This window comes from Tachyglossus aculeatus, chromosome 18, assembly GCF_015852505.1.
Source record: "Tachyglossus aculeatus isolate mTacAcu1 chromosome 18, mTacAcu1.pri, whole genome shotgun sequence".
NCBI lineage: Eukaryota > Metazoa > Chordata > Mammalia > Monotremata > Tachyglossidae > Tachyglossus > Tachyglossus aculeatus.
The window spans coordinates 28,289,613-28,433,149 of NC_052083.1; the positions used below are offsets into that span (position 1 = coordinate 28,289,613).

Here is a 143,537-nt window from a genome sequence, read left to right on the forward strand (position 1 = left end):
GGGAAGGAGGTAAGATGGGGGGGATGGAGAGGGGGACGAGGGGGAGAGGAGGGAAGGGGGGAAGGGGCTCATCATTATTATTATTAAGAGTCCCGGGGATGCCCCGGGGGTCGGTGCCCCGTGGGCGGGCCTGGGCCTGCTGGGCAGCCTAGTCAACGGGAGCAGATGGCAGAGGCGGTGAGCGCGGCTGCCGGGGCCCCCAGAAGGCCTGAGCCCCCAACTCACACCCCAGGCGGGGGCGGGGCGCAGTCCAGCCCAGTCCAGCCCAGCCCAGCCCAGCCCACAGGCACAGCTGGGAAAACCCTCCGGGCAGGGCCGGACCCGGACAGCAGCTCTCTCCTCCTCCGCCGCCAGGACCGGCTACTTCCCTCCGGGGGCTTCGTGCAGGCCCGGGCGGCAGAGTCCATGTCACCGGCCGCCGGAGCAAAGCCAGGGGAAGCATCCCCCCAGCCCAGCCCCCTTTCCCCTCCCGCGCCAGAGGAGGGGGCCTCGCTCGGCAAAGGAACGTCCGACTAAAACCAATCCCCTGCCTTTCTCCCCCGACCCCCGAGGGGGACCGAGGGGACGCGGGCAAGATGACCCTGAAAGATGCAAAACCCCCCTAATCCCCTCGCTTTGGCCCAAACCGAAGAAAGGACTTATTTAATAATTATAATGATGGTCTTTGTTAAGCGCTTACCGTGTGCCAAGCACTGTTCTAAGCGCTGACTTTTTTCGACTCGAAGGGGGGTTTCCTGGGGTCATTCATTCACTCATTCAGTGGTATTTATTGAGCGCTTACTGTGTGCAGAGCACTGTACTAAGCGCTTGGGAAGTATAAGTTGGCAACATATAGAGACGGTCCCTACCCAACAGCGGGCTCACAGTCTAGAAGGGGGAGATAGACAACAAAACAAAACATATTAACAAGATAAAATAAATAGAATAAATATGTACAAATAAAATAGAGTAATAAATACGTGCAAACATATATACGTATATACAGGTGCTATGGGGAGGGGAAGGAGGTAAGGCGGGGGAGGGGAAGGAGGTAAGGCGGGGGAGAGAAAGGAGGGGGCTCAGTCTGGGAAGGCCTCCTGGAGGAGGTGAGCTCTCAGTAGGGCTTTGAAGGGAGGGAGAGCTAGCTTGGCGGATGTGCGGAGGGAGGGCATTCCGGGCCAGGGGGATGACGTGGACCTGGGGTCGACAGCGGGACAGGCGAGAACGAAGCACAGTGAGGAGATTAGCGGCAGAGGAGCGGAGGGTGCGGGCCAGGCTGTAGAAGGGTCACACCCTTGCATCTGAGTTAAAATTTCTAAATCGATTCTTACGCATTTATATTAATGGGCCAGTCCTCTTAAATTATTGCCAACTTTGCTAATGGCTTATTATTTAAATGATTCGATTTTTTTTTCCTTTAAATTGCGTGTTGCTTTATAGATGCGTATTTACTTAAAGAAATCAACTGCATCTATTAACATATTAAAGAGAGAATAAAGCATCGAGGCTAGTGTAATGTACTGTGTAGCGTTACTTTGGGTGCTTCCGAAGATAGGAAAATCTTATTTGTTTAATAATAAGTTACTCATGAATATGCAAATAGGCATCAGTGCAGTACCTCACTTCTGTCACTATTAATGAGTTGCAAATTAATGTGACAACAAAAGGAAAATCTATTTAGTGGTGAAATTCTAGTCCATACCTGGGTAGAAGGATCTTTCAGAAACTTAGGACCCAAGGAGTGAAGGAAGAAGCAAAGGAGGGAGGGAGAGAGGGACAAAAACAGAAAAAAACTACTACTCCACCAAAGCCTCCAGTGATGCCCGTCCATCTTGGGAACAAACCGAAACTCTTCACCAGAGGCCCAAAAGTATCCAAGTTCAGCTCTCTCCCTCCTACCCATCGTCGCTTCTCTCCCACTACAAGCCAGCCCGCACACTTGGCTCCTCTAATGCCAGCCCACTCACTGTGTCTCCGTCTCAGCTCTCAATCAATCACATTTATTGAGTGCTTATTCTGTGCAGAGCATTTTGTCAAGCGCTTGGGAGAGTCACAAAATAAGAGTTGGTAGACACATTCCCCGTCCACAGTGAGTTTACAATCTTAGAGCGGGAGACAGACGTGGATATAAATAAATATATCGTGGATATGTACATAAGTGCCCTGGACTCTCTTGCTGTCAGATCGTTCTTCACGTCCTCCTTCCTACCTGGGATTCTCTCCCCTTCCCATCTGATGGTTCCATCTTCCCCATCTTCAAACTAAAACCACATCTCCTCCTGGAAGCCTTCCCTTGTCAACCTTTCATCTCCCCAACCTATCTTCCTTCCCTTCTGCATCATATGTGCACCCACTAAGGAGACTTCACCCACTAAGCGCTTGCCCATTCAAGCCAGCCCCCAAACATAGCGTAGTGGCTAGAGCACGGGCCTGGGAGTCATAAGGTCATGGGTTCTAAATCCGGCTCTGCCACTTGTCTGCTGTGTGACCTTGGGCAAATCACTTCACTTCTCTGTGCCTCAGTTTCATCAACTGTAAAATGAGGATTGAGACTGTGAGCCTTTGTGGGACACGGACTGTGTTCAACCCCGTGCTTAGCACATAGTAGGCGCTTAACAAATATCACAATTATTATTATTATTGTTACCACATTCTTAGTTGCCTCCCCTCCCCATAATTTACTTGTTAAGGCCCTTGAGGGCAGGGATCCTGTCTACTTTATTGTATTCCTCCCAAGGACTTAGTACAGTGCTCTCTGTACACAGTAAGTCCTCAAAATGCCTTTGATTGATTGATTTAGCACTACCTGCCTTCTTTTTAGAGGGGCATTTTTATGTCAGGTACTGTTGGGTTTGAGGTCTGGGGCAATTATTGGGAGATTGCAGCAAGAAAAAACTGAGGTCCTTTCAGGCCAGGTATGGAAAAACAGCTTCTGTGCGGAAGCTTGAAACTGAATTGCTTAAGTTGTCTTGTTTTTTTGACTAATCAATCAGTCAGTGGTGTTCATTGAGCACTTACTGTGTGCAGAGCACTATACTAAGCGCTTGGGAGAGTACAGCAGAGTTGGTAGACACAATCCTTGCTCACAAGGCGCTTAAAGACCAGCCTTCACCGCATGGAGCCAGTCACTGAAGGCCTGTATCTTCCTTAGGCAAGAAGTATTTGGGGACTGATTTCCCAGAGTGGAATGGTAAAGGTGGCCATTTGCCTGTTGGGTAGCAGACAGTCCGATTTTCATCTGGTCCACCCCCTGCCTAGTATTGCTAAAACACCGGACCCCTTTATGTCCTGAGGTTTTATTTTAGGACTTCCAGCTAACCTCCACCTCGAATCCTCTTGCCAGGTTTCGCTTCTTAGAATAATAATAATAATGGTATTTGTTAAGTGCTTACTGTGTGCCAGGCACTGTACTAAGCGCTGGGGAGGAGAAAAGCAAATTGGGTTGAACACCATCCCTGCCCCACGTGGGACTCACTGTCTCGCTCTTCATTTTACAGATGTGGTCACGGAGGCACGGAGATGTGAAATGAGTTGCCTAAAGTGTCACAACAGATAAGTGCTGGAAGTGGGATTATTCATTCATTTATTCAGTATTATTCATTCATTTATTCAATCATATTTATTGAGCACTTATTGTGTGCAGAGCACTGTACTAAGCATTGGAAAGTACAATTCAGCATCAAAGATTAGAACCCAGGTCCTTCTTGCAGAGCACTCTACTACATAGTCAGCCTGCTTAGTGACATCATCACAAGGCTCGGTGCAGGGTTCGGTAATGAAATCATCAAACCAGGGGAGAGCAAGCCTGGGAGTTGAGTCCTGTGCTCTAGACTCGACTCTGCCACTTGCCTGCTGGATGACTTAACATCGCTGAGCCTCGGTTTCCTCATCTGCAAAATAAGGGTAAAATGTTTTTTTCTTCCTCCCTCTTACTAATAGAAATAATCGTGGTACTTATTAAGCACTTACTATATATGAAACTGTGAACCCCCTGTAGGACAGGGACTGTGCCTAATCTGGTTATCTTTTATCTACCCAAGCATTTAGCACAGTGCTTGGCACAGAGTAAGCATTTGGTTGTCATCGTTATTATTAACTGAGCCTTTGGAATGTGTTTTGTTTGATCTTTCTGCCCCCTGTCACCTACCCCTACTCTAGGTTCCGCAGGTTTCAGTAAAATGTTTTAGATGGCGTCGTTATGTTGCAAACCAGATGTAGAACACGTAAACCTGCACGAGACTTCCGGTTGTGAAAAGGGTCGCCCGGTTTTCCTGATTGCCTCCAGCAGCCACACCTGCAGAAGAGGGCCGGGGCGATGGGGGTGGGGGTGGGGGGGGGGCGGGGAAGGGATGAAGTGGGGGTCACTGCATCGGAGACCTGCCTACTGTAGTCACTTCTGTAAGGACACTCGCTCCTCAAATCTGACAGACAATGGCTCTCCCCCAGGATCGCCCTTCAAAGCCTTATTGAAGGCACATCTCCTCCAAGAGGCCTTCCCTGACTAAGCCCTCCTTTCCTCTTTTCTCATTCCCTTCCACGTCACCCTAACTTACTCCCTTGCATCATGGCATAGTGGATAGAGCACAGGACTGGGAGTCAGAAGGTCATAGATTCTCATCCTGACTCCGCCTCGTGTCTGCTCTGTGACCCTGGTCAAGTCACTTCACTTCTCTGTGCCTCTGTGACCTCATCTGTAAAGTGGGGATTGAGACTGTGAGCCCCATACGGGACAGGGATGGTGTCCAACCCGATTTGCTTTTCTCCTCCCCAGCGCTTAGTACAGTGTCTGGCACATAGTAAACGCTTAAAAGAATACCGTTACTATTATTATTATCATCCCCCACCACCAGCCCTACAGCACGTAAGAACATATGTGTAATTTATGTCTCCCCCTCTGGACTTGTGAACTCCTTGAGGGTAGGGAATGTGTCTGTTTATTCGTGTATTGTACTCTTTAAGAGCTTACTGTAGTGCTCTGCACACAGTAAGAGCTCAATAAATAAGACTGAATGAATTCATTTCCCAGAGCTCCAACCCTCACCTGAATCAGGGAACTTTTCCCTGCCAGTTCCATGGAGTCTGAACGGGTACTGTAATGTGGCACTCTTTGATTTTTGCCCCCCAATTCCTAGACTCATCAAAATGACAATTTATTTCGAACCAGGGAAAATTGAGTTTGGGCAAGGATTGTAGAAATGTGTTCTAAAGAATAATTGTGGTATACTTACTGTGTGCCAAGCACTGTGTTAAGCTCCAGGCTAATCAGGTTGGCTACAGTCCCTGTCCCACATGGGGCTTGCAGTCTAAGAGGGAGGGAGAACGGGGCTTGAATCCCCATTTTGCAGATGAAGAAACTGAGGGGCAGAGAAGATGTGACTTGCCTAAGGTCACACAGCAGACAAGTGGCAGAGCCAGGATTAGAACTCAGGTTCTCTGACTCTCAGACCCATGTTCTTTCCGCTAGGCCACACTGCTTCCTAAAGCTTGGACAGATACCCCAAGGGAGCCTCAGAGGTGGCAAAGCCACCTCAAACCTGGCAGGGCAGTGAGCTGGGTGTTCTAACCCTCAAGTCAGTTTAATAAAGAGAAGCAGCATGACCTAGTGGATAGAACACGGGCCTGGGAGTCAGAGGGACCTGGGTTCTCATCCCAGCTCTGCCATTTATCTGCTGTGTGTCCTTGGACAAGTCACTTCTCTGGGCCTTAGTTTCCTCATCTGTAAAATGGGGGTAAAGACTGTGAGCCCCATGTGGGACAGAGACTGTGTCCAACCCGATTACCTTGGGTCTACCCCAGAGCTTAGCATGTTGCTTGACACATAGAAAGCACTTAACAACTCCATCATCATCAGTGAAGTCCCTCTCATTAATGAACTGGACAGGTGCCCGGGGGGTTTTCTAAAAAGCAACACTGTGAATGCCCTGTAAAGCAGGGACTGTCCAATCTACTTACCTTTTGTCTACCCCACTTCATCCCTGAGAGACCCCTTTCTTTGGGGTTGGAACTGCTAAAAGTCCATGGGACTTGTTTATTTTCCACTAGGGTAAATAAATGGTGCCACCTAGGCATAATCCAGGATCCTTACCAGCTATCCTGAATCCCGGAAAACAATCAGCAGACAGAATCATGGTGCCAGGAAGGGGAAAGGGAGAGAGGCGGGCAGGGCCTAGGGAGAAGAGGTAACTTCTAAAATAAGATCAAGTTTTGAACCAATAATTGCAGCTGTAAACTAGCACCAGTAGTAAAACGGTTTTAAATCGTTCTTTTGATCACTATGAAGTGGAAAACCAGCGCTTTGTAAAAATCCATCACTGTTTTAGTTTAGAGAAGGACGTTCTTAGTGCTTGAGTCAAAATGAAACAAAACACACATTCATACCCTAAAAGACAACCAGAAGTGTGAAATGCAAACTGAGTATGATTAATTTGTTTTTTATGAGTTCGTTTCCTATAGATGCCCCCCCAAAGTGCTATTTAAAGATGAAATCAGCTTCCTCTCTTTCTCTGCAATTGTATTTTTCACTTACTGAAGAAAAAACCGAAAATTTCTGGATTATAATCTCTGTGACTCAGGCTACTTTCTCTACCAAGAATTTGGGTTCCAAAATGTAGAAATCCACTTTCCATTGGGGGTGAGGAGACTATAGATTGATCTTGGCTTATCCAACCTCTTTTCTGTGAGAAAGGAGAGAAAGCGTTCATATTTTCAACTGATCTGACAATATTCTTAAAGCTATTCTGTAGCAGGCTAGTAAGAAATAATAATCTGTTCGGTTTTCTTTTAGAAAAGAAGATAAGCCAGCTCAGTGGAAAGACAGCTTCACAAAGCTCTTATAACGCACTGGGGAGGAAGATTCCCCCTTCTAGTTTTTTCCGTAGTCCCTGACACTTTGCACTACGTTTTTATGGCGTTGAGACCAGGCAGCAAAATTATCCAGACCTAAGAGTTACAGTATGTTTTGAGCTTTCAAGGACTTTTTTTTTTTTTTTACTTCCCCCCCTGCAAGAGAACTAGAGCTGTTCCATTAGCTAATTTTGTTCTACCGGAGGAAGGTACTGTGGGTCTCAGGAAAACGGTAGGAAAAAAACCCAGGGAAAAGTATTTGCCCACACATCAGCCCTCTTTCAGTTTCTTCCATTCAACTGATTTCATTTTGTCAAAGGTATGACAGCAGGAGAGGCAAAATATCAGCGTGCTAAGCAGAACCGGGAATGGGGGTTGGGGGTGGGGGGAACGAATAAAGGGACCCAGTGGGAGGTCAGCCTGAGGGTGGAAGGAAAAAAATGCAGCTGCAGAGAAGTAAAGAAACATTCACAGCTGTTGACAAGCAAAAACACATTGGATGGGGAAGGTTAAGGTCCCAGAGAGGCACTGTTGAGTTGGGTGCAGAGCTGTTTGGAGGAGAGGGTGAATTGGCAGACTCCAAGGTCTGATGATGGGTAACGGAAGGAGCTGAAAATCCTCCATCTTCTGGGATAAGAAGTGTGTTATTTGCTAACAAATTCCATAAAAAAATTACTAGTAGTAGTAATAGTCTCCCCCTTTAGACTGTAAGCTTGCTGAGGGCAGGAAATATGTCTACTTATTGTTATATTGTACTCTCCTAAGCTCTACAGTGCTCTGCACACAGTAAGTGCTCAATAAATACGACTGACTGACTAGTAATAGAAGCACTATTACTAGTAATAGTAGTAATAGCAGCACTAGTAGCAGTTGTAGTAATAGCAGTACTAGTGACAGCAGTAGTAATAGTATCGCTGCTACTCGTAATAGTAGTGATAATAATGGTGTTTGTTATGCACTTACTATGTGTCAAGCACTGTTATAAGCTCCGGGGTAGATCCAAGGTAATTGGATTGGACATGGTCCCTGTCCCACATGGGGCTCACAATCTTAATCCCCAATTTACAGATGAGGAACTGAGGCACAGAGAAGTAAAGTGACTTGCTCGAGGTCACCCAGCAGACAAGTGGCAGAGCCGGGATTGGAACTCAGGTCCTTCTGACTCCCAGGCTGGTGCTCTACCCACTAGGCCATGCTGCCAGTAGCCATAGTAGTATTAGTAATACTAGTAGCAGTAGGGTAATGAGTATACTAATAACAGTAATAGCAGTAGTAGCTGTACTAGTAATAGTAGTAGCATGAATTGAGTGCACCGTACAGGGCACTAAGGGAGTACAAAATAGCAAAGTGGCATGTTCCCTTCTCACAAAGAGCTGGCACAATGATGGATGAGACAAACAGAACATATTTACAACACTGTCAAAACAAATAAATTGAGCAGACATGAGTACTGGGGGCTGGGGGGGTAAATATTCATTCATTCAATCAAGTTTATTGAGCGCTTACTGTGTGCAGAGCACTGTACTAAGTGCTTGGAAAATACAATTCAGCAATAGAGACAATCCCTGCCCAAAACGGGTTTACAGTCTTGACGGGAGGAGACAGTCATCAAAGATGTGCATTTAGCTTTAACTCTATTTGTTCTGACGACTTGACACCTGTCCACATGCTTTGTTTTGTTATCTGTCTCCCCCTTCTAGGCTGTGAGCCCGTTGTTGGGTAGGGACCGGCTCTATGTGTTGCTGACTTCCCCAGCACTTAGTACAATGCTCTGCACACAGTAAGCGCTCAATAAATACTATTGAATGAAGGAAAGTAAACAGGCATCAATATAAATAGAATTATATATACATATCAAAACAAGACATTAAATATAAATAGAATTATAGATATGTACATACATAAAGTACTGTGGGGCAGTGGGGTAGAGCAAAGGGAGCTAGTCGGGGCTAACCGGCAGGGAGGTGGAACTGAATAAAAGAGGGACTTAGTCCCGGAGGTAACAAGTACTCCTCTTCCACTCCATCCTGGTTGGTAAGTTTCATTCCTCTCAGTAACCTACTCACTGAGCCTCATTCTTGTCTCTCCCTGCCCACAAGGAGCTTAGACTGTAACAGGAGGCAAACAGAGTGCTATTTAGGACTAGAGAGCTCCCAATAAATAAACCAAGGAGACTGCAGCAGTAGCATATCCAATAACAGAACCCAAATTCCTGTCTTACACTCCTGCAGTGTTTTCCCAAAGCTCAGTCCCAAGCCGGGGAGAAGGGTGTCCTGTGTTCACCTCAAGAAAACTCCGGCCTCTTTAATGAAAAGGGGAATTCCGATCAACTGACCAAGATCCGTCTGGGTGCCTGCAGGTATTTGATGTAACCACTCAAGTTGAAATTTATTAAATTAATTAGCCATGTCAGCAGTCATTATATTCACCCCGAGGGGGGGAGTAGTTATTGAAGGAGAAAACTGAAAAACCCAAACCCTGACTGTTAGGCGAGTGGCAATTTTGGGGCGTTTCAGGGACTTCCGCTTGCTGTTTCCGCTGGGATTTCCAATCCTGTTTCCAGGAAGGGAGCTGGGAGAGTAGAGAGGAGCCCCAGGTTAACAGATGTTTTAACCCTTTCTGAGCATTGGCCAGTTGCCATAAGATTTAGTGGTTAGAGGAAAGATGATCTTGGAATAGAGAGAGTCTATTAAATGCTTCCTTTTTTTTCCCTTTAAGGTGTTTGTTAACCACTTACTATGTGCCAGGCACTGTCCTAAGCACTGAGGTAGATACAAACTAATCAGATTGGACATGGACCAAGTTCCACATGGAGCTCACTGTCTCAGTCCCCATTTTACAGATGAGAGAACTGAGGCACTGAGAAGAGATGTAACTTACCTGAGGTCACACAGCATACAAGTGGCAGAGCTGGAATTACAACCCAGGTCCTTCTGACTCCCAGGCCCGGGATCTATCCACTAGGCCATGCTGCTTCTTTAGTAGTTCCCCTGGGCAGGTTATTTTCAGGTGCAGCATGGAGATTTGGAAGCCTGTTGATTTTGCAGGCCCTCAGTGTATATGGGATTTCATTTCAGAACCATGCATCTTGCCAGTGTCTTCAGGTACTTACAACTGACACCAAAAACGATCTGGCTGTAAAAGAAAATTATTTAAGAGTTCCCTTAGCATGAGAAACGTAGCTTTATATTTGCAGGGGGAAATAAAAAAAATAATAATAATGGTATTTACTGAGTGCTTACTATGTGCAGAGCACTGTACTAAGCGTTTGGGAGAGTACAATAGAATTAGCAGAAATGTTCCCTGCCTGTAACGAGCTTACAGTCTAGAGGAGGAGACAGACAATATGAATAAATAAGTAGTTTATAATAAATAATTTCCCCTTTCGGGGTCGCACCTGGAGAGTTTCCAGTACTCTACCAGTCTCAACTATGGGAGGGAGAGTCAAGCAGAGGCAGATCCATCCCATCCGTGGCTTGTGCAGTGGCTAGCAAGTGGAAGGCAATCCGCTACAAGTCAAAACTCAAGTCAGCTGGGCAGCAGCGGCACGGGAGAGATTCAAGGGCAGAGTCTCAAATTTTCTGCAAGGAAGAGGACAATGGTAAACCACTTCCGTATTTTTACCAAGAAAACTCTCTGGATCCACTCCCAGAATGATTGCAAATGGAGGTGGGGCGTTCTGGGAGAGATGTGTCCATGGCGTCACTATGGGTCAGAGACGACTCGACAACATAAGACAGGACAATATGTAATTTAAAGATATGTACATAAGTGCAGTGGGGTTGGGGCAAACATTCATTGTCCAAAGGTCACAGATCCAAGTGCACTGATGACGCAGAAGGGAGGAGTCAGGGAAAAGAGGGCTTAATCGGAGGCCTCTTGGAAAAGATGTGACCTTAATAATGCTGTGAAGGTGGATTAATAATTGTTAAGCACCTCCTCAGCACCTCTGAAGATAAGCACTGGGGTAGAAGCAAAATAATCAGGTTGGAAAAAATCCCTGTAGGAGGGAGAACAGACAATAAATCTCCATTTTACAGATGAGGGAACTGAAGCTCAGAGAAGTGAAGTGAGTTTGCCTAAAGGTCTCACAAAGCAGACAAGTCGTGGAACTGGGATTTGAACCCAGGTTTTCTGACGCCCGGGCTCTTTCCATTAGGACATTTTGCTCTAGGTTCTGGCTTTGAAAAACATCATCCATCTCTTCATCAATACAGTGTTTTAAGCAAGAAAAAAAAATTTTCACTGCTCAGCAGTAAGTAGAACAATTCTTAGAATAAATAGAATGGATTTGTTCTGTTCCTTTAGCTTCTTTTAAATACGTGTTGGATATGCAATTGAGGTAAATGGAAGTGAAAATGGTATGAAGGTAAAATGTAAAATATAAGTCCATTGGAGGTTGCATGGATAAATGTATTCCACAATTATTCCAAAATCTTCATTCTCACAGGCAGAAACTTCAACCTCTTCTATCAAATCTTGAACCAGAGCTGCTAATAAGAGGTAAAGTCAACAAATGTGCTTTTTTTTCCCCCCTGTGCTCTACCCACTAAATGGATCTAGCCTGGAAGCTCACTGTGGCCAAGGAATGTGGCCACTACCTCTGTTGTCCTATAGTCTCCCATGTGCTTAGTACAGTGCTCTGCTCATGGTAAGCTCTCAATAAATATGATCAGTGGAGAAGTCCAAAAGTGATCATCGGCGCTGAGAGGCACACATTAAGCTTTAACATTGACAGAATTTCATTGACAGAATTTCACTAGTAGTAATGGTGTTCACTGAGCACTTAGTCTGTGCCAAGCACATCAGTAGTAGTAGTAGAAGTAGCATTTATTGAGTGCCCACTTGGTGCAGTGCACTGCATTAGGTGCTTAGGAAGTATGGAGTGAGCAGCCATCTGTATATGAGTGCTAAGGAGGAGCAGCATGGCTCAGTGAAAACAGCACGGGCTTTGGAGTCAGTGGTCATGGGTTCAAATCCTCGCTCCGCCAATTGTCAGCTGTGCGACTTTGGGCAAGTCACTTAACTTCTCTGTGCCTCAGTTACCTCATCTGTAAAACGGGGATTAAGACTGTGAGCCCCCTGTGGGACAACCTGATCACCTTGTAACCTCCCCAGTGCTTAGAACAGTGCTTTGCACATAGTAAGCGCTTAATAAATGCCATCATCATTATTATTATTATCATTATTATTATTATTATGTAAGAAAGTGCCTAAGTGCTAAACTCTGGGGTAATTACAAGGAAATTGGAGAAGCAGCATGGCCTAGTGAAAAGAGCATGGGCCTGGGAGTCAGACCACCTGGGTTTTAATCTTGACACTGACAACTGCTTGCTGGATGATCTTGGGCAAGTCACTTAACTTCTCTGTGGCTCAGTTCTCCTGTTTTCCCTCCTCAGACCGTGATCCCCATGCAGGATAAGGATTGTGTCCAACCTAATTAACTACTCCAGCACTCAGAACAATGTTGGACACTAGTAAGCGCTTTACAAATACCATTAAAAAAAAAAACAGTTTATGACTGGTCCCTGTCCCATCCCTGCCCCGCCCACACAGTCAGTCAATCGTATCTATTTCGCGCTTACTGTACCAAGTGCTTGGGAGAGCGCTTTACAACAGATTTCCCTGCCCACCTGGAGATTACGGTCTAGAGGACACACTCCAACTGGGAGTAAACAGACCTGCAGAACTCTCACAGGACAAGAATAAATAACAAAAATCAACAATCTTCACTAATAAACAGATGCCACCATAAATGGGACATGTGCCACCAGTAATCATTGCTGCCTTCTGAGCATACAGAAGTCAGGATCTGACAAAAACCTCTTTTTCCCTACTAGCCCTCTCCCTTCTGTGTCCCCGGAGTATTGGGATCATCCCCTGTAAGCACTTCGATAGTCCACCCCGCCCTCATCTTCCCAGTACTTATGAACATATCCTTATGTCCTACCATTTCCCCTCTCTGTAATTTATTTTAAGGTACGTGTTCCACTCTAGATGGCAAGTTCCTTGTGGGCAGGGATTGGGTCTTACCAACTCTATTTTATTGTACTCTCTCAAGTGCTTAGTAGTAGTCTGCACTTAAAAGTGCCCAAGGACAAGAACAGCATGGCCTAGTGGATAGAGCACGGGCTTGGGAGTCAGAAGGACCTGGGTTTTGATCCTGGCTCCCTCACTTGTCTGCTCCGTGGCCTGGGCAAGTCACTTCAATTCTGGGCCTCAGTTACCTCATTGGTGAAATGGGGTTTAAGACTGTGAATCCCATATGGGAGGTGGACTTTGGCAACCTGATTAGCTTGTATCTACCCCAGCACTTAGTACAGTGCCTGGCAAATAGTAAGTGCTTAACAAATACCATAAAAAAAATCCCAAAACATTAATTTATTTCCCTTGCCAGTTTCCCCAGTTACAGTTCTGAGTATCCATATTCAGTTTTTGGTATACCCCTCCTATCTAGACTGTAAGCTCATTGTGGGCAGGAAACTTATCTACCAACTCTGTTGTACCGTATTCTCCCAAGCACTTAGTACAGTGCTCTACACACATTAAGTGCTCAGTAAATACCACTGGATGACTGATTGACTGGAATAGATTTCCTTCTCTCCTCTCATTGTCTAAGGAAGTTCCAGGTTTTGAAAGATCCTACTACAATCAAGTGTCTGAACTTGAAACATCTAACTCTTCCTTACTCCCATTAGAAAGGTTATTCTTAGTAGCCAAAGACCCTCATGGAGTCATCATGAGCCCTTATGATCTTCCCTAGACATTGCTAGTTCCTCCCCAAAACTCTCATCCCCTAATTGCAGCTTATACTTCCAGGTGGTGTTGGCTCCCATATTATTATTATTATTTTTAATGGTAGTTGTTAAATGCTTACTATGCGCCAGGTACCGTACTAAATGCTGGGATAGATACAAAATAGGTTAGACACAGTCCCTGGATGGGATCTCAAGGCCCTGAAGTTTTCACCCATCATTCTCGATGGGAGATTCCAGACTGAAATTTCTTCCCACCACCTTTAGCCTTCCCCAGTTAATTTCCAAGACCCCGAACGATAGCAACCCACGAGCCACTGCAAGACCTTAGAATAAATTTATTTACACCAACCTCAAGACTAATTCTGCTGCCACTGTTGGTGGATATTTTCATTGGCCTTCCCCGCTGGATGAAACTGTGAAGACAGACAAGGAATGGGCCTTGTTATTCAATCAACCAATGGTTTTTATTGAGCGCTTACTGTGTACAGAACACAGTCCTAAGCACTACAGTACAGCTGGTAGATGCAATCAACACCCACGAGCTTATAGCTGACCTTCCTGAGGGCTTAGTATACAGAGTACTACCCTCAGTGGGCATTCAATAAATACCATCACTAAAAAAACTGAAGAAAACTAAAGAAATTCAGTTGGCTTTAGGAACACGTCAGACACAAGTTCTTCAATGTTCTTGTTTTCTCAACAGTTTTATTGCCTTTTAAGAAAATTTTTGTAAAATATAAATACAAAGGCAGAAGAATTTACTTACAAAGTTAAAACACAGATTTCAAACATAAACACACAATTCAGAAAATTTTAGTTTATGTACATTTTCAAGCAACCTCGACATATTATGTTAGTTCTTCAATATTTTACAAGGTACAGAAAAAATAGTTCAAAGTCTTCTTTAAATAAGAGCATAAAATGTTTAAACATATATAAACAATCCGGTCTGATGTGTGAAAACTAATTTCACAGCTTTTAAATTAGGATATAAAAGTTCATACAATTAGTTGCTGTGTATGGATATGGTTTTAATTTATTTTACAAACTATTGGATCATATCCAATAACATTTACCTGGCCAAAGCAGGTAATTCTGTAAACAAAACATAAAAATAATATCATGAAGTGCCTTACCAAATTCAGTCTCCCAAACAAGTCACATGACTTTGATCACATCGCCTATAAAAAATTATGTTCTGTGTCATCAGTGCTTTGTATGAAACAAAGTCAATGTGTGGGTTCTTTAAAAAACAAAAACAAAACTCACACACACACATACACACACACACACACACAAACAAAAAACAAGTGTTCCAAGTAAAAACAAACTTATTCCAAAGCGAGTGTGCATTTTAAAAGTAAAGAAACATTATATAACAATTTCTCATAAAAACCGATTAAAGTTTTCTTTTAAAAATTCTTCCAGAGTCCTTCCGACTGGAATTCGGTTCTCTTATATAAACGAAAGCTATTTTCATATTTTAATAGTGTCCTTTCTTTACAGAAACAAATCGAAATATAACACATATACATCAAGTAAAAGATGAACATCACGCTGAGCTGTACATTAAGTAACGGGACGGTTTCACCAGTGGATTTCGGAGAGAAGGTCTTCGGCGGGATGCCACCATTCTATCGAAGACCCCAGCAGAGCCTGGAGCTCACCCGTGAATTCCACCAAGTCCAACAGTTCTTTACTTTCCGGGTTAAAGACTTCGAGATCCTTAGGGCAAGAGAACAACTGACTCAAGGAGGTCTGCTTGTAAAACTCCGCCATCGCAATGGTGACGACTTCCACGTTGGGGAAGTTGCAGCGGAATATCCGGGGCGACGTTTTCAGTCTCTTCACCACATCTGACAGGAGGAGCCAGTTTCGGGGTCTGTGGGAGAGGACGGGACCAAACGGTCATTCAGGGAGGGGGTTGGCTGAGAAATGCGTGTCTGACGCTGTCATAGCGTACTCTCCCAACTGCTTAGCACAGCGCTCTGCACGCCGGTAGCACTCACTCTATACCACTGCTGAAACCAGGAGATGGTTTGCGATGGCCAAGTCACTTGTCTGTGGCTGATCCCCACCTCGGTGCTTATCTTAGAGTGGCTGCTGGCCAGTTTTCAAACCCTCACCCCGCACCGAGTGACTTGTCCTCCTTTACGGATGAAATAAGGTCGGGGGCTGGATCTTCTTCCCACCAATTGATCAACCCATCGATATTATTTACTGAACGTTTGCTGTGGGCAGACCACTGAACTAAGAGCTTGGGAGAGTACACTACGACAGCATGAGCCAGGATAACTGGGGTGAGCTGGGGTGAGCTGAGGGAGCTAGAATAGCTGGAGTGAGCCAGGGTGAGGCACGCCAAGAGCTCAGGGAACTGGGGTAAACTGGGGTGAGCGGAGCTGAAAAGGTTGGCAGTTAATCTACAGAAGGATAATCCATGGGCAGATAACCAAACTGTCACCATAACAACTGTGCTCCAAGACCACAAACACTCTCCAATACCACAAATACCACAGCCATCCAGGATTCACACGGAGGAAACAAGAAATTCTTTAAACCTGCCTGACACCTCCCTCCCCAGGGTCATAAACCACTCTTCAAAATACCATATCCTGAAGTCTCACAACTGTTAAGGAAATGGGGAGTAACAGGAAGAAGAAATATGGGCCAGGGACTGTATCCAACCTGATTAACGTGTACCTACCCTAGCGCTTAGCAAACGCTCAACAAACACCCCAATTACTATTGTCATTACTAGTGGCATTATTCCACCAGGAATAGCAGAACTTACCCCTGAGAAAGAGACACTTGGATATTATAACATGGCAAAAGAGGTCCATCTGAAAATTCAAACTCGAACACATCGCTTAAGCCGTCTTCGTCGTCGTCATCGACGTCGGCTTCGTCGCCATCGTCATCGTCGCCTGGGCCGGGGGGGTTGGCCAACACGTCGAATCCAGATTCATCTTTCGGATCTTGGGAAGAGTAGAGAAACAACTTCAATCAGCTGGATGGGGCCAAGCCAAATTTCTACCGAATGGTCGAAGGAGCAGGGCGGCTTAAAACGAAACCTTTTTCCTTCCCAAAGCCACTCTGCCAAAACATAAAAGCGCATCTGAGCGAGCCACTTCCCAAGCTCTGTTGGCAAGGCGCTGAAACGAAAGGTTCCCATCTACTCTCTAAACCGTAGCTCCCCATGGGTGGGGACCGTGCCTTCCGACCCTGCTTGTATGCTCCCAAGCGCTTAATATGGTGGTCTGCACGCAGTAAGTGCTCAATAAACGCCACTGATTGATGGACTGATTTACTCACCGCACACAGAGCTGCCGTAAAAGTCCCAGTGGACGCCAGGGTCATCCCCACTTCGACCCTGCAGGTCAGTTAAATATTCTGGAGAAGACAGGAAAAAGACAACGAAAAATGGATGAGAACAAAATGGCTGGCTGGTTTAGAAGGGCACCTGCCACACAGAATCATAACCAGCTCTCTCGTCACTTCCTGCTTCAGCCGCGTGCCTTGTTATAGGCTGATCAACACAGGATTCTTCTTCCCTGCTCCCCCTTGGACACATATCCTTTCCTTTTTATCTTCATCTCACCATAAAAACCTGACACCCCACCCACCGACCCACGGCACCCTATGGACGACCAGATTAACAGAATTTGAAAGCCTCAGTTTTTGATCTTGGACCTGCAAAAATAAATCATGATTTCTTGGAAAAATCTTGACCTGCCTTCTCTTCCAAGCCCAAAGAAAATTTTCAGGCAAGCTGAAAAAGGCTCTGGTTCAAAAGCAAGCTTCTGGGGGAGTAACTTAACTTCTCTGTGCCTTAATTTCCTCCCTTGTAAAATGGGAATTAAATACACGTTCACCTTCTCCCTTGGACTCAGGATGGGCCAGGGACTGTGTCCAACTTTATCATGTATCTACCCTGGCACTCAGTTCAGTGCTTGGCACAGAGCAGGTGTTTAACAAATACCATTACCATCATCATCACCGCCTCAACACAATGAAAACGTTTCAAATTGTTATCAGGAGTCAGTGTTCAACTGCCACATTGTCCCACGTGAGGTAAACGGAAAAGGATTTCAGTGTGTGTTTCACTACACCTGAGACCTCCTTTCGTAAATTGCTCCTATTCCTATTTATTGGCCCAAAAGCCTTTAGGAACCAAACCAGCAACGACCCGATTCTGCTTTTTCCCCGCGGAAACGCTGACACTCTCTACTGCTGATCATGCCTCAGCAGACCCAAGGGATAAAGGTGACCAGACCCGTCAGGAAATACAACAAACCATTATGTGAAAATCTGAGACACCAGCTGCGGTATTTTCGACAAAAAGCGACAGCTTGAAGGTAAAATTTTGCATGTGCTAAAACTGCATCATCCAGAGGGGAGCAGATTGGACCATGGCCTCTCTTTCTATGCCAAGGAGCTTGGACCTTGGTGTTCTGGTGGATCTCTGATTCCTTTGCTTACCAGGTAGACTGAATTCATAAAGAAAGTGATGTCAGGACCCAGGGCCGAGTCCTTAACATGGGCCTCCTGACTGACCAAAGATTCCTCCCAAGGATCCCTGCTCTCTCACACCCACTCCCTCCCCTCCAGCCAACAGCTAGACACACTATTGTGGATTCCTGGACTTTGATGAAAGAACCACCATAAACGTCTGTTGTATCCCTGCCTTCCTATACCACAGAACACTTTTCAACCTTAAAAAACTCACTCCCGTCTCCCGCCCGACACACGAACATCACGTAATCGTAGTCTATCATTTTGGATTGGGATCTTGCAGTTACAGTCACCCACCTGTTAGGAATATTTCCATGAGTTCGCTGTGTGTCATTTTCACGATGGTTCTTCCTGAGTATGTAGCAAGTGTTGGATCAGCACCATAAGAGAGAAGTAAGCGGACAATTTCCAGATGATCGTTTTCTACGGCATCATGGACAGGCCTGAGAAAGAGAAGTTAACGGCATTCAACTCAAGGACACAATGCATACTCATCAAGCTTCCCAACTGCTGCTGCCATTTTGCTCCCCCCTTGGGACTTGCAGAGTAAAACACACACACACCCACACACACCACCACCACCCCCATCCCCCAGAAAAAGGGACTCACAACTGGAATTGATAATGGGCAATTCTGTCCTTATTTTTTTTTTATGGTATTTGTTAAGCACTTACTACATTCCAGGCACTCCTCTAAGCACTAGAGTAGATATAGGTAATCAGGTTGGAAACGGTCCGTGTCCCACATGGGGCTCACAGTATCAGTACCCATGTCCCAGAAGAGGTAACAGAGGCACAGAGAAGTGACTTGCCCAAGGTCACAAAGCAGACAAGTAGCAGAACTGGGATTAGAACCCAGGTCCTTCTGACTCCCAGGCCTGTGGTCTATCCACTAGGCCACACTGCTTCTCAAAAATTATTATTGTCCTTGAAAAATAACTAAGGGCTCAGCATCCATTTCATTGATAACTTCAAAAATGGAAGTTTATCTAAAAAATCAATCTCTTCCCCCAAAAAATGTATTCACGCTAGGGTTAAGAATTGAGGACAAGGGTTAGGAATGGGCTTTGATAATTAGCTGGATCAACATTTGGCATGTTGATGATGTAACACTTGATGACTGAATATGTTGACGCTGAAACTATTGGTTTCCTGGCAGTCAATAATTTGTTACACATGTGAACGAATGGAAAAAGAACCACCACCTAAATGCAGTAGCAGTGAGAACCTCATTTTCACGAGCGGAAACAAAGGCACAATTGCCATACTTGGATGTGAGAAACATATCTGACTGACTCAAGCACCCCTTATAACCTTAATTTGGGGGGAGGGGGAGGGGGTCACCCAAACTCTTTATCATTTCAAGGTTTCCCCTGGAGCGGCCAATTTTACAGACTTAGGAGGCATCTACTTAACAGGACGACAGACCGGTCCAGACACTGCTTGGTCCGGACACGTAACCCTTTTTCCAAAAGAGACAAGTGGCGTTTTCAAAGAGGTTGTGGAAATCCTCTAGGCGCCAATCATGGCAAATCTCTCCTGGGAGCCCTCCCTGAGGCGGGCCCCGAGCCTGAGGGCATGAGTCGGGGGATACAGCACCAGCCCAGTGAACACCCAGATCATAATTAATTCTAAGACGCCAAAAGGGCCTGGAGGAAGGAGCAAGATGGTCACCAAACCCTTAGGCCTCCAACCTAATGAACCACAAAGATGAAATCAGGTCTGGGTGTCATGTCCACCTGGTTCTCTTGGGAAATGTCACCTTCCTCAAGACCCAAAGGTAAAAAAATGAATGGACAGGAAAGAGAAACAGACTAAGCATTCCCCCGGAGTACTCAGTGCCTCAGTGCGTAGTGCAGTGCCTGGCATATAGTAAGCACTTAACAAATACCATTGTTGCTACTCGGGAGGGAAGATTTGAGAATCCACGGAAGGTGAGTAGAAGCTTGTCTCTAGACTCTAAACTCTGTTGTGGACGGGGAATGTGTCTGTTATAATGTACTCTCCCAAGTGCATAGTACAGTGCTTTGCACACAGTACGCACTCAATAAATTTGATTGAATGAATCGAATGGGGGAACCCAAGAAATGGTGTGTTGTATGCCTGGAGTCTCCAAAATTATTTCTCTGGCTCCATTTTTTAAGAACAGAATGGCTCGTCTCATGAAGCTTACTGCCAGTGTAGCCCCATTAGTAATAATTCAGGCATTCAATCGTATTTATTGAGTGCTTACCTTGTGCAGAGCACTGAAATCACAATCATCCAAAAAATAACATCATCAGCCCCCCCAATCAGTAGTATTTATTGAGTGCAGAGTACTACACTAAGCTCTTGGAAAGCAGGGTGGCCTGTTGGCTAGAGACAGGCCTGGGAGTCAGAAGGACCTGAGTTCCAATCCCAGCTCTACCACTTGTCTGCTGGGTGACCTTGGGCAAGTCACTTCACTTCTCTGGGCCTGAGTTCCCTCATCTGTCAAATGAGGATTAAGTCTGTGAGCCCCGTGTGGGACGGGGACTGTATCCACCCCAATTATCTTGTGTCTACCCCAGTGCTTAGTACAGTGCCTGACACATAGTAAGCACTTAACAAATACGATTAATTGTTATTATTATCAAGAAATACAATTTGAAAAAAAAAATGCCTGTGACAGTGAGTGTGTGTGTGCATCCTCCTTACTGAAAGATAAAAGCCATTTCAAACCATCAGACTTCTTTAAGCATAGCCTGTACTATTATTTATAGGGGGTTCTGTGGAAGAATTGATTTTTACGACTCTTAGCTGCTCTATGTTCTACCTCCTAGAAGCTAATGCTGTTCTGACCCCTTTCCAAACAATTTCTGATTAGCCAGTAATTCAGGAAAGGGGTTTTACATTTACTCCCAGTTGGAATATGTTCCAACAATGGCCTTGTAGTTCGGAGGACCCTCTTGGCAAACAGGAGTGTCATGTTTCTTCACATCCAGAAACGTATTTATCTCACGGGACGGTTAACTTTTTGTGTTTTTTAATTTATGCTCCCAACATTTTGGTTTTATTTGATGGTTTGGGGTGTGAATTAGAATCTTTTAAAGCCGATTTCTACCTTCAATGATAGGACAGGTTTCCAACGAAAACATTTGCAGGAAAAAAGCTTTCCCCCCTCCTTCCCTCCCTCTTCCTTCCTCTCTTCCCTTCCTTGGCTCAAGGAACGGGCACCTATAAGAAGCAGCGTGGCCTAATGGAAAGAGCGTAGTCCTGGTTTCTAATCCCAGCTCCCACCACTTTCCTGCCAGGTGACTTCGAGAAGGTTATCTAGCACCTCTGAGGTTCGGTTTCCTCTTCTGTAAAATGGGAGTTCAGTGCCTGTTCTCCCTCCCTCTTAGACTGTGAACCCCAAGCAGGACACTTGTCTGACCTGAATCTCTTGTATTGACCCCAGCGCTTAGTACAGTGCCTGCGTAACACTAAACCAATACCACAATTACTATTAGACAAAGGAACATCGCTGAGCAGTGTGAGAGACCGAACAACAAACTACAGGACATGCTTTCTGTGTGACATTATAAAGGGATTAAGGTAACTTTCCCATTGGATATCTAGCCACAGGGCACCAAACCTCGCAGCTCCTAGGCACCATGAAAAATCTGCTACTTGAGCATCAGACGGTACAAAAAGGGAAAAAAAACTTCCTCCTCAGCCATAAAACTCTGCACAGTGTGACACTTTAACCTCTGGAAAACCGCATGGTTCCCTGGGGCTAAAAGCCCCCAGACGGTGTGTGTGACTAGGCCATTTCTGAAGGTCCAGCCCTCTGGCCTCAGCTGGCTACCTCCTCAGCCAGCCCCTGAACTGGCAGGCAGGGGTGGGAAATAAGTCAAGCTGTCTCCGCATCGGGTCTGTTTACTACTTCTGAACAGCTTTCTTTTCGGACGTGAGAGTGCATGAGAAAAACCAAGCTCCGGGAAGATGGCCATGTTTTCGTACCCAAATGCCGGAAGGAGAATGGAGTGAGCAGTGAGGTGATCTGTGCTATGGCCTCGTTTGCTTGAAATCTCAGAACGCACAGTTCAGAGTCCGGCAACCAATTTGCCCCTCTGGGCTGGCTTTTTCTCCAGCTGGAGCAGAGGGAAAATGGTCAGAGGCAAAAAGTTCCCATCTGGAAGCTAATTCGATAAATGAGGATGAAAAGGTGAGTCCCCCCTCCGGCACTTTGGGACATACCACGGCCTGGTGGTCAGAGGAGCAGGGTTCTAATCCCGGCTCTGAAACTGGTCTGCTGTGTGACCATGAGCAAGTCATTCAACTTCTCTGTGACTCAATTACCTCATCTGTAAAATGGGGATTAAGACTGTGAGCCCTATGTGAGACAGGATTATCATGTATCTATCCCAATGCTTAGCACAGTACCGGGCACATAGTTTGTGCTTAAAAAATACCATTTAAAAAAAAGGGAAAGACCAACCCCCCGCCCCAGTAGATACCAGTCACATAATCCTTTGCAACATGGCTTTGGTGGCCAGTGACCCCTCAGATTCACCTGAAGACCAAACCCACAGGCAGAATGGAAGCCATCACCCTGTGTGCTGTTGATACCTAGAATCACCCCCTCCCCGAAAGTGTGGTCATCAGGAAGCCCATATAGCAACATACCCTGACCCACATACATCAGATCTCTGGACATTTGCAAATTTAAAATTTTGATCAGCCTGTCGGTCATTCTTTTTTCTCTCCTCTACTCCTTTCCACCGGTCCTTCTCAGAGACCCAGATCCCCGACTCCAGCATTGAGGCGGAACTGAGAAGAGGCATGGCCTAATGCCAAGAGCATGGGGCTGGGAGTCAGAGGATGTGGATTCTAATACTGGCTCCAGCACTTATCTGCTGTGTGACCTTGGGCAAGTCACTTCACTTCTCTATGCCTCAGTTACCTCATCTGGAAAATGGGGATTAAGACTAAGCCCCACTTGGGTCAGGGACTGTGTCCAACCTGGTCACCTTGTATCTTTCCCAGTGCTTAGAACAGTGCTTGGCACATAGTGAGCACTTAACAAATACCAAAATTATTATTATATCATCATCTAAGGGAAATGGAAAGAACCACCGTAAATGTTTAGCTGGGATATAGTTGGGAGTCCCCCGATCCAGGAAAAGCAATAAAAATAGCCGCCAGTTAAGGCCCATATATTGTTTAGCGTCTGATAAGTGCTCTAAAGGCAGGAGAACGGAAGCAAGGAATTGAAGATCTCGGAGGAAGGGTGCAGTACACAATCCCTTTCCCTGACCCCTTTTCTTCCACGGGGCCGGAGGAGCCAACCAGATAACAAAAAAGATTCCTGGGTAGTGATGGTATTTGTTGAGCACTTAGTATGTGTCATGCACTGTTCTAAGTGCTGAGGTAGGTACAAGCTACTCAAATTGGACACCGTCCCGGTCCTACTTGGGGCTCACAGTCTTAATCCCCATTTTACAGATGAGGGAACTGAGACCCAGAGAAGTAATGTGACTTGTTCAAGGTTGCACAGCACTGGTGAAGTTGGGTTTAGAACCCAGGTCCTTCTGACCAGACAGAGGCATTTCCTTGTACGGTTTTGACTTGGATTTGAACTCTGGGGGCAAGACCAGCTCAGACCCCTACGGTCTCCGCTTCCAGCTAGTCAAACCGCAGCACCTGCCTTTGCCCAAGAGAGAGTCGAAGGAGTGGCCCGTCTGTATCTTCCCCAGCTGAAACTGGCCAGCATCATTCACAGTGAGGCTCAATCGCTCCTGAAAAAGTTGTACGACTGCCCAGGCCTCCCTTTCCCGGCTCTGTCACTTGTCTGCTGTGTGGCCTTGGGCAAATCATTTCACTTCTCTGTGCCTCAGTTATCTCATTTGTAAAATGGGGATTAAGACTGTGAGCCCTATGCGGGGCAGGGACTGTGTCCAACCCAATTTGCTTGTCTCCATCCCAGCACTAAGTACACTGCTTGGCCCCTAGTAAATACTTAACAAATGCCGTGATTATTGCTTCCCTGGAAATTTCCAGCTCCTGATTGGTGGGTCTCTGAGGTCCCTCAGCAACTACACACACTGCCATGCACACGTGATGCGTTTGTTTTTTTTAATGGTATTAAGTGCTTACTATCTGCCAGGCACTGTGCTAATCACTGGGGTAGAGATAAGCTCATCTGGTTGAACACAGTCCGTGCCCCACATGGGGCTATCAGTCTTCATCAATATTTGACAGATGAGGGAACTGAGGCACAGAAGTGAAGTGACTCACAGAAGGTCACGCAACAGACAAGTGGTGGAGCCAGGATTAGGACACAGGTCCTTTTGACTCCTAGGCCCACAGCTAGGCCACACGGCTTCTCATTGCTTTGCATTGTATACGTATGAATGTCTGTGCAAAACCCACAGGTGCTAAAAAAATAACCAACCCAAAACCTCAGTATCCCACCAGGACAATGTATCACATCATGCCGTGCCCAGGCAACTCTCCCACCCGGTCAGATGTGGTTGGGTATCCCTGTCTGAGGGCTGGCTGAGTCCAACCTTCCACTAAAGCTTTTAGAAATCGTGCCCCAGGGCAGAGGGAGTCAGGAGACAGGTCTCATTTGAGTGAAAAAAAAAAAACTAACTTTACTCCGACGAACCCGAGGCGTTAAAATGAGAGAGCAGCAGAAGCGAAACAGCTCTGAACCAGGAGGAACATGCTCCCATGACCTTCGACTGGCAATTCCAAAGGAACCCTTCAAAACAATGAAACTAAAATGGGGTGGGATCAGACCGCACGCTTGGAAGGCCTGTGAAAGCAGCAGGGAGTAGCCAAAAGATCTATGTGCTTCAGGAAATAAAATTCTGTAGAGAACTACATAGAAACTATTAAACTTTACAAGAGTTTTCAAAAAGGAAGACAAAGTCGGCTATCAAGCACAGTGCATTTCTCTCGGGAAGGGGAGTTGGGATGAAGATGTCCTAAATTCAGAAACCGAGCCCACTCCTTCAAGGATCCTGACTGAGTCCACCCCTAGCTCTGCCAAGTGCTCTTCGAGAGACAAACTGAGACCACAACTGGAAAGAAACTTTCCAGAAGCCCTTGACGCTTGTGTGGGATTAAAGAAAGAGGCCTCTGTGGACAAAGGCTAGCATGTTGCTCATTCTAACATTGTAAGATGAAGCAAAATGACCAGTTCAACTCGATTTGACCCAATAGACGAAGAATCCACCCAAACTGGGCTGGTTTACGGTTTTAATAAATCCCTAAATACGTTGCACATTGTTCACTCCCTTCCTGTGAAGAAACATACTTAGGAAACCTCTGAGGACTTCTTAAGTTTCCTACGCCAACCCACAAGCAAAGCGTTCGAACTTTCAGAGCCAAAGGGCAGGAGACCCAAGTAGGACCCCGACTTTTGGATAAACAAACTCCCTGTCACCACTCTCAATCCAGCACTGGTGTCCAGGTTTCAAATTCCACAGCCCAGTGGAGAGAGTGTGGGGTCCGGGAGTCAGCAGACTCGAGTTCTAATCCAGTCTCCACTGCTGGCCGGCAGTGTGACCTTGAGCAAGTCACTTAAGCCTCGGGGCTCAAATGTAAAATGAGGACAAAATGCCCATCCTCCCCTTCCCTCTGTGAGGCCGTGTGGGACAGGAGCTGTATCCAACCTGATGATCTTGTATCTACTCCAATACAGTCAATCATACTTATTGAGCATTTACTGTGTGCAGAGCACTGTACTAAGCTCTTGGGAGAGTACAATATAAAATAATAATAACAACAACGGTATTTGTTAAGCGCTTACTATGTGCCAAGCACTTTTCTAAGCATTGAGGTAGATTTAAGCTACTCAGGTTGGACATAATCCCTGACCCACATATGGCTCACATTCTTAATCCCCATTCTCCAGATGAGGTAAGTGATGCCCAGAGAAGTGAAGTGACCTTGGGTAAGTCACCCAGAAGACAAGTGGAGACCCTGGGATTAGAACCCAGGTCCTCCTCAGTCTCAGGCCTGGGCTCCATCCACTAAGCCATGCTGCTTTGCAAAAGCTCACAGGGCTTGGCACACAGTTAAGTGCTTAACCCACACCACCATGGTCCCATGGCTCTGGCGGGCCTCACCTGGTTCCGTCCTGTGCGCTACAGTTGACGTCGGCTCCGTATTCAAGGAGATGGCGCACGATGTTCAGCCAGCCTCTAGCACAGGCCTCGTGCAGGGCACAATAGCCGGCATTGTCACGGTGATTTACATCACAGACCTTGTTTTCCAAACAATACAAGACCACTTCCTGGAAAGAGAAGGGGGAAAAAAGAAAAGATCTTTACTCTTTTGTAAAAGCATGTAAAACTGGGATGGTTCCATGACAAACGTGGACCAACCGTTTGTCTTGGGAAGAACCATTGCTTATGGGATGGAGGGGTGGGGCTGCATTCAGCACATCCTCATTATTAAGTGGTAATAATAATAGTTATGGAATTCGCTAAGCACTTACTAGAGCTTACTCTGTGCCAAGCACTGTCTTAAGCATTGCGGTAGCTACCAGATAGTCAAGCCAGATATAGTTCCTGTCCCTCCTCCATTATCTATTCTCCACACCGGCTCATGTCATTCTTGCCCCTGAAAACCCTCCCTACTCTGCGTTACCAAACTATAACCCAAACTCTTCAGGATACTGAACATCTCTGTACCTTAGTTTCCTCATCTGTAAAATGTGCATGCAATACCTGTTCTCCCCCACCTTACTTAGATGCGGGACAAGACCGTGCCAGACCCGATTCTCTTGCACCTATCCCAGCGCTTGGCACATACTAAGTGCTTAACTAATAATTACTATAAGACCAGTTTTCCCTACTGTCCCACAGCCCCAAGGCTTCTTAAATGCTAACTGACTTATATAGCATTCATTTAGCTCTTGGGTTTATCATTTCTAACTGCTCTCTACCTTTGAACTACAGCATATGAGATTTGGGTATGCATGGCTTCTCCCATTACAAGCCACTGGGGTAACAGTGTGGCCTGCTGGTTAAAGCCTGGGCCTGGGCATCAGAAGGACCTGGGTTCTAATCCCAGCTCTGCCATTTGTCTGCTGTGGGACCATGGGCAAATAACTTCACTTTTCTGTGCCTCAGTTACCTCATCTGTCAAACGGGGAGTAAGACTGGGAACCTTATGTCAAACAGGGAGTAAGACTGGGAACCTTATGTGGGACATGGATCGGATCCAGCCTGATTCGCTTGTATCTTCTCTAGCGCTTAGAATAGTGCCCGGCACATAGTGAGTGCTTAACAAATACCATTTAAAAAAAAAAAAAGAAAACCAAAAACCCACAGGCTCATCGGGTTGGGCGGGGGGGGGAGTGTGCGTGCACGTGCGTCTTCTTTTCTACGTCAGCTTGTCTCCCAAGTGCCTGGTACATTGCTCTGCACACAGCAAGAGTTCTAGAAGCTCTTGAGCCCCTCCTTCCCCATGCTGAAGCAATGGAATCTTTCCTATTTACTCAGCCCCATCAAGAGACACATATATAGCAATGCAACGTACACATTTCTGGAACTAAATAAAACTATGTTTTTTTTAACCCCCCTTTTCGGATTTGCTCTGGGTAAATAGTTTGCATTGGCATCACTGTTATTAATCTTACTTCCTTGGAGTGTTAAAATATTAATATGAACCGTTCCCTGGAAGCGGAGCAGTAATTTATTCCATGTTTTATTGCCTTGATTAAGAAAGTTTTCAAACACATAGAACAATGTTTGCTGTCAGGAAACCCATTACGGTATTTTCCAACAAGTAACGCCCAGTGGAGAGCTGTCAGGTTTCTAGAACTCAGTAGGGAAGGTGTAGTGTGGACGCAGCAGTGCAACTCAGTTTACCGTCAAACCCCATGGCCACGAAGGATTGACTTACGCTCCTCGGTCCACCCCCCGTCCACCCTTGATGGTCCAGCCTCTAAGTGGACGGGCCGGATTGGAAACACTTTTTTTTTCTTTTAACGGCATTTGCTAAGTGCTTCCTATGTGCCAGGCACTGAACAAAGCCCTGGGGTAGATCCAAGCTAATCAGGTTGTCCCACAAAGGGATCACACTCTTAATCCCCATTTTGCAGTTGAGAGAACTGAGGCCCAAAGAAGTGAAATGATTTGCCCAAGGTCACACAGCCAGCAAATGGTGAAGCCAGAATTAGAACCCAGGTCCTTCTGGCTCCCAGGCCTGGGCTCTTTCCATGCTGCTTCCTGCTTGAATACACAGGTGGCCCATTCTCAGATCTGGGATCGCGTCTACCTCCTCTGTTGTCTTATCCTCTCCCAGACACTTAATCCGGTGCTCTGCTTGAGGTAAGCACTCAGTAAATACCACTGATTGAGTGACTGATCTGAGGTGGATGAAAAAATCTCTGCGGATGTTGGGACGGACCCAAAGAAGGTGGATGGGGCTGGGGGGCCGGGGGCAGGCGTGCTAACAGGGAACAGCTACTCTGTTCTGAAAGGCAAAATCGAGGAATTTCCTCTGGCCTACCCGTGAGAGGCTCTTTGACGGCTCATTCGAGCAGCCGTTCCGGAGCTAGGGAGGAAGCATAAACGCGCCGGGCGAGAAGGCGTTTATTCACTCGGTTTCCAACCTACCGGATGATCTGCAATAATCTGGGCTCTTAATAAACCCGACCTGAGAATTGGTATCTAGGATACAGCATGGAAGCTGTTCCTTTAACGGGTTCTTGCTCACCCGACAACAGTGGAAAGTGGAAAGCAGCGAGCTGATGTTTAGCCTGTGTGTTAGGGCAAGAACCCGGTCACGTGACCCTGAAATCAAGTGCTCGCTCCAACCATTTACCTCTGCTGCACAGATCAATTTACCCAGTTCCCCGTAGCCTGATGTCTTTCCAACCAAGAGCTTAATTGTTCATATTAATAATTCCGGAGGGCCAAAATTAGTTGTGAGACTACTGCCTTTGCCCGAAATTCCTAGGCCCACCCAGAGTGGTTAGCTATACTTAGCAGGTGACGGCAGATTTGAGAGTTTCTTCATATTCACCATCCCCTAACCAGAAAGTTCTGCCGAATGAGACATTTCGATTCCTCTGTTTCTTAAAGGTTGAGTTAAGGGAAATGCTGGAAGGTCTTCTGTGTTGCTCTCTTAAATGGAACGAAGGTGGGGAGTTTGCTACGCTCACAGTTCATAATCAATGCAATTTGGTACTATCGTGTTACGAATAAGGAGCGAAAATGTTAACCCAAGTGGTAATGGGGTAATAGTACTTATTGAGTCCTCTGAATTAATAATGGTCTGAGAAGAATAAATTATAACAGGTAGGGTTAAAAAATGTGTATTCTGGGGCTATTTTTTATTCGTTTTCCAAAAACGAACAAAGACAGAGCACCCGCTCATGAGTTAAAAAAAATCTATTTTTTTTTTTTTGTTGGATGCTTCCAATGCCAAGAGGCTGGAAGCAAGAATGCCATTAGCCACAAAACGTAACCATAAAGACCATAAAACCCGACATTGTTAATTAATTAAATGCCTCATTAACTTTTTCTGAAACTTGATTTATTTAATTCGTAGAAAATTTCGCCCTCACCACTAAGTGCCCAAGCATGTGGTGGCACCCGCTCTATTCAGATTCCTGAGTTCCAAACCCTCGCCACTGAAGGGAGAGGGAGGAGGGGTGAGGCACAGAGGCTATAACTCTTCCTCACTGGGACTGTTTCTGTTGCTCCTATTTGCGGGAATCTAGATGAAACAGTATCTGAACAGAGGGGGTGTGTTCGGGTTAATCTTGAGATCCAGTTATAATAATAATGTCATTTATTAAATACTTACTATATGCCAGGTGCTGTACTAAGCGCTGTATTCAGATACAAGCAAATCGGGTTGGACACAATTCCTGTCCCACATGGGGCTCAGTCTTACTCCCCATTCTATAGATGAGGCAACTGAGGCACAGAGAAGTGAAGTGATTTGCCCAAGGCCACACAACAGACATATGGCAGAGCCGGGATTTGTTACCTATTGCCTCCCTAGTTTCTTCTGCTGAACAGTAAATACTGTCAAATCAATCATATTTACTGAGCTCTTACTGTATGCAGAGCACTATACTAAGCGGAGGGAAGAGTACAGTAGAACAGTGTTGCTAGACACGTTCCCTTACCCACGATACGCTTATAGTCTAGAGGGCAGAAACTGATTAGCTGTACTGGGCTCCACTCAAACTATCACACCCCCTTATTCACTGGGTAAACCAATTGCCCTTTGATTGTAGACCTCTAGACTGTGAGCCCGCTGTTGGGTAGGGACTGTCTCTATGTGTTGCCAACTCGTACTTCCCAAGCGCTTAGTACAGTGCTCTGCACACAGTAAGTGCTCAATAAATACGATTGATTGATTGTACTCTAGATAGCCCCCATAACCTCAATCCCTACGGAGCTTCCCAAGCTCCCAACATAAATGACGCTTCAAATCAAGCCACAAAAGACCCATCGGAAAGTCGTCTTCAAACACGGAAACCCATTTTAAGGCATCCAACCAGTTCTGCTTTAAAAAACTACCTGAACCATTTTGTCGCTATACTATTACAAGCTCATTTGCATATAATGTATTTATTCTTTGTTTACTGCCAAAATGAAAATAACGTCAGGAATTAAATTCCAACTGCACAGGAAATGGGAATGTAGCAGTAAATTTAATGGCATATAAAAAAAAAATCACATCTTAAAGACATGGCCAAATAATTGAAGATCCCTCGTACGTCAGGCTCTGAACACTGTCACCTCCTGATTTCTCCTTTCTCTACTCAAACCTCCAGCCACAAACATAATGTGGAAGGGAATAGTGGGAGGTTTTTTTTGGGGGGGTGGGGATGCTGAGGAAGAGGGGGAGGGGAAAGAAGACAGAGAGAACAGAAGGACTTGGGTTCTAATTCCAGGTCCACCACTTGTCTGCGTGACCTTGGGCAAGTCAGTTCTCTGTGCCACAGTTACCTCACTGTAAAATAGGGATTAAGACTGAGAGCCCCATGAGGGGCAGGGAATGGGTCCAACCTGACAATCCTGGATCTACCCCAGTGCTTATTACAGTGCCTGGCACATAGCACGCACTTAACAAATACCACAAAAAAATAAAAATGGCATAAAAAGTCAGGTCAGGTGGCCCTATGCAGAGACAGGCCTGGACCCTTTCCTTTCCCGGGGAAGGGGGATGGAAAAGAACCCTGCCACTCGAAACAGGGCAGCAATTTTTGTTGTTGTTGTTGTTATTTGTTAAGCACTTTGTGTCAGGCATTGTACTAAGCATTGGGATAGATGAGACCATTGGGTCGGAAACAGCCCCTGTCCCATAGGGTTCACAGTCTTAATCCCCATTTTACAATTAAGGGAACTGAACCCCGGAGATGTGAAGTGACTTGCCCATGGCCACATGGCAGACCAGTGGTGGAGCCGGGATTAGATCCCAGGTCCTCTGCTTCCCAGGCTATTCTCTTGCCACACCTAGCCAAGCCAAACAGCTCCTCAAGGCAATGGAGCAGGGAAGAAAAAACCCACTCAGGGCAAACAGCCCGAGGCAGGAGAAGCATAAATCACCAAATCTGATCAGAGATTGCTCAATTTGTACAGGATCTTCATCAAATCCTTTCATCCAGTTTCCTAATTATTGAAAAGATGCACCGCTTCACCATCTAGATTCCCTTTAACTTGCACAAAAATCGTTCGAGCTAACTTTTCTGCTATCACCATATTTAATTTATCTTAGCTCAAAAAGTACTAAATTTATGTTCCTGCAAGAAAATCCCGCTTCTGGTTCCAAAGAGCCTACAGGTTTGTTTGACACACCCCTCTGACCTCCCCTTCCCCCGCAACCTACAGCCAACACTGTTTGGGAGGGAGAGGAGGCAAGGGTCCAGAGGGAGGACAGGCTGGGGGAGAGTTTTGAAAAGAAGAGAATCCCCCAAATCTAATTAATGGATTTCCTGTTCCCCAGGCCAAAATTTAGGTTTGAGGGTGGCTGTCCTCAAAGTTAACTCAGTTTCAACTTTCTACACTTACTCCACAAACTCAGAGTCCTCAAACATAAATTCTAGGCAAGGCAAACATCCGAGGGACACCCAGATCCTTACTAGGAGATTCGACGCTTTGGTTATGTTAGACAAAAATCGAGGAAAATAAAGTCATAGTTGAACAAAGGGTGAACTTCTTAAAACCCAATTTAAAAAGAGGGAGTTAGGCTTACATAGATGACAGCATGATCCTTGTACTCTCCCAAGTGCTCTGCACACACAGTAACCACAACAACGGTGGTATTTGTTAAGCGCTTACCATATGCCAAGGTGTGTGTCCTTGGGCAAGTCACTTAACTGTGCCTCGTCTGTAAAATGGATATTACGACTGTTAGCCCCAAGTGGGACAGGGACTCTGTCCAACCTAATTAACTTGGATCTACTACCAGAGGGTAGTAGTGTCCGGCACAGAATAAGCGCTTAACAAATACCATTAAAATAGTGCTGTACTAACCGCTGGGTTAGATACAAAATAGGCACCACATGGGACTCAGAGTCTAAGGAGGAGGGAGACCAGGTATTGGGGACATTTTGCAGATGAGGGAACTGTGAAGTTAAGTGACTTGGTCAAGGTCACACAAGTGGAGGCTCCGGGAGCCCTCTGCCTCCAGGGCCTGTGTTCTTTCCATGAGCCCACCCTGCTCCTCAAATGCTACTGACAATGATGGTAAGATAATGAAGATGTTCTGCTTTGAATGCAAGACAATTCAAGAGCTCAAGTAAGGCGCTTTGCTGATTTCATTTTCACCACCCAACTTCAAGGGAAGACTCGTTTAAAATTCCCTTGGGGGGGAATTGCATTGCCATTCAGATCACGGTGGGGAGGGGAGAGGTGAGGGAAAAAGGAGAAAAGAATGCCAGGCCCTCAGAAAAGTGCTTAGCACTCAGTAGGCGCTCAATAAATACAGTGATCGGCACCATTGTTTAACACAGAGCCTCAGAGCCCAAGGGCTTCAGGGTGGAGGACAGAGTGGGCTTCTTCAACACTCCCCCTTCTCACTCCTCCTGTTTTCATGTAAATGATGCAGGAAGCTGGGGAACAGGCAGGGTGGGGGGTTTGGGCAAAGGAGGAGGAGGTGGGGCGGGGAGATCCATTCCAGCTACACAGTGCTGGAGGAACACGGTGGCTGGGTCCTCAGTGTGAGTAATGACAGTTGTGGTATTCGTTAAGCCCCCCCACCCCGTCCCCCGTCCCCCTCTCCATCACCCCCCCACCCCGTCTTACCTCCTTCCCTTCCTCACAGCATCTGTATATATGTATATATGTTTGTACATATTTACTACTCTATTTATTTATTTATTTTACTTGTACATATATATTCTATTTATTTTATTAATATGTTTGGTTTTGTTCTCTGTCTCCCCCTTCTAGACTGTGAGCCCACTGTTGGGTAGGGACTGTCTCTATATGTTGCCAACTTGTACTTCCCAAGCGCTTAGTACAGTGCTCTGCACACAGTAAGCGCTCAATAAATATGATTGATTGATTGATTGATTGATTAAGCCCTCACTATGTGCCAGGCACTGAATTAAGCGCCAGAGTGGATAAAATATTAATAATAAAAAACGATGATACTTGTTAGGTGCTTACTGTGTGCCAGGCACTAAGCACTGGAGTGGATATAATAACAGTAATAATAAGTGATGGTATTTGTTAAGCGTTTACGTGTCAAGCACTTCTAAGTGCTGGGGTACATACAAGCTAATCAGGTTGTCCCATGTGGGGCTCACAGTCTTAATCCCCATTTTACAGATGAAGTAACTGAGGCCCAGACGTTAAGTGACTTGCCCAAGGTCACAAAGCAGACAAGTGGCGGAGCAAATAGGGTTGGGCAGTGAAGAGCCTGTGTCTTGCCACTCATCCCCTATACTCAGCACCTGTATATATGTATATATGGTTGTACATATTTATTACTCTATTTATTTATTTATTTATTTATTTTACTTGTACATTTCTATCCTATTTATTTTATTTTGTTGGTATGTTTGGTTCTGTTCTCTGTCTCCCCCTTTTAGACTGTGAGCCCACTGTTGGGTAGGGACTGTCTCTATGTGTTGCCAATTTGTACTTCCCAAGCGCTTAGTACAGTGCTCTGCACATAGTAAGCGCTCAATAAATACGATTGATTGATTGATTGATCCCCTACAGTGCAGAAAAGCGCCAGTGATAGCAGCAGGAACAGGGGGTCTGCTGGGTAGAGACAAGTAGTGGTGTGTGCTGAGCATCTGCTGCGTGCAATGCTAAGTGCTTGAAGACAGATTATTTCCCCAGCTCCTCAACAATCCCTGCCTGGGTGTGTACAAGGCTCCTCACTGTGGATACCAGGTCCAATCAATCAATCAATCAATCGTATTTATTGAGCGCTTACTGTGTGCAGAGCACTGTACTAAGTGCTTGGGAAGTACAAGTTGGTAACATATAGAGACAGTCCCTACCCAATAGTGGGCTCACAGTCTAGAAGGGGGAGACAGAGAACAAAACCAAACATATTAACAAAATAAAATAAATAGAATAGATGTGTACAAGTCAAATAAATAAATAGAGTAATAAATATGTACAAACATATATACATATATACAGGTGCTGTGGGGAAGGGAAGGAGGTAAGACGGGGGGACGGAGGGGAGGGCGAGGAGGAGAGGAAGGAGGGGGCTCAGTCTGGGAAGGCCTCCTGGAGGAGGTGAGCTCTCAGTAGGGCCTTGAAGGGAGGAAGAGAGCTAGCTTGGCGGATTGGCAGAGGGAGGGCATTCCAGGCCCGGGGGATGACATGGGCCGGGGGTCGACGGCGGGACAGGCGGGAACAAGGCACGGTGAGGAGTTTAGTGGCAGAGGAGCGGAGGATGCAGACTGGGCTGTAGAAGGAGAGAAGGGAGGTGAGGTAGGAGGGGGCGAGGTGATGGAGAGCCTTGAAGCCGAGGGTGAGGAGTTTCTGCTTGATGCGCAGATTGATTGGTAGCCACTGGAGATTTTTGAGGACGGGAGTAACATGCCCAGAGCGTTTCTGGACAAAGACAATCCGGGCAGCAGCATTTAGTATGGATTGAAGTGGGGAGAGACACGAGGAGTTAGCAGTTAAATACTGGGGGGACGGAGAGAGAAAGAAACAACCAGAAGATCTACCAGGAAAAATTGCCACCTTTTTATTGGTCTGTAAGTATTTCCCAACTCCCTGAGCTAGGGTTGTAGGACTTTCTTTTGCAGTTACCCAACCAATTGACTGGGCACCGTGGAGCAGAAAACCTCTCAGAAGGGCCTGCGGTGAACCTGAGGACTCCCACTCCTGAAGATGACCCGGACTCTAATCAATCAGCCAACGGTATTTATGAGCACGTACTAAACTTGGAAGAGTAAAATACAACAGAAGTAGCACACGCACTCCCTGCCCATAACGAGCTTACAGTCTAGAAGAGGGGACAGACATAAATATAAATAACAGATTTATAATATATAATTTAAAGATATATACGTAATTATAATGGTATTTGTTAAGCATTTGCTTATGTGCCAGGCACGGAACTAAGCACTGGGATCTACACAAGCAAATCAGGTTGGATGCACCTGGGGCTCACAGTCTTAATCCCCATCTTACTATACGAAGTAACTGGGGTCCAGAGAAGTGAAAAGACTTGCCCTGGGTCTCACAGCAGATAAGAGGCAGAGCTGGGATTAGAACCCAGATCCTTCTGCCCTGCTGTGGGATGACTATCAAACAACTCAAAGAGCCATAAACACGAAACGCGACTGGCTGTCTTTGCTCAAACCACAACCCAGGCCTTCCTGCCCCAGCCCATGGACCCCAGCCCGGAGTCCCCCAGGTTCTCCCCCATCCCGACCCTCGTAGCCCCCTCGCCTTAATCCCAAACCCCAGAGCAGTGCGGAGCAGGCACTTGCCTCATATCCCAGCCGGGCGGCCCTCTGCAGGAGCGTCTCTCCGGCGTTCTTGTTGACGATCAGCCTGCGGGCTTCGGGTGGCATGGGGCGAGTCGGGGTGGTCTCCCGGGGGGGGCTAGCTGGGGGTGGCTGGGGGGCCGGGAGGAAGCCGGGGACCGGGGGTGGGCGGTCCACCAGCTTCTGCTCCGGCAATTTGGCCGGGGAGGAGTCGCAGTCCGAGGCTGGCTCCGGCCGCTTCCTGAACCGCCTGGTCACCGTGACCTAGTAATTATAAGAATAATCATGATGATGATGATGATGGCATTGGTTAAGAGGACTCCGTCCTCTCCTGGTTCTCCTCTTATCTCTCCGGTCGTTCTTTCTCAGTCTCTTTTGCAGGCTCCTCCTCCCCATCCCATCCCCTTACTGTGGGGGTTCCCCAAGGTTCAGTGCTTGGTCCCCTTCTGTTCTCAATCTACACTCACTCCCTTGGTGACCTCATTCGCTCCCACGGCTTCAACTATCATCTCTACGCTGATGACACCCAGATCTACATCTCTGCCCCTGCTCTCTCCCCCTCCCTCCAGGCTCGCATCTCCTCCTGCCTTCAGGACATCTCCATCTGGATGTCCGCCCGCCACCTAAAGCTCAACATGTCGAAGACTGAGCTCCTTGTCTTCCCTCCCAAACCTTGTCCTCTCCCTGACTTTCCCATCTCTGTTGACGGCACTACCATCCTTCCCGTCTCACAAGCCCGCAACCTTGGTGTCATCCTCGACTCCGCTCTCTCATTCACCCCTCACATCCAAGCCGTCACCAAAACCTGCCGGTCTCAGCTCCGCAACATTGCCAAGATCCGCCCTTTCCTCTCCATCCAAACTGCTACCCTGCTCATTCAAGCTCTCATCCTATCCCGTCTGGACTACTGCACCAGCCTTCTCTCTGATCTCCCATCCTCGTGTCTCTCTCCACTTCAAACCATACTTCATGCTGCTGCCCGGATTATCTTTGTCCAGAAACGCTCTGGGCATATTACTCCCCTCCTCAAAAATCTCCAGTGGCTACCAATCAATCTGCGCATCAGGCAGAAACTCCTCACCCTGGGCTTCAAGGCTCTCCATCACCTCGCCCCCTCCTACCTCACCTCCCTTCTCTCCTTCTACTGCCCAGCCCGCACCCTCCGCTCCTCCACCGCTAATCTCCTCACTGTACCTCGTTCTCGCCTGTCCCGCCGTCGACCCCCGGGCCACGTCATCCCCCGCGCCTGGAATGCCCTCCCTCTGCCCCTCCGCCAAGCTAGCTCTCTTCCTCCCTTCAAGGCCCTGCTGAGAGCTCACCTCCTCCAGGAGGCCTTCCCAGACTGAGCCCCTTCCTTCCTCTCCCCCTCTCCATCCCCCCATCTTACCTCCTTCCCTTCCCCATAGCACCTGTATATATGTATATATGGTTGTACATATTTATTACTCTATTTATTTATTTATTTATTTATTTTACTTGTACATTTCTATCCTATTTATTTTATTTTGTTGGTATGTTTGGTTCTGTTCTCTGTCTCCCCCTTTTAGACTGTGAGCCCACTGTTGGGTAGGGACTGTCTCTATGTGTTGCCAATTTGTACTTCCCAAGCGCTTAGTACAGTGCTCTGCACATAGTAAGCGCTCAATAAATACGATTGATTGATTGATTGATTGATTAAGTGCTTACTATGTATCAAGCACCATTCTAAGAGCTGGGGTATATACATGCTAGTCAGATTGGCCACAGTCCCTATACCACATGGGACTCACAGCCTCAATCCCCATTTTCCAGATCAGGTCACTGAGGCCAAGAGAAGTGAAGCAACTTGCCCAAGGATATACAGCAGGAAAGTGACAGAGCCAAGATCAGAATCTAGATTCTTCTGATTGCCAGGCTCCTGCTCTATCCACTAGGCCATGCTGTTCCTCAGGCCATAAGCACAGCAGGTTAGAGGGCTCCCCTCCTCAAGCTTTCCTCGCGGTGACCGCAGAGGGACGGGGGGGGGGGAGACCACATCCAGGACCCCCTTCTCGGGGGACACATGCACGCACCGCCAGGCAGACAGGTTAGGTCCAGGGGAGAAGCCAGTGACCACAAGCTGGGGGAGGATGGGCGGCCGGGGCAGATTCATTCATTCAGTCGTATTTACAGAGCACTTCCTGTGTGCAGCACTGTACTGAGTGTTTGGGAGGGTACACTAGAACAATAAACAGACCCTTTCCCTGCCCATGACGAGCTTACCTTGTCTTCAGGGTTCTCGCCCTCCAGCGAGTCGTCCCCGGTGAGGGACGTCTTCCTCCGCCTCTCCTGGAGCATCAGGTGTTTGGTTTTACACTGCCGCTTCCCCGCCGGCTTCTCGCAGTCCCCGAACTTCTGCAGGAGAGAGGCGGGCTGGAAGTCATCCTCCTCATCCGTGCACGGCACATCTGTCTTCCGGCTCTCTCTGATTTTCTGCTGCTTGGCAGGCGGCCTCGAGGCGGGCGTGGGGCCCGGCTGGCTCTGCCGTTTGCCGCCTGCATTGGCTGGGGGGAGGGTCTTCGTGAGAGGAGGCAGCGGGAACGCGGGCAAGCCTGGTTGGGGGAGGGGAGACGGGAGGACGGAGGCGGGAGGAGGGAGGAAAGAGGTATTATGCATTGCGGCGGGTGTCGCAACCGTTTAGTGAACGTTTATACCACAACCTGCTATGGCTTTTAATCCCCATTCCGTTTCCAGAGAGGGAATATTTTCATCACCCCACATTCAAACTGCAAATAGGCACACTTTCCCCCCTCCTGGCCCCCCAGCAAAAATCTTCCAACCTAAAAGTCACTTTATAAGGCTTGGCGAGCGCCCAAATTTTCCCTTTCCTCCCCCAACCCGGGCCCAAAGTGCCCAGTGATTTCACGGAAGGCCTTCAGCGCTGCAAGTTCGAAGTCTAGCAGGGCGATCTGAAGGCTGAGTGAAAGCTTAAGAATAAGCTCATGCCTGCTATTTCAAAACTTTACGTCGCAGTATTCTCATCCCCGTGTAGGGGTGACAATCCAGAAATAATTCTCCTCCTTTCCTTTCCAGTTACAAGCTATGACTATGTTGTGGAGTAAAAGTTTTAAGAGGAAGCTCGTTCGGGCTACTTCGAAACTTTACGTTCCAGTATTCTCATCTCCATGTAAGGATGACAATCCAGAAATGATTCTTCTTTCCCCTTTTCCTTCCCAGGTCCAAGCTACGACTGTGTCCCCCAGAACCAAAAGTTTCCTGGGTCAATCCTTCTCAGCTTGAACTCCCAAGTCAGAAGAACCAAACTAAGCCAGTCTGACTTGGGCAAGCGAGACGTTTCTCCCTTTTTCTACTCCCTTGCCTGCCACGTCTCAGCCAGAGTTGACTTCCACTGAGGAGGTAACTGTTCTTGAGAACGGAACTGACTAGAAAACCAACAGGTGACCCAATAGCAGCACGCCACGACTACTCGTAGTTAAGCAAACCGATTCCAGTGCCTAGGAGGCCTCAGCGTACCTTGTTCATTGTCACTTGTTTTGAGGGGCTCTTCAGACCAGCTTCTATTGCTTTTGACCTCTGACCTTTTCCTGGTGGGCTTTTCTTCGGTGCAGTCTTTAACCTTTGCAGTGACCTCTGGCTGAACAGCCTCAGCTAAATCTTTCCTGCTTTGCCGGCCCAACTTGCTGGGCGGGGGTCTCTCTGCTGGTGCCACCTGCTGCTCCCACAATTCCCTAAGATGCTGCAGGTGACGCTGTTTTTTGGGATGGAGCCCTGTTAATTCAATGCACACCTTCAGGTCGGTCACCTCATTACAATGTGGCTCTTCTAAGTGGTGAGAGGAATTGTTTGTCATTTCCCTCTCGGGCCAGTCATCTAATGGAAAAATAACTAAAAATTAATCAAAAAGCCCCCTCGACTAAAGTCTGAAAACAAAAATGAGCTACAAGTCACTTAGGCAAGGCCGGGGACAGGGCACAATAGTTTTCTGCTTTTCGCCACCATGCAGGACACTGAAATGGGGTTGGGTTTGAGGATTTTGGGGGCAGGTTGTTGTCGGATGGTTTTTTTGTTTTGTTTTTTTGGTTTCTTGGGTGGTTGGGGTTTTTTTTTTTGTTTTTCACTCGGTGATTACAGAGGGTTGGGGGGGGGCCGTGGCTACAACTATGTTGCCTCAACGCCAGCCCTGACCTGGTGTTTTACCAACGGTCTCCCGCTGTGGACGGAGGGCGCGAGGAGAGACGACGGATGCTTTTCTGACTAGTGCTTCCTAACACGGACCACCTTGAGGGGAAGGGGCGCCTCACAACCTCCCCTCACCATCCCTCCTCCCTCCCCAGACACACACCTACAAGCATAGCGATGGGGCTTACCTTTGGAAGTCCGCCTCCTCTTCACCTTGCCCAGGGCATCATCCTGCAGCTCGTCCTCCACGTTCTCCAGCTGATTGCCATCCGGCCTCTCTTCAGAGGCTCTGCGCTTCCTGTCCGGCCGTTGGCCTGGGCTCTGGGCAAGGTCAGCCGTCGGCGGCTCCACTGCGGCCCTTTCGTACAGGAGCGGCGGCCGCTCTGTGAGGCATTTCTCCACCTGAAGATCTCTCTCCTCTCGGGCCTCTGGGTGATCTGGCTTGATTCCTGCATTGTTAAAATCACCTAGGGCACCAGAGAAATCGGCACACACGAGATGGTCATCAGGAGGAAGGAGATTGTAAAAAGAAAACAAAAACCGGAAAGGCAGTCGGTCCTCCCTCTACCCTGAAAGATCTGCAGGCCTTGTCCCCCTGACCAACCTGTTACTAACGTGCTCCCTCGGGACTCTTACGGATCCCAAAGAACAAATGAAATCTGAGAAGATGAACATGCTCAGTGAGTACGGCTGAGGTATCTGGTCCTGCTCCCAGCGCCCGGGCCCAGTGAGTTGATGAAATGATCCACGGCCCACGGCCGCCTATCATTTGTTAAAAAGGTCTCCAGGGTCAACATCTTCAAGACCACCCCCGGGGAAGCCCCTGGTCCAGTGTTTTATCGGGTCCTGGAGTGGGAGGGTCGGCTTGGGAGAATGATCCGAGGGCCCCATTGACTGACGGGAGGGGCAGTGGGAGGACAGGGGAGCAGGAAGGGGAGGGGGGGGCGACAGGAGGAACAGTCAGGTGAGGAGAGAGGAAGCAAGACAGAGCTGGCCCAAAGGAGTTTGTGAAGAGATGGGCTGACCAATAGGAAACTGGAGAGACCAGACCTCTCCCGGCCAGCTGACTGTAGGCCTCTCACCTCCCCCTTTCTCCCTCCCTCCCTCTATCTCTTTCTCTCACCCTCCTCAGAGAGAGGACAGATGTTGATGGGCTTCCGATAACCAGTCTACCTTCCTAGAGTAGGTTCAAAATTCGCCTCTTTCCTGAACTCTTCAGAGTGATGAGAATTGATCAAACCCATCCCCATCTTGGATTCTAGAGGAAGGCCACCCCATTTGCAACTCAGAGGGAAGTGGAGGAAACCAAAAATAGAACAGAGGGCATCCAGGGGGCAAAAACGGAACTGTTACCCTTGGCCCAGGCCCAAGAGGGACCAGAAGAGCCCTGAATTCTGGGGGACCCCAACCCCCTTGGCTACATCCTTCAGAGAATGACTCGTAAGAGACAAAATTATCTAAAGACTGGGCCCTCCTCTCTTCAGGCTCAAAAAGACTAGATCCTTTTCTGCCAGGTCTTAGGAAGTTCACATGGGCACACAAATAGGCACATATTCAAGAGCTGGCGGGGAAGTGAAAAAATTAAAAAAAAACCCACTTCCCTGAATCAAAGGTCTGTCTCTCTGAGACAGTTTCCTCTTAGAATCATATCGGCAGAGCAGGAAGGCGAGTACGTTAGTTAGATGGCACTTAGCACTTATTTACATATCCTTCTACTCTACTTTTTCCTCTATCTGTTTTTTCTCAATCTGTTTTAATGTCTGTCTCCCCCTGTAGACTGTACGCTCCTTGCAGGCAGAGATTGCATCTACAAATTCTATTGTCTGGTTGGGAAAGTTCCCAAGTGTTTAGAACAGTGCACTGAAGAGTACACAAACACTTAATACTTGGGTGGGGGGGAGTTGGTATTTTTTAAGCACCTACTCTGAGCCACGCACTGTACTTAGGGCTGGAGAAGATACAGGCTAAACAGGCTGGACACAATCCATATCCTACATGGGGCTCAGTCTTAATCCCCACCTTACTGATGAGGTAACTGAGGCACAGAATGAAATGATTTTCCATAAGTAACAAGACAGAAAAGTTGCGGAGCTGGAATTAGAAGTCAGTTCATTCGGACTCCTAGGCCTGGGCTCTGTCCACTAGGCCACACTGCTTCAATTATGAGATGATTGCTCCCAGGAAAGAGTGTCAAGAGTGACTTTGCACATAAGGCAGCCCCCGCTGGACCCTGACACACCTTCCTCATCCACTCACACCCGACACCGCAGACGGTTCGGCTTCGATGTGGCGGTCACCTGTGGGGGCAGCCCAACCTGGACATCTGCCACTCCCCAAAATTCACTTGAAGTTCATCTCCCCCACTAGACTGAAAGCTCTATGAGGGCAGGGATCAGGTCTACCTACTCTACCGTCCCCTCCTAAATGCTCTACACAGAGTAAGGGCTCAATCGGTATCGCTCATTAACTGACTGATAGGTTAGCTGACATCCCTTGTAGGCTTAGAATGATACCTCAGGGACTCATGGCCTGTGCTTCCCAGCCCTTTGAGCCAGGAGAGTCTGGCACCAAACTCACGCTCTAGCAGATACAGCAATGGCCTGAGAGTCAGAAGGACCTGGGTTCTAAACCCGGCCCCTGCCACTTGTCTGCTGGGTGACCATGAGTAAGTTGCTTCACTTCTCTGTGCCTCAGTTCCCTCTTCTGCAAAATGGGGATTAAGACTGTGAGCCCCATGTGGGACAGGGACTGTGTCCACCCTGATTAGTTTGTATCTACCTCAGTGGTTAGTACAGTGCCTGGCACGTAGTAAGCGCTTAATACCATTAAAAAAAAAAGATCAAGTTGGACCAAGATCACTATGTCCCCCAGTTGCCAACCAGCCAGCCCAGGGGCCTTCAGCTACCCACCCACTTGGAAAGGGGAGGGACTTGCTCCCAAAGTGAGGCATCATCCTTTTCCTCAACAAATCTCCCTCCTATTCCAGTGATCTGGACAGAGATCAGCGCTTAGAACAGTGCTTTGCACATAGTAAGCGCTTAATAAATGCCATCATTATTATTATTATTATTATCAGGATCGCCACTGGACACCGGTCCAGCCCAGACAGGGGCGTTTTCACTATCCACTCCCCTTCTCCCACACTGAGAATCTGTTCTTGCCTAATCACGCTCTTGCACACTCTCTGCCAGCCATCCATGTCCACTGCCGAACTTCTAGGTGGGATAGAGATTTTTATTTTCCTAACAGGCACCTGGAGACCAGGGTTCCGTCTCAGAAGTACCATCACCTACCCAGTCGGTCAATCGTATTTATTGAGTGCTTACTCTGTGCAGAGCACTATACCAAGCTCTTGAGAGAATGCAATAGAACAATATACAGACACATACCCTGTCTACAATGGATTTACAGAAAAGAGGGCACCCAGCACTTAAGTCAAACCAGACACCTCAGCCGAGTTGGGCTTCTAATGTTAGAATTCAAGAATCGATCCCCACAACCAGGGTCCATCTGCAGGACACCCCCGCACGATGGACCTGTCGCTGTCCGGGGCTAAAGAATTGATGAGATGGCCAATCCGCTGCCCACCGCCCCGGAATACCAGAGCCCCATTGGCCCAGCTCGCCTGAAAGGTGGGGCGAGAGCGGAGGGCCAAAGGCAAGATGGCCGGGGGTGCGGCCAGGGTGCCATCTAAATTCGGCCCCATGTGCTTTAGGACGTTGTTCCTAGACACAATTAGTCAATCGTATTTACTGAGTGCTTACTGTGTGCAGAGCACTGTACTAAGTGCTTGGGAGAGCACGGTACAACAATGTAACAAATACATTCCCTGACCACAATGAGCTTGCAGTCTAGCACTTGGTCTGGACTGTGGAGGAGCCCGAAGGACCCGCTAATTTGGGGGATCCTCAGCCAGGGTTGTGGTTCCACCAAAAGATGAACCCTTTGAAAACCCCCCAAAACTCCCAGATGCTCATACAACTCTCGGGACCCGTCAGCCCTGCTCGGCTAAACAAGACAGAGGCAGCTGGGGCTCTAAATCTTCACTCTTCTTCCAACTTGCTGTCTGACCTGGATCTCCACCTCTCTTCCGTCTGGAAACCGTGAATGAATCTAGGTGCCTTGTGAGGAGTGACTCAAAATGACTCCCAAGTGCCCTGAACATATGAACAAGAGTAGAAACTCCGATGAATAACATCGACAATATGATGTCAGAATTTCAGGCCAGCCCTTGGCTGTTATCTAGCATGGCTTAGTGGAAAGAGCCCGGACTTTGGAATCAGAGGTCATGGGTTCAAATCCCCAGTCTGCCAATTGTCAGCTGTGTGACTTTGGGCAAGTCACTTAACTTCTCTGTGCCTCAACTTCTCTGTGCCTCAGTTACCTCAACTGTTAAAATGGGGATTAATACTGTGATCCCCCTGTGGGACAACCTGATCACCCTGTAACCTCCCCAGTGCTTAGAACAGTGCTTTGCACATAGTAAGCGCTTGATAAATGCCATCATTATTATTACTTTCACATAAATAGAGAAGCAGTGTGACCTAGAGGAAACAGCACAGGGCTGGGAGTCAGAGGACCTGTGTTCTCAGCCTGGCTCTGCTGTGTGACCTTGGGCAAGTCACTTCTCTGTGCCTCAGTTTCTGCAACTGTAAAATGGGGATTAAATCCTACTCCCTTCTACTTAGACTGTGAGCCATGTTGGGAGAGAGACTGTGTCCAACCTGATAAAACTTGTACCTACCCCAGCAAACGCTTAACAAATACCATAAAAAAAAAAACATTAAAAGAGTTCATACTAACCCTTTGCTACATCATTTCCTTTCACACACAATCTGATGACCCAAAACATCCACCAACTTGGAGGTAAGGAATTGTGGAGTGGGGGGCAGGAAAAGCAAGAACAATAATACCTTGACAAGTATTATAACCCTATTTTTTGTTAGAATGCCAAAAACACAAACCACCCCTGAGGAAGGTTGTGGAGTTCACTTCTCTGGAGATCTTTTTGTAAAAAAACCCTAGGTTTTTCTCAGTATTATTTGGGTGTGGTGTTGCCTAAAGGCGGGGGATGGATTAAATGACCTTTCAAGGTCGGTCACACACACACACACACACACAACACACACACACAGAGATCCCTCTCGGTTCATTCTGCTCCCTTCCCAAAAGTCTCCCCAATCCACTGACTGGTGGCCAGGGAAGCATATCCCTTCCCACGGGTTACGCTGTGAGCAAGGACGCGTTTCCACATGCCACTTGGCTAGCAGGAGCGATCCCCGGGTCAGAGCCAAAGTGAGCAGACAACAGTTTCCTTCCCGACCCCCAACCCCGGCCAAGCACTGCATGTTCCCCTCCCCCACGCCTCACAATGCGCCCCTCGTCCCCACCCCCCTTGTGGGGGGCGCTTGCTGGCACTCTGGCCCCCGTCCCTCTAGCCCGGACGCTGATGACTTTCAAAGCTCGCCGCTCCCCATGAATTCCCCTATTAATATTTTACCAACAGATTTCACTCTGTTGCCTGTTTCAATAACAGTCTGGATCGCATCCAAGCCTTCCCGAGTTCAAGTCTGCGTGCCAAGGCAGAAAGGTCCGGCCCCTTCATTCCTCCTCTCGGCACAGAAGGAGAGCTCGCTGTCCAACTAGGTCTCCCCCGGCGCCTTTCACTGCCCCCCGCCCAGGGTCAAACCTTCCACTCTGGCCCTGCTCCCCCATCCTCTCCCAACTACTGGCCACCTCTGAAGGACCCAGAAAGTTTCTGATCCTTTCGCTTATCGGGTCTCAGGGCTACCAGAATCTTGAGCTTGGTTTTCAGATCAGCAGGCACACCTATGCTCTGTGAGCTCGGTCACACCTCCGCCTCCACAAAAGGCAGACCCCAGGGAGCCGGAACGTCCCAGATTCCTGACAGCATCTTCGAGTTTCAGAGGGCAGAGTGGCCAAGGTTTGGAAGGCACTGCCTGACTGGCCTACCTCTAGGTTTCTGTTCCTGGGAGGAGAGGAAGGGGCAGGTAAGAAACTGCTCAATTTGTCACCTTTTCCCAGCCACACAAACCTGGAGACTCCCTCACAGCCTGTAGGAGGTCCTATTAGCCTGAGGCTCACTCCTCGATCCCGGTCAAGGCCCTGTACTCCTCCATTGACATGTCTCTGACTCTGTCTCTCACTCACACACACACACACACACACACACACACACACACACACACGTGTGTGAAATGTAGCCCTTCTCTCCCCCTTCTCTTTGGAGTCGGGTCTTCCCATCTGATTTTCCCGAATTAAGCTCGCTCTTTTGGAAAGTAAATCAGGACTTTCCAATCTGGTGCTACCCTCTGCCTCAGGATGCTGACCCACAGCTGAAGGGCAACTCCAGGGCATTAGCCAGTCTGGCCTCGCTCTGGTTGCCACATACCAGCAAGCACTGCCCGGGCTTTGAGCTCGCCAATCAATCAATCAATCAATCAATGGTATTTCTTGAGCTGCAGGAAGCTGTACTAAGTGCTTGAGAGAGTACAATACAACAGAGTTGGTAGACACGTTCACCGCCCTCAAGGAGCTCACCATCTAGAGGGCATAAGGGGAAAAGAAGTAAAGAAAGAAGGGGGTGAATGAGGAGGGAGAACCTCTGGAAAAGAGAAGCCCTGAGTTTCACATTCCTGCGCTCTTTGAATTTGGAGTCCCAGGAAATGGAGCCATTTCAACCATGAAACACTGGATTATCGTTGGGAGGTGAGAGTCGGGAAGAAGACAAGGTAAGGGGAAAAGGAAAGGACCGAAGCCAGATTTGCTATGAAAAGTCGCTGAGCCCCTCCTCAACCCTGGCCCGAAGCCTCATATGCCCCTGGGTCCTTGCTCCCAGAGCGGGGGGCTTATGTCACATGACCCAAACAGATGTGAATGTGCCTGTGTGCCACTTACTTCAATCACTTGATCTCTGCACAATCATATGACTCACAGCACATGCATCCCATAATTTATCATGTTTGTGCTATGGCAATGCTCCACCGAAGTATTGCCATAGCAACATTTACAAGTCACCGTGGCAACAAAGCAGCTTCACCACTGTTCTAACAAAGCCCAGTGAGTCCTAAGCAAGATGGAAGAGTATTAAGACGTTTGTGGGTTATCCCTTACTGAAAGCTTCCACTCGGCAGGTAGACAGACGGGCCGCTTCCCGGCTCAAACTAAGTCCCTGAGATGGTCTGAAGTGCTCTGAGGAACAAAGGCCAGAAATTTTTCGGTGAGAGAATTCAAAGTACTTTCCTCAGCAAAAGGGTGCTTTCCCGAAAAGGGAGGGAGGACAAAAAAGTTGTGGGACTTTGGCCTTTGTAGGGTTGCTCTTTTCTGAAAAGTATACCAACCTTCACCGATAAAGCCATTGCTTTTTCCTTGGCTTGGAATCATTAGTCAGCGAACCAAAGGAAAGTTGGATTGGAAGCGGTCGCTTCATTTTATTTATGTTCAATGAATATTCATCACTCTGTGTCTGCTTGTCTTGCCCAAAAGGGCAGGGATTGCATCTTTATCGTCGTCCTTGTCTTCTATATTTGTTTCATCTTTCCTTGTGTCCATTGCCAACTACCTCCCCCTCCTGCACTCTTAAGATCATGAGCCCCTTGTGGGGAACAGGGGGGTCAGGGACAAGTCTATTCCTCACCTCTGGACCCTTTTCGCAGCACATAAATTACAGTGCTTTGCACGGAGTGGGTTGTTACTGAATACTATTACTACTCATACGACTACCAAGAATCCCAGGTCTGCCCCTGGCCCACTCTGTGACTTTGGGCAGGTCACTTAACCTTTCTGGGTCTCAGTCTCCACATCTGTAAACTGGGGTCCACCTCCGATTTGCCAGCCCATTGTGAAACGGGGGACCCTGTTCGATTTGATAACCTCATACCAACCTTGGGGCTTAGCTAATACTACGTGCTTAATAAATGCCAGAATTATCAGCATGTGCGACAGACCTTCAATATATTACTATCTCTAAAACTTACTGCACTACCCCTCTCAGAATTTTTGCTAATCAAGCAGAATGCTAAGTGACACTCCCTACGGACAGAAAATTGTTGCTGCCTCTTTAAGGTCTCCTGAAGTAGTCTGCCTACGCAAAGAGAAACACCCACAAACTACTTCTAAGACCACTGGATCCCATCCAAGAGGCCATGAGCAAAGCCAAGAGTCCTGACCCACTGTGGCATCCAATTTGGTTCAGATTTTCCAAAGAGCCTTCCGTCTGCGCAAGAAAAAGGTGAAGACACAACAACAAAAAAAATCACGCGCCCTCCCCCCCCCAAAAAAAACCCAGCCCTTGCTCCCAACCCCGTGTCATTTACTGCCAAATTCTGCCACTGTTGGAGAGGAGGAGGTGAGGGACGGTTTCAGGCATTGCTTCGGGAGAATCTTAGGAGTTCAAAGGCCGAGGCTCTACCGCCAGGCTCTCCAACAGAGCCAGTGTGTGAACTTAACGGTATTATAATGAGGGCTGAGATGAAGGAGGAGCCTCCCTCTCTCTCTTTCTCTCCAGTCCCTCCTCTCGGTCTCTCTTGTTCTCTGCCTCTCTTTTTCTGAGGCACTTTTCAAAACATTTGTAGAAATTACCGCTCAAAGGACACAAACGCCTAATTCATTCACAGCTTAACTAAGTACCTGTTGTCCTCTCTAAGGCCAGCGCTGCGGCAACAACACATAACCCCATCTACCACTGTTCCTTATCGCCCTCCCAGAAATAAAACCACCGGGCCCCACCTCTTTCACTCCAGTAACATTACCCCAAGCCACCTTCAATAGGCCCCCCGTCCCTCCTGTCTCTGATAATGGGCTCTGTGTGGGTGGTCCGGGGAAAGAGGTGGGTCTCCCTGTTCCTTCCCTCCTGCCCCCTCCCCCGCCTCACAGCCTCTGTCACCGGGAAGGGCCAGGCTCCCTTTCTGTCCGCTGCCACTGGCCGGCCCCAGTCCCTTCCGCCGGTGAGCTGCGGTCCCCAGAGGGCCTGGAGGATGTTCTGCAGGAAAGCCGGGGAGGGCTGGAGAGGAGGGAAGATCGACCCATCCAGCGTGTGGCAGGGAAGGGAGCCTACGCCCTGGTAGTGCTGAGAGAAGAGCAGAAAGATCAAAGCCCTTTCCCCTTTTGCAACCTTCCCACACCTTCTTTCCTGTTTGTTTATATTGTACTCTCCCAAGCGCTTAGTACAGCGCTTTGCACAAAGTAAGTGCTCAATAAATAAGATTGAATGAATGAATAAAAGGCAAGCGATTCGTCAAAAGACAAACCTGGACTCTTCCACGGCTGTCCCTCTCCAGAACAGGGGTTTGGAGTTTGGATCGCCCTTTCCCCTTTAACCTTAATTTACAACTTTCTCTGCCCACAAAGGTACCTTTTCAAAGCAAACATTCCATCCCACCCTACTTCAACAAGAAGGTCTCCCCCAGGACTTATCCCAAAGACGTTATTAAATGATGACCCAAAGGGAAAGACAAAAAGAACGCTCCCCTTCACCAGGAGGAGACAGACTCACAGATGTCCTGCCTCTCCCCACTCCTGCCTGGCCAAGAATCATCCCAAACCCCACCAGGGTTGGAGAATAAGGGGCCTCTTCCTGTTAAAAGGCCAACACCCTCACACCTTGGGGCAGAGAGGAGATTCAAGTCTTAGGCACTCCACCTGACATTTACTGAGAGCTCACTGTGTGTGTATGTGTCCCAAGCACCGGGCTTTCCCACCCCAGGAAACCGGTGTCGGTTCAACCGTAGCCCACCTGCTACCTGGCACATTCTCTCCTTCCTGCTCCCCCCGGTGGGCCCACATCCGCCAAAGCCGCCCTCTGGACACCAAACTCGGGGATGCAGAAACCTCCCACCCGACCTGGCCACTTAAACACGGAAGACTGGAGATGATGCTTTTGACTATCATTCAGGCAAAGGGCAGAGGTCTCCCCTTTGATCTGGCCTTGTTGTGTGTTGTTGCCGCAGCGCTGGCCTTAGAGAGGACAACAGGTACTTAGTTGATCTGGTGCGGGCTACCTTGGGAAGTAATTGTCCCAGTCCAACTTCATCCCCGCCCCGGTCTCACTGGCCACTGAGTTAGTAGCCAACTAGAGACCACTCCCCCGCCTCCCCCCCCCCCACCCCCCGGCCCCCCAGGCTCAGAACAAATGGACAAGTCAATCTAGGAGAAAACCTGCCTGTTCTGCGCCTCCCCACCACACACCTGTTAACATGGTCTCGGATGGGAGTCCGCACAACTCTGCATCTCAGAGAGGAATGGGGTGGATGCCACCCTGTCCTGCTCCTGACACTAAACTCCCAGAAGCTACAACTAGCTCAGGGCCCCCGACCCTAAGACTTCTGTCGTTTTTAAAGCTTCTTGAAAGCAGGCCTCAGAAAGTCCACACTTGAGAATTCTAGGAACGAGAGCCAACTTTCTCCTGTGAAGGAGCCATGCTGGCTGGGTCTGGATTTTTGGCAGTGGGGACCGGAAAGGTGAGAAAGGAAGACCGACTGGGCCCGGGAGCCGTCATTTATCAACGGTCAGTAGCTCCATCACACCGAATGTACCGTTTTCTCGTCCTCTCCCCCGCACCTCCCAATCCCTGGGCCTTTCCAGAAGGAGGAAAGCAGAGACCTGACCCTTCCTCTAAACTGTCAGCTCATTGTGGGCAGAGAATGTGTCTATCCACTGTTACTCTGTACTCCCCCAAGCGCTGAAGACAGGGCTCTCCACACAGTAAGCGCTCAATAAATACCACTGACCAATTGATTCTTCCTCAATGTTTTACGGGGGAATGAATTAGGGCATCATTTGAGGGGAGACTCAAGTTAACTGACAGAATGTGCGCTTCTGCTGTCCAAGGACAAAACGTTTCTGACTTGTATCTCCCTGCCCTGGTCGGCCCCAAGATTTGATCTCCCAAGGACGGCGTCATGCTGGGGTCAGTACCAACGGGTTAGCCATGGGAGCACCATTCGGGGCTATGAGCCGGGTCCCCATGGGTCGGAACCAGGGCTGAAACAGGACTCACACCGCCAACATCCAAATGAACGGCCTCGGCTCCTTCCCTCTCCCAGGCTGTATGGAGAATCCGACCCCCTTAACTCCATTTTGGGGCGCTCTCGGGGCCCTCGCTCGGATGCCCCATCTGGGCGGACAGGCGGACGGACGGGGGACTTACATCTGTCACTGTCATTTTGGTCCGCAATGGCATCTTCCAGAGCGACGGACTTTGGCTTCTTTTCATTATTTCCTTTAAAGAGTTCCCAGTCTGCCTGGCTGAATTTGCAGACTTCTGAGTCTTTGGTTGCTGCTTGGCTGTCTTCCCTCTCTTTCATCTCCAACTCTGAGAAGCGCATCATTGCACGCTAGAAAGAGAATGGAGATGAAAAACAAAATCTCACAATAAGAGCGACTTCCATTTACCTTACCTTAACAGGAAAATACTTTCCAAAGAGAAGTCTGCTCAAAACCAACCAGGGTTTTACGAGATAGGGGGAAAGTTTCAAATATCTGAGTGGCACAATACACAAATTTCTAGCTTCATTAGGCAAATAGTCACACAGTCTTTTCAATACACATGTACAGATAGAGAGCTATGTGGGTATGCATACATCCACACATTGGATAGATACGAACACTTGCATTTGTAATTAGAGATAAAGAAACGAAACAAAAACAAAAAAAAGCGAGAAACAAAGACACAAAAACAAAACAAAAACAAAACACCACACAAGAACAAACTGTACAATGAATACAGACGACCATGGCCCACAAACTTCCCTCTCGTGTACTCGGAAATGAAATTTAACTCAAAGGTTTATGTAAGATTCTAGTAATAAAAATTTGAAGAACTGACCTCACAGTAAGCAGCAGGTAGACATAAAATACTGTCCTCTTGTAATCCTTCCATCTATGTAATTAAAATGGGCACTCAATGGATCATGTAGATAATTTCATCCATTTTTATAAGCATAAACCAATTTCTTTCTTAACATTGCAAAACAATTTGGCTTTACTCAGCTGTTCATTAAAAGTAAAATACCTTAGGAAATTCCAATACATTATCTGTCACCGCTCACTAACAAATTCACTGGCCGAGTCTCTCCCTTTAAGCTGACTCTGTTGGAGAAGAGGATCGGAGGACCCCACGGCCGGCCTGAAGCGGCCACTCCTCTCCACCTTAGCTCAGTGACAGGCTCGCTGGCTCTAGACTGAGAAACTCAAGCGAGCGAGGGGAGCCGGGCCTCGTATCATGCAGTCTTTCCCCGTGACCCTAATTGACGCTTTCTTAAGGGAGGGACACGTTTCAGGGGAGTCCTCCTTCCAGGCTCCCCCACCCCCACCCCCGCCTCCCCCTCTCTTTTAACTTAACACCATCAGGAGAGGGCGAGCTGGCCCCGGAGGCCCCCCGCAGCGCGCCGCGCCTGGCCCCCGACGGCACAGAGCTGCCACGTGATGCTTTCTCCCGGCGGCACCGTCGAGCGGCCCGTTCCTGGCCCGCTCCGCCATACCTCCCCCCCTCTGCCCCAGAGTCCCGGCTTCCGGGAACCCTGAGCGGTCCGCGTCTCGGGGAGCCTCACCTGCAGGGCTCGCTGCTCCCGGCTCAGCTGGCTCGAGTCGGCATACAGTTCGGTGGTGACACACTTGAACCGGTCCCCGACGTAGCCGGCTGAGTTGGCAATCCTCTTGGCCAGCTTGGACGGCTTGGGCTTCGGGAGGAGTCGGCCGTCCGGGGACTCCGGGTCGTCGGCGCCGTCTTTGGTGTAGGCCGGGCTGACGTCCACAAGGGACAGGGCGCCACCCACGCAGAAGGGCTTGGCCTCCTCTTGGGCTTTGGCTAGGGTCAGGGCGGCCGCGGGGACCTCGCCCCCGTGGGCCGTCTCCAGAAAGGCGGCCGCCGAGGGCGGGAGAACCAGACCCTCTTTGCCGGGGCTCAGGGCCAGGGGTTCCTTCCTCAGGCCGAAGACTGGTGAGCCCAGGGGCTGCTTGAAGGCGTAGGCATCGTGGAAGTCGCTGCACCGCCCGTAGTCCTCCCTCATCACGATCAGGTCCCGGGGCTGCAGGGCCGGCTCCCCGGGGTGCCTGGCAGGCTCGCCCACCGGCCCGCCACCCTTGGCCAGGCCAGCCTCACCTTTGGCGTCCGGATCCTCCCGCAGGAGGTCAGCGTAGACCAGCTTGTCGCCCTTGGGGGCGACCTTCCCATGACCGGAGCTTTGGTGTGCTTTGGGGGCGGGGTCCGCCGGGACCTCAAAGTGGAGCTTAGTGTTGCCGGCTTCCAGGAGCTCAGGAAAGCGGAGGCGGGGGGCCGGGTCCTCGAAGCGTGGCCGCTCGGGGGGCCGGGCCCGCCGCTCTGCTTTCTCCTCCTTGGCCACATCCAGCGGCGTGTGGGGCAGCAGCATGGGGTGGACCATGCCCAGGCCCAGGGCGTCTTGGTAGGTGAGGAACTCCGCCCGGCTGGCGGGGGGCAGGCTGTAGGGGATCCCGGGTTTTGGGGCCAGGTGGCCTGGGAAGAGGCTGCCGTTGGGGAGGAGGACTGGGTGGGGGTAGACGGGCCCCTTGGGGTGGAGAGACAGGGGGCTGATGGCGAGGCCCTCGGGGGCCGGGTACGGAAGGTAGCTCCGGGGGTAGGGGAGCGGGGGCGACCGGAAGGCCTCATTGGGCGGGAGGAAGATGGAGCCCGGGGGGAGGCCGCCCTCTCCGGCCTTGAAGCCGGGCTCAGGATTGCTCGCCTTGCCGGCCTTGATGCCAGGCTTGGCGCCTGGCGGCGGGGGCTGTCCCACGTGCTGGATGACGGAAGGGGTTGGGTCCAGGGTGCCCCGGCCAGCTTTGCCGCAGTCCGCGTTGGCGTTGGGGGCAGGTGAGGCCGAGGCGGGGCGGCCAGCCCCGGGCATGGCCCCTCCCAGGTTGCCCACGAGCGCCTCGGCGCCCCCCATGCGGGGGCAGGAGGAGCTCCTCTGCTGGGGGATGACCCAGTCCAATGCCTTGTTCTTCAGTGGCCCGCTCTTCCCGCCACCACTCAGGTCTTCGTTGGGGCCAGGCCCAGGCACCACCCAGGAGGAGGGGGCCGTGCTGATGATGTCGGGCCTGTAAAGAGCGCAGCCGTTCCCAGACGGAGACAAGCTCTCCTTGGGCACGTCGGCCCCCGGGAGTACCAGCCCACCCCCGGGCCGTCCGTGGCCCAGCCCAATGGGGGCCATCTTCTTTCCATGGTCTGGCTTCACGGTCTCCGCGTCCACCACTTTGGACGACAAGTCCAGCGGCTTGTCCGTGACATCTTTGGTAGCCGCCTGCTTCTCCAGGAGAGGGGGCGAGCGGCCGTCCTTCCTCTCGTGGGCCACGGGTTTCCGGCCCGGGTGCCCGGGCGGGGCCTGGGCGCCCTCGCCTCCTGCCTCATGGGGCTTGGGGAACTTCCCGCCGCCGGGAGGCCGGGCAGGAGGGAAGTCCCCGCCGACAGTCGCATAGGGCTTGGGCAGGGTGGCCGAAGACGGGGAGGTGGAGATCCGGGCGAACGGCTTATGAAACTCTGAGTAGGCGTCCCCCGGCTGGGGGGCCGGCAGGTGCACCCTGGGCGAGGGCCGGGGCGATGGGGGCAGCAGGAGAGCCGGGTCGGCCGGGAGGTTGGTGGCAGCCGCCGGGGGTGCCTTGGTGGGCGGGGCGCGGGGTTGCTTGCCGCTCTGGATGTGGGGGTAGGCATGGGCCTCCACAGGGGCCCCAGGGCCAACACCCATCTTCCATGGCAGGCCCTTCTCCGGGCAGTGCACCAGCGGGGGGATGGCCGGGGAGGCTGAGGCGGCCGAGAGCCGCATAGGCGACGCCAGGGAGGACGGGATGTGGGGGGCGACGTAGTGAGATGGGGGCAGGTAGAGGAACCGCTCGCCATTGGTGCAGACGGGGGAATAGGCCAGGTGCTGGGGGAGGCTGTAGGACTGCTGAGGTAGCAATGCCTTATACATGTTCAAGGAATACTTATTTGGTGAGTCGAGGAACGGGTAGATGGCAGGGGTGGCTCCCTCCATGTATGGGTGGACCCAAGGGAGCCTCAGGTAGCTAGCACCGTTGATGTTCAGCGAGCTCGGCTTGTCGCTCGCGGCTCGGTCCAAGCCGAGGGTCTCCCCGGGGGAGACCGAACTTTTTTGTATTCCGGGGGGGCGTCTTGTATATAGCGTTGAAGCCATTCGGGGGCTTCCCGGAGACGGCAGGAGCCTCCGCCGTCTCCGGAGGGTTGGTCTTGAATGGCATCTCGGGGTTTCTTTCCGGGGTAAAGCCGAGGCTGGCCATGGCTCCGGTCGCATCCCGCCCCTTGTCTGAGCCCAGGCCACACAGGCTTGAGTAGACGATGTTGCCGGGAACTCGGAGTCCTTCCCGGATAAGCCCCGTCCTGTCCATACCCAGGGCGGCAAGACCGTCGATGCGGTGGGCTGGGCTGGCATCCACCTGCGGGGAATCAGAAAGTGGAGAGGACAGCGTTACGCTGGATGGTGGGTACCTCGTTCTTTTCCCGGGGTGGGGGAAGAGGGGGCAGGGTCAGACACCAAAAGAGACCGGAGATGTGTTTGTTTCTTTTTTTAGAGGGTGGGGACCGGGGTTGTCCACCCATTCTGAATTGGAACCAGTCTCCTCCGTTGCCTTTGACGGCGTCCTAGAATCCTTTCCTAGTTATAGGCTGGGAGCTTGCTCATTCTCCCCCTCTTTTTTCGTCACTGAATAGACGTGCAAGAAATGATCTTCCTTTAACCCCCCCCGAGCCTGTCTGACACTCATTCCTTCATCTGTCTCTCTCGAAACTTCAGCAGCTCAGCCGAGACTTGCTCAAACTGAAAGGACCGGCAGCTTTACTCTCCCCAGGGCCTCTGGGATGGGGCCGAGGTTTCCCTAGGCAAGCAAACAATAACTTCCCTTTCTGGTTTCCTCAGAGATGGCCAGGAGGGGTTGGGCAAGCCCGATCCCGGATTTCATGGGAGACGTAAATAGGGGCCTTAAATGGCGTGCTCCCAAATCAATCAAAAGGCCACAGGTCAAACGGTGGTTAAGTCTTCTTTGACGCCTACTCCCCAGCGACTGAGAGATGGCCAAATGCATCATCTTTCACTTGAAAGTTAAATCCTACAAACTTCAAGGTGGAAGGCCTTGAAGTGTATTCAGCTGGATTTCCTGGTGGGCTCCCTAACCTATAACCTAACTTACAACTGCACCACTAGAAAAGGGGGTACACAGGTGCACACGCACGTGCATACATGCTCTCTCGCTCTCTCACTCACTTTCTCTCTCTCTCAGAGCACCCCCTGGAAAAGGTGCCCAAGACCGACCAGGTCTTGTTAGACAGGACCCACCCCCTACCCCCTCCCCTAATCCCAAAGATTTCCCAGCATCGACAGTTTTCCCGAGCTCTGCCTTATTTTCGTCTTTTAATTTTTCAAACGAAACACACAAGAAAGCAAGGAAGGTCACAGAACACAAGCAGTCCTCAGTTATTTCAGTAGGAAACCATTAATCTCTTACCACGCTGTGGTTTAAGTGATTTTCTTCCCTCAGTTCCAGTCTGGTTTTCGGGGCCTCGCCATCGTTTACTGGAATTTTCCTATTAAAGAGGAATCACCAGCCGTATGAAAACATTCCCTGCTTAATATAATACAACTCTCTCAGGTCTCCCTGCTCCAGACGGGGCCCTGAAGATTCCCGCTTAAGCACCATTTAAAATTGTATTAAGAAAGGTGTTGGAAAGGTGTTGCTCTTGGTCATGGAGAGCAGTGGTGGGGTGGGTCAGTGGGATGCGCTTATAATCCAAAAGGCCTAGATTCTCCTTCCTCCCTTTACCCAATCTTTCAGTGGAGATGCTAGGAAGAGTAGTCAGGGGAACCCCTTTCTCCCCCTGGTGCTTCCACCCACTAGACCGTAAACTCCTTGAGGGCAGGGATCGGGTCTACCAATTCTATCGTACCCTCCCGAGCTCTTTCGTACCATGCTCTGCGCACAGTGAGCGCTCAATAAATACCACTGGTGAACTCAGTAATAATAAAACTAATAATTGTGGTATTTATTATGTGCTTACTATGTTCCAGGCACTGTACTAAGTGCTGGGGTAGACACAAGATAATCAGGTTGGACACAGTCCCCCGTCCCACATAGGGCTCCCAATCTCAATCCCATTTTACAGATGAGGTAACTGAGACCCAGAGAAGTTAAGTGACTTGCCCAAGGTCACACAGTAGACAAGTGGCGGAGCCAGGATTAGAACCTAGGTCCTTTGGACTCCCAGGTCTGCACTCTATCCACTCGATTGTTCCGGATCTTCTTCGGCATCGAGGTCCAACACTGGGAGGTGCGTGCCTGGCTCTGAAAATTCCCCAACTTTTTCCAAGGCACAGTCCTTTCGCTATTTACCACATGACTTGTGTCCACCGAGACAATCAAGCCCTATTTGACCAGCCGGGGAGAAATGACGGCCGGGGCGGGGGTTGGAAGGTCGGGGGAGGATCCAAAACACATAGACACTAATAATATCACACAAATGTCAGCTGTTCTGGGCAAAAGCTGGGAGGCTGCACATCTGCAGCGGCCCTGGTGAGGCAGGCTCGGGGACTTGTGGTCCCTGAAAGCAGACATAAAATATCCACCTTGGTGCTGGGACCCGAACTGCTGACATTCAGCAGAAGGAAAGTTTCATCATTACCCAAAGGAGCAGTTTCAATCATCGAACGCTTAGCTGACTCTACCCCTCGCTCTGAAATTACCGATTAAGGAGCAGGACTGAGTTGCGGCAGAGGAGGAACCGGAAGGAAGCGCGCTCCCGGGACAACAGGCGGGAGGGCCGGCTGGGGCGGGAATGGGCGAGCGGAGTGGGGGCTTCCCCCGTTTATTACTGAGCAAACTATTTGTTCTGAACGCGCATTCAAAGTCGCTCCACCTGGGCCCCGGAGCCTGACATTTCGAGTTAAAGCAGCGTATAGACTGGGATTAATTCTCCTTCATAAATATGAAATAATAAATTAAGTACGAAAGTGCATCGGAAGGCCGCTTTAGGGGCTAATCTTTTAAAGGGCGTCAATGCTTCACTGAGCCGGGTTGCCTGTTAAAACTGTAAATCACGGGCTGCCTGGTTCTGTCAGCAGTCCCCTACCCACTCCGGCCCCCTGGGGGACTGTGGGGAGGGGGGCGGCATGCTGAGAGGGAGAGGCTTCAAATCCCTCTCTACACTGGAGGCTTGGGGGTGTGGGGAGAGCCCAGAAAAGGGAGTGTTTACCTCTCTTCGTTAATTCCACACATGCGGACCCTTTCATTGCTCATCCAGCTATGTACGTTGCCATACAGGGGAGTTGCAGAAAGCATGACGTCTTCTCAAATTGCAGCTTTTCCTCACGGTTTTAGTCTATTGAAATGATAAGAAGAAAAAAACGCACAAAGTTGAGAAGACTGGAGGAGGAGGAGAAGGAAGAACAGTGCACTAGAGCAGGCAGGCAATCTCTCCCTCCCTCTCGGTAATTAATAATGGATGCAGAATTGGTGAGGGGAGTGAGTGGCCTGCACTGAGCTCTGAGGAAGATACCCTGCAGTAAAAGGAGCAAATGGAGGGCGTTTATAGGTCACAAGGAGATGGGAGGTATACCCTGGCATTCATCAAGAAAATGAACAAGCACCCAATGTCCAGTGGACCTGCCTCTGCCACAAGCTCCCCACCACCCCCCACCCCAAAGTTTCTCTTGAGCATTTCCTCCGACTTTAGGAGAAGCCATCCGACAGGCTAACGGGCTGGATAGATTAGAGAGAAGCGATGCTATGCAAAACTCCGACACACACACACTCTCTCTCTCTCTCTCTCTCTCTCACTCTCTCTCAATCCTGCCCAAAGTTACTGATTTTAAGTTGCAGGGCAGGGAAAGGAGAAGTGGGGACACCAAACGGCACGTCCTTCGAGTGGAAAAGACTTCTCGGCCTGGGCAAATGTGCCTCCAAATGCTGCCACGTGAATAATTTAGAGACGGAGGGTTAAAAATAGTCAGTGGGAAGGCCCCACCCCTTGATTAGATTAAGCACCCGACCCGGACCCGGGGCGCTTTCGCCTCAGCGCTACTGTGGGTGCGCGCTGAGTAATTCAATGACACCTGCTCCCTCGGGAAAAGAAATCATTAGCGAGCAGCATCGTGGTATTAGCACTGCGGGTGGATCCACGAGGCAGCATAGAAGGGAGGCAGGTGAAATGGAGATGGGTTTCGGCCCCCATTTACAGAAGGGGGCAGAGGAAGAGGAGGAGAGGATTGGAGGGGGGAGGGGGGAGGTTTTGGGGGACCTGCCTCTCCTCCTTTCCTTTCCTTCCTAATTCTATCTCCCGCCTGCATTAAATTCTAGTTTGCTGCATGAGTGAAGTGTCAGGACAAGCTGCGTTTTATTAACAGGATTATCGCAGCGCGTGATTTATCCCAGTGCAGGATTTTAATTGCTCTTTGGAGGTTGAGTCGTTTCTTTTGACTGAGTTTCAGCCCGCATCCTGCTGCTAAATGCTGGGTTAATAAGTAGGGGAGCCTTTAATGCCCAAGATATCCCCCCCCCAGCTCTTCCTCCTTCTCGAGCACAGCACGCCACCCCCACACCGAGCGCATGGTCTGTGTATTTTCACCCGCGCTGCACACTCGTGCCCGTGAAATCGTTGGCTTCTGTGGCCATCAGGGGAGTTTTCACACACACGCACACAGCGCACACACCCACACGGTTTCCGAAGGCACAAATGTTCCTCAAGTAGAGGCAGTTTCCTTTGTTAGCCTGCAAAATATGCAAATGATTGCTTTTACATTTATACTGAGCAGGGGACCAGATTGTAGATTGTATGAGGTCGCTTTGAGGCACCACACATTCTGTTTTCCAGAGGCAGAAGGGGGAAGGGGGCCGGGGGGGCGGGAAGGGGGTACGGAAAGGTGGGGACCCAACATTAAGAAATCCCTCTATATTGCTTTTTCTAGGGAAGCATTCTGTCCACAATTCTCCCCACCCCACCTATAAACACTGTCTGCCGACGAAAAGTCTGTTCTATCCTGGAACAGTTATAGGTCAATGATGAAAAAGGAAAAGAGGGTGGGGGGGGTTGCAAGGCCAACCGAGGGGGCACAGAAATCTTGTAGAGATGAGAGAGGAGCGCATTATTCAGAAGGAATTATTTCACCGGGAAGATGGTTTCCCCGACAGATTTACTGTTTTCCAGATGCACGGCTTGTGATGTTTTCAATAGGCCCACAACAGCAGCACGGAGAGATTGATTTAACGTTTCACGTACAATTTAGTAGCCACCCATGCACCGTCTCGTCTGAACGCAACGGACCCACCAAGTCACGTGGGAAGGAGTGGAAGGGCAAGGTTGGAGGGGGCGGAGGGAGCCCTTGATTTCCTAAGACCAACCTGTCTCGAGCGCATGCAAACACACACACACACACACACGCACACACACACACCACCCCCACACCCCCCATTAAATGAATTTTAGGAGTTCCAGGATCACTTATTAAAGAAACTGTGCTAATGCGCTTCCTTCTTGGAAGGGTATCGTAAACATCAGCTGCGACTCCCTGAATTAAACACGTCACTCCGTTGACATCTGCAAAGACGAAATGCTAAAATGATGTTAGGAGCAAGAGGGTTACTGGCTTGAACTGGACACCAGACCAGGCCGCCAGCCTGAATGAAACTAACTGCGGGGCCAAAGGAGCTGAGAAGGATTCAAGTCCTGAAGTTGGAGCTGATAAGGAACATTAAACTTCTCTTCTCCCTCCCCAACCTTCCTTTCCCCCGGTCAACCTCTGCCTCCCATCCCTTAACTTGATGAGGGAGTTTGGAATCCCATCTTCTTTCTCGGGCACTGTCAAGAGAAAGTGAGCAGATCTTTAAAGGAGGTTGGTCGGGATCTGGGGGAAAGATACATATTAATATATATACCATACTAGGGTGGCCTTCTGGGGGGTGTCATCTTTTTTTTAAGGACATTTGGATGGAAAAATACATGGACCAGATTCACCAGATCGCTGTTTCAACTCTCTATTATCCCATCTACGGGACATCCTACCACTTAATAGTACCGTCAGACAACCTACTGCTTCCCTCCCCAAAAACTACTGCATTTCCCCTTTTCCTGAGCCATCCTCTACCTATCCCTATTGCTGCCCAGATGAGACTTTGAGACTTCACTGGGCTGAATGCATTTCAGTAACAGAAAGTAGAAGCAGTGTGGCTCCAGTGCTTAGAACAGTGCTTGGCACATAGTAAGTGCTTAAGAAATAATCATTATTAGTGGATAGAGCATAGGCCTGGGAGTCAGAAGGTCCTAGGTTCTAATCGTAGCTCTGCCACTTGCCTGCTGTGTGACCTTGGGCAAGTTACTTCACTTTTCTGGGCCTCAGTGACCTCATCTGTAAAATGGGGATTAAGAGTGTGAGCCCCATATGGGACAGGGACTGTGGCCAACCTGATTAATTTGTATCTACTCCAGTGCTTAGAACACACTGCTTAGCACAGACTAAGTGCTTAACAAGTACCATAATTATTATTATAAAAGTAAGCAGGCAGGGGTGGGGTGGGGGGAGATGTTGATTTCTGGAATCACTTCTTCAACTAGAACTCATCTCTAGACTGTAAACTCATTGTCTGCCAACTCCGCTGTACTGTACTCTGTTGTATTACGACTGCGAGCCCTATGTGAAACAGGGACTGCATCCAACCCGATTATCTTGTATGATGATGATGGTATTTGCTAAGCGCTTATTATGTGCAAAGCACTGTTCTAAGCGCTGGGGGGATACAAGGTGATCAGGTTGTCCCACGTAGGGTTCACAATCTTAATCCCCATTTTACAGATGAGGTAACTGATACACAGAGAAGTTAAGTGACTTGCCCAAGATCACACAGCCAAGAAGTGGCAGAGCCAAGATTAGAACCCATGACCTCTGACTCCCAAGCCCGTGCTCTTTCCACTGAGCCACGCTTGTTATCTATCTTAGTGCTCAGTACAGGGCCTGGCACAATAGTAAGCCCTTAACGAACACCACAATCATTATTATTACTCTCCCAAGCATTCAGTACAGTGCACATAGCTATCGCTCAATAAATACCACTGAAGATTCACGGTACACTTTTAATGCTGAGAACATAAACACCTGATTTAATAGCCTTGGTACAGAAGCGGGGGAGAGAGTGTCCTCTGGTTGTTTCAGGGACTGCACTCTGAGCGTGTGTGTGTGTGTGTGTGTGCGTGTGCGTGTGTGTGTGTGTGAGAGGGTGGGTGTTTGTGGGGGTGCTTGTGTGTGTGTGTGTGTGTGTGTGTGTGTGTGTCTGAAGACAGGGTGGGGCTAGAAGAGAGGGTTCTTCCGTCCCGCTGCAGTGCACGTACACACACTCACACAAACATACATATTATAAATATATACTACATATATATTTATAATCTTTCGCTGCCCCATGAACTTTTTTTGAACTGTTTAAAAGTGGAGGTCTGTTGAACAAACAGAGGCGCCACTGCCAGCTATAATTTCATTGCAACAAGCAACAGACTTTAACTCTTTGTATGCCCCCCTCTGGCAGAGGGAGAAGCAGACAGAAAGAAAGGGCCACACAAAGCAGACACACAAAAACACTCTATTCCACCTCCCAAATAAACCGCCCCAAGAACCTACAGAAATCTTTTTACTAGGAGTCAGAGTCGCTTTGCAGCCCAAATTCCACTTTACACCAACCCCAACCCAGTTCCGGTCATTTGATGAGATAAAATTTTCTCCTCTCTCCCCACCCTGGGACTGCCCTAAGCTTGGAGGGAGGAGTGGGGAGAGGAAGAGGAGGAGGGGAAGAGCAGAGGTGGAGAGGGAAGGGAAAAGAGAGAAGGGAAGGAAACAGGGAACTGAAGGGCCAAGATGAATCGCAAGGCGTAAGTGAAGAATGGTTTGGGGGGAAGGATTGGGGCCCCCCCCTTCCCGACGTTTAGCTTCTCAGTGCCAATCATAGAGCACTTCCCCAGAAACGACTGAATTTGGGCTTGGCTAATGCTTTTAACCTTGGGTCATTATCTCCTGAGGAGCTGCAGTCCTGGGCCCAGGATGGGACCGACTTAAGATTTCCCACCCAGTGCCCCTTTCCCAAGCACCGGACCAGCTCTCTCCCACCCTCCCGGGAGATCTGGGAAGGGGGGTGTGCGGAACCGATTCCTGTCGGCAGAACAAGGAATTTCCTCCAAGAGGTGCCTCGCCAATCGAGCCCTTTGCTGCTATATTTAGAGGCTGATTTGCGAACGCATCGCTCACCTCACACAAACAGCACACACCCAACACGGCCAAGATGCACAAAATTGGCCATCAAAAGCCCCTCCAAACACTAACCTATTTCAAGTAGAAGCCACTCACCCGAACCTTTGCTCCAGATAAGCTCTGGCAGGGTTGGGGGGGGAGTGAGGTAAGTGGGGAATGGGGTGTTTGATTTTTAAAGAACAAACAGAAAAGGCAGTCACCGCTGGAGCACACTACTACTGGTACACCCAGTTCTCAGAGGAGACCCACGTTGCAAAATACAAACACTTTCTCCCCCTGCTTTGCCCTCCACCACACACTCCTCTCTCAGGAGGGAGGTGGGTGGGTGGAGGAAGAACAGGATGGGGAGAGAAAAAGAAAAACCGGCAAGGGAGGGAGGAGGGGAGAGGAAGAAAGCCCACCCTGCCTCCCTCAGCGTCTCAATCGTAACACGAACTTGGTGCTGCCATTTGGCTGACGCCAGCAGTGAAGTTTTTGTTAGCAGAGCAGGCTTTTGGCACGGTAACAGGAGGAAGCCAGCACTGGGGGCCGGGGAGAGAGAGACAGCGGCTCGTGTTTACTTCTTCGAGAGCAAGGCCTGTGGCAAACAGGGTGTGTGAGGGGGGAAAAGGGCCGGGAGGGGGGTGAGAGTGACCCCTCTTCGCCTCTGACACACTTTTCTGATTCCCCGGACTAAGGATGCGAGTGAAAACGTGAACATGTAAGCGAGAGGAGGGACAGAACGGAAAGGGAAAGGGGGAGAGAGCCAACGAGAAAGGGAGGGAGAATAATGAGTTTGTAAAGAACACATCGGCACACAAAATCCCTTTTGGCGCCCTCGGCTTCTCCTGGCATAGTGCCAGTTTCCACTGCCTTAGCCTACAAACCAACATCGGCACAACTGCAGGCATGGGGCGAGCTCTGCCCAGGTTTAAAGTCCATCCGCAGTGCTAGTCAAACGGGCCCCGAACGGATTAAAAAGTAGTTGAACCACCCCATCTCTACTCTTGGAAATTAAAACAATGCAATCAGCGATTTCCCCTCCCTCCCCCCACCCCGCCCTCAACAGAGGGTTTCTCAAATTCGCTTCTGGACTGTTGCAACCTTGGTTCCTGGAGCTGATCATTTAAAATAGTGCCTGTGCGGTGGGTGACTGTGCATGCCTCTGTTGGCAGGAAACACGCTGGTCTTCCACTCGAGACACTTAATCTCGGGTTGGGGATCGAGGCCTCTTAGTACCCTGGGCCACGGGCCCCCTGGCCACCTCGAACAGATTAGTTATCACAACAACCTTACTGGCTTTCGCATGCAGGGGATTTATTAAAATCCCCTTTTTTTGACTGGTCGGATGGCAGTGCCTACAGGGGCGGTCCACGAAGAATCGCTGATTTCTAGAAGCAACGATCGAATCCCAAGTTCCCCCTCAGCGACATCCTGGGTTTCCTATGAGGTTGTTAAAGCTTTTCAGTTTTCCCCCCTACGAGGCGATTCCCACCCCTCACCCATGGAGTCGCTGACCCAATACTTAGCGGAGCGTGAGCTGGAAGGAAGGGAGAGGGGCAGGGGTGCCGAGGAGAGAATGAGGGGCAGAGTGGCCGCTCCGTACCGGCGGATTAGCGGAGACGGTTTGACCTTTACCCGCGACGTGTGGTATTTCATTTAACCATAAAGCTAACTACAATGACCAGCCGAAGCGCCTCCTCGCTGGCTGGCTGGCTGGCTCTCAGGCCGATTCGAACACAGTGAGTCATGCACAACAGTGCTACATTTCGGTGTAAAGAGGAGGAGGGGATGATGGAGGGTCTATTTTAAGATTCCTCTTTTTATATAAAGGGGGAAAGGACGATTTTATCCTCGTGCTGGCGGCGGCGGCTCCTCTCTCCTCCCATCTTCCCTCCTTCTCCCCCCCCCCCCGCCATCAGCCCGCCACCGCACGGATGTCCCGAGGCTCCTGCACCGTCACGTGTGGCGTGAGGCTACCAGGACTTTCCACCGGGTAAACAAAACACGGCTGTGCCATTTGAGGGCAGCTGGAGTCAGCCTCTGCCACCTCTCCCTCCCTTCCTCCTGCTCGCTGTGTGAGTGGGCTTGTGTGTCTGTCCATCCGTCTGTCTGTCTCCCCTCAGCGCGGAGCCGTGTGTCACTCCTAGAGAAGGCAAGGGGGTTCTGAGGGGAACGAGAGACGTGGCTGCTTGGGAAATGGCCTGGGGTGGGGGGCAGGAAAGGGATCCAGAGGAAAGGGAGCCAGAATCGCTCGCTCTTCTCGGGCGATGACGAGAAGAAAGTCGTTTCAGCGCCACCGAAAAATGCACGCTCTCTTCTTCCGCCCCCACCCCCAGCCGTAAATATTTCTCTATCTCCCCGGGACAGATGCATGCCTCTCCTCTGTTGGCTCCCCATCTTCACCACTTCCCCCTCTTCAATTTTGCATTAGTAATGATACATTTAGCCTCAGAGGGAAGCGGGGGTTGGGGGGGGTGGCCACAGGCTAAGAGGAAGTTAAAAAGAGTGCTGACCCATATGGGCACCCAGAACGTTTTTCGTCCTCACTTCTTCCAGGGATTTGCAGGTGGATCTCCCTGGTCACTTTTTCTTTTCAGAATGTATAGTTTTTTAAGGGAGAAGTAAAGGGGATCAGACGCATCTGTTACAGGGTTACACAGAGGGGGAGGGCAAGACGTCTAGCGGGGGGGTCAGGGAGAGGGTGGGAGGAAGGGATGGGCCTAGGGGATGAGAACCCAGTTTAGCGCTGGGATTTTTGAACTTGGAAAACGTCACGGCACCTCTCCTCCCTTCCGCCGCTCTCTCCATGGCTCCCCACCCCCACTCTCCCTACACAAATCACGGAACCAGAGCGGAAAAGCGCTTCCCCGGCCGGGTGCAATCAACAACAAAGGGATTTTCTGCGGCGCAAACGGGATGGGAGCTTCCCTTCTCTTCCTCGTCTTCCCCCTCCTCCTCTTTCTTCTTCATCTTCCTCCTTCTCTGGCTGCGGCCAGCTGAATCAAGCGTGATCTCCTTCCCTCTCCACAACCTTCACACTGCCGGCCGGCCCCCATCCACCCTCTTGCCCGGGTGGACAGGGTACAGAGGGACACAACTTGGCTGCCAAAGAGGCCCCCGCCTTGGTCCCCCTCCCCTAATTCCCCCCCGTTTCCCAGCTTTCCTTCCTAGACAGCCTCTCCCGGGGGGCCCCTGGGCATATTAATCGCCTCCGCGCTGCCTCTCCCAAGCTCAGCCCAGGCGCGCCATTTTACTTTTACGCACGCACACACGCTACACACAGACATGCTACACATGCTACACACACACACACACACACACTCACGCAGACACGACAGCGAGGTTTCCGCTGCCAGAGACAACAGGCGGCAGCGGCGGCAGCTCGCAGGCTGCTGAGGCAACAGTGGGGGAAGTGGGGGGAAGGCGGTACGGGGGGCAGGCTGCCGCAACGTGCACTTCAGGTAATTAAGCTAACATTTCATACCCAGAGCAAAGTCTCTCCCAGAGACAGGCCTGGACTCCCCACCCACCCCACCCCGGTTTAACCCCTCATGGCCTGCAATCTTGGCATCGTTCTGTTGCCTCTCCACAGGCTGGCTCCATCTCTCCCTCTCCACCCACTCTCCATGGCTATTTTTTTTCCACTTGTCTGGTCAAGCTAGCACCGTACACCCAGATACCTTGTACCCGTGTATTTTCCGCACCACTACCCCCGAATTTTTTCTTCTTTCACGCTCCTTGGGCTCCTCCCCTCTCCATCCCACACCCTCCTCGGCGCTGCAGACAGGAAACTTTGGGTTGGAGGGAGGGGTAGGGAGAGAAAGAATCCAACCCCCACGGATGGCCAGAGGAGAGGTCCATCCGTGATGGGAGTTGAAATAACCGGCGCGCGAGCACAGCTTCCGCAAAACGATCCTCGGAGAGAATCGGCACGTTTCGGTTGCTGCCGTCTTGTTCATCCCTGCTGAGCGGGGAGGGGATGGAAACCCCCTTCCCCTCCTTCCCCCCCGCCGGGCAATTCCTCTAGGACTTGCCCCCACTCTGTGCCCCAGATCGTCTCCTCTGGCAAACCTGGTGGGCAGCCCCTCCCCTGAGAAAGGAAGCTGAACAGGAGAAGAGAATGGAGGGGTTGGAGAGGGAAATGGGACATGGACAGAGGCAGCTTCACCAACGCGCACAGAGGACGTCTGCTGATATTGATCAGGAGCGAGTTGATTTTTGCATAATCGTGGCTGACAGATCCTGTGGTTCCCCTCATTTTCGGAGTAACGGCTCTGAGAGGCTGATTGATTAGGTGCCCCCCGCCCCCCTCTTCCCCCCCCCCCCCCCCCCACACACACACACACGCGCACAGACCGAGAGCCTGAATGAAGAGAGAGTCTCCCGGGACAGGAAGGCAGCTTCTCATTATACCACAAATGGCCGGGTGCGCAAGCACAGCCAAATATTAAACTTGGTTTCTTGCGCTGCCTCGAATGTCTCGCTACCCTTTTTTGGGAAGGGGGGTAGTCTCGCAGCCCCTAATATTTCTTTTTTGCAAAAGATGTGTTTAGACTCAGAGATGCCTTGCCCTCACTCGGGACTGAGGGTCAGACTCCTATACTCTATTACTCCTATTACTCTATTTATTTATTTATTTTATTTGTACATATCTATTCTATTTATTTTATTTTGTTAGTATGTTTGGTTTTGTTCTCTGTCTCCCCCTTTTAGACTGTGAGCCCACTGTTGGGTAGGGACTGTCTCTATATGTTGCAAATTTGTACTTCCCAAGCGCTTAGTACAGTGCTCTGCACATAGTAAGCGCTCAATAAATACGATTGATGATGACGATGATGATGATATTGAGACCTAAGAGAGAGCACAGAAATTGGAAGCCCTGGAACAAAAGTCATCTCCGTATGGAGGTGTGTAGAGGGGTAGGGGGAGAGAGGAGTCCTTGGCAACTTCCTAACTAACTCTTCCCATAAAAATATGTGCTTTTATACTGAGCAAGGCCTGTTTTTTTAATGAAATTTGTTAAGTACTTACTGTGTGCCATACACAGTACTAAGCGCTGGGGGAGGTACAAGATAATCAGATTTGGACACAGTTCATGTACCTCGCGGAGCTCATAGTCTTAATCCCCATTTTACAGATGAGATATCTGAGGCAGAGAAAAGTTAAATGACTTGCCCATGGTCACCCAGCAGACAAGTGGCCGAGCCAGGATTAGAACCCAGGCCTTCTGTGTTGCAATGAGGGAAAAACTCAGAACGGATTCAACAGTGACCTCTCTCTACCATACAAGAAAGCCTAGGGGGATTGCAACACTCAGGCCAATGGCTTTACTGGGGTCTAGGAAAAAATTCCAAGTGGCGTCTGGAATGCCATATTTCTTTCTTGTCTTATCCGGAGGCAGAGCGGGGGGCCCCCTGGCCCAGGAAGCCCTCCCTTCTCCACGTCCCCCCGCGGCAAGAAAGAAATAAAATTAAAAATAACCCAAACCATCGTTTGTATTTATGTGTAATCCAAGAACTCTGGAGGAGTTAAAAAGTGTGTGTGTGTTCTTTTAATAAAGTTTCCCTCTAAAGTGATGTCCCGTAGATAAAAGAGCTGCCTTAGATCAACTTAGAGAAGATCTAGGGGAGGAAGTGGGAGGAAAGAGAGTATGGGGAAGGAATGGGGTGTGGGGAGTGAGGGGAGAAACACGTTCCTTTAAAATATGGAACGGTAAGATTCCAATCTCTCCGCTTTTCGATCTTGTAACTCCGAGCGCCGAAACAAAGCAGTGGAACAACTGCGATACAGATGGGGACCTATGAATTTTTGTAGCTGCTTAGAGCTTTAATTACTCGTTCTTGATCCGTGGAACTACGACACGACACCGCCAAGGTTAAAATGCCCTGAACAGCTCTGAGCAGATGTGAGCTAGTTGGCAGACGTGCAAATGAGGTCTGCCTCTAAGCACGATAACAAGTGACTAATACATTGCATATCGTTGAAAGAAAATTATTTTTCTCTAATTTGCATTTGCTTTTTTAAAAAAAGCAAAGCCAACCAAGAGTCCTTCCACACAGGCCCTACAACCTAATCCTGGAAATGCTGCTCGTCGCTTTAAGAGGCTTAGAAGAAAGAGATCGCCAGTGTTTTGGCGTTGCAGACTTGTTTATCTTTCCGCCTTTGCTCCAAGGCGAAACTAGTTTCGCAAGCAACATTCCTACTGAAAATGGCCCACGTCATATAAAGAGGCTAATTTATAGAACTGACGCTGAAGATCACTACCAGTAATCTCCTATCTCTCTCGCGGTCACCCAACTTAATTTTCTGAGTCCACCTTAAATTGGAAGTCTGGAGGGGGTGGTGGGGAGAATAGAATAGATTGGGACCTCTGGATTGAGAGTTCGGGGACCCCAGAACCGGTAAGGAGACAGGGTGAGCGGAAGGAGCCTCGGGGCAGATAAAAAAAAAAGAAAGAAAAAAAAAAGCCCGGTTCACCCAGCTTGAGGCTTCCTCATAATCGCCAAATCTGGCTGGGGTGCAAGAGAGTTGGGGTGACAGAAGGGGGGAATGGGGAGGGGAGAGGACTGGTGAGACAGAGAGAGGAAAGCTGCCAGACAGACTTCGTAGAAGGCAGCAGAGCAAGCTGAGGTTGTTGGAGTGATCTACGTCGACCAACTGCTTTTTCCCTTTGCTCGGAGCCGTTCTTGGCTCCAGACCAGGAACTCACTGGAAGGCTTGTGGCAGTGTGCAGTGCAGTTTAATGTCGCCGAGTGGGTGGTATCGTGCAGGGCTTCCAGGACCACACCTTCAGTTCCCACATTTAGACAGGCGGCCTCGGGGAGGGGGAGATGCAGCGGGGAGAGAAAGGATTCGAGCAGACCAAGGGAAGAAGATTCTGAAGTGACTTCAAAAATACAACCCCCTTCCCTCCCCTCCAAAAAATGAAAAAAGCATCATAATCCTCCAAGTGCCGAAATGTACACACTTGCATTTGTTATTCGGTCCCCAGTTACGTGAGTGAAATTCAAACAGCTTAATGCCTCCGGGAGCAAGGCTTCCTACATGCCTAGTTCAGCAACTCCGCCGTACTCCACCGTTCACGGGAGACCTTCCTCTCTCCGCTGTACCTTTCACGCTTCCGGAATGCAGAATGCTTTTCGGAGAGCACGGTCTTCCCAAGGCCTGCTTGAAGTTTTCGAAAAAAGGTTAAGGAAGAAACTACGGGATGCGGATGCCCCAACTCAAAGGCGCCTCTTGGGGCGGGAGAAGGGGATCGGGCCTTCCACCCTGGCACCAAGAGGTCCGGAACGTGGGTCGGGCCCAGTTTCCTCCCTCCCCTCGGCCCGGGCCCGGTCCGGCCGGCTACGTGAGGAGAGGCAGAAACTGGTCGGGAAATGTGGGGTTCTCCTCTCTGGACAGAGGAGGGCTGGGAACCCACCCCCTCGCCCCCCACCCGAGGAGGCGTGCACATTCTCCTCAGCTCCGTCCTGTCCTCCGCTTGCCGCTTGCTCCCATAGTGAGAGCTTTGTGTAAGTGCCGAAGAGGCGCGGGCTGCTCACACTCCAGCAGCTGTCACATTATTTGCACTAGCTGTAAACAGCCTTCACATTCCCCCCTTACCACATAGTTAAATCCAGACTAACAATCCACAGTTAGAGATCAAACCAACAACAGCAGCACTGTGTCTGCCTTCGGTGTCTTAAGCACCAACAACCGCAGCTGGCTCCTTCCGAACAAGGGACCCCCTCTCTCTTCTCCCCTTCTCCTGCATTCTCCGTCTTGGCCCCTGAGTCGCTCTCGCGCTCTCGCTCTCTCTCTCTCTCTCTCTCGCTCTCTCTCTCTCTCTCTCTCTCGCTCTCTCTCTCTCTCTCTCCCTCCCTCCCCCCCATGACCCCCATGCCTCAGGAAAGAGGAGAGCCCCGCTTAATGAGAGTGACAATCGCTTAATGAGAGTGACAATCGTGGTACTTGATGAGCACTTACTGTGGGCCAAGCACTGTTCTAAGCGGAGGATGGTACAAGATAATCAGGTCAGACATCAATCAATCAATCGTATTTATTGAGCGCTTACTGTGTGAAGAGCACTGTACTAAGTGCTTGGGAAGTACAAGTTGGCAACATATAGAGACAGTCCCTACCCAACAGTGGGCTCACAGTCTAGAAGGGGGAGAGAGAGAACAAAACCAAACGCCTGTCCCACACGGGGATGGCACTCTAAGTAGGAGGGAGAACAGGTCTTGAATCCCCATCTTACGGATGAGGTAACCAAAGCACAGTAGTTAACTGACTTGCCCAAGGTCCCAAGGTGGACAAGTGGCAGGACCGGGATTAGAAGCAAGGTCCTCTAACTCCCAGACCCGTGCTCTTTCTACTAGGCCACACCGCTCCTCACCCTGCTTGTCATAACTGTCTTTTGGGGTGGGAGACAGAACTCTACCCATTATCTCTCTCCCCACCTCAGAAATTGTATCCTGTTGAGATAGTCGCGGTGGGGGAGGGGGGGGATGATTGCCCACCTGCATCCCCTCCCTCATTTGTTCTCCTCATTCCCTTCCCGGCCCAAGGGGAGGGCTTCCGCTCCGGGAATATCAAGTTGGCCCAAAACCCATTTCTAAAGTCACCAAAGCAGAAGGAAGACCATACAGACAGCCCCAGCTTAACGCCCCCCGGTGCTCCAGGGCAAGCTGGGCCTCTAGGACCATAGAAATTCCTCAACTCACTGGTCGCCCTACTGATCAAAATGTTTCCTTTATGATTTTTAGTTAAGATGAACATTTCCATAATCGTCATTATTAGTGCAAATTACACGCCTAATCGGTCCTTAAATAGATTTTAATTAAATAATCATACAAGCCTCATTTTATGACTTAAGAAAGGCATTAGTTTTCGTTATAAACTTCTCACCAGGATAAAAGATAACGATATTGGACAAATACACCCTCCATGGGGGGATAACCAAATGGACAGAAGGCCTTGGAAGCCACCCTGTTTCACCTGACTCGAAACTATGTTCTAGAATCTAGACAAAGATTACTCACTCTATTTACTCACACCCACCCGCAGAACTTCTCTATTTGTCTCACTCTCTGGGCACTTCTTGGGCCTTTTACTAAGCCTAATCTAAGAAGGGGGTCTTCTTTACTTGGAAACAAGGTTGGCTAGTGCTGTCTCCTTCTGGCCACTAGGAAAAGTCTATTTCATGCACCCTTTGCTCTCAACATGCTGAAGACTGCTCTCAACTAGGGGGACTATCAATCAATCACTCAATCAATCGTATTTACTGGGCGCTTACTGGGTGCAGAGCACTGTATAAAGCACTCGGGACTACAAGCAAACTCATGCTATAAAGATCTACCAAATTTTCGATGCTTGTTACAGGGAGGGAAGAAAAGTGACGTGGAACAAGCTGCGGTTGTTGAATACTGAAAAATTCCAATAATGAAATAATAAATAAGGATAGGGGTTGTTGCCTCTACCGGTGTTTTGACCGGCAATGCCATGACAACAGTCATGTATAGTATATGGGTGGACTAGTCACTGTAAGATTTACATAGTTTGGACATTTCTGTGGACATTCATATTTGTGTCTCCAGCTACTTAATGTTTGGATCTGTAAAGAACTCCTTCTAACTGGCCTAGCCATTTTTTCTAACTAAATATCACTTTAAATATGATTTGGCTCATCTTTCATAATAAAGGTATTTAAGCTCTAACCATGTGCCAAGAGCTGTGCAGTCCTCTAGACTGTAAATTCCTTGTGGGCAGGGAATGTGTCTATTTATTGTTGCACTGTACTCCCCCAAGCGCTTAGTACTGTGCTTTGCACACAGTATGCACGCAATAAGTACAACCGAATGAATACTATGCTGGGGAGGATGCAGGACGGTCAGATCAGACACATAGTCCCTTTCCCACATGGGGCCCACAAAACAAGAAATTTGCAGATGGGAAAACTGAGACACTGGGAAGCTGGGAAGTTATGTGACTTTCCCAAAGTCACCCAGCAGGCAAATGACAGAGGTGGAATTAGAACCTGGGTCTTCTGACTTCCCCGGCTGGGCTCTTTTCATTAGGCCACACTGCTTCCCTTTGAGTAGCAGCAACCAACCAACCAACAGCAGCAAAACCCCTTTCCTCCAGGTCACCCAGAGTTAATGGTTCAGGTTTCAAGAAACAGTAAAGATATGAGGGGGCAGGCTGCAAACTGTTTCCAGTCAATCAATCCATCAAGCACTTACTGAGCGCTTAACTATGTGCAAAGCAGCGAACTAAGCGCAGTGTACCAGATTGCCTTCACACAGTAGAACCATCTGCTTAAAAGATGGAGCTGAAGGAGTGGGGGTGGGGGGTGGGGGGGAACTGCTGGCCTGGTAAAAACAATGTCAGCAGAGGCTGCAAGACATTCTTTGAGAGACCAGCAATTCGTGCCTACTGAAGCTGTTTCGGCACAAAGGCTTTCCGGGGGAAAGAGAGCGAGTGAGCAGGAAGAGAGAGACGGGGAGATGGAGAGAGAAAAGGAGATGGCAGGCCAGTCTTAGATTTCAGAACTACTATCCCATGGGAGTCAAGAACCAAGGGAAGCTTCAATCAAATGCTATCCTTTCCCGGGGGGAAACCTGAGCCCGGTAGCTTGCTGCTTGGCCTCCAACCTACATAGGCCAGTTTTCTTTCGTACTAGTACTTCCAGAGCTCTGTATATTCACGTTATCATACATTGTATACAGGCGAGGTGTATACAGCCCAATAAAGCCCGAGTCCCTTTGGAGTCTTGTCTCACAACCTCCGACCTATTCTGCCACAAACAAAGCAAGTCAGTCACCTAGGAACTCGGCTTCGCAGCATCGATTCCAGCAACTCTCTCCTCTCTCGGGGCTCCCTCGACTTCTGACCGGGGCCTCAGTGAGTGAAAAGGGGGAGTTTCTGAACCATGCCTTTCGTTTGTTCTGAAGGCAGAAAGTTCAGACCGGTCACGGATCCTTTTTTGGATCAGGCCCCATCGAGTAACTACCGCAAAAAGATGAGGAAAATAACGTAAGCGGGCAAGACAGACCAGAAGACAGGCATGCGGGTGTACTCTGCAGGGAAGGTCACATCACCTCAGGAAGCTCTTTAACTCAGGCTGCCTTTTGTGTGTGTGGGAGGCGGGGGTGGAGGGAAAAGGGGGCTGTTCTGCTTTTCCTACCTCCCCACTGCATGCCAAGGGAGGTCTTCCCGTGCCCTGAGGGTCCGCGCAATGAAAACCCAAGCCACATGGGGCTAGTCAGTCTGGGAGTGAGGTGGCACCTTCCTCTGCTTGCTCAGGCACTTTGGGGAATGGAGAGGAAGCCACTGCAAACACACAACTCTGCACAACTCTCCGAGCCAGGACAGGAAAGGGAAGGGGAGGGAGAGGAATGAAGGGGGAGGGCAGGGAGGGAAATTACTTCTTGGTTCCTTCTAAATTTGTCTCCCGGTCCTACACCCTGCTCCTTCAGGTAACGCTACCCGCTGCCCCTCCGTAACGGATTATACTATCTGAGAAAAGACAAGCCAACATTTCTAGCGGCAGACATTGCCCTGTTCCTTCCTCCCATGCCCGTCCTGCATGTCACCCCCCTCCAGCCGCCCCAGTGCACACCCCCACCCCCACCCCATCAAGATTTGTCAGGCCTAGTTGAAAATCTCTCCAGCACACCAGGTCTGTAACATAGGCCCCTCACTTTCATGGGGGCATGAAACTTGGCCACCAAGTGCCAAAGCCTGTCCCCCCTCCCCCTATCCCAAACAAAGGATGTTGCAACGGAGCACCCGATCCACCCCCCACTCTCCCAACCCGAGTTTCCAGACACCCCAAGTACAGGAGCAGCGAGGCCTAGTGGATACGGCCCGGGCCCGAGTCAGAAGGATCTGGGTCCTAATCCCGGCTACACCACTTGTCTGCTGTGTGACCTTGGGTAAGTCACTTCACTTCTCTGGGCCTCAGTGACCTCATCTATCGAATGCGGATTATGACGGTGAGCCCCATGTGGGGCATGAACAGTGTCCAACCTAATTAACTTGTATCTACTCCAGCGTTTAGTACGTTGCCTGGCACAAAGACTTTAAGTGCTTAACAAATGCCACACGACAGGAGGAAAAAAGTCCTTGATCCTTGCACTTTGCAGACTCTGGCTGGACAGAGAAGCTGCAGGACAGCCCACGACCCAGGCTCCGGCCCAGGCTCAGCTATTACTCATCTCCCTCCCCACCCCCTTTCAGCTTTCTGCATCTCTGAGCAATAAATCAAGGTGTCTGGAACCAGGGGGGCCTCCAGGAATCCTCCGGCACTGTGGGGGGGCTTTGGTTCTGGACCAGATTGGGCCTGATGGCAATGTAGGGGTGGGGAGGGTAAAAAAAAGGAGCGTGCTCCCCCCAAAAACTTATTTTGCTCAACACTGCATCACGGTATAATTGTTCACTACCTAGAGACCCCCGGTCCCTGCCCCTTCCGGGGTCAATATACCCTTCTGCGATCTGAGAACCGGAATCCTAGTACAGTGCTCTGCACACAGAAAGCACTCAATAAATACGATTGAATGAACTAAAATCAAGTTCTTCTCTTTGCCACAGGATTCTGACTTCCCCATTCCGCCTCCCCTTCCATCCAGGCCTGATTGACTGAGTTTAAACCCCCGTTGCCCGAGCCCCCAGCTGCGAGAGGTGGGCTCCGAGCAGCTGGGGCTGACAGGGGGAGGGGGCTCTGGCTGTACCACCCGCCCCGGTTCTTAGCTAGGAAAATCCTCCTTGCCCCTCCCCTCGCTCCCTAAGCCCCCCTTTTATCCTCCCTTCCGTCTCCCTCCCTTCCCTCCACCCTTCCGGAGTTCAAGAGAAGCCAATCTGTCCAAGGGCGAGGCCGGGGCCAAACCACTCCGCTCTGCTTCCAGAACTCTTCCAGAACTCACACTCCCGTGCTGGAAACTTTTGTAAAGAAGACAAAGCAGTCAGTCTCCCTCTCCAGGTTTGTCCTCTGCCCCTACACCCTCACACTCCTGGCCAAAGAGCCAAAACTTTAAAAACAAATCCTACAACAAACCAGCTCTGGCCCCAGCCAAACTCGGGACCAGGCAGGCCCTGGGTGGAGAGCAAGATGAAGCGAGGGGGGAAAAACACACTAGAAAGAAAAAAGCGCCCCCCTCTTCCCACTCCTCCTCCCCTCCCTCAGACAGTTCGGCCAGACTGCCAACTCTGCAGCTGTGGCTTTCGGTGGCACAGAGTCCTACAGCCGCCCACCCCGGGAACTCCCGGACTCCCGCCCTCTGGGGAGGATAGGAGCAGGAGCTGATGGGGGGGAAGGTTCCTTTTAGAAGGACAAGTTGCTGGTTCCCCCATCCCCTGCCCCCTCTCCCTCCTACACACACACACACACACCCCAAAAAAAACCCCACACACACGCTCCCACTCCGCAGCTCAAGGCTCCGGAGACCACAGAAACCGAAACTCCGGACGTGCGAAATGGCACCGCTGTCTGGAAGGCTCCAAAAGTCCTGTTCCTCCCACCCGGAGTGGGGCCGGAGAGGGGCAAACCACGCAAGGTAGCCAGGGAATGGGGGGGAGAGGCGATGAAGGGGCTGGAGAGAAGGGAAAGGAGGAGATGGGCAGAGGGAAGCCGCCTCGTCTGGGCCAAGCGGCCCTCCGGCCGAGGAGCTTGGGGCGGCCTCTAGGATTAGCCACTGGTGGACCCGGGCCAACTTTCCCCAGATCCAGGCAGCTCTGACTGACTGCGCCGCATCCACCCTTTAACAGAAAGAGGAGAAAAACACTGGTTCCGCGAACGCGTTAGACACGTGTTTTTAATAAACAAAGGAACGAGGAGGGGACTGAGACAGGCACTAAATTCAGGAAATTTAACGCTCCCCCCACAGCCACAAAACCCCCGCTCTTCCTTCCCCTCTCGGGTAGGGGTTTAGAGGGGGAGAATCTGGGAGAATAATTCCCAGCTTCCTCCCCACTCCGTGGAGATCCGCAGGACCGGTCCCCAGCCGGACAGGCGGGATGCACAGAGGGGCACAAAGGCACACAGATGGACAGGGCATCCCGCCTCTGACTCTCCTCCCCCCGGGCCCCAACTCCCTGCTGCCTATGTGGTTCCCGCTCCATCCTTCGTTGGATGACATGATATTCCCCCCCCCTCCGCCCCCACCCCAGCTCAGGCCCACTTTTGCATGGCCTTGTTAAGTAACCCAGGGGAGGGAGTTTACTTAGGGACAACCTGGCTGCCATAGAACTGAGATGACCCACTGGACCTGGGGTATTATTGTATCACTAAGTGGAACTCCTCCTTCACCCCAACGCCCCCCACTCCCACCGCCCCCCCCCCCCCGTTCCCTAACGGTCCGGTGAATGCGCTCAATGAGCTCCACGGCAAGGTTCCAGCACGCCCGGTGGACTCGCTATTCTCTTCGATAATTGTCTTATCAGACTAATAAAGACTGCTGCTGCTTCTGCTGCTGCTGTTGCCTTTTGAGGGAAGGGAGAGGGGGGTGGAAGGAGGGAGATTAAAAAAAATTAACTCTTCCAATCCAAGTTTTATCCGGTCCTCACCGCTGGGGGAGGATCTGATTTCCAGAGAGAAGATTGGCGGGTGAGGTTGGGGAGGGAGCCAGCTGAATAATCGCTGTAAAAAACGATCTCTGCGATTCTTACCCTTTCGCTCAACCACCCGGTCGGTATTTACGGGCATTCCGTCCTCTGGAATACCGAGATGCTGCGGCACCTTTTAAAGGGGGCGAGGGAGGTGAAGGCTTTCCTGCTCACTTTTTAGTTTTGAATTCCGGGGGGGGGGGGGGGGCTCCCCGGATTTCACCCAACCCCCAGCTCACCTCACTCCCCTCCCCACTGCGTCCAGGTCTTCCAACGTGCACCTAGACAATAAATTTAGTTTAATTTAGCTTCCGGTCTTTAATTTTAGCAGGTCTCCTTTTTGCATGCAAATCAATATGGCAATTACCATCTAAAAGCTCGCCCAGCCCCGGGTCAATGTAAATTGATCATTGTCCGCCTTCTACAAAATAACACCGGGAGCCTGTGGTGCATAATGAGATTATACTGGAAACTGTCTTTCAGATCACAAATTATATTTCATGCTGTCAGGATCTTCTCCAAGCGGACTTCCTTGCATGTCTAATCACATGGCACCAAACCCATTAACGCACAAGGGAAATTTCGTATGGCGAAGTATTACCTTTAAAAAAGTGTGGGGCAGGGATTGTGGGGGGGGGGGGGGGGCAGGCCTGAATCCCTCCACCCAGGGACCCATCTCTTGGGGACTGGTAAGACCCAACAACAAACAATTTACCACGGGACAGGTCCGGGCCCAGGAGAGGGATCTTTCCGGGCGGAGGGGGTGGCGGAGGGGATGGTAAGGCCCAGTATCCCACCTCCACCCCTGTGCCTCTCCCCCTACTGCTTCACCCCTTCTCCTCTGATCCCTCTGCACAGAAAGTTGGGTCTTCTAGTCCCAACAGGGAAGGGTGGGGAGGAAGATGAAGAGCAGACCGCACTGGAGCACAACTAAATCATCTCCCCGAAGGAAAGGTTTCCTGAGAGTTGAGGGCCTCCCCTTGCTCTCCGCCCGTGACTATGGCAGCCCATCCATTAGCGGGAGGAGGCGGAGGCAGAGAGGAGGCAGAGAGGCACGCCGGAGCAGCCCTTGTGAAACATTCATTAACTCTGGCCGGGGAGAGCCACTGAGCTGCCGGCCAAAGGTTCAGGTCCTAAGACTGCTGGGCAGGTCGGAGGGAAAGGTCAGCCCGGTGCAGTATTAACTGCCCTTCTGCCTTCTGTTCGGAGAGAGGGGCCACCGGGCTGGAACTTGGGGGTGGCAGCATGCGGGGCCCGGTCACCCCCTCCCCTCAAGGGGGGTGCTTCCCAATAATTCGGAGCTGAAGATGAGGCCCCCCCACACCGCTTGTTTCCTCCCTCCTCCCTGTCCGCCATCCCAATCCCAAGCTCCCTCTCCAGGTAAAAGCTCTTCGGATTCAGTTAAAGGGGGTTAGGAGTTTGCCTTTCCTGAGAGAAATGTGCTTGATCTATTTTAAGCGACTGGCTTACGTGCAAGGAAAGGGAAAAAGAAGTAGGGGCGTGACGGGACATCACCGGGTTGGCTGACCAGGGGCCTGCCTTGTCTCCTGAATCCTTGGGCATCCCCCCGCCTCTCCCCGGGCCGTCCTTCCCCTCTTCCTTCTCCCACAGAGGAGGCAGCATCCTTATCAAGCCCCAGCCCAGCCTACACCAAGCACACCACCCTGCCCACTGTGCCGTGCCCAAGCCCCGGGCAGGCGAGCCTGGGCAGCGGCAGAACGAGGCGAGCACGCAGTGGCAAGAGAAGCAGGCAAGCAGAATGAGACCCGGGATGATTTCCCCTCTCTGTGGGGTCTCTGGGGAGGGGAAGGCAGCGGAACAGAGACACTGAGGCAGAGAGACGGAGACGCCGAGGTAGAGAGAAACAGAGACAGACCGGGGTAGTGGTGAGGGGGGGGTAGAGAGACAGATGGAGATACAGGGGCAGAGAGACAGAGAGAGACAGGCGGGGACGCAGGGGCAGAGAGACAGGAGAGAGACAAAGAGGAGATGGATAGATCCAGGCTGACGGATCGCGATGGCTACGCCAGTGTGAGTCAGAGAAGAAGGCCGGAAAGGGCCCCCCCCCCCCCCCCCCCCCCGCCCCGAGGTGCCCCCGGCCCCACCACACAGCTGCAGCCCAAGCCACGCCCCCAACCCCCTCCCCCCGCCTCACAAAGCCCCCGCTGTGGGATAAGGGGTTCCAGGCTGGGTCCCACGGGGGTCCCCTTCTTCCCACTTCTCCCTATCCCCTAAACCCCAGTTCTGTGGGTGCAGGAAGAGTTATGGGGGGAGGGGGCAGATCCAAAGTGAAGCCAGTGACCTGCTCCTCTGTACCCCACCCCCACCCCGTGACTTTGCACTCCACACTGGTCTATGCACCCCAATCATCATCATCATCAATCGTATTTATTGAGCGCTTACTATGTGCAGAGCACTGTACTAAGCGCTTGGGAAGTACAAATTGGCAACATATAGAGACAGTCCCTACCCAACAGTGGGCTCACAGTCTAAAAGGGGGAGACAGTGAACAAAACCAAACATACTAACAAAATAAATACTCTCCAATACTCTCCACCGACCTGTGCCTCTGCAACCCCCCTTCCTACCCTTCCCCACCCCAATCCCCCCACACAGGGACACGCCCGGACACGCCCGCACCCTCTAAACCCGAGGAGGCTGGGGGGGGGGGGGGGGGGATTGGGAGGGAAAGGAGGGAGGGGGCGTCCAGCACGACAGACGACGCGTTTCGGTGGTTTCCTGAGCCCTCTCTTTCAGAGAGCCTCGGGAGGCTCGGAGCCGCTGCGGTCTGTTGGGTAATTCGGCGTGGAAACTATCCTTCCGGCTCAGGTGGGGGTGGGAGGCAGGCGGCGGGAGGGGGCCGGGGTGGGGAGGTGGAGGCTCCGGATCCCTGGGTCCCCGGCAGCGATCCTCGGTCTGCTCCAGACGGGCCGTTTCTGTTCCGGCTGACCTCTAATTACCCCATGCATTTGGCCGGAATCAGTGTCTGCCCGGGCGGCCGGTCTCCCGGTCCGGTCGGGTCCTGTCCGGCTCGGTCTGGTCCTGTCCAGACTGTGTGGGCTTCCCGGGAGCGTGTGTCCCCCATCCCGCCCCCTCCCTGCCTCCGGGGGCCCGGGCTCAGACAAAGAGCGGCCCGGACGGACGATGGACAAACGGATGGACGAGGAATGGACAGATGATGGACGGACGGATGATGGACAGATGGTCGATGGATGAACGGATGATGGACAGACAGACCGGCTGCATACAGGCTCGGCCTCAGGGCACCAGCTCGGCTTTTACGCCTAATCCACGCTGCTCGTGCTCCCACAAGACCGCAACCCCCCTCGCCCCCCCACCCCCAGAAGCCCCTCCAGGGAGAAGTCTTAATGCTCCCCCCCCCTTCCCTCCCCGCGGGCTGCCTTCTGGGGACCCCCCACCTCCCCGGGCCAAAGCGGCTCAGCCCCTCGGCCTCGCCACCCCACGCAAAAGCGATCTTCCCGCGCAGGCGGGGCTGAGGTTTTCCCTCTTCCTTAGGTCGCCAGGGACTCCCGAGTGGGAGGGGAAGAAGCACAGCCGATGGGAAAGCTTCTCATGAAAAAGTCTCCCTCGGCGTGGCCGGGAGGAGCAGCGGGACTCTCCTCCACCGCAGCCGAAATGTCCACGAGACCCCCCCCCCCCCCGGGAGAATTAAACCACAAAAGGAGCCCACCTCCCCCGCCATTCCCCACCCCTCACCCCTCGATTCTCAGGGGGGGCCTTTCGCCAACCTGCCGCCCACGTGGTTGCCTGTGTCGGAGCGTGTCTGTGTCCCTCTCCGAGTGAATATGCCTGTGTGTGTTTGTGTGTATGTATCTATCTGTTCTGGCAAGACTGGGGTTGGCAGGAGGGGGTTCCTGTGTAAGAGCGTGTGGGTACCTCTGCGTGTGAATGTGTCTCTCTCTGCAGGGGTTTTTGCTCTGCGCTTGTGATCTTAAGCTTCTGCACGTATGCCCGCCTAGGCATGTACACATGCATGGGGTAGGCATGCACGGAAGTACAGGAGTTTCCCGAGGTTTCTCCTTAAAGCTTTATGTGGGCCTCCTAGGTTGCTCTCCCTGGGAATGCCCACCTCGTGCTGGGTATCGCTATTCAGGGTCAGAATGGAAGAAGAGGGAAGAGAAGGCTGGGTGGAAGGTTGGCCAAAAAAATCCTAAATTTCACAGAAAGCCCCCCCACGCACACCCCCGGGGAGTTGACAAAACTAGCCAACCAGGCCAGTCAACGCACACACCTACATCTCCTGGCCCAAGTGAGTGTGGCTGTAAATTCCCTCTAGACTGTAAGCTGGCTGTGGGTGGGAATGTGTCTGTTATATTGTTGTTCTGTACTTTCCCAAGCGCTTAGTACAGTGCTCTGTACTCAGTAAGAGCTCAATAAATGATTGACACAGCTCTCCCTGACTCTGCCTATCCAACATTTACTGGACCCTTCCCGTGTGCGCAGAACACTGTACTAAGCGGTTGGGAGAGTACAACAGGATTTGGCTCTCAGGGCAGCCTGGTCTATCAATCGATCGATGATATTTATTGAGCGCTTGCTATGTGCAAAGCACTGTATTAAGTGCTTGGGAGAGTACAATACAACAGAATCAGCAGACCCATTCCCTGCCCATAACGAGCTTACAGTACTGGCAGGGGGACAGATATTACTACAAATAATTATAAGATGTAATTTTTAAAAAGGTACATAAGTGCTGTGGAGTTGGTGGGGTTCTATTCGAGTATGTCTGTCTTTGCATCACTGCATGTGTTTCTGTATAATGCTTTGCGGCTTTACGGGAGCTTTGTGGGTCCCAGCACACCACCACACATGCACAACTGTGATGCTGGGCTCCTGCCTGCTGGTACCTCTGGGCGTGAATCTCTCTGTACGGGTGGAAGGGCCACTAAAGGCCTCGGGGAGCATCTCTGCCTTTAAGGGCGAATCGGCGTGTGCCTGCGTGTGCTATTTTGTGTAGCCGAGCACCCGCTCCGGGATCTTCACGTGAATGCATGCGTGGGGGTCAGCCCTCCCCAGCCAGGGTGGGGGAACAGGCCCCAAGCATGCCCGGGGTTTCTAAAAAGAGAGAACTTCTGGGAATGGAGAGGATCTGGCAGTAAACTCTTGTTTTTATTGCGAGAAATCAATCCTAACACACTCCAGTGCGCATGTCCCACACATATACACAAGGGGAAAGGAAGCCCCTAGTCTTCCCAAATGAATCCCCCTTATTTTATCTGCACCCTTCTCTGCGATCGGCCCCCTTTTACACATTTTCCTCTTTAAAGGGTTAACAAGGAGGTGTTGCGGGGGTGGGGAGTGGACTGGTGACCTTTTCCTCCTCTCCTCTCCCACTCTCCCTTTCAGGCTGCGATCCTTGGGCTTGCAGGAAGCCTACACGGCTGTCTAGACCGATCTATCACAGGCGGGCCAACAATGTGGGGGGGCAGACCCTGCTCTGCTCACCTTAGAGGTGACTGGGGAAGCAGAAATGGTGGAGAGGCACTGGGGTCCGGTGTGAACCCCTTCTCCTCGGGCCGAGGGGGGAAAAAGAAACTCCCCCCTCCCCACCCCAATCCGTTCCTCCCCGCCTGGCCCTGGTTCTGGGGACCACCCCCACCCCCTCCCTGGACGCCTCCCCCCCGCCGGCCTCGGGCATTTCGCAGCGCTCTTGGCTGGGCAGCCCTATTTTTATCTAATCCCGAACTAGGCGGGGGAAGGGAGAGAAAGGGGGGAGGAGGAGGAGAAGGAGGAGGAGACCGGGAGAAAGAGACAGGGAGACGCAGAGACCGAGAGTGAGTGACGGAGAGAGGAGGAGGAGGAGGAGGAGAAATAAACGACGAGGGGAAAGAGGAGGAGGGGGAGACAGAGAGATCGAGACCCTCAGAGGGATCAGATATCCCGCCGTCCTAGAGATCTAGATCCGGACTCTCCGAGAGACCGCCAGAGTCACAGAAAAGATGGGTTTCTTGGCTCCCCGCGCTGAACACATTACCCTCGGAAAGTTAAACGGTCTCTTCATCTCGCCCCCACCCCCCAATCCCCCAACCCCCCGCGTCCAAAGCTCTCTCTCCCGACTTTCGGGAGACCCAGGAATGCTCCCCTCCGAGCTGAACGCGGTGCGGGAGGGAAGTCCAATTCCGCAAAAGGCTGGAGAATAGCTAATGAGCTGTGCAAGTCACTGATCCAGAGAATACTTCCTAATTAACTCTCAGTCACCTATTGGTGACAGCGGCTCAAAGTACCGCACTGGGGATAAACCGAACCCCCCGAGCCTTCAAAAGAAGCCCTTACCCTAATCTCCCTCCGCCCGCCCCCCGCGCCCCCCGCCCCCGAAGCAATTAGGGTGCGTGGCGCCGTCTCCCTCCCAGACGGCCAGCCGGCTTCGAATTAAAAAACCGGGCGGAATATTAATAATCGCAATTTTTCCCTCAATGCGGCGAGACCGTGCCCTAAATCAATATGCGCTTAGAACGGGAATTTCAAAGCGGAGTCTAGATAATAGCTTGGGGGGTGAGGGGCGGCCTGAAGGGAAGCGATTGATAGACGGACCCACACGCAGGATTCTCTGAGGCCGACAATTAAAATGCCTCACACACGCACACTCAAATCTGTTGGCAAAGCTGAATCAGACACCCAGGAACAATTGATTTCGGCTGGTGATGCCCGTTTCCAAAGCCACAGGAAGTGTTGGGTGGACAGAAATATCAAGGCTATCTACCCTCCCTCCCCTCCGAGCTCACCTCCTTTATCTCACCTTTGTTCCCAAATCCCTATTGCGGGGTCGTCTCTCTAAACGCACGGACCTTAGACCCTCTCTGGGTCACCCTCTCCAACCCCTTACTCCAAACTCCAAACCGAACCCGTTTAGACTCTCTGGATCTTTGCCCGGCGGGATCTCTGCAAGCCCGTGTGGGGCATTGGTTGATATTTTTGTTCTTGGGTTTGAAAACAGAGATACGTTTCCTTCCTCTCCCCCGCTAGACTGTAAGTTCCTTATGGACACAGAAACGTGCCTCCTAAGCCTGTTCTACTGGATTCTCCCCAGCGCCTAAAACAGGGCTCCACACCCGCTGAGAGGTCACAATGAAGCCTATCGATCGATCCCTCCCGGCTCCCCCCCCCAGACACACACACACACACACACACACACACACACACACACACACCGGCGGACTTTCTGGAAAACCCGAATTGGCAGGACGGTAGAGAGGGTCCCTCACCTTGTCCTCTTTGCCCGGCCTTGAACAAAACCTTCCCCGCCGCCCCCGCCCGCCCCCCCGCACCGGTCAGGTAAACACACAGGGGCCGTTCCCTCGACACCGGGGTCTCCACACATCGCGGAAAAAGGGGAAAGGGGCGAGGGGGGGGGGAGGGAAAGGAACGAGTGGAGATGAATATGTTCTGCCTTTTCTTTTCTTTTCCTTCAAAGGATTGCGAAGCCGTCGTAAACATCGGCCCAGGAGGCGCAAACTCGAGTGTCATCTTACCACGGCGGCCGATGTCGACCCCCAGCCCCCGACCGTCGAAACCCCCCGCCCCCCCGGGCCCCGCAGCTTCGCGGGAGACTTCCCGCCTCCCTCCCGCACCGGGACTGCAGAACAAACAAACTTTCTGGTCGCCCTAAACACGCACGCACACACACACACACACAGAAGGGACCTCTGGAATCGACTCAAAGGCAGCAACCCACACCTGTACGCCCCCTCCCCCGCCAACACACACACACACCACAGAAAAAAAACCCGTCGAAACTTTCAATCAGATCCGCGAAGCCTCGAAGGCCCGGGGGCGGGGACCGGGCCCGGAGAGGACCAGGAAAGCGCGTAAAATGAAAAGACCGGTCCTGACCTGGCTTGGACGAGGAGTTTCCGAAACCCCACTCTGTTCTCGATCTTGCTAGTCGCCTTTAAAAAAAGAATCCACGTGATTTACGCTTCGGGGATAAACCACGGGGGGCGGGGGGGGGGGGAATACACAGAGAGAGGGAGAGGGCCGGCCCAAATGTCCGGGGGTTTGGAGGTTGCAGGACCGGATCGTGGCGCCCCTCGGGCCGCCCTTTCTTGCCCCCACCCCGGCCCCGGCCCCGGCCCCGGCCCGGGGATTTTTCTCATTTAAAGGAGGGCTTGAGCCTTCCGCAGCCTTTTTTCCAGATCCCAAAAAGAAAGAAGACGGGAATCCACCACCTCCGCCGCTTCCTGCTCCGGAGCCGACACGGCGCGACCGGCGACTTCCCCGTGGGCCGCCTCCTCCGCCCCCAGGCCCCCGCCCCAACGCCCCGCGCAACGTCGACACCTCCGCGCGCCCACACACCCCACACCCACACAACGCACACCACACACACCACACACGAAACTGCCTCCAAACTTCCACTCCCCCCGCCTTCCCGGGCGGAGGCGTCTCCAAACTCGCCCCCCGCCCCCAAACCGCCGCCGTCTCCCCCCCCCCCCCCCCGCTGCCCACGTCGGGCTGCTCCGCGTTCGTTCCATATTTCATAACTTTCGGCGGAACAATCAATTTTTCTTTTTTCATATATATATATATCAAAAGGGGGGGACGGAAATGGCGGAAGGCGAACGGGGTGAGGGGGGCTTGGGGGGCTTGGAGGGCTCAGGATGGGGAAGGGGAGAGGGGCCGGGGAGGGGGGCTTCCCCAGATGGCGCGACCTCCCCTCGGCCCCCCCCAGGGAAAGGTGTTGGGGACACTGACCTTCGTCTCCAGGTGGGAGAATCGGCGGGGGCGAGTGGAGAGGAAGGTCCGCTCCGGCGCTTTGAAGTCGTTCCCGGAGAAGTGGGAGGCGGCGAGGCGGAATGGAGGGGAGGGGGTTGGGGGTGGGCGAGTGGCCGGTCCTGGGTGGCGACCGGGCCGCCAGAGAAGTTGTCCTCCTCCTCCTCCTCCCTGCGGCCGGTCCCCCGGACGGGTCTGGGGGCGACCCCTGGGCAGCCCGCGCCGTCGTCCTCCTCCGGGACTCCGGGTGGCTACCAGGCCCGCGGCCGCGGTCTCCCCGTGTCGGGGGAGCAGCGGGGCGCCATGCGGCCGGTCCGGCCCCCGTCGTGGGTCGGGTGGGTGGTCTGGGTCCGACCTTACATAGCCCTCTCCGGGGGAGCCCGCGCCCCCGGAATGCCCCCCGGAATGCCCCCGGGCACCCCGCCTTCAGGCCCGCTCCTCCGTTGTTCCGCCGGGAAAGCCACGCTTCCTCACCTTGCCACCGGGAGCCCGGGCTCCGTCTGCTGCACGCTGCGCTCCCGACACATTTCCTCCCCCGCACGCCCCTCCTCCCCCTCTTCCCCCTCCCCCCAGCCGCCGCCTCCCCTCCCCCCGCAGCCTCCGCGCTGCGCTGAGCTCCCCCAGCCGCCCCGCTTCTGCCCGTCTCCCCCTCCCTCTCGGATCCTTCCCCCCTCAACTTTAGGGTCCCACCTCCCCTTCGGGTACGGCCACCCGGGGTGGGTCTTTCGGGGGGGTGGCGGTGGTTGTTTTGGATTCCCTTAAGGTTTCCCCTTTCTTAATTGATTTCCCTCCCCCAATCCGTCCTTCCTCCGGGGGTCCCCTCCCTCCCAAAAAAATAGATATATATGGCTGGGGGGAGGGGGTGGCGGTCTCCCCCTCGTCGCCCTCCTCCAAGCTTTAGCGAGCGGAGCGCGCTGTGCGAGCGCCGTTGGAGAGGCGCGCCCAATGCGCCGCGGAGAGTCCGGCGGCGGCGGCGGCGGCGGCGGCCCGCAGGCTGAGGTCGGGAGGGGGGTGGCGGGGAAGGGGGAGGTCTCTCCCAGCCGTCCGCAGAGAGTCCCCTCGCTACCCAGAAGGCCGGTGGAGAACCGCAGTTACCATAAAGCGCCTCTCACTCGGCTCCTCCAAAGATGTCAAAACCCCAGCCGCCGAGCCGCCAGACTGAGGTCCGGTCGAGGCTCCTGCCGCCGCCGGTGGGGTCGGCGTCGCCTTCCTCCCCCACCCCGGTGGCTTCCCCTTCCCGGACCCCCGCGCCCCCAGAAATCGCGCTTTTCCAGCGGACAAGACGCTCGCCTGGACGCCCACCCCACTCGCCTCCCACCTCCTCCATCCCGCCCCCTCTCTCCTCGCCCCATTTTCATCCCTTCGATGGCGTCTGTTGAGCGCTGATTGGGTGCGAAGCCCTGTGATAAGTGCTGGGGAGTCTCGGACTGCTTCCCGTCGACGCGGCCAGGGGCTCCGGGAAAAGGCCACCCGCGTTCGCAGGTTCACCCTCTGCCCCCTCCTCCATCTCCGGGATCCGGGCTTCCGTTCCCACTTTAACAGGGTGGGAATTGTTTGAACGCGGCAGAGGGTAGGACTGGACGCTGCGGAAGAACCTAGTGTCTCTCCCCTTTGGGGGAGGGGGATTCCGTGGGGCTGGATCGACCGCTCCCCGTCCCCCGTCCCCCGTCCCCGACAATTATCTGTTGCATTTCATTTTCTTTGGCAATGAGCAACTTTTGGCTCGGGCCACGCGGCTCGTAAATTCCTCGTTCCAACCGCCCGTCTTCACTGCGCTGTTTGCGCTTGGGGGTCCCGGCCGTTCCGCGACCCCGGCCCGGACCCCCGTGGTCTGACATAAGTTGGGGAGTGGGGAGGGGGCTCCAATTCCATGCACCCTCCCACCCCGACCCCCCGTGGCCTTACGGCAGGAAAACGGGGGCAGGGGGGCGGCTCTCCCAGGTGCCCCGACCTGTTTTGAGGGAGGGGGCGACCTCGGTGTTCCTCGTGGGTCTGCCCCACGGTTCACCTTAGTTTAGCCAGGGCTGGTCCAGAATTCAGGATTTGAACTAGCGACTCCGTCCTCAAGCCCTGCAGGAGAAATCCCTGGAAAACGGCGGGGCCGGGGAACAGTCCCGCGAAGAAAAGTTCTAGAGTTTCCTTTCAACTCCCTTTTCTCCGTCGCCTTCTTCTTTCTTCTCTCTTCTCTCTCTCTCTCTCTCTCTCTCTCTCTCTCTCTCTCTCTCTCTCTCTCTCTCGTTTTAAAGGTAGAAAAACAGGACTTACCTAAAGCGCCTAGAATGCTGCCAAGGGTGGGGGGGGGGCGGTTATCTACCAGATGTTTTCCCTTCTTTTCTCTCTTTTTTAGTACTCTTATGACAATAGGGTTGGCATTCTTTGAGATTTTTATTCATTCTGTTTAAGTTCTCAGCGTCTATCTATAAAAGAGCCACCTCTCTCGAAGCAGAAGTGAAACGTATCTACCGTTTGAAACCCGAAACTCCAGGGCAGAACTAAATCTCCATATTCCGGAGCTGCTTAAAACAAACCGACGCAAATGATATTCCGAGTGGCTTTCCCTCAGGTCGCTTCCCCGTTACCCTGCTATGAGCTAAAGGGTGTCTGTGCACCCTCCCCACACCCCAACTCTCCCGAAGCACTGGAGAACCCATCACCATCCACTCGCTCAAAAAGAATGCAAACCCATTTTCTTGCCTGTGTTTCTAGGGGTATGCATCTGAAAGCCATCCCACACATTTTTTTAATCTCCGGTAACAAGCAGAAAGACACCTGGACTATTACGTTGTAAAGCTATTTTTTATAAAGACGTTTTAGGGCCAGACATTAAAAGTTATTAGACTGAACACACGTGAGTTACAGACACACAGCTGGAGAAAAGGCCTCTGGTATTTTTTTCTCCCAGTGAAAAACCTCATTGACATGGTTCTTCTACCCCGAAAGCCTTTATAACTAGATGGTGTGTGCGAGATGGGGGAGGTGTATATTTTCTCCTGGGAGAGGGGAAGATCATCGCGGTTACTTCCGGCGAAGAGGAGCCAGGACTTCTCGATGTTGGAATCCCACGGGCAAGAGGATAACGGGCTGAGAAGGCCTGTCAGTCTACCTCAGGTCCACTATTTAGTCTTTCCCTTCCTCCCTCTGCCTCCTCTCCCCCAGTGCATTTGCTTTTCATGGATATCCATATCAAATTTAGTAATCCAGGCTTTCTCCGGACGATGGAGGATCATGAAAAAACAATTCACTGGAGTGACCCGGTTGGATGCTTGTCCTGGCCTGTGCAGACCTCCCTCGACAAAGGGGTCTATTTGTCTAGGCTGAAAAAAATCTCACAGATCAAATAAACACAACAGAAAGTTGTAAAAGTGAAGAGCCGGGGCCTCCGAAGGAAGGTGATGCATGGAGAATAGAGCTCCAAAAAGTCTCTTTCGGTAGAGGAGGGTGCTTCGTCCTCCTCCAACCATCATTTTTAAGGCCTGGTCAACTCCTTTCTTCGAGAGTTCAATGGTGAGGACTCAAGAGTATTTCCAGCTCTTAAAGCCTGACCTGAGAAAGGAGAAACCCTCCCCCATCCCCAGCGCCTGGATAAAAATAAATACGTCCGATCTTTGATTTGGGTTTGGGATTTTTTTTTTTCGTGACAGTTATCAGTGTTGCTCCAAGGCCTGGGTTTCCACGTTCCTGTTCACAGGCCCGGGAGGCTTCAGTCACCCGCCTGAGCCGCCTCCCTGCATCGCCTAGGACGCGTATCTGCAGCCCAGGGCCCGGAGAAGAATCCTGAGACTCTAAGCGCAGCTTGTCGGGGGCCGCTGTCTTCTCCGCCTCCCTCCTCCCTCCTCCTTCCTCCCTCCCCCACCCCCCTCCCCTTCCCCTCAAGACCCTCAGGGAGCTGACCTCCGGGTCAGGCTGCTGTACACTGCACTCAGTGAAGGGAGGATTTCAATGAAAGGGAAAGAGCGAGGCCGAATGAGACTGAGCAAAAGGGAAAGAGAGACAGAGAGGGCGAAATAGGCAGGGAAGGGAGGGAGAGAGAAATTCGGGTCGGGGACTCTGAACATGTTCTCCGCCCCCACCATGTCTCTAGAGAATATGGCCAGACTAGGCCCTGCTCTCCCCCACTGCATTCACAGCTGGGATTTTCATCTCACCCAAGAGGATTTTACCCTCCCTGGGGCAACTCGCCTCTCCTCCGGGCTGTGTGTATGTACTGTCCATCTAAGAGCAGGCCTGAGGGAAGTCTTCCTGCCACCTCTCGCCTCTCCCTGGCCTCTAGAGTCTCCTTATGCCCCTGTCGCTCACAACAAGGCATGATGGGTCGCCACTGGCAACCCAAGCCAGTTTCCACGATGGTGTGTATTGGGTTTTGTTTGTGTTTTTGTTTTTGGTTAGGCGGTAACGTAGTTTACTGTGCTTGTTTGTTTTTGATCGGGTGGTCAGGAGCCCGAATAATAAAACAAACCAACTTTCCACCAAGATTTCAGAGAAGCTGTTTCTTCGGTCCTAAATCAGTCCCTGCTCAACAGGGACGCCCTTCGAGTGAACCCCAAGGATCCGGAGGGTTGCAGACATCGCGTTTTTCCTCCCCCAGATAAAGCACGCCTGTTACTACAGTAGGTGCTTTTTTTCCAGAGTCTCACACCACCAAGAGGGCTTGGGGTCAGGTTGTGAAGCAAGTGTGCAGGGCTCAGGGGCCGAGTCCCATCTTCCCACCCCCACCCGGGTCACCAAGACGTATAAGGCTGGCTTTCCCTAAGAAACCTGAGTGAGGTAACATCTGAGCCTATCCATACTTACATCCGGGTTGATAAGTTATTTCGGAAATCGCATAACGGCAATTAAGGAAACATCAAACGGCCCCAAGCAACAGCAGCGCAACCCCGAGAATTACAGGGAAGAGGATTTATTTATTTTTTTTCAAGTCCCCGACCAACGGCTAGTCAAGGAGGCCCGGGCGAGTAGGAGAGACATTTCGAAGGCCCTTCCTCCCCTCCCCCTCTTCTCCCTCCTCCTCCTCCTCCACCCTGGCATCAGGAAGGCCCGGCCGGGGTGGAGGGTGCCCAAGAACTGGTCGGGAAGGACCGGAGAGCGGTGGCCTGCGGAACTGTCCTTATCTCACGTTTTCGGGGCTGTGGTTGGTTTGTGTCACAACGTTAAACGTCGAACCCTGACGCACAAAGCAAACATTTCCCCAGGCTTGTGAAATACCGTCTGCACTGCAGGAGACCGCTGTTTACCCTTTCCGGTTAATATGTATTCAGGCCGTTTAGAGAAAAATACATGGATCGGGGCCTTGATTAGAGCTGCGGCTCCGATGGGGAGGGGGGAGGGGCGGGGGGCGGTCCTGCGCTCGGGCTCCGGAGAGGGCGAGGTTCGGGCTGCCGTTCGCCATCTAGACACGCTCGGCGGGGTGCTTTTCCTAGATAACCCCGCACGCCACATCCTCCCGCGGCTGCGGGCCTATTAGCGAGCCTCCTGTGTGTTGGTTAACGAGGGAGGGGTGGGTGGGGAGAAACCGGGTCGACGGAAAAAACGCTCGCCAGTGATCGAGGGCGGGGGCTTCCAGTGCCGCGCCCCCAGCCATTTTGTCTCTGGGTGTTCCCATCTGCGGGTCCGTCCCCCCCGTCCCCGAGTAATTAGAGGCTGGACCGCTGGGGTGGCAGCCCCCCACCCCCGGCCGGGCGGGCCGGGGGCGGGGGGCGAGCGGGAGGACATCCGTGCCCCGCAACCCTGCCCTGCGAACTCGTCTCCGGGGGTAACGGGGGTGGCCACCCGCGTCGCCCCCGGGCACGACGACCGGGCGGCCGATCCTGGCTGGCTGGAACTCCGTGCAGCGCTCCTCCGGGGGAGATCGGGGACAGGCAGCTGCAAGCACGGCTCGTCCGGCCGGGAGGGGGGGAGGGGGCACTGTGTGTGTGTGTGTGTGTGTGTGTCTGTGTGTGTGTGTGCCTGTGTGTGTGTGTGTCTGTGTGTGTGTCTGTGTGCGCGCGCGCGCTTTGGGGGGAGGGGTAAAATAGGATGGGGAAGAGAAGATCTGGAGACGAAAATAGGCAACGGGAACGGGAACCTCGCTCCTAGAATGCTTTCCCTTCCCTCCGCCCCCTCCAATCCTCTCCCACCCCCCAGAAGCTGCTCGCGGACTGATGTCCTCCACCACCACCCCACACCCAACAACGAGGGTTGCTGCCGGCGGGGCGACTCGGAGCGATTGAGATTCCATCTGGGCTAATCCCATGACCAAGTTTCATATTTTCCGCGGAACACGTTCCCAGCCCCCCCTCCCCACCCACCAGCCCCCCGCCCCCCGCCCCCCCCACCGCCCTTGCATTATTAACTGCAAAAATTAGTCCGTAGACTCTATCCCAAACCCTTAAAGGCGCTTGAAGGTGGGGGTGGGGGTGGGGAGGAGGGAGGTTTGTATTGGAAAGCCTGACAGAGCCTTCAGTGTGTATGTGGTAGAAGGCATAATGCATAATGCACAGCGCCTGGAATCCCTGCCATTAGCGGCCTGCCGGTGACACAGACAAACGACTCCGAGAAGGAGAAATATCCAGCTAGATCTAGAGTTTAAATAGAACAGCGTGGAAGGAAAGAACGCCATTATTTAAAAGTGTGTTTTCGTAGACACTAGCATATATTTTAATGATTTAAAACAGACGATGAATCACGGCCTTCGCCCGCGCCCCCCTTGACTTTTTTTTTTTTTGAAGAGATGGGGAGGGGAGTGGGGGGATATGTTGCGAAAGAAATGCGAGAAAGGTAGACTACGGAGCGTGTCGCAGACAACTGGAGTCCCGATCGGTGAGTGGACATTACCCCAGAAACAAGGTGGGAATCGGAGTGGAGCTTGGGACGGAGAGATAGGCCGCCCTCGATACAAACTGACCCACGACGGTGATTCTTTAACCTTCCAAAGCCCCTCGGGAACGGGGCAGTGGAGGGAGAAACATCTCTCAGGAGAAGATTCCCCCCTCCGTTCAAATTGCGCACCTCCTCACCCACGACCCGGGCTGCGAATGACCCAGGAGGTAAGGGTGAGCGTGTTCCCATAGTCACCGAAACGCCTACAATTTAAAGTGTCGGACCTTCGTCTTCCCGTGGACGATCCGAAGGCCTTCTCTAATACCACGTTTAACACTCCGCAGTGTTTTTTAGCAATTAAGGCGAGAACGGGGTGGGTATAAAGATAAGCCACTTTTTTTCGCCATGCAAGTGTGAAAGATAAGATAACACTAAGCTGGGGCAAAGCGGCTGTTTACAACCTCCCCCCAGCGATTTTGATCGGTCACCCCTTATCTCACAAAAATGCTCGTTTCGAAAGCTGCATCTAAAATAATAATTTAAAAAGAAAGGCTCAAGGAAAACGCATTTTCGTTTGGAAATTACACGTAGCATCCACCTCCCTGAAACCAGTCCCCACGGGGCTCCGCAGGCCGTGGAGCGCCTCAAGACCGGGTTTTCTCGCTCGCCTTATGGGGACACGGACTTTTCCCCTTCGTCGAGAGAAATAAAACCGGGTCAAGGCGATTCGGATGCATTCTGCGTCCAACCTCGGGCTCTCCATACCCCGAGATATCCAGGTGTGTCGTCCCTCTCTCCACCCCGCCCCCCCCCCCCCCACAGTGCAAGAACGGGGTTTGTGTTTTCCTAATCACTCCGTGTGTTGAAACTAAACAGGTAGTTGTATTTGGGAGGGTCACATAACTATGTCAACATGTGGTGGTTGTTAATGCAAAATAAGAACCTCCGCTGACTTTTACAAGCCCCTGTAAAAGAAGGAAAGGCACAACGCGACACGGAAACCGAGAGCTCTCCGCTGAACCGCAGCTCTCGGGGTTTATTGTGAGATTCCCTTCTTTCGGCGAAAACCCCCCGAAGGGATTTCCTGCCTCACGATTTGTCCGGGAGGATAGCGGGGCTGCTGCCGAAGCCCCTCCCCCACTCCCGGAAAAAGCCTGGGCCACAAAAGCCCGACCTGGGTGGAGGCAATCTTGGACCCCTTCTCCCGCAATCTCCCGGAAGGCCTGATCAGCAGCATGGGTCTCGGGCGGGCCCTTCCCAACCCCGCTCCCCAGTTCGGTGGCGCCTGGATACGAAGCCCCCCGCCCCAAACTCACAACAATAATAACACTAATGGTATTTGTTAAGCGCTTACTATGGGCCGAGCGAGCGCTCTTCTAAGCGCTGGGGGAGATACAAGGTGATCAGGTTGTCCCACGTGGGGTTCACAATCTTCACCCCCGTTTTACCGATGAGGTAACTGAGGTACAAAGAAGTTAAGCGACTTGCCCGAAGTGGCAGAGCCGGGACTGGACCCCACGACCTCTGACTCCCAAGCCCGTGCTCTTTCCCCCAAGACACCCCGCCTCTCAATCGATCAACCGATCAGGCGGTGGGATTTATTGAGCGCTCACGGTGCGCAGCGCGTCGTCCTCAGCGCTTGGGAGTTCCCAATACAACTGAGTCGGTGGGCGCGTTCTCTGCCCCCAACGAGTTGGCAGTCCAGAGGGTGGTGGTGGGGCGGCTCCGCCTCTCCGGGCCGAGGCTGGGGAGGTCAGTAGGGAGGCCGGCCGCCAGCCGGGGAGGCTCCTCCCCTTGGCCTCCTGCGGAGGGCCCGGCCGCGGCGTTGGCTGGGGGTGAGCGGGCGGCCGATGACAGCATCTGCCTCACGTAAAATCCCACACGAGTGCGATTAGTCACCGCCAGCCTTCCCTCCGGCTGGCGCGGCCCCAAGGCCAAGCCCCTGGAGGGAGGGAGGGAGGGGCCGAAAGCCGGGGGGCCTGTCCTTCCCCCCCCCCCCCCCAACGGGCCCCGAGATCGAGTCCAACCGGGCCCAACCGGACCGGGACCCTCGAAGGACCAGCGTGGCATCTCTGGGCCGCATCTCATCCAACCCGGTCCCTCCCCTCCCCCTCCGCCCCCAGGTTCAGATTGGGGCGACCCCCGGCCCTGACCCCCTCCCCCGCCCGGGCCTCGCAGGCTCCGACTGAGCCCCCTCCCCCGCCCCCAGCCCGCAGCTCGGGAGAGGAGGAGGAGGAGGAGGGGGGGAGAACAGCTTTTTCCGGCGAGAGACGGCAGCTGCCAGAAATGGAGAGGTTTCCCCGGGCGCAGCTCCGCCAGCGGCTGCGGGGTTTGCCAGGGCTCTGGCCGGACCTGGCCCGGACAATCCGCACCGTCCCGCACCGCCTTCTCCGCCGGGATCCATTCATTCACTCATTCGATCGCATTTATTGCGTGCTTACTGTATGCAGACCACTGGACTAAGCGCCTGGGAAGTACAATTCGGCAACTAATAGAGACGGTCCCTACCCAACGTTCATTCATTCAATCGTATTTAGTGAGCGCTTACTGTGTGCAGAGCACTGGACTAAGCGCTTGGAAAGTAATATAGAGACACGATCCCTAGCCAACAACGGATTCCGCGGACCTCCGGGCCTTCAGGACCGGGGACGGCCCCGGGGTCATCAAGCCCCGGCCTCGCCCCCGCCGGGCGGGGCGGGATTTACCGGATCAAAACCGGTCCCGGGAATCTGGGGGTTCCCCCCCCCCCCGATCCCCGACACCTGCTCCCACGACCCCGGGCCGGCCGAAGGTTGTCGGCTCCTGTCAGGGGCCAGACCCACATTGGGGGGGGAGGGCTCGCCCCCCAATCCTGCCGGGCAACCCGAGAGCTTAGCTGACCCTTGCTGTTTCAGGGGACAGGGCCAGGGGTTGGAGCCGCGATCCTTTATCCTAGAAGGCGCCGAGTCCGCGGGGCACGGCGGGAGGAAGCCCGAGGGGAGGGGGGCGTTTTAATCGTCCCGGCCAAGTCCAAAAATACCCCTTTCCCCGCGCCCCCCGCCCCCTAACCGGCCCGGTCGGGGCGCCCCAACCTCGTCTTGGCGCCCTGCCGCGCGGTCCGCAATCAATCAATCAATCAATCGTATTTATTGAGCGCTTACTGTGTACAGAGCACTGTACTAAGCGCTTGGGAACCCCTTTCCCCGCGCCCCCCGCCCCCTGAGCGGCCCGGTCGGGGCGCCCCGGCCTCGTCTTGGCGCCCATCCGCTCGGTCCGCAATCAATCAATCAATCGTATTTATTGAGCGCCTACTGTGTCCAGAGCACTGTACTAAGCGCTTGGGAAGTACAAGTTGGCAACATATAGAGACAGTCCCTACCCAACAGTGGGCTCACAGTCTAAAAGGGGGAGAATTCTAAAAGGGCCCCCGGCCGGTCCTGGCAGGGAGGGTCGCCGAGGGGATCTCTACCCCCAACCCCGAGACCCCCTCCCACGCCCCCCCCCCCCCCCCAGTCCCAGCCCCGGAGCAGGTCTCCCCCACGCTCCTCCTTTCCGCCCGCTCCCTGCCCTCGAGCTGGGGGTGGGGAAAAACACACACACACAAACTCACTCTCCCCTTCCCCCCCCTCCTCGACTCTTTTCCCCTCCCCACCCTTCCCTGCTCCTTGTTGGCCAGGGTCCCGGCTGGGGAAGGCGGTGTTTTGCCAGCGGGAGCAGAACGAGTGCGCAAAAGAAAACCTCCCTCCTTTAATGAGGGTGCACACGGGGGCTGCCCGCCAGGGTGATTACAGCGCGGGCTGGAGAAGACGAGAGGGTGGGGGGCTTGGGGAGAGGGGGGGAGGAGGAGGAGGCAGGGCCGGCGATGTGTACAGCAGCAACAGCAGCAGCAGCGGCGGCTCCGGGGCTCGGAGTCCCCCGCCTGTCTGGCTGCTAATCGCACGTTTTCCGCTGTTAAAAAAGAAACCGAGACGCCGCGGCCCAGCCAAGCGCTTGCGACTCCGTGTGTGTGTGTGTGCGTGTGTGTGTGTGACATGAAAAGATGGCGATGTCTCCCCTCCCCCCAACCGCCGCCCCCCCCGCCCACCATGCACTCAGTCCCCTCTCTCCCCCCTCCTCTCTCTCTCTCTCTCTCCCCCTCCCTCTCTCTCTTTCCACTTCCTCCCCGCCAGTCCTGTTTTGCAGTTTTAATGCTGTTTTCGGCCGGACACCATTACGTTGCCAGCCGCTCCTCGGTGGGTCTAGTGCGTTTTCTCTCCCCCCCCCGCCCCCCTTTTGTCTTCCGGTGCCTATAGAAAATGTTCGCTTTTGTCTCGATCTCTTGTTAAACTAAACTTCTGGTTTTAATGTAAGGCAGTTTGTGTGGGGAGGGGCGAGGGGCCGGGGATTTTTCCTTTTGGGGGGGCAGGGAAGGGAGGGATGGAGGGGCGGTGAACGTGGAAACTTCTCCAGCAGAGCTGCGTCCTCACCCCCCCACACACAAACACACACTGATCTCCGTCACAACACCCCTCACGCCCTTCCTCCCAAGCCCCCCGACCTCTTATCTCGCTGCCGCCTCTCTTTTCCCAACCCCCCTCCTCCCCATAGACACAAACGCACCCACCCACCAACACACTCTTCAAGACGCTCTGCCGGGGCAGGAAGGAGAGGGAGAGATCTCGACTGGGGCGGGGGGGCGGTGGGGGGCACGGATACAGGGAACAAACGGGCAGGAAGGAAGCTTTGGAAAGTGTCTGCCCCGGGTTTGAGACTCAACGTGACCTCTCTCTCCGTTGGACTCCACCTCTCACTCCCTTCTGGGTTATCACTCGGGGCTTTGTATCAAGGGACGGGCGTGGGTGTATTTTGTTTTGTGGGTGGTTGGGTTTTTTTCTCTCTCTTTTTTTCTGCCATCTATTTGGAAGCCTTTAACACCTTTGCTGATTGTAGGACGCAGGTGTGTGTGTGCGCCCTTCGGAGTGGGGGGTGGGTGGGGCAGAGAAAGGGGTCCCAAGTCTCGAGATGCTCGCCTCCCAAGTTTACCTTTCGTTCATTCATTCAATCGTATTTACTGAGCGCTTACTGTGTGCAGGGTACTATACTAAGCGCTTGGAAAATACAATTCGGCAACCAACCGAGACAATTCCTGGCTACGTTTTTTGTTTTTGCAAGGGAGAGGCTGGGGTGGGTACCACCAACACAAAGGACTTTCCTCGCCTTGTGAACCTGTTGGCCCCGGGGCAGCACCCCTTTCTCCTCACCGGGAGGGACCGTATCGAAATAAAGCCACCACCTCCCCACACCCAGGCTTCTTCCTGCTTAACTCCGAGCAGACTCACACGGCTCGAGAGAAAAAAAAAAAAAGAAGGAAAAAAAAAAAACTCCCGGGATGCATACACTATAGATCTATCTATTTCGGAGCTGCTCAGCCGGCAATTTTTTTTAAAGTCAGCAATTAAGCGCGGCGTCGCCATCTCCTCTTTTAGTGTCGATTATGTCAGATGCACATGGCCTTGGTGCTCCTGTCGGGGGCCTCTGCGATTAGTCACAGGCTCGCTTCGCCCCCTTCCTAATCGGGCTTTTCCAGCCAGCGTTTATTTGTGGCTGATTCCGAGGCTTTGGCAGGAAGCCACGGGGCGCATCCTCCCTCCCCAAGCCCCGCACGCGGGCACTTTTCAGGGGGGCTCACGCCTGGACCCTCCCCCCCCCCCACCACCTCCCTCTTTTTTCTTTTTTTTTTTCCTCCCTTTTTCCTTCCCTCCCGGTGCCGGCGAAATCTATTTGTGTGGTGTCATTTGCATAAAAATAGGACAAGTGTTTCTGTGCGTTTGTACGCGAGAGGCGAAATCCTTATTGATGTGTCTGTGTGGAGCCTTCGGATGTCGGAGCGGTTTGATTTAGGGTGTTTGTGTTGCCTTGCGCGAGAAATTAGAGGAAATCCTTATCAACGCTCCCCGCGGGCCGCCCGTCTCCCTCCGGGGAATCCATCTTCCCAGCGGGGAATACCGCGGGCCTGGGTCCCTGGACCGGCCGGTGGGGGTGGGGGTGGGGAAGGGGGTGGGGGAGGGGGCGAGCTGGCGGCCTACCGTGGCTCATAAAACCAGGCGGGCTAATGACCAGCTGCCAAACTGTTTACTTGTGGCGCTTTCCGAGGTCGCCTTTCGAAACGTCCCGGACGTCCATCCATTTCGTGATCAAGACATCGCCTGCCCCGTGATTGAGGCTAATAAATTGTCACCTTGTTCATTTCGGCGGCATTGATTTCTTCTCCCCGTCCCTGATTTCCCCGCGTGGCTACCGCCGCGGGGGCCTTGGCGGCTCCTTAGCCCCGGCCCCTGGCATCTCCGGGGCTTCCAGCCCCGTCAGTCAATCAATAATCATTAACGCGGGGGACCCCCGTACCCCTAGATCACTCTGAGGGGAGGGGGGAGGGCGGGGAGGCAGCTGCGGAGGGGAGGGGGGAGGCCTCTCCGGAACTAATGATAATAATAGAGGGGTTTGATAGCGCTTCTTACGTGCCAAACGCTGTGCCAAGCGAAGGGTGGAAGCAGTCGTCCTATCCTCTTCGCCGGCGGGACTGGGATAATGAGAAGCAGCATGGCCTAGTGGTAAGAGCACGGGCTGGGGAGTCAGGGGACGTGGGTTCTAATTCTGCCTCCGCCACTTGTCCGTTGGGTGACCTTGGGCAAACCGCTTAACTTCTCTGGGTCTCAGTTCCCTCATCTGTAAAATGGGGATGACGACTGTGAGCCCCACGTGGGACAACCTGATTGTCTTGTGTCCACCTCAGCGCTTAAAACTGTGCGTGGCGTGTAGTAAGCGCTTAAGAAATGCCATCAGCAGAAGCAGCATGGCATTCATTCATTCATTCAATCGTATTTATTGAGCGCTTACTGTGTGCAGAGCACTGTACTAAAGTGCTTGGGAAGTACATGGCAGAGTGCACAGAGCACGGGCCTGGGTGCCAGAAGGTTGTGAGTTCTAAGCCTGACTCCGCCAGTTGTCTGCTGGGTGACCTTGGGCAAGTCCCTGCACTTATCTGGGCCTCAGTTCCCTCATCTCCCATCCTCGTGTCTCTCTCCACTTCAATCCATACTTCATGTTGCTGCCCGGATTATCTTTGTCCAGAAACGCTCTGGGCATATTACTCCCCTCCTCAAAAATCTCCAGTGGCTACCAATCAATCTGCGCATCAGGCAGAAACTCCTCACCCTGGGCTTCAAGGCTGTCCATCACCTCGCCCCCTCCTACCTCACCTCCCTTCTCTCCTTCTACAGCCCAGCCCGCACCCTCCGCTCCTCCGCCGCTAATCTCCTCACCGTACCTCGTTCTCGCCTGTCCCGCCATCGACCCCCGGCCCACGTCATTCCCCGGGCCTGGAATGCCCTCCCTCTGCCCATCCGCCAAGCTAGCTCTCTTCCTCCCTTCAAGGCCCTGCTGAGAGCTCACCTCCTCCAGGAGGCCTTCCCAGACTGAGCCCCTTCCTTCCTCTCCCCCTCGGCCCCCTCTCCATCCCTCCATCTTTCCTCCTTCCCTTCCCCACAGCACCTGTATATATGTATATATGCTTGTACATATTTATTACGCTATTTATTTATTTATTTATTTATTTTACTTGTACATATCTATTCTATTTATTTTATTTTGTTAGTATATTTGGTTTTGTTCTCTGTCTCCCCCTTTTAGACTGTGAGCCCACTGTTGGGTAGGGACTGTATATGTTGCCAATTTGTATTTCCCAAGCGCTTAGTACAGTGCTCTGCACATAGTAAGCGCTCAATAAATACGATTGATGATGATGATCTGTAAAAGGGGGAATGAGACTGTGAGCCCCCATGTGGGACAGGGACTGTATCCAACCAGATTTGCGTGTATCCACCCCAGAGTTTAGTATAGTGCCTGGCACACAGTAGGCGCTTAACAAACACAGTTATTATTATGCCTCGGCCCTGTATACCGCCCTTTCCACCAAATCGCTCTCACATCAATGAACTGAATCTTTGCCCTCCCAACGACCCTGAGAGGTAGAGATAAAGGAAGGTAATTATGATTCCCATTTGGGGGATTAGGCACCTGAGGTTCAGAGAGGTTAAGCGACTTGCCCACGGTCACCCAGCAGGTCAGGGGCAGACGTGGGACTCGAACGCGGGGGCTCCTCCTCCGGCGTCCAGCCCGGGGCTCCTGCCACCCCACCAGGCAGCCTCCCCCCCCGGGGGGGGGGGGGTCTCCCCGAAGGGCAGACCCCTCCCCTTTCCCGGGGCAAACCGAAGTAGCCCACTTTGGGGCCCTCCTCCCTCCCAGCGAGGGGAGGGTTAAAAAACCACGTCTCCACGCTGGCTCCTTCGCGGCGCGGAGGAAACGTTGGATCAAAGTGCTTTCGGGGACGGAAACACACACATACACACACACACCACACACCACACACACCCAAACACACACACGCTTTGTAGAGCTACAGAGAGGCTAAAGTTGAATTGCTCCCCAGTCGCCCCGCTGGCTTTCCGCCCGTTTGCCCCCGCCCTGCAGGGGGGAGGGGGGAGGGCCGGGGCCTTGGCCCCTCGGGGGGATGCCCTCGGGCGACGGGGAGGCGAGCCCGGGCTACTAGTAGCCAGGGGGCTACTAGCCAAGGGACCGGGAGCCGGAGGTCAGACTCCAACGGCGCTTTTTTGTCCCGTGGGGGTGATAGGGGGGCGGGGGAGCCTGGATGCGGGGGTCGGAGGGGCTCCCCCAGCCCCCACCCCCGGGCTGGGGCCGCGCTGTTCGGGGGAGGTAAGGACCGGCTCCGGGCCGCCGGCGGCCTCCCCGCTCGGAGCTCTTAGCAACCGAGCCGAGGCGAGGCGGCCCTGCCTCCCCCTCCTCCTTATCCTTCTCCCCCTCCTCCTCCTCCCCTCCCCCCCCCCCCCCCCCGCCCTCCCCATTCCCCTCCCGCCCGACGCGGTTTGATTTACTTTCTGGTGGCGATGCAGATATTCACTTGTCAGTTCAAGGGCAGGACAGAAACTGTCAGCGGAGTACTGCGAACAGGATACCTCTCGTTCCATACCGCTGGCCCTCCCACCCCGGAGCTCGACTCCCCGCTCGAAGACGCCCCCAGCCCCGGGCCCTGAGGCTGCTAACGCCCCCCCTTAGACCCCTGCAGCCCCCCAGGCCCTGGTTCTCATCGCTCCCCCCTCGACCTCTGCAGCCCACCGGGGCCTGGGGCTACTCAAGCCCCCCTCGACCCCCTCCAATGCCTAGGGAAGCCCCCCCCCCCCCCCCGAGAAGCAGCCTGCCTCAGTGGAAAGAGCATGGGCTTGGGAATCAGAGGACGTGAGTTCTAATTCCGCCTCCGCCACTTGTCTGCTGGGAGACCTTAGGCAAGCCGTTTCACTTCTCTAGGTCTCAAAGACCTCATCTGGAAAATGGGGATGAAGATGGTGAGCCCCACGTGGGACAAGCTGATGACCTTGTATCTACCCTAGCGCTTAGAACAGTTCTTGGCACATAGTAAGCGCTTAACAAATACCATCATCATTATTGTTATTATGACTGCTCACGCCTCCCTCGATGCCCGCAGCTCTCCACAGGCCGTGTTTCAGTTGTGTGTTCCTGTGACTAGGTCTGTTAGTGTGTATACCTGGTGTTGGCCTGCGAATGCCCCGGAGGGTGAGTGATGTTAGTATTGTGTCAATTCGAGTGTTGTGTTAGCATGTGTCTGCCTGGTAGGGGTTGATATGGTAGTATGTGACCTTTAGTGTGTGTCATGTTAATGGGGGCCTATCTGTGGGTTGTGGTAGTGTGTGTCTCTTAGGGTATACGTTGTTAGTAGGTGTCTGCTTGTTAGTGTGTGTGTGTGTGTGTGTCATGGTAATACACATCTGTCAGTGATTTGTGTTAGTATGTCTGAGTGTGTGTTGGTAGTATGTGTTTGCCTGTTAGCGAGGGTTGTGTTGGTAGGAGTCTGTTTGTGTGTTTGGGTTTATGTGTGTGTGTGTCAGTGGACGTGTGAGACAGACCAGGCCCAGTCTGCCTCCCATTGGGCACTGCAAAGTTGCAACGAAAACTCCATTTTCATACTCCTGGTGTTACAGCAGGAGGCCGAGGGAGAGGTGGACGCCCCCTGCTCCCCAAGGCCGCCGTGGTCGCTAGCGGACTGTCGGTCGGCCTGCTGCCTCCTCCCACACACATATTTTCGCTTGTGCCTTTTTCCTCTTCCCAATCCAATGCAAAACATGGTAGTCTCGGGCAGCAGGAGCGTGGGGGTCTTGCTTGGCCCCCACACCTCCCACTCCTTTTCTTTCCTTCCAGATTCCCTGTGTTCTCAGAATGCCACTCTTACAACATATATAAATATAAAGCAGGTTTTATTTCCTCCAGGCAAGCGAGATCGCAGTTCCCCGGTCTTAGGGGTAATCATGTATTTGGCTCATGTAAATAGAGAGTAATATCAGGTAGGGGGCATATTATTTATCTATTTAATATGTATTTCAATAGATGCATTATTTAGCTAACAGACAGTAATGCCTCCTCCTGTGCCTTTATGATCTTTTGGGGAAATATATATATATATATGCCCACTACTGGTTTGGGGGAAAAAAAAACAACGTATTGTTTGACAGACTGAAATAGTTCTCCCGTAGATAAAAACATCCCTGGGTGTCTTGGACTAAAAATGCAATTCTGAAGCTTGTCTAAGAAGCCATTTCGAGTGTGAGGTATCAGTCCTTCCCCAGGAATTATTTGTCATCTCCCCCATAAGACAATGCACAGGTTTCATTTTTAAGTCCCATTCAAAAATTCTAGATAGGCTTTGAAGGAAGCATCTCCATACAAAACTAAGTTTCTCCCCAGACCTAAACAAAAACATCAAAGGATGTACATGTTTGCCAAAGAAAGAAAACCCAATCATCGGTAATAGTAATTGTTTGAATTCAGGTAATTCATATTTAGCTTTTCATAATGTAACTGCGATAGAAACAAACTGGGCTATTTTGTATATATTGGTATGCAAAAGGATGAAGTGAGAAGTGACCGTGCTTAAAGTCAGCCCTACTCAAAGGATGTGTGTGTCTGTGTGAGTGTGAGTGTCTAAGAAAGAAAACACAATCATCAGTAATAGTAGTTGTTTGGATTCAGGTTATTTATATTTAGCTTTTTTCATAATGTAACTGTTTTAGAAGCGAACTGGGATGTTTGGTAAATATAGGTATGCAAAAGGATGAAATGAGAAGTGACCGTGCTTAAAGTCAGCCCTACTCATAGGTCCACTGAGGACTTTGGAGAAAGGGAACATCCAATACAGTCAGAGTGAAATTCCTGCAGAGAATTCCTGTAGCGCCTTATGAATGTCCACTGAATGCATGTGTACCAGTTGGCCTGTGGTTGCAGGAGACAAGTGAGGACAGATTGAACACTTGCACGCAAGCTCTGGAAATCAAGTCTGTGAATGCTATACATGCCATGCAGACCCTGCAGACGGTGATTCTCCTGATCACAGTATGGACTGTGTTGGCCAAGAAAAACTAACAAAATGCATAGAACTTTTAATATCCTGCCAGCTTTGAATTAAATAGGGGTATCTTGAAATGGGCCTGACTGGCTGGGAGATCAAAGATGATTTTTTCCTTCATAGATCCCAAAATGGAGGGGTTAGTCCTCGTTAAACTGATGCTTCAATAATAATAAAAATAATAACATTTGTTAAGCGCTTACTACAGGCCAAGCATTGTACTAAGTGATGCGGTAGAAACAAGATCATCTGATCAGACGGCCATTGTCCCACATGGAGTTCATAGTTGAAAGGGGAAGGAGAACAGGTTTTTTAATCCCTGTTTTACAGATAAGGAAACTGAGGCACAGAGAAATTAACTGACTTGTCCAAGGTCACACTGCAGGCAAATGGCAGACCAAGGATTAGAACCCAGGTCGTCTGACTCCCAGGCCCATGGTTCTGGTAAGTCCTAAAGGGGAAACTTTTGAAACTATTACTCCAAATTCACTGTTATGGTCTTCAGGCAACTGAGGTTCTTTTTTTCCATTTCAGGCCATTTGCTTCTAGACGAAGTAGCTGTAAAAGACATTGGTCTAATCATCCTAAAGTGCCTCATGTAACTATTATTTGGGGGGATTATCTATACAGTAATTACGACAACAGTATTAGCCACCACAAACATAAGGGCATGCTTAACTATTCACACACACACACACACACACACCACACACACACACACACTCTCTCTCTCTCTCTCTCTCTCCCTCTCTCCTCCCCCATGGTGATAAATAATTCAGAACATTTCTGGGAGCCATTTATGAGAGCTGTGCTTCCAGTTTGGAGTCCTGTCCATCTTGGTCATTTGACAGTGAAAACAAAACACCGAAAAAGGAATGTATTTTTTCAGGGAAGTCAAAATGCTTCAGGCCCATTTCCTCCATGGCTGCTAAATTGGTCAATTGTACCTTCAGTATCTGTTGGACCCAGATTTCCCCATCACAAAAGCCTTTAGGGCTACTGAGTCAGGTGGAGGTGAGGGAAGTGTTGGTAGAGGTCATTTCAGGTGCCCGACAAGCTTGCCGACTTCCCGATGCTGGCAAACAAGTGGCTGATTTGGAGGGCACAGGGTAGCCAGCCAGGCTCTCTCAGGACCTCCACTGGTCCGGATGGCAGATTGCCTGAAAGGGCTGTGGGCTAGGGTGGCTCGTGTTCTGGAGACCGCGGAGCTGGCTCTCAACATTTCCTGGTATTCCTTCAGGCCCCAGTGGAGTCAGGAAGGACTTGGGCTCCTCCAGGCCCCCTAGCCAAACCCTGGGGCCTCACGGAGATTCTGAGTCAACTCTGGCAAACCTTAGATCCCTCGGGAAGCCCAAGGGGCTGACCTGAGCAAAGCCCCCTATATCCACTGGAAACATCTCCTCCAAGAGGCCCTCCATGACTAAGCTCTCCTTTCCTTTTCTCCCACTCCCTTCTGCATCATCCTGACTTGCTCCCTTTATTCATTCCCCCCTCCCAGCCCCACAGCACTTATGTACATATCTGTAATTGACTTATTTATATTAATGTCAGTCTCCCCCTCGAGACTCTAAGCTCGTTGTGGGCAGGGAATGGGTCTGTTGATTGTTATATTGTACTCTCCCAAGCACTTAGTACAGTGTTCTGCACACAGTGAATGCTCAATAAATACAACTGACTAACTGATACGATGTATGTCCCACACAGGACTCATTATCTAAGGGGGAAGAGACTACAGATATTTATTTCATCCCTATTTTACAGACGAGAAAACTGAGGTACGTAGAAGCCGTGACTCACCCAAGGTCACACAGCTGTCAAGTGGTGGATGCGGGATTAGAACCCAGGTCTCCTGACTCCCAGTCCTGTGCTCTTTCCACCAGGCCATAGGGCTTCAAAGAATCCACTTCAGAAAAGTAGCTCAATTTAATGCCAATTAAGCATTTCATCCTGTTATCTTAATACCCTTTTCCCTCTGGTAGGAGAGAATTGCTTTTCTAAGTAAAAAAATAAAAAGCCAGGAATTGTCCATTTAAGGTGCCAAGCCTGCTGGGAGATGGGAAATGGACGTGGGGGAGGCTGGTTCTGAAAACCAGCCTGTGATTTCTCAGTAATGTTGCTCCACCACTTGTCTGCTGTGTGACCTTGGGTAAGTCGCTTAACTTTGCTGTGCCAGTTACCTCATCTGTAAAATGGAGGTTGAGACTGTGAGCCCCACGTGGGACAGGGCCTGTGTCCAACCCAATTTGCTTGTATCCACCCCAGTGCTTAATACAGTACCCGTCACATAGTAAACTCTTAACAAATGGGGTGAGAATGGGTTGGGGATGACTGGTGATGCTGACAGGGATTATGGTCCCTATACAGGGCACCAAAGATAGGGGCACCAAAATTGACATATTAATAATTATTGTGGTATTTGTTAAGCACTTTCTGTGTGCCAAGCACTCTTCTAAGTGCTAGGGTAGAGTCAAGGTAAGCAGGTCGGACAAAGTCTCCTGTCCCACATGGGGCTCACAGTCTTAATCCCCATTTTACAGGTCAGGGAACTGAGGAACAGAAAAGTTAAGTGACTTGCCCAAGGGAGAAGAGGAAAGGGGGGGCTTAGTCGGGGGGGCCTCTTGGAGGAGATGTATCTTCAATGTCCTTTCTATGTATATTTAGAAAGTGAACCACCTATTTCAGTGCCCTCTTGAATAACCCCGTATCATTTGAGGTCTGGTAAGAGGAGTGAACGTTAGATTTTCCACCATTCAAATCTTCTAGTCAAGCCACACCGTTTCCCCACTTCGATTCCTCCACTGGCTTCTAGTGGGAATACGCTCTCGACACAAGTAGATTTGGCAGAAATAAGCAGGATCTGATCTTCGTTAGGTCAGATCAAACCGCATTTCCACCAAACGTGTTGAGGCAGTTGGTAGTCTTCCTGACATATTTAGGATTTTGCATTCCCTTGTGCAACTACACTAGTCGTAACTGAAATTCCTATTACAGCCCAGCCTGCATGCTTTGCTTTTCTAGTGCTGGCTTACTCACTGTGCCTCGATCTCGTCTATCTCAGTGCCAACCCCTTTCCCACATCCTCCCTCTGGCCTGAAATTCCTTCCCCCTCCACATTCATTCATTCATTCATTTGATCGTATTTATTGAGCGCTTACTGTGTGCAGAGCACTGTACTAAGCGCTTGGGAAGTACAATTTGGCAACATGTAGAGATGGTCCCTACCCAACAATGGGCTCACATTCTAGAATGGGGAGACAGACAACAAAACAAAACATACTAACAAAATAAAATAGAGTAATAAATCTGTACAAACATATATACAGGTGCTGTGGGGAGGGGAAGGAGGTAGGGCGGGGGGGATGGGGGGAGAAGAAGGAGGGGACTCAGTCTGGGAAGGCCTCCTGGAGGAGGTGAGCTCTCAGTAGGGCTTTGAAGGGGCACATACACATACATTAGACCACCAATCTCCCCACCTTCAAAGCCTTGTTAAGGTCACATCGCCTTCCTCCTTCCCCAATTATGCCCTCTTTTCTCGGACTCCCTCTTCCCTCTGTGTCATCTGTGTACTTGGATCTGTATCTTTTATACATTTGGTATTCACCCCACCCTCATCCACACAGTACTTATGTACATATCTGTAATTTATTTATTTATATCAATGTCCGTCTCCCCCGTAGACTGAAAGCTCACGGTGCAGGGAACGTATCTACCAACTCTGTTGTAGTCTTCCAAGCGCTTAGTACACTGATGTACATTCGGGAAGCGCTCACTAAAGTCTGTCGACCGATTGATTGAAACAAAATTGAGCTGATGCCCTCTGTTCTCTGTGAGAAGCCTGAAGATGGTAATGCAACCATATTCACTTAGCTCAGTTTGAACATCTATAGATGGCCTTGCTCTATTTCAGTGCCTTTGTCCAAACCCATCGCTTGCATATGAAATGTCCCTGGCTTGCCGGCTGGCACAAGAAACACTGAGTAGTGAAGATCAACCTGTGAGATAATTTAAGCTCTGTCTTTCCTCCCACTAGCCATTGTCCTCTGCTCTAAGTCTGATGACTGTGATTAATGCAGCACTGAATATATCCTACATCCGGCTTCTTCCATGCTCACTGGTTTGTTGTGCAAGATGGGTAAGTTTATTTGTAGGAGACATCAAACATTCACACCCAAACTTGATTACCCCCTTCAGCATAGTTCCAAGAGAAACATGACTGAAAATGAAGATGGGTGTCTGGCCCTAGTCATATAATTGAGGTTCCTGTTGAAAATGGAAACATCTATTTTGCTCATAAACACTTTCAGCTACAACAAACTTTTTTTAGTCATCAGTCAATCCATAATACGTATTGATTATGAGTGGTATGCCGAGCACTGCACTAAGCCTTCGGGAGAGTATGCTAGATTAGTAGAATGATCCTTTTCTTTGAGGAGTTTAAGATCTAGTGAGGGCAAACAGACACAAAAAAATTACAAAGAGGAGGAAGAAGAACAAGGGCTAGGGACATGAGTTGGTGCTTAAGTCACTCAGAGAAGCAGCGTGGCTGAGTGTATAGAGCTCAGGTCTGGGAGTCAGAAGGACCTGGATCTAATCCTGGCTCTGCCACTCGTCTGCTTTGTGACCTTGGGCAAGTCACTTCACTTCTCTGTGCCTCAGTTACCTCATCTGTAAAACAGGGATAAAGACTGTGAGCTCCATGTGGGACAGGGATTGTGTCCATCCCGATTAGCATGTGTCTACCCCAGGGTTTAGTACAGTGCCTGGCACATAGTAAGCCCTTACCAAATACCATTTTAAAAAATGTAATGGGGAATGTAGGGTTTTTACATCAGTGTTAATCAAGGCTGGGGGTCCCTTAATGATTAGGTGGTGCAGAAATGCTGAAGTGGCAGTTGTGGGTACATATAGCCTGAGGAGGTCAAAAATTAATGGGGGAAGGCCTCCTGGAGGAAATGTGATTTCAGGAGGGCTTTGAAAAGGGAAAGAACCAAGATCTGCCAGGTGTGAAGAGAGAGGGAATTCCAGGCTTTGGGGGTGATAGCTGGATTCATTCATTCATTCATTTGTATTTACTGAGGGCTTACTGTGTGCAGAACACTGTTCTAAGCTCTTGGAAAGTACAGTTCTGGATGGGGAGATGAGAGTGAGGCAGGGTAAGTGGCTTGGTTTGAGAGGAACAAAGTGCAGGCTGGGGTGTAGTGGGAGAAGGGAGTGGGTAAATTGGGAGAGAGCTGATTTGGTACCTTAAAGCTAGTAGTTGGGAGTTTTTTCTTGCTGTATAGAGGAATGGTCAACCATTTGAGGAATTTGAGGAGTGAGGTTTTGTGTGAAGAATGACATTTTATAAAAATGATCTGGGCAGCAGAGTGAAGTATGGATGAGGAGGGAGTCAGAAGACCTAAATTCTAATCCTGACTCTGCCACTTGCCTGCTCTGTGACCTTGAACAAGTCACGTCACTTCTCTAGTACTCCACGTCCTCATCTGTGAAATGGGATATCAGTTCCAGTTCTCCCTTCCACTTAGACTGTGAGTCTCCCGTGGATTGGACTGTGTCCAACCGGCTTATAATGTAACCTCTATGGGCAGGGAATGTGTCCACTAATTCTGCCGCAGTGTACTCTCCCAAATGCTTAGTACAGTGTTCTGCACCTAGTAAGCGCTCAATAAATACTGTTGATTGATTGATTGTAGTGTTAACTACCCACATATCAAAATTATCATTATTATCAATAACCAGCAGTCTAAACTCATCTTCCCTATTCCTGCTTCTTATACCGAGTCCCCTTCTCGACTGTGAGCCCACTGTTGGGTAGGGACCGTCTCTATATGTTGCCAACTTGTACTTCCCAAGCGCTTAGTACAGTGCTCTGCACACAATAAGTGCTCAATAAATACAATTGAATGAATGAATGAGTGAGGATAAAAGACTTCACAGCCTCTTTTAGTGTCCTTTAAGCTCTCCAATAAGGACAGCATGAAGGGTTTAAGGAGAAGGTGATCCTTGGGGGAGGTGACACACAAACTAATAATAACAGTAACTGTGGTATTTGTTAAGCACTTACTGGGTGCCAGGCATTGTACTAAGCGCTGGGGTGCATACAAGCAAATTGGGTTGGATACAGTCCCTGTCCCATGTGGGGCTCACGATCTCAATCCACTATTTTATAGATGACTTAATTGAGGCCCAGAGAAGTGAAGTGACTTGCCCAAGATCACACAGCAGATCAGTGGTGGAGCCAGGATTAGAACCCATGACTATCTCACTCCCAGGCCTGTGCTCCATCTACTACACCCTGCTGCTACTAGCTGTTGGATCAGAGAAGCAGAGAAAGCAGAGTGGAAAAGGAAATCTTCATCAAAGCCCTGCAGTGTGGGAGATGAGGCTGTCCAGTTGAGGTTTTTCCAGACTGGCAGGGCTCCAGCCTCCGTGCCGTGACAGGCCCTCAGCTCCCGGGAAGGAGTACGGCTGTGGGAGGCAACCACTCAAAGAAGCTATTTGCCAGTTGCCCCAACAGTCAGCAGAATGGCCTCGGAGTGGAGCGGAGAGCAGGAGAGAGCACACGTAGGAGTGGAAGAGGAGGGAGTCGGAAAGGGCAGCCAATCGCCAAAGGAAGCGGTCTGGAAAAAGAACGGGGACAACCTTCCTCCACCCTCCTCCTGCCTGAAAGCTCTCTGAGGAATGCAAGAATGTAGGAAGCTAGGAGGAGGTGGAGTTGGTGGACCCGGAGACAACATAATTAATGGTATTTATTGAGCTCTTACTGTGTGCAGAGCACTGTACTAAGTGCCTGGGAGAGTAATAATAATTGTGGTATTTGTTAAGCGCTTACTATGGGACAAGCACTGTTCTAAGCGCTGGGGAGATCCAAGATAAACAGGTTGGACCCAGTCCCCGTCCCACATGGGGCTCACAGTCTTAATCCCCATTTTCCGGGTGAGGTAACTGAGGCCCAGAGAAGTGAAGTGACTTTCCCAAGGTCACACAGCAGACACAGGGTGGAGCCACGATTAGAACTCAAGTCTTCTGACTCCCTAGGCTGTGCTCTTTCCACTAGGCCACGCAGCTTCCATACAACAGACTTGGTAGACACATTTCCTGCCCACAAGGAGCTTACAGTCTAGAGAGAGAGAGGGACAGATGGTAGTATGATTAAATAAATTACAAATATGGGCATAAGTACCGCAGAGACGAGGGCAGGATGAACATCAAGTGTACATCCCTTACCTATTTATTCCCTTCTCTCCCGCTACACCCCAGCTTGAAGACTTCACTCGTCTCAAGCCTACCCACTTTCTGGGCCTCATTCTAGTCTCTCTCTGGTGAACTCTGGCTAATGACTTTGATTCCACTTGGAACTCCTTCCCTCTTCCCATCTAGCAGACCACAGCTCTTCCCATCTTCAAAGCCCTTCTGAAATTACATCTCCTTCTGGAAGCTATCCCTGATTTAGCCTTCCTTAGAAGGCTCCTTGTAAATTCCTTGTGGGTAGGGCTTGTATCAACAAATTCTATTGGAGCGCTTAGTACAGTGCTGTGCACTAGATTGATTGATTAATTAATCTCTCCTCTCTCCCATCCTTTATCCCCACCAAATGCTATTTCAACTCTCGTAGCTCTGATATCTTATCGCTTCCCCCTCCCTGAAATTTACCCTAGCACCTTTTCCATCTCTAGATCATCAGTTCCTTGAAGGCAGGGATCATGTTGACTAACTCAGCAGCATGGTGTCGTAGAAAGAGCACGGGCCTGGAAGTCAGAAGGACCTGGGTTCTAATTCTAGCTCTGCTACTTGTCTGCTATGTGATCTTGGGCAAGTCACTTCACTACTCTGGGCCTCAGTTACCTCATCTGTAAAATGGGGATTTTAAGACTGTAAGTCCCATGTGGGGCATGGACTGTGCCCAATCTGGAGAGCTTGTATGTACCTCCGTGCTTAGTACAGTAACTGGCAAATAGTAAGTTCTTAACAAATACCATATAAAGTTATAAATTTCTCTGGGGGTCCTTTAAGACCATAGGATGAATAGAAATAAGAATGAGAAACATTCTAGTTTCAGAAACATCCTAGTGCTTACAGTGGTTTTTGATACATAGTAAGTGCTTAATAAATACCATAAAAACAACATAAACTTTTTTTTTCAATTGCAGTTTTTGGAAATAGAACTGAAGTCAGAATGTCTGTAGATATTGAGACTGGGACACTGGTGTTCAGTCAATCAATGGTATTTATTGAACTCTTACTGGGTGCACAGCACTGTGCTACATGTTTGGGAAGGTACAATGCATTAGAGTTGGCAGAGGCAATCCCTGACCACAAATAGTTTACAGTCTACAGAGGGAGACAGACATTAAAATACATTACAGAGGGAAAATAATAGAGTACAAGAATACGGACATAATGAATAGGCAATTGAGAGGTGTAGGCAAGTAAGAGATATGAAGGGGAAGGCCTGTTGGAAGAGATGTGATTTTCCAGAGGGTTTTGAAGGTGGGGAGAGAGGTAGACCATTAGCTATGAAGGGGATGGAAATTCCAGGCCAAAGGGAGGACATGGGTGAGAGGTTGGTGGTGAGATATACGAGACTGAGGTACAGTGATAACCTCTTCTTGTGCCCTTCCTCCTCTGAGCTGTCTATGTCTGCTGGTGTCCCAGTGGTTCAGAGATGGTAAACAATCTAGTACCTGCTTCTCATCCTACTTAGTCTATTTCATAACCTCTTCTCTCTTACTCAGTTTATATCTTCAGAACGGAAAGCATTTCTAGCCTCTAGTTGCACATTTAAATGCAAGAACAAAGGAAAAAGTTCTGCAAGGTGATAATTAATCAACGGTATTTACTGAGCACCAACTGCATGCAGAGCACTGTAGCAAGTGCTTAGGCGAGTACGACAGAAGTAGTAGGGACACTAAATGACAGGTAAGGGTAGCCGCAGAGATTAAAGTTACAATAATAATAATGATGGCATTTATTAAGCACTTACTATGTGCAAAGCACTGTTCTAAGCACTGGGAGGTAACAAGGTGATCAGGTTGTTCCACGGGGGGCTCACAGTCTTAATCCCAATTTTACAGGTGAGGTAACTGGGGTACAGAGAAGTGAAGTGACTTGCCCAAAGTCAGCTAACAATTGGCGGAGCTGGGATTTGAACCCATGACCTCTGACTCCAAAGCCTGTGCTCTTTCCACTGAGCCACGCTGGTTCTCTTAGTTATGTACCTAAAGGCTAGGGAAAGGTGTGAGGACCTTAGTGTTTAAATGGCAACTAAGGGCTGAAGAGGCAGTTGTAGGGTGGGGAGTTGCGAGATTAATCAGGGAAGTCTTCATGAAAGAGATGTGATTTTTAGTAGGGCTTTGAAGATAGGGCGAATGGAGATCTGCTGTTTGTGAAGGGGGAGGGACTTCCAGGCAAGAGGAAGGAAGTGAGCAAGGTGGTATTGGGAGAGATGAGAATGAGAAATAGCAAGTAGGATGGCTGGAGAGGAATGAAGAGTGTGAGCTGGGTTGGAATGGGAGAAGAGATGGGATAAGTAGGAGGGAGGCCTTGAGGTTCTGGGTCAGAGATTTCAAGATATTTTAGGAGTTGAGGGAGACATGCACAGGATGGTTTTTAGGAAAATGATTCGGGCAACCGAATGAAGTATGGGCTGGAGAGGGGAGGAGCTGGAGGCAGGGAGGTCGGCAAAGAGGCTGATGCAGTATTCAAGCAGGAAGGTGACAAATGTCTGGCTCAGTGTGATGGCAGTTTGAATGGGGAGGAAGTAAGATACCTCCTTTCAGTTTCCACTAGATGCACAGAAGCTGTGTGGCCTATTGGATAGAGCATGGGCCTGGGAGTGAGAAGGATGTGAGTTCTAATCCTAGCTCTGCCACTTATCTGCTGTGTGACCTTGGGCAAGTCACTGCATTTCCCTATACCTCAGTTACCTTATCTGTAAAATGGGGGTTAAGACTGTGAGCCCTGTGTGGGACAGGGACTGTGTCCAACCTGATCAATTTGTATCTACCCCAGAGCTTAGTACAGTGCCTGCAGAGTACGCTTAACAAATGCCATAAAAAAGAACAAACCTCTGTGAGTGCCTTATGCCTTCCTCCAGACTGGGAAGATGCGATCCTTGCAGAAATGTGCCCCAAAGATGCCCAATTTATGGACACAGTGTATCACTGGACCTCAAAAGAAAGGCCATTGGTTTGCCCAAATTCCCCCCTCCCTGCCTTGCTCCCCCTGGAGCTAACTCCCTTGTGGTGTGGGACTCTGCTTTTTACCTCCCTCTCTTAACACAGAGACTCATGGAAAGTTCAACACTGAAATTCACGATCTCTATGACAACGTTTTTCTCTTGGGCTGCTAGGCTGTGTGTCTAGTGTTCTCAGTCTGACCTTTCTGAGGCTCTTGGCTGTCTCTAAATTCAGGGTGGAGGAGGCAGCCAGGATCACTGAAAGGTCAGATCGAGTAAAACCCCTCTCATCTTATCAGGCCAAAAGAACAGTTATGGGGAATGCGGTCTTGTCCATGAAATACACTCCCTTCAACCTCCCCGTGATCTAACACTTTCTTTTACCTTCTCCTGGGCTACAAGCCACTGAATGCAAGAATGGTGTTTTTCACTTTCTCTCAGCACAGCTATTCTGAAATCATGGCAACTACAGAGCCTCTTCATTTCAGACTGCGTACAGATCTGGAAATCTCCCCATCCTGGGTTGGTTTAAGCAGTTTGCCTTTCACCCATTCATCCCAGTTCTTCCTTCTGTCCCCTTTTCTAGGCCCTTAGGCGCAAATCAGGGAAAAGACCTCTCTGTGAAATAAATAATCATTCAAACCAGGAAATCATTGACGATTTTCCTATCGAACAGAAGCAGGACCCATTTGGCCTTAACTCTTTATTAATGATTTCCCCCTTGTTATGTTCAGCCTATCCTATCACATCCCTGGATATGTCTGTGAAGCATCTGTTCAGTGAGAACCTTCAGGTCCCCTTCAGATCCAGGAATGTAGCTTCCCTCGTATAGAGGAAGAGAAGTTGCCAACACTTGCTCCCACACCCCAGGGAAGACTGGGTTGGCCGTTTTAGGGGCGACGATCCCCACCCCACATAATATTGGAGAGCAGGGCATCCTTGGTGTAACAGTAAGAATAATTGTGATATTGTGAGAAGTAGTGTGTGGCCTAATCAATCAATCAATCAATCAATCAATCGTATTTATTGAGCGCTTACTGTGTGCAGAGCACTGTACTAAGCACTTGCGAAGTACAAGCTGGCAACATATAGAGACAGTCCCTACCCAACAGTGGGCTCACAGTCTAGAAGGGGGAGACAGAGAACAAAACCAAACATAGTAACAAAATAAAATAAATAGAATAGATATGTACAAGTAAAATAAATAAATAGGGTAATAAATATGTACAAACATATACATATATACAGCTGCTGTGGGGAAGGGAAGGAGGTAAGATCGGGGGGATGGAGAGGGGGACGAGGGGGAGAGGAAGGAAGGGGCTCAGTCTGGGAAGGCCTCCTGGAGGAGCTGAGCTTTCAGTAGGGCCTTGAAGGGAGGAAGAGAGCTAGCTTGGCGGATGGGCAGAGGGAGGGCATTCCAGGCCCAGGGGGGTGATGGCGGGACAGGAAGGCTGAGTAGGTGCGAATGAGGTTGTCGTTAATGTAACTTGGTGATAACAAGGGCCTTTTTCCCGGGGTGGGGGTGGGGGGGGAGTCAGTCAGGACCGGACCGGGAAGGGGGGTTGGGAGGCACTATAAGGAAGGTCGCTTAAGTGGTGGGGCGGGGGTGTGTGGAAGCAGGGGGCGTCTATGGCGGCGCTCGGAGGAGAGGAACCTTCCGGGAGCAGTGGGGGCCACGCGGTGTGATGGCGGGCAGGCGGGCGGGCCTCTCGGGAATGGAGTCCCCGGTGTCTATGGCGGGCCTAATGGATAGACCACAGGCCTGGGAGTCAGAAGGACCTGGCTTCTAATCCCAGCTCTACCACATATCTGCTGGGTGACCTTGAGCAAGTTACTTAACTTTTCTAGGCCTCAGTTACCTCATCTGTAAAATGGGGATGCAGAATGTGAACCCCATGTGGGGCAAGGACGGTGTCCAACCTGATTACCTTGGATTTACCTCAGTGCTTAAAACAGTGCTTGGCACAAAGTAAGAACTTTAACAAATATCATAATAATAATTATTACTATTATTAAGTACTATCATTACTATTATTTGTTAAGTGCTTACTATGCTGCAAGCATTATTCGAAGCACTAGGGTAGGTATAAGATCACCTGCTCAACACAGTCTCTGTTCCACATTTCCCTCCAGGAGAGGAGGGAGAACAGGCACTTAATTCCCCACTTAACAGATGAAGAGACTGAAGCCCAGAGGAGTTCATTGATTTGCCCAAGGTCACACAACAGGCAAGTGACAGAGTCAGAATTAGAACCCAAGTCCTGTTACTCCCGGGCCTGTGAGAGTCCCTTTCCTCTCCTCTCCCCACCCCTCAGCCAAGCTGCCTTTTGGACACAGGAGCCAGGGGCAGAGCTTGGTGAAATAGTTCCAAACACTCTCTGAGGGGGTAAGATCTTTTCCTCCCTTGCACAAACACGGGCTGGCTCCAGCCAGTATGCTAAAGCTGGGTTGGCGCTTATTAGCTGCCGTCTGTCTATATTTTTATTTCCTCATTCCCAGACTTCCTAGTGGTAATGTCGGGCTGGATTAGTTCTGTGCTAGCCTACCGTTGGTGGAAATTTTCCAAATGATTAGGACATTAAGAGGAGAGATCAAATCCAAGGTTTTATTGGAAATCTAGGGCAGCCTATCTTTCAAATGACATATGGTGGCTTTCAGTTTCTCAGACGATCTCACAGTCAACAGCAACTGTTGAGACTACTCTGTGAGCAGACCACTGGAGTAGGCTTAGTGGGGAGTTTCAAAGAATAGCAAGGAACTGCCTCTTCACTCCAGTCGAATGGAGGAGGCAAGACAAACTCAAATATTGTAGGTACCCAATGAACACAGTGGACTAAAACTGTTTCTCGACGAACTGCTGTTGAAAAGAGAGCCAAGTTATCAGAGAGGTGGTGAGATGGATAAATTCAAGATGGAACGAAGTTATACAAGAATCCAATCAATCCAGCACTTAGTATAGCACTCTGCACACAGTAAGGCTCCATAAATAGCTGATTAATTGATGTGAAACTACATCCTCAACTTCCTGTTAACTCAGGACTAATTGGTGGATTGTAATGCTATTTATTAAGCTTCCATTCAATATTTAGGAAAGATGAACAAAAGTCTGAGGCCCATTCCTTGCCCACTAGGGGCTTACATACTGATGGAGACAACAGACTAATAGCTTCTCCAGCTGCAAAGCAATGGGGCCTAATGGAAAGTGCACGGACCTGGGAGTCAGAGGACCTGAGTTCTAATTCTGACTCCACCATTTGTCTGCTCAGTGACCTTCGGCATGTCATTTAACTTTTGTGCCTCAGCTGCCTCATCTGTAAAAGGGGAATTATTACTATTATAACTGTGGCATTTGCTAAGTGTTTACTATGTGCCAAACACTGTACTAAGCACTGGGGTTGATACAAAGTAATCAGGTCCCACAGTCTAAGTAGGAGGGAGATAGGTATCGAATCCCCATTTCTCAGATGAGAGAACCGGGGCACAGAGTAATTAAGACTGCGAGTCCCATGTGGGACATGGACTGTGACCAATCTGATTACCTTGTATCTATCCCAGTGCTCAATTAAGTGCCTGGCCCATAGTAAGCGCTTAACAAATACCATACAAAAGACTAGTCTCTGTCCCTTAAACCTGATTATCTTGTATCTCTCCCAGAGCTCAGAACAGTGCTTGGCAAGTAAGCCCTGAACAAATATTATTATTATTTATTATTATCTTCAATTATCTTTAATTATTTTTAGACTGTGAGCCCACTGTTGGGTAGGGACTGTCTCTATATGTTGCTATCTTGTACTTCCCAAGCACTTAGTACAGTGCTCTGCACACAGTAAGTGCTCAATAAATACGATTGATTGATTATGGAACCTCTGATCTTCCCACCCAAACCTTGTCTTTCCCCTGACTTTCCCATCCCTGTAGACAGCATCACCATCCGTAACTTTTAAGTTATTCTTGACTCCTCTCTCTCACTCATCCTATATATTCAATCTATCACTAAAACCTGTAGGTTCAACCTTCAGAACATTGCTAAAATCCACCCTTTCCTCTTCACCCAAGCTACTATCATGTTAATCCAAGTACTTATCCTATCCCATGTTGATTACTGTATCAGCCTCCTTGCTGACCTCCCTGCTTCCTGTCTCTCCCCACTCCAGTTCATACTTAATCTGCTGCCCAGATCATTTTTCTCCAAAAATGTTCAGTCCATGTTTCCCCAGTCCTCAAGAACCTCCAGTGGTTGCCCATCTACCTCCACATCAAACAGAAACTCCTTACCATCGGTTTTAAAGCACTCAATCACCTTGCCCTTTCCTCACTGTACCCTTAGTCTTGTCTATTTCGCTGCCAAAGTCCTACATCTGGCCTGGACCGCCCTTTCTCATCATATCTGACAGACAATTACTCTCCCCCACCTTCAAATCCTTATTGAAGGCACATCTCCTCCAAGAGGCCTTTTCTGACTAAGCCCTCTTTTCATTCATTCATTCAATCGTATTTATTGAGCACTTACTGTGTGCAGAGCACTGTCCTAAGCACTTGTATTTATCCCAGTGCTTGGTACATAGTAAGTACTAAGCTTGATTTGGGCATGGAATGTGACTGTTTATTGTTGTAATGTACTCTACCAAGTGCTTAGTACAATGCTCTGCACATAGTGAGTATTCAGTCATTACGACTGAATGAAAGAAAGAACCAAGCTCCTCGTGGGCAGGGATATTTTCCACCAACTCTGCTACAAAGTACTTTCCCAATTGTTTAGTGAAGTGCTCTGCACACAGTCAGCACTCAATAGAGGCTGTTGATTAATAAATACCACTATTATTATCATTATTATTATTGCAGAGAACTGTACTAAGCATTTTGGAGACTACATAGGGATAGTAGATATGATCCCTATATGATCCCAAAAGGAATTTACCCCTTTCAGTGTATACTTGAGGCCTTTTGAAAGAAATATTTGATCTGGGATCATGAAATACACACCGTCTCTCTCCCCACAGCCCAACACTACCAGCCAAACATGCCCTTTGGGAGCCATGTCCCAGCCAATCCCAGAGCTCAGAGTTGGCAATCCAGATGGTAACGAGGCCTAGAGAAGCAGTGTGACCTAAGGGAAAGAGCACAGATCTGGGAGTCAGAAGGATCTGAGTTCTAATCCTGACTCTGCTACTTGTCTGCTTGGTGACCTTGGGAAAGTCACTTGGCTTCTCTGTGCCTCAATTACCTCATCTGTAAAATGGGAATTAAAAGTGACATCCCCATGTGGGACAGGGACTGTGTCCAACCTGATTTGCTTTTATCTACCCCAGTGTTTGGAACAGTGGCTGGCACATAGTAAGTGTTTAACAAATACTATATATATATATATCGATTGGAGGGGTCTATTCTGTAGAAGCTGGTTGTGAGCAGGGAACACCTCTACCAACTCTGTTATATTGTACTCTTTGTGCCCAGAACACAGAAAGTGCTCAATAAATACCACTGATTGATGGATTGATTGGAGGGGTCCGGAGACATGAAAGCTGAGAAGGGGTAGGTATACCCATCACTATAAAAGTCAGGTGGGGAGACGTGTTAAGATAAGCCATCTCTGGCTGGAAGAGAAACTAATTCTTATCTAATGAATGGCTCCACAAGAGAGTTAACTATTCATGGCCCTCAAAGCAGGTATCTTTGGGAATAATAGGGGAAGCAGCCTGACCTAGTGGAAAGCACATAGGCTTGTGAGTGAAAGGACCTGAGTTCTAATCCTTGCTCTGCCAATTGTTTGTTGTGTGACCCTGGGCAAGCCACTTAACTCCTCTATAAAAATGGAGCTTCCTCATCTAGGGTAGATACAGAGTAATCAGGTTGGACACAGTCCATGTTCCACATGGGGCTACAACTCGTCATCCCTATTTTAGAGATGAGGTAACTGAGACAGAGACAAGACTTGCCCAAGTGGCGGAGACAGGATTAGAACCCAGGCTCTAATCCTTCTGGCTCCCAGACCCACGTTCTTCCCACTACGCCAAGCTGCTTCTCTAGTTAGTTTGATGTTTCACCAGGAGTTCCATGCCACTGGTAAGGGAAAGATGCTTTCAAGCCCCACTTCTATGATTTTTTTTGTTTTTTTGGTTTTTTTTTTTTTTTCAAAATGTAGCTAAGAAACTGGGTCGATCAGAGCGCTCCTTCAGGTCCTTCTGGCTCCTCCCTTTAAGCAGTTTGATGCCCATGTGTGAGAAATGAAGCTACTTTTTCACTCAGGCTTCCCGAGAAGAAGAATTTTCCCAGTCCCTGGGTGTCACAGAGAACCTGGACTCTGGGTTTCAGGTTGACAGGGTCCTTTACTATAGCCACCAGTATGATTCCCTCTGGCCTTTATTCAAGTGCCTTTTCACACTTTCTTGTTTCTATGTTATGGATTACATTAAACTTTATCCCAGATCAAGTTGCTTCAACACTTCCCCATGTTTACAGATCTTTCTTAAGCTGATTCATAGTTCTTTTTCCTCCTGCTAATTGGTAGTCACAGATGACAAGAAATCAACTGTTTTTGCAATATGCTCAACTGCACTGACCCCCTGGGGTTCTAGTGCTCTGGACCATCCATTCTCTTCTCCCCGTGAAGATGTTTTTACAGCTCGTGCCCAAGGCACATCGGTGGCAACGGAGCGATAACTTTGGGTGCCCACAAGGACACTCGAGTCATTTCTCTCTTAGCCAGCACTGTCTGTTCTGCTCTGCTGAGGATGATACAGTGCTCATCGTGTAGGCGGCCATAGGCCCGGTATTGAGATGTAATGCAGGTTACAGATTGTTTTGCATTTCTTTTTCTGCTTCCATGTGGGTTAATAGTCACTAGTGAGCCCGGTAAACAGAAGGTGAGCTTGAGAAAGGGGGCTTTTCTGTTTGTTTCTATGGGAGGTTCCCCCCCCCAACCCCCTCTCTGCCTCCACCCAGCTTTGGTATGTGCGGTGTCTATTTCTCTGGGTGACGTTTAATTGGGTACCTGATTATCCAGGTATCCGCTAATCCCTCCCAGTTTTAGCAAATGGGTTGATACGGAGCAGGAGGGATAGTTGCCGTGCCTTTGTGGCAGTTAGGGGTTTGTGGCCTGCAGGTTGTGAATGTTGTCCGTTCTCCACCAGTGACCATCACAGGCATCTGGTGATGGAAAATCTGGCCTAGCTGCCCAGAATCAATGTAGGGACCAGTTTGACGTGGGGGTTTTAGAAGGAATGTCTCACATTTATGTGTTTGCTGGGCCCTTCTCCTTCCCCCTTTATTTTTTTTTCCCTCTCTGCCCCGTCTCTCTCTCCTTTTCCCCCCATCATTGCTATCTCCTGTCCTTTATATTTCTATTTCTTCTCTCCTTTTCTTCGTTTTTAGCCCCAGTCCATGTTGGTTGGAGAGGTCTCCAGTGTGTTTATTTGTTTCAATAAAGGTAGCTTTTTGAAGAAGCATATTTTCTATTTGCAGCTATCAAGGGTTACCTTAAACAGTAAGCCAGCTAAACGTGTTAGGGGGAAAATGAAAAGTCGGTTTACAAGAAACATATAATTAACGCGTTCTGCGCATTTCCATGAGCCTTTGTCTGGCTGAGGACAAGACAGAGGAACAATAATAAACTTTAATAAAGCTAAAGATGATATCAGGAAGAAACGTTAACAGACAGATTTGGGTGGGAAACAAAAGCCAAAGAGGGAACGTTTAGGCTCTAATAAATATGTTAAACAGCGGCCCCTTTGTTCCTCCCTGATTTTCTGAAACTCTTCTCACCTCCAACCCCAAGTTGGTACCTGCTAGTGATTGAAGGCAAGGAAGGAAAAGGCCCAGGGCAAGTGAATACCAAGCTCTGATATATACAAGCAAAAGGAACCTATCGCATAATACGGGGGCCTTCACGTGGCCTGACTTCCAATAAACTGCTCTCGGCTGAGTATTCCCCTTCTAACCCCTCAGAGAAAGTGAAATAAGACATTAGACTCTCAATAATCTCATATTGTGATGATCAATCAAAACCCAGAAGAGAAGGCCAATTTATAGAAATTGTATCTGCCTCTGGACGGTTGGAACCGAAGAGTAGAAAAGAATATTGCGGTTCTCTCTTGATGTGTGAAGTTGCCTAAAAATGACAAAAGCAAAAAAAAAAAAAAAGAAAAGAAAAATATCTTCTCTATGTATGGCATCTTTTCGGGGTGGGGGGAGCAAGTACATTGTGCGAATTTCGCAGATCGGAGCAGGAAGTACACAGAAAGGAGTGAACATATGTTTGGGCCACATCAAGGCTATTTATTTTTATTATCTTTTGCCTATTTTCGGTTTGAGTTTCCATCCTTCTTGTTTGTTTTATCACCGGTGAAGTTTATTTACCGAATTAACTTTTAATGGATGTTCTACTTTGTTCTTCAAAGTCGGCTCCCAGGCCGACTTCTTAGGGTACCCATCCTTTGCTCCCACGCTGCTGGTCTCCTCACGGCCCCCCTACCATGAGGTCCTCCGGAGGGTGGACTCCACCCCTGTTAACCCTCCGCCGGCCAGGGGCTTTTCCTAGCAGCTCCTATACCCCTCCTTTTGATCAATTCCAAGTTTTCAGGTTGAAGAGAGGAGAAGGCACCTCTTGACCAGTTTGGCTGCCTTTCCATGTGAGGCTGAAAATGTCTACAAATTTGAAACAGCTGCCGGGCTTGCTTTGTCTGATTGCTAAAATATGCCGACCTCTCCCCCCCCGCCCTCCCCCTACCCCCTTTTAATCTGTTTCATATTCACAAATTAAGCATTTAGTCTGGGTAATAAATCAGGAGGAGTTTATGAGGCTCACACGAGACAAACCAGCAGAAACAACCACCCGGGACGCGCAAACCATCGAGGAGGCTTGGGAAGACAGACGCGTTGGGGAAATCCTCCGGGGACGGCCGGGCACCCAACACGAGCGAAAACCCGGCCGGCCGGGCACATTCTGCCAGGGCCAATGGCCAAAACACACACTTTCCCCTGGCCTCCACACGTCCGGAGCCTAAATTTAGGAGACTGGGGCCTAAATTTAGGAGTCCGTGAGCCACACTGGCCCAGTCCTCATGGGCCAGAGCTGTCAGCTGCCCTCATTTTCCTTCTCACACACCTAGGGCCGTCGGACCTCGTGTCCCCCTTCTGTCACCCCCTCCTCCCTTTGCAGGCCCAGGGCCTTGAACGTGGGAAGCTCCTTTGGCCAGTGGCCAGCCGGAGAGGCAAGTCCGATATGCACTGTCCAAAGCCCGGAGAAGTCCCCCCCCGTGACTTCTGGGTCCCCCTTCAGACTGTAAACTCACTGAAGGCATGGACTAATAGTAACAACAATAACTATGGTATTTGTTAAGCACTAATTATGTGCCAGGCTCTGTACTAAGCACTGGGGTGGATACAAGCAACTCCTGTTGGACACAGTCCCTGTCCCACTTGGGGCTCACTGTCTCAAGCCCTGGTTTACAGATGAAGTAACTGAGGCCCAGACAAGTTAAGTGACTTGCCCAAGGTCACACAGCAGATAAATGGCAGAGCTGGGATTAGAACCCATGACCTTCTGTCTTCCAGAACCATGCTCTATCCACTATACAGTGAGGAATGTGTCTGTTACATCGTACTGTCCCAAGCACTTAGTACAGTGCTCTGTACTGACTTGCCTTCCCGATTTTTTTGAACAGTATTTGTTAAGCGCTTACTATGTGCTAGGCACCGTCCTAAGTACTGAGATAGATCCAAAGTAAGCAGGTTGGACTCAGTCCATGTCCTGCATGGGGCTCACAACCTTCACCCCATTTTACGGATGAGGCCAGAGAAGTAAAGTGACTTGCCCAGGTCACATAGCAGACCAGTGGCTGAGGCTGGATTGGAACTCGGGCCCTTCTAACTCCCAGGCTCCATCCAGTAGGCCATGCTGCTTCCTTGGGCCACCAGCGGGGCAGGCCAAGAACATCACCTCTGCAGCTGCACAACCGGGCCTTGTGGGTGGGGGACCACTCGGGGGTCCAGTGCCCCCCTCCCCCGGTGGGAAGGTAGTGGGCCTCTTGGTTAGCTGGAGCCTGTCCACCCACGCTTCTCTCCCGGGGAATCCCTGGGGGCGGCCACAGGAGCCAGCCCGGAGTGGGGGGAAGGGGTTTGTGAGGACCCTTCTCCGGGGTCACCTCCCTCCCGCCCACAGCCACCCCGGGCCGCACACACGCGTAAACACAAACACACACACACACACAGACGCACACATGCACACTCCGGCTGCTAAAGCCATTATCGGCGCCGCGAGAAAGAGACTTTTTAAATATTTACAGCCGCACTCCCTTCCCAGTAGCCGGATGCGTCTTGGACCTGTTGGGGGCTGGGGCTGGAAGCTAGGGGCTGGAGGCTGGGGGCTAGGGGTTGGAGGCTGGAGGTTGGGGGCTGGAGCTGGAGCTGGGTGCTGAAGTCTGGAGGCTGGGGGTTGAGGCTGGAGGCTGGGAGCTGAGGCTGGAGGTTGGGGGCTGGGGCTTGAGGCTGGGGGTTGAGGCTGGAAGTTGGGGGCTGGAGGCAGAGGCTGGGGACTGGGAGCTGGGGCCAGGAAAGCGGGAGTGATGGTGCGTGCGTGTGTGTGTGTGTGTGTGTGTGTGTTTGTGTGTGTGTGTGCATAGTTGGTGGGTGGGTGTGCGGGGGGCTAGGGGGGTGCTCTGCCTTAACGCCCCGGACACAAAAGCCCCGCGGCGGACCCCTTAGATAGCTCCCACCAGCCCTCACTCTCTTTTACCCGGGGGTCGGCCGAGCTCGCCCACTCCAAACCCCGCACCCCACCCCGCCTCAATCAATCAATCAATCGTATTTATTGAGCGCTTACTATGTGCAGAGCACTGTACTAAGCGCTTGGGAAGTACAAATTGGCATCACATAGAGACAGTCCCTACCCAACAGTGGGCTCACAGTCCGCCGACTCGACAGGCCGCATTTTGCCCCGCGGGGGAGGCAGAGACGTTCCGCGCGGGCCGGAGTCGGGACTTGAAAGAGAGGAGAGGAGGAGAGGAGGAGAAGGAAGGGAGGAGCAGAAGGAAAAGAGGTGGAAGGGAGGAGGAAAAGGAAAAAAGAGGAAGAAAAGAGGTGGAAGGGAGGAAAAGAGGAGAAAGAAGAGGAGGAGGAGGAAAAGAGGTGGAAGGGAGGAGGAAAAGGAAAAAAGAGGAAGAAAAGAGGTGGAAGGGAGGAAAAGAAGAGAAAGAAGAGGAGGAGGAGGAAAAGAGGAAAGAGGAGGAAAAGAGGAGAAAGAGGAGGAGGAAAAGAGGTGGAAGGGAGGAAAAGAGGAGGAAGAGGAGGAGAAAGAAAAGAAGGGAGGAGGAAAGAGAAAGAAGAGGAGAAAAAGAGGAAGGGAGGAGGAAAAGAGAAGAGGAGGAGGGAAAGAGGAGAAAGAGGAGGAGGAAAGGAGGAAGGGAGGAGGTAAAGAGAAAGGGAGGAGGAAAAGAGGAGAAAGAGGAGGAGGAAAAGAGGAAGGGAGGAGGAAAAGAGGAGGAGGAAAGGGAAGGGGGGAGGAGAAAAGCAAGGAAGAGGAGGGGGAGAGAAGGGGCGGGGAGGGAGGGGCGGAGAGGGGCTCCTGGTGGGGGAGGGGGGAGGAGGAAGGGAGAGAGGGAGGGAGGAGCAGTCCCGGTGGAAGCGCGGAGGCTGATTTAAAGGGTCTCCCATGAAAGCGAGCAACACACAGACCTGTGACCGCCCGCCTGGTGAAATTTGATGAGATCTCTTGGCGAGGAGGCGCTGTCAGAGGCTATTTATCTCTCGCCAGAGTGGAGGCTCCGTTTCCCACGTCGCCTGTGAGTAACAATGGCAGCGATCAGCGGCTTTTCACGCGCTTCAGTGGATGAATGGATTGCGGAAGATGCCCGCGCTCCGCTCAGATGGCTTTCTGATCGCCCCCCTCCCCTCCCCTCCCCTCCCCTCCCCTCCCCTCCCCTCCTCTCCCCTCCTCTCCCTTCCCCTCCCCTCCCCTCCCCTCCCGGCCTGCCCGCCCCCCACCTCTGCGGGCGCAGGCCCGCCCGCCCCAAGCCTCCCGGGGACCCAGGTCACCCCGCCGCCCGCGCGCGCCTCCAGCCCCTCCCCCACGTTTTCCCAGCCCCGAGCCCTTGGCACCTGGCCACCAAGTGTCATTAGGGGCTGAAACTTGACACAAGGCTCTCCGCCCGGAGGCCCTTCACGCCCCCTCCCCCTCTTCCCCCTCCCCTTCCCCCCCCCCCAAGTTTACTTTCAAGGAGTTGGACCGTGTTTCCGCCGGCGGGCCGGGCCCCGTTGGGGGTCGCGGGGAGGGGTTCGGGGGGTGCGATAGGGGTCTTGGCCGACGTCTTCGGGCCAATGGGAATGCGCAGAGTCCGGGCGGACAGCCGCAGCTCCCGAGAAACGAGCCGCTTCCCCCCCTCCCTCCCCCCACCAGCCTTTGTTGTAGCTAATCCGCTGGGGCGACTCAGGGAGAGACACAGACACACACACACACACATGCACACACGCGAGTACACACACTCCTAGCCCCCCACCCCACCCCAGCCGGTCTCTGTTTACACGGAAAGTCTGGGCGGAGTTCGGGACCCCCCACCCCCACACCCCTCCCGCCCCCCTCCTCCAAGCCTCGGGTCTGAGCTCACGCTCCACTTTTCCGTCTCCGAACCCCGCCGAACCTGGAGAAATCGGCGGGAGCGGCAGTTTCCACCTGGGTCTGTTTTTAGTGGGATTAAATTAGTCTTCGGGATACCCCTCAGGGGAGAGAAAGACACCCAGGAGGGAAAACGCACCGCAGACGGACCCGCGGCCAGAGGGATGAATTGGACAGGGAAGAAGAGACTGGGGAGAGAGAGAGAGGGAGCTGCATTTTCCATCTGGGTCTGTTTTTAGTGGAATTAAATTAGTCTTCGGGATACCCCTCAGGAGAAAGAAAGAGACCCAGGACGGGAAGCGCACCCTCAGACGGACCAGCGGCCAGAGGGATGAATTGGACAGGGAAGAAGAGACGGGGGAGACAGACACAGAGAGAGAGAGAAAGAGAGGGAGCTGCAGTTTCCAATCGGGTCTGTTTTTAGTGGAATTAAATTAGTCTTCAGGATACCCCTCGGGGGAGAGAAAGAGACCCAGGAGGGGAAAAGCACCCGCAGATGGACAAGCGGCCAGGGGGATGAATTGGACAGGGAAGAAGAGACCGGGGAGAGAGAGTGGGAGGGAGGTGCTGTTTCCAACTGGGTCTGTTTTTAGTGGAATTAAATTAGTCTTCAGGATACCCCTCAGGGGGATAGAAAGAGACCCAGGAGGGAATTGTCTCTGTTGCCGAATTGTACTTTCCCAGTGCTTAATACAGTGCTCTGCACACAGTAAGCGCTCCATAAATACGGTTGAATGAATGAATGAAGCGTCCAGAGGGATGAATTGGACAGGGAAGAAGAGACGGGGGAGACAGATAAAGAGAGCGAGAGAGCTGCAGTTTCCAACTGGGTCTGTTTTTAGTGGAATTAAATTAGTCTTAGGGATACCCCTCAGGGGAAACAAAAAGACCCTGGGGGGGAAACGCACCCGCAGACGGACAAGCAGCCAGAGGGATGGGTTGAACAGGGAAGGAGACGGGGAGACAGACGCTCAGAGAAAAAGAGAGAGACATCCCAAGGCCGGCCAGATAGAAAATAGACTGAGAAACGCAGGCAAACTGAGGATCGGGGGGACATGGGACGGAGGAGAGCGGTGGAGAGTCGAAGAGGTAGACAAACAGACGCGCAGAGACAACATACACGATTCAGGGCATCGGAGGCGTGTGAGCTCCAGACAAAGACAGCTGAGGCACAGAAATACAGGAAAAAAAAAAACCCGATCCGGAAACAAAGAAATAGATTTCGTCAGACTCAGCAGAGGCGCACAAAGCCACCACACACCAAGACAGTGGGGGAAACCGAGTCACACGCAAAGATAGAGGCGCGAGCCAGAGATGGGGGAGAGGATTTGGGTTGGGTTGGCGAGTTTTCCCATCTTCCCGGACCTTCCTCGCCCCCTTTTCTTAGGTTTAAGCCAGACGGAGACCAGGCCTTGTGTTCATGTGGGGCTTGGCTCCGCTTTCCTTTTCGCTTTTCTAGAACCGGGACGTTTCTTCGCTGCTGCGGGAGGAGGCAAACCCGGGCCCACGGCGGCGCCCGGCGGGGGGGGGGGGGGAGCGCCCACGGGAGGCCGAGTCCCGTGGCCAAACGCCGCCGGGAGGGATCGGTGATAAGGAGAGAAGAAGAAACGCGTCAGCACTTTTTTCTATTCTACATTTACAGCCCAAGGAAAGCTAATTTCTCCTCCGAGGACCTTTGACACGCATGATGCATGAAAGCCTGAGCGCTTGCCTTAGAAGAGGATTCAACCCGCGACTTTCCAGTTGACGAGGTTCGGCTCGCCGAAATGATGCCGATTCCCCCGGCCCTCCGAGGCTGGGAAATGCAAAAACAGAACAACAAAACAAAACAAAAAACGGAACTCTTCCGGACTGTTCGCAGTTGAATGAGAGAGGGGAAGCCGCCAGCACTTCCCTAGCCACGCTCCAAACCACACACTCCGCCCCTCCACCAGAGCCACCGCTCCTTCCTTACGCGCTCTCCCGGTCCCCGCTCATCCTCCTCCCCCCTTTCTCCTCTTGGCAGGAACCCCCCCGGCCCCCCCATCGGGACCAGCCCGGGCCAAGATGAGTCTGGGGGCGGGGGGTGTCGTAGTCCCCCTCCCAAATCGGGATTCCAGGCGCTTTCCCTCGGCGAAGCGCTAATTGAACACTGCCACCCCCCTTCCTTCCTCCCTTCTGGGCTAAGTGCGGGAGGGCGATAACCAGCCAGGGAAAAACGGAGGGAGAGACAGAAGGTGTGAGGAGACAAGAAGCAGCGTGGCCTAGTGGATGGGGCCCGGGCCCGGGAGTCAGAAGTATCTGGATTCTTATCCCTACCCCGCTTTGTGACCTTGGGCAAATCCTTTCGTCTCTCTGTGCCTTGGTTTTCTCATCTGTAAAATGGGGATTAAGACTGTGAGCCCCATGTGGGACAGGCACTGTGTCCAAACTGATTGACTCCTGTCCACCCCAGCGCTTAGTACAGTGCCTGGCATGTAGAAAGCCTTTAACGAATACGACAATTATTTTATTATTAAGAGGGAGAGATAAGCGCTTAGTACAGTGCTCTGCACACAGTAAGCACTCAAATATGAATGAATTAATGAGACAAGGGGAAGAGACAGAAGGTGTGAGGAGACTTGAGGGAGAGAGAAAAAAGGAAGATGAGGGAGAGACAGAAACAGTTCTGAGAAAAGAGGGAGAAAGAGAGAGTGGGGAGAGAAGATGGAGAGATAAGTTGAGAGAGAGGAGGTGGAACACAGAGGGAAACAACTGAAGAAGAACGAGCATGGGCCTGGGAGTCAGAGGACCTGAGTTCTAACTGTGACTCTGCCACTTGTCTACTTGCCTTGGGCAAGTCACTTCACTTCTCTGGGCCTCAGTTACCTTATCTGTAAAATGGGAATTAAAACTGTGATCCCTATGTGGGACGGGGACTGTGTCCAGCCTTATTATTTTGTATCTTCCCCAGAGCTTCTTTCAGTGCTTGGTAGATAGTAAGCACTTAACAAATACCATTTTAAAAAAAAGGCCACCTGAGGGTGTGAGGTAAGGAAACATGTTAATGTAGTGCCCAAAAAACTCAGAAGGGACAAGAAGACCAAGTAAGCATTAGAATCAATCAATCAAATTTATTGATTGTTCACTGTGTGCAGGGCACAGTTCCTAGCACTTGGAAGAATACAATATAACAGAGTTGGTAGACAGCTCCCCTGCCCACAGTAAACGTACAGCCTAGAGGAGAAGGCCCTGGGGGGCTGGCAGGAATAAAAAGAACAGTCCAGTTAAGGACTCTGGGGAACAGGCAGATCATACCCTCATCCCTCCCACAGGCCGGGGACCAGCGTCAGTCAGCACCGTGGCTGTTCGTGCCTGGCTTCGTGGTTCAAGGATGGGATGGGCTTTTGACCAGCCCCTAAGAATTCCTCCCAGCCTGTCTTCCGCCCCTCCCCCTCCCACTGGGTCGCCACTGGTCTGGCAAGCGAGTCTAGGTTTGGCCTGTGTCTGGCGTGGTACCCTCTGATGATGTAGCTTGTTATTTAATTCACGATCCTAATAACCGATCTCACAAACCAATAGATGAAGCACACTCAGCTCGTGAGTGGCCTACTGAATTTAGCCAAATCCTTTGGGGGTGGGGGTGGGGGTGGGGAGAACAGCTTTTAGACAAATTGACCAATGAGCCCCAGATAGAAGGGGCCTGGAATCATTCTGGTTTCCCATTCTGATTGAAAGCAAGTTTTCTGATGAGCATTTTCATTCAATTAAAGACAAGCCAGGATTCTTGCTTTGAGCCGTGCTGCTTCTATTCAGCGCCTTCGGAGAAATTTTTATTCTTACATTTAGCCAAGCCTGGGTGGACCACTGTCCGACTCAGATTTCTCTGAAAATCTCTAACTAATAATAATAATAGCAATAATGGACTTTGATAAATGCTTACTATGTGCCAAGCACTGTGCCATGCACTGGGGTAAACACAGTTCAGTCAGATCAGACACAGTCCCTGCCCCAAACGGGGCTCACAGTCTAAGTGAGAGGGAGAACATACCCCATGTTACAGATGAAGAAACTGAAGCCAGGGAATAGTGAATCAATCGCATTTATTGAGCGCTTGCTGTGTGTGGAGCGCTATCCTAAGCCTTTGGGAGAGAACAAATAACAGAGTTGGTGGGCAGCCAAGTGACTTGCTCAAGGTCACATGGCAGGCAAGTGGCAGAAAATGGATTAGAACCCAGGTTTCCTGTCTCCCAGGCCCCTGCTCTTTCCTCAAGCGCTCCTGACACCATTACGGGCATCGCTCAGCATTAAGGTAGGAGGGAGCGGGAATGTGAAAGCCGGGGCCTATCCTTTTCAGGGAAAGAGAAATCTGAATCCCTGATAGCAGGATCGAGATCAGGAGAGAAAGAGCGAGCGCAGGTCCGGGCACGGCCTTCGAGTCAGAATCACTGTCCTCAGACTAGACCGCAAGACTTCGGCGGAGGCGCGCTGACATGTCGCTATCTAAACAGAAATCAGTAAAGCTCTGGCATCGCTTTGGGGAGGCTGGGGGAGGGGAGAAGAGAGGCAGAAGAAGAGTGGGAGAGAGCCACATCGAGTCTGAGAGAGACACAGAGAGGGAGAGAGAGAGACCGAGCCAGAGACGGAGACGGAAAGATTCAGAATGTTTTGGCAAATGCTCTCAGAGGAGAGGAATCCAGATTGAAAAAGAGAGAGCTGTTAACAGCCAGGGGAAGAGTAAACTCATGGGATGCATAATTATCTTTCCAGTAATCCTTTTCAGGGCCAGAGGAACACAAATTGCTGCTTCCTTTATCAAAACATAGAAAAATACTCTTACTCGACATTAAACAGATACGGGGCTCTGCACAGACTCTTTGGGGGGTGGGGGGTGCGCAGAAACACCTAAGAGATTAATTTTCCCGAGACAGGAAGAGAAACTGAAAGTGTGAGACCCAACAACAAGGGGTTTTTTTGTTGGTTTTTTTTTTTTTTTTTTTGCTTCTGAAGACCACCGAATAGTGTTTGGAGACCTTGCTCACAAACTAAGCTGACACAATTCTCTCTTAACAAAATCTGTGCGTGCGTGAACGTGTGTATGTGTGAGCACATGGTCTCACAAAGGACTGCCAAGTAATAACCTCCATTTTTACTTACACTCTCACTTTTCATGATGAGTTTTAAAAAAATAAATATGGGTTGACTTGGGATTCTTTTTGCTGGAGATATAAATAGGTCCGGGACGACACCACAGGAAAACCCCCTTAGTCGTGATTTGGGTAGAAATTTGAAAAGAAAGGAAGAAACGTTGGAAAATGACAGCTAGTGCGCCTGCTGTCACAGTTCTTTGTTACCTATCAGTTGTCAGAGTAGGATCAAAGGAAGCCGATTTCACTTCTTAAAACGTGTCACCCGAAAACCTGAAGATCCCTGTTTGCTACAGGCTCAGACCTCTTGGTATGTGGCTTCCCGTGGATGTTTGGAATAAGCGTGGGTGGGTAGAGGGAGAGGACCCCCCCTTCCAAATTTACAAAGTTGCTGGCTGTGTGTTCCTACGTGGAGGAGGTCGGGTGGCGGGATGTTTCAAGCTCTGCGGTGCAAACGTATCATTTGGGGGAGAGTGTGTCACTCTACCATCACCATCCCCCTCCCTTTATTCCGAGCATCCCACTACAACCAGCCGCCGGCTGCTCTTTCTCGCCTCCATTCTTGGCCCGCGTGCTCGGAAAATCGCATGCCCCGTGACCGTGGCGGGGATCCGGGAGAAGGCGCGGCCGAGGTTTGGGGTGTCGTCGGCCGCCCGGCCCGGAGGGAAATCGCGGCTCGGGGCGACCGCAGGATTCCTGCGCGGGCTTTCCTCGAGAGCCGCAGTGCGCAGGCGCAGAGCCGCCCGGGAGTGGGGGTGGGAGACATGGGGGTGGGGGTGGGAGAGGAGCTTTTGGGGTCACCGGAGTCCTCGTCCCTCCCGCATCACGCAGGAGGTGGTCCTGAGGATCGTGCCTCGATGCTTCTCGAGCCTGGGCCGGAACCCCTGAAGCCCCCGGGCCGTCCTCCCTGAATAATAATGATGGCATTTGTTAAGCGCTTACTATGTGCCAAGCACTGTTCTAAGCGCGGGGGGGGGGGGGATACAAGGTAATCAGGTTGTCCCACATGGGGCTCACAGTCGTAATCCCCATTTTATAAATGAGGAAACTGAGGCACAGAAAAGTCAAGTGACTTGCCCGAAGTCACACAGCTGACAAGTGGCGGAGCCGGGATTAGAACCCATGACCCCTGCCTCCCAAGCCCGGGCTCTTTCCACTGAGCCACGCTGCTTCCCTGAAGCCCCCGGGCCGCCCCCCCACTTCAGCCCCCAGGTCGGCCAGGGAAAAACCTGACACTAAACAATCCGTTCAGGGCGGGGAGGTGCTCTGCACACAGTAAGCGCTCAATAAATGCGATTGAATGAATGCCGTTTAGAAGGGCAGATGGTCGGAGCTTGGCTCGCTCTGCAGGAAACACAGACATGCACCCATGCATGGGTCAATAGGCAGGGAGAGGGCGTCGCCCTCACTGGGAGAGCTGCCGGGGGCGATCAAGAGCCCCGGACCTGGGGTATAATCTACCCTCTGCTACTCCCCACCTCCACTTTCCCTCTCCGATGATGCGGCCGCCCCGGGGCACTTCTGCTCGGGCCAGGAGTTTCCCTGCTGCTTTGCAAGACGCGCTGTCGCCTAGTAGAAAGCGCAAAAACAGAAAAAAAGCCAGGAGACCTGTGTTTTAATTCTGGCCCTGCCGCATACCTGCTGCGTAACCTTCGGCCAGTTCCTTAACTTCTCCTTTCCTCAGATTCCTCAGCTGTAAAAAGGGGTTTCGATACCTGTGGTCCCACTCTCGTGTGGGACAGGAACTGAGTCAGGTCTGATTTGGACGGTCTCTACCCCAACGACTATCCCACAGTTATTATTCCTCAGTCCCAAGCCTCCGCGGGATCTCGGCACCCAAACGCCCCACTGCTTCTTAGTCTGCTTCTACCGCCCGCGTGGAGGGCCGAGATAACAGAGCCGCCGGGAAGCGGTTGGGGAGCAGAGGCGGCCACACAATCGCGATCTAAAATATTCAGGTAGAGGCGGCGCCAATTAGCAGCGTCAACCGGGAAACCAAGAGTTAGCGGGGCGGGGGCTGCAGCTAAGGGAACCCGGGGAAGGGACGCAAAGGGGCTTTGCGAGGTGAATGGCGGTGGGAGGGCGTCCAGTGGCCTGGCTATTGCGTCCCGAAGGGTCGCGGAAATGGGGGGGCACCTGGCGTTTACCCTCTGTCTTCTGAGCCAGGATTGTGTTTGGGGCCGGGCCTTGGGCAAACCCGCGGGGGTCGGGAGGAGGGAGAGTCCCTGGGGTTGATGCGGACAGTGCGGGTGGCCAACAGGCAAGCAAGCCGGCCCCGGTGGGGGAAGCCAAAGGGAGAGGGGAATAATAGTAATAATAATGATGGTATTTGTTTCAGCACTTGCTATAGGTCAAACACTGTTCTGAGCACTGGGGTAATCAGGTTGTCCCATGTGGGGCTCACAAATGCAGCATGGCCTAGTGGATAGACGATGGGACTGGGAGTCAGAAGGATCTGGGTTCTAATTCCGACCCTGCTACTGGTCTGCTGTGTGACCTTGGGCAAGTCCCTTCACTTATCTGGGCCTCAGTTACCTCATCTGTAAAATGGGAATTAAGACTGTGAGCTCCGTGTGGGAAAGGGACTGCACCCAACCTGATTAACCTGTATCTACCCCAGCGCTTAGAACCGTGCTCGTCACATAGTAAGCGCTTGAACAAGTACCATTTATTATTAGTGGTAATAATAATCCCCATTTGATAGATGAGATCGCTGAACCCCAGAGAAGTTAAGCGATTTGCCCAAGGTCAAACACCAGACAAGGGGCAGAGTTGGGATTAGAACCCACGTCCTCTGACTCCCAAACCCGGGCTCTTGGCACTAAGCCATGGTAGGGGGCAGCTCCGCGTCCCGGGGCGAGACTGGCATTGAGGTGGGTCCGCCGGCCGCGAGGGGCGGGGGCCGTGTCCCTGGCCGGCCGGGGAGGCGTGCCTTGCATCGGACACGCTTGGGATGGGGCAGCCCGGCCTGGAAGGCGGACGCCGCTTCCAGCAGCCCCCGAGGGCAGCGCCCTTTAACCCACCCCACTCGCGGCCCCCTGACCCTTGTCATTCTGCGCCGCGGGAGCGGGGCGGTGGGGGCGGGTGGGGAGGGGGAGGGGGCGGCTTGTTCCAGCCAAGGCTTTCCCCGGCCCATCCACACCCCCCGCCCCCTCCAGCGGCTGCGGGCGACCTCCCTCCTCTAAGTCCGGAGCCGAGAGGCGGGCGGGATCCAACTGCGCGCCTTCTCATCCAAGCTGGCAGGGGCGGCGGCGGTAACAGCAGCTTGCCAATTCTGCCCAGTGCATTCAGGCTGCAGTTGGTCAGTCTCCCGCGGCGAAGTCACTTAGAGTAAACAGCCTCCCCCTTCGCCCCCACGATTCTCCCCCCTTCCCTCCCTCTCTCCCCAGGACTGGCTGGGAAAACCTCACCCAAGACACCAGCCCATCCCCACCCTCTCTTTTCCTCTCTTTCTCTCAGGCTCCCCGGCCGCGTCTGGGGCAGGACGCCTCTGCGAGGCTATTGTCAAGAGGCCTCGGCCGACAGGTCTCCCGCAAGGCCGGCCTGGCCCCCGGAGCGGGTGTTATAAAGAGGAAGGGGAGCGGGGTGTTGCTGCTAGGGGAGGGCGGCCGCCCCGCTTCCTTCTGAATGTCAGCTTTGTTCCGGAAAACAAGGGAACCATTAGGCTGCTGCCCCCAGGGGAAACACAAAACTTCTTTTTTTTGAATCTCGGGAAGGACGGCTGGCTGAGCTACGGGGCTCCCGGGAGAGGTCGAGACAGAAAAGAGAAAGGAAGGGAGAGAGGGAATAGAGAGAGACACAGAAAGAGAGACGGAGAGGGGAGAGACATAGGAGAGGGAGAGAGACAGAGAAGAGGCAGAGAGAGAAGAGGGACAGGAGAGGGAGAGAGACTAGAGACAGAGGAAAGGGAGAGAGAGAATAGAGACAGGAGAGAAAGGAGGGGGAGGGAGGGGGGAGAGAGAGAGAATAAAGACAGAGGGAGACGGCCGCCAGACCAGAGACACGGCCTCCGGAGGCTCCGCCCGGCAGCTACGAGCTCAGGCGGCGGGACTTTGTGTGTGTGTGTGTGTGTGTGTGTGTGTGTGTGTGTGCGCGCGCGCGTGTGTGTGTCCTTATGAACAGGCAACCCTGGCCAAGTGGCGCCTGCCCAGCCGGGGCCTGTGCCAGCTTCCTGCCCTGCCCCGGGCCGAGGAGCAGCCGGGGACGCCGCAGGCCCGGCCGGAATCCCAGGATCCCGGCGTGGGGGCAGGGGGAGGGGGAAGGGAGCGGCTGGGAAACCACGAACACATAACTCAGTGGTAGGCCACCACCTGCATAGAGACACTCCCTAAACAGGACTGGATCCCACCCAGCTCCCCCCACCCACCCAGTAAAAATCTATCCGAGGCCCCGGCCGCCAAAGCCAGCCAAACAACCACCCATCCTCTCCCCGCCTCTGGTCATTCCGGAATCGCCCCCCTCCCTCCCCCGGCCTAAAGGGAAAGGAGACAGAGAGAGCCGCCTTCGCTTCCCGAAGGAGCCCCGGGACATTGCTCCAGTTTCGCGAACTTGTTCTCTTCCCCTGCGACCCTCCGGAGGAGGGGGCAAGGGAAGCCCCCGTGGCTAGCCCGCCAGAAAAGCCGATCCGGTAGAAAAGAAGTCCTCCCGCAAGTCCCGGGTCATTCTTTTATTCATTCCCGTCGGTGGCGTTATTTGGTCTTCCAAACCCGACTTCCTCTCTCCACCTCCCCACCCCGCAAACACATAGCAGGGGCCTTCCCCGAAGCCCAGCTCTCCCCCCCCCGCCCCCGAGAACGAGTTAACCAGGCCCTCGGGACCCCCCCCACCCCCCCCCCACTCCACTCCCTCTCCCGGGGAGAGCCTGGCCGAGCCAGGCCTGTGACCCTTAGGGTCCTCGGAAGGCAGGCAAGTTCCCCCTTCTTTCCTGTTTTTTTTTTTTTTTCTATTCTGCCCTTCACTCGCCCGGTTTCCAACTTCCTCTAAATCTCCCTTCATGCTCAGAAAAGCACCGAACAGAGAAACGGAGAGGAAGCACGCTGCTGCCGTGCGAAATGCGGACCATGTGTGGGGACTATTGAGTCAAAGTGCAACCGCCTGCAGCCTGGGGGTGGAGGCGAGGGGTGGGGTGAGGGGGTGGCCGGGGAGGGGGAGGGGAACCTCTCCGCCTCGGTCCCCCTGGGGAGCCCCTGGGCTTCTGCGGTCTGGTCAGAATCCCCTTTCCTGGACCAAGAAGGCGACAGAGGTTGGTGGCAGTGGCAACCCGGAGATGTGGCCCTCGGTTTTTTCTTCTCGCTGCTGTCGCCGAGGCCAAGGGTGAAAGGGCAAAAAACCCCTTGCGGCAGCCGAGATAGAAGAGGGAGAGGGGGGAGAGTGAGAGACCAGAAAGGAGGAGGAAGAGAGAGTGATTTCTAGTTTCTGTGGAATCACCAAACGTAATGATAAGGATTTTTTTTTTAAAAAATCCCCTGGCCTTTCTAAAGATGCAACGTGGCTGTCAGGAAGTTTATCTCTGGCTTTACATCGGCCTCTTTTGCCTGTTCCCCTCGCCCCCTTCCCCAGCCCCCCCTTACTGGGGAGGGGAAAGAGAAAGGTCTGCAGCTGACAAATACTGTCCATTCTCCCCATCGATCGGAGCGTATACAGATGTGATAGCTTGACGTGCCGCGAACCGGTAGCTCCACCGTTCTCTGGTTCGTTCGTTCTCTCTCTCTCGCTCGCTCGCCGTCTCCTCCTCCCCCCTTTGTTCTCCTCCCCTTTCCCTCTCTTTAAATAGATTTCAAGGCGCTGCCTGTTGGAGAGCAGCTGCCGAGCTCTCCGGAGAGCGAGCGAGGGAGCGAACGAGGCACCGAGCCCGAGGTTTCCCCGCCACCGACCTCTCCCCCCCGCCTCCCCCCATCCCCCACCTCCACCCACATCCCGTCCACTTACTCTCCGCCCTCTCCGATTTCCAAAACAGAAACCACCCTCCTCCCCCTCCCCGCAAAACCTCCCCGAGCCTCCGGAACCGCGGCCGGGGCCTGCGGCGTGTGCAAGTGGGGGTGGGGGGCGGGGAAAAGGTGCATGGGGGTGGGGGGAAGGATAGGGGTTTGGGAGCAAGGCAGGAGAGAGAGGGGGTCCGAGACTCGGAAACCTACTGCCGGTCACGATGAGAGGGGGGACAGTTTCCCATTAGGGAAAGTCAGCGGAGGCGGCTCTTTTATTTCCATTTTGCAGATGGCAGATTAATCCGGCTGCTCCCGGGATTCAAAGGGGCCGCGCAGCGCCCGCAAGCCGGGGAAGGGTAAACCGGCCCCTCCCTGCAGACCTTAATTACACACACACACACACACACACACACACACACACCCGCTTCTCTGTTGCCCGGGGAGAATCACCCGGGAAGCTTGCTCGGGGGAGGAGGGATGGGGTTTAACTAGGCCGCAAGGCTGCCCTTGGCCGGGCCTGGGGCCACCTCGCCGTCTGTCGCGGTCTGTCGCGTAAATGACCGCCGCCCCGCACGGGCTGCTAACAGGCAGTTGCAATCAGTTTTCGAAAGGTTAGTCAAGGTCCCCCAGGTCTCGCAGACGGAAGGCATTACGAAACCGCCCTTTAGAAAGGAGGCGAGTTTGCAGCCGCGGCTGGAAGCGAACAGGACGGAGCCCCGGGGAGGTGGGGACTGGATGGGGGTCGCAGGCGAGGAGAGGAGGGTACGGGACACCCATTGGTCCCCCCACACACACACACACCACTAACACCCCCACCTCCCCGGGCTCCAGACCCTCCTCTCTCACGTCCTGCGGGAAAACCCAAGTGCGAAGAAACGGGATCGTCTCGTCCTTTGAAGCCCAGAGGGAAGGGAACGAGAGGCAGGAGGAGACAGTGGTGACTCATTTCACCTCTGCGCCCTGACCCACACACCTCACGGTGGACGGGCTTATGTGTGTGTGGGGGGGTGTGTTTGTGTCCAGGGACTTGGCCGTGGTTTCCTTGTGCGTGTGCGCTGAAAAGGGGAAGCGGAGCCGCCGCCACGGGGGGCTTCCCACCCCGGGCGACGACGGCCCTTATTCCGCGTACACGGAGGGAAGGGAAGGGGTTAAAGAGGGGCCCTGTGGGAGCGAGGGAAAAGCCTCCGTCCCGGCGTCTGAGGAAGAAGAAGAAGAAGCCGCCGCCGCTAGAAGCCGTCCATCAGCAACCAGTCCAACCTGCCAGTGATAATGTGCGATCAACACCAAATCACCCCCGCCAGGCACGATCCATCATCCCTGCAATGCAACGGGCCCGCGTATGGCTCTGTCTGTGCCGGGGGTGGGGAGGGGGAGATATCGGGGAGGGGGAGGGGAGAAGAAGCAGGAGGCGGCGGCGCACACCGGAATTCAAATTGCAACATCGTCCCTGCCTTCATCTCCTTCACGGGCCTGCTGCAAACAGCTCCCCGTCCAACGAGCTACTTTCCAAGTTGCCCAACGGGGGACGGGACGAGCCCGCGTCGCCCCCTCCCCTCCCCTCTCCCCCCAACTGGGAGCCCCTCCCCGCCTCGCCCGAGCCGAGCGCGCCCCTCCCCTCCATGAAAGCCTGGATGGCGGAAAATTAATATTTAATATTGTGAAATTGATTAAAGGGCTCAGACTAGGGGGGAGGGCGGGGAGAGGGAAAGGCGGGACGAGGCTGCGGGTGTAATTAAAGATCTGAGGACCGCGAGGCTTCCTTCCCGCAGGACCCTGCGCTGTGTGCGGACGGAGGTGCGAGGCCCGGACCCCCCCAACCTGCTCCCCATTCCATGTCTCTCTGTGTCTCTCAGCTGTGCCTCTCTGTCTCTGTGTGGCCTCCCCGGGTCGCCACCTGCCCCGGGCTTGGAGAGGCGGGCATCGGGGGATGGGGAGTTGGTGGGGGGGGACCGCAGCGCCCCTGGGTTTGGGCTGGGCGCCCGGGAACCGCCGCCGCCTCCCCGCCGCCCTCCGGCCCTCCCTGTATCGAGGCTCCATCTCTGCGGCGGCGGGAGGAAGGAAGGGAGGGAGAGAGCAGCCCGCCTGCTTCCACCTCCTGCTCCCGCAGCCTCCTGCACGGCCCCAGTTAGGGGCCATCCCGAGCCCCCCTGCCCTGGGCGCCGCTTTGACGAACTCCCCGCCCAGGAATCCCGCAGCCCCCAGTCCCTCATTCAATAATAATAATAATGGCATTTATTAAGCGCTTACTATGTGCAAAGCACTGTTCTAAACGCTGGGGATCTTACAAGGTGATCAGGTTGTCCCACGTGGGACTCACAGTCTTCATCCCCATTTTACAGATGAGGGAACTGAGGCACAGAGAAGTTGTGACGCCCAAAGGCACACAGCTGACAATTGGTGGAGTCAGTATTTGAACCCACAACCTCTGACTCCAAAGCCCACGCTCTTGGCTTAGTGGCGAGAGCCCAGATTTGGGAGTCAGAGGTCGTGGGTTCTAATTCCACTCCACCACTTGCCAACTGTGTGATTTTGGGCAAGTCACTTTTCTGGGCCTCAGTTACCTCGTCTGTAAAATGGGGATTAAGACTGTGAGCCCCACGTGGGACAATTTGATAACCTATCTAACCCAGCGGTTAGAACAATGCTCGGCACATAGTAAACACTTAACAAGTACCATTATTATTCATTCAGTCGTATTTATTGAGCGGTTACGGTGTGCTGAGCACCGTAGTAAGCGCTTGGAAAGTACAGTTGGGCAACAGAGACAATCCCTACCCGAAAATGGAGACAGACAACCAAACAGACAGGCAGACTCTCCACCGCCCCCCCCCCCCCCCCCCCCCGCCCTGCAGCCCCCAGTCCCGTCCCCTCCGAGAAAAGCCCCCAGCCTCTCGCCTCTTCTCGGATCCGCCGCGCCCTTAGGGACAAGTGGGGGGGGGGGTGTCTGGGCAGTTGGGGGACACTTCCTCCGCGCCGGGGGGGGGGGGGGGGGGGGCTCCAACCAAACCCCGAGCTGCCGTTCCTTGGGGCTGGGTTGGACCCCGGCCGATTGTCTGGTGACCAGACCAGCCCCTCTGCCTGCCCACCCGGTGACCGACCCGGCTCTCGGCGCCCCGGGCCCAGGCCCGAGGTGGGGGCGGGGAGATGATGATGATGATATTTGTTAATCGCTTACAATGTGCTAAGCACTGTTCTAAGAGCTGGGATAGATACAAGGTTATCAGGTTGTCTTAGGTGGGGTTCACAGTCTTGATCCCCATTTTACAGATGAGGTAACTGAGGCCCAGATAAGTTTAAGTGACTTGCCCAAAGTCACACAGCTGACAAGTGGTGGAACAGGCACAGGAACCCACGACCTCTGACTTCCAAACCCGTGTCCTTCCCGCTGAGCCACGCTGCTTCTGCGGGGACCGGCAGAGGCCTCCGGGGAACGGCCCGAGGCCAGTGGGAACGTGGAAGACACGAGTTTATGTTTCTGCGGGAAGGAGGCCTGGGGCAAGTGTTCGCCCACAGTGAATTATTCCTGAGGGGGAAGTTTATTGGAAAATCTCAGAGGTCACGAAGAAGTCTACAAGCAGAAGAAAAATACAACTGCAAACAAAAACAACAACAATAGTAATCTTCATAAGGAGCGGCACATCACCCACAAGGAGAAGCAATGTGGACTAGTGGAAAGAGCCCGGGGCTGGGAGTCAGGTGACCTGGGTTCTAATCCAGACCCCGCCACTTGTCTGCTGGGTGACAGTGGACAAATCACTTAACTTCTCTGGGCCTGTAAGCCCCGCGTGGGACAGGAATTAAGATTGTGAGCCCCACGTAGGACAGTGACCGTGTCCAACCTGATTACCTCGTATCTACCCCAGTGCTCAGAACAGTTCTTGACACTTAGCATTTAACCAATACCGAAATTATCATTACTGTTTTTATTATCACCCATTCGAACCGGATAGCCTCAAACATGCATACACCGTATGTCAGTTGAGAGCCAACAGGTGAAGACCTGTGCTCGCTTTACTGTACCTCCAGAGCCGATTGGATGCTTACAATGGGGACATTTTGTAAAGAGACTCTTGGAAAATTAATTCTGGGGTAGGTTTTTACGTGTGTGAAGGGGGAGATTATGCCGAGCTTTCGGAAAGAAAAAGGAATGAGTTGTAATGTAGAGCAGTTTAAAGATGTCTTTTGCAGAGTAATGTGAATCACAATCACGGGTTGATAAGGCTGCTGAAACTATTTTAGGGGAAACCTTTAACCTAGGGCTAAGAGCTCATTACTAATGAGCATAACAATGGGCAACAGCAATGTTTGGAGCATCCCATCTTTGTCTCTCAACGAGGTGATTTTACCTATCAGCATGGTCTCCAGGGGTTAATTGTGTCATCGGCCCACGGGGTCGGACCGTATGATACGAGTGACCTCAACGGTGGAAGTAGAACTGGAAAACACAGATGCTACAGCTAACAAATTGGATGCCTGGGGTTCCCTAGGAGAGAGATTAAAAACGACGTCCCGACAAAACAGAACTGTAATCTGTGTCTAGCACTTTATGTGACCCCCATCAAATAAATAAATAATAATAAAAAAGACAATAATATCCTAGAAGAGTAAGCCAAATCGAGGCAATTCGGTCCCTCGGGGCTGTTGCGATGCCACTCAGCCTTGGGGCTGGAATCTTCTTGGGTGCGACCCTCTGCTAACAAAGCGGCCGGGGGGACCTTATTTCAGGGGAGATCCGGGAAGTCTGAATCCATCGTGTCGGATTGCATCCAACGCTCGGATCGGCAAAAAAGC

The 143,537-nt window shown here is 51.6% G+C and overlaps 1 protein-coding gene across 1 annotated transcript; it reads right to left on the minus strand.

The window, feature by feature from the left end:
• Positions 1-14,276: 14,276 nt before the first annotated feature.
• BCOR (BCL6 corepressor) lies at positions 14,277-86,954 on the minus strand. Its single transcript, XM_038759975.1, is given in 16 exon segments — positions 14,277-15,462; positions 16,372-16,555; positions 16,893-16,970; positions 18,390-18,535; positions 26,173-26,339; positions 35,988-36,248; positions 38,226-38,554; positions 39,477-39,833; positions 40,331-40,609; positions 51,310-51,496; positions 51,988-52,041; positions 52,712-55,279; positions 55,281-55,565; positions 56,631-56,709; positions 58,372-58,497; positions 86,675-86,954. Coding segments are annotated over 15 exon segments (5,355 nt in total). The 5' UTR covers positions 58,458-58,497; positions 86,675-86,954; the 3' UTR covers positions 14,277-15,167.
• Positions 86,955-143,537: the final 56,583 nt, after the last annotated feature.